At 37.5% G+C, this 144,179-nt stretch overlaps 1 protein-coding gene and 1 long non-coding RNA gene across 4 annotated transcripts; one reads left to right on the top strand and one right to left on the bottom strand.

Annotated features, from left to right (window-relative positions):
• Window positions 1-12,646: 12,646 nt before the first annotated feature.
• FGG (fibrinogen gamma chain) lies at window positions 12,647-21,348 on the bottom strand. Of its 2 annotated transcripts, XM_003899288.3 has the most exons (10): window positions 21,077-21,348; window positions 20,935-20,979; window positions 20,562-20,745; window positions 20,349-20,442; window positions 18,615-18,745; window positions 18,180-18,313; window positions 17,025-17,209; window positions 15,224-15,501; window positions 13,409-13,578; window positions 12,647-12,867 (listed from the first exon to the last, which is right to left on the bottom strand). In XM_003899288.3, exons 1-10 carry the CDS (start codon window positions 21,152-21,154, stop codon window positions 12,853-12,855), a joined length of 1,314 nt encoding a protein of 437 aa, XP_003899337.2. In that variant the 5' UTR covers window positions 21,155-21,348; the 3' UTR covers window positions 12,647-12,852. The 2 variants fall into 2 exon arrangements, with proteins under 2 accessions (XP_003899337.2, XP_021794577.1); XM_021938885.1 differs by lacking the exon at window positions 12,647-12,867 and having other exon boundaries at window positions 13,094-13,578.
• Window positions 21,349-34,176: 12,828 nt separating this feature from the next.
• On the top strand, window positions 34,177-121,231 carry LOC103884719. Of its 2 annotated transcripts, none has more exons than XR_647456.4 (4): window positions 34,177-36,094; window positions 40,070-40,243; window positions 45,135-45,202; window positions 119,923-121,231. It is a non-coding gene; the product is annotated as an uncharacterized LOC103884719 (long non-coding RNA). The 2 variants fall into 2 exon arrangements; XR_647455.4 differs by lacking the exon at window positions 119,923-121,231 and adding an exon at window positions 68,693-70,870.
• Window positions 121,232-144,179: the final 22,948 nt, after the last annotated feature.

Raw genomic sequence — 144,179 nt, 5'->3', positions numbered from 1 at the left:
AATACAATTTCTTTCCTGTTTCTGTGCCAGCAATCTCACTTCTGAGTGTATTTCCAAAAGAAATGAAATCAGGACCTTGAAGAGATACCTGCGTTCCCATGTTCATTGCAGCTTTATTGACAATAGCTGAGATACGGAAACAACCCAAGTGTCCACTGATGGATGAGGAGATGAAGAAAATGTGGCTTATATATACACAATGGAGTATTACTCAGCCCTGAAAAATGAGGAAATTCTGTCATCTGCAGTAACACAGATGAACCTAGAGGGCATTATCCTAAGTGAAATGAGCAGATATAGAAAGACAAATACTGCTTAGCCGGTCATAGTGGCGGGCACCTGTAATCCCAGCTACTCGGGAGGCTGAGGCAGGGAGAATCACTTGAACCCGGCAGGCGGAGGAGGTTGCAGTGAGCCGAGATTTCACCATTGCACTCAAGCCTAGGCCACAGAGCGAGACTCCCTCTTAAAAAAAAAAAAAAAAGAAAAAAACAAAGGAAAAGAAAGACAAATACTGTATGATCTTTCTTACATGTGAAATCTAAAATAGTCAAACTCACAGAAGAAAAGAGTAGAATGGTGGTGGCCAGGGCCTGAGGCATAGGAGAAATGGGGGAGATGTTGGTCAAAGGGCACAAAATTTGAGTTATGCAATATGAGTAAGTTCTAGAGTCTAATGTGCACCATGGTGACTATGGTTGCTAATACTGTGCTGCATATTTGAAATTTGCTAAAAAGGTAGATCTTAAGTCTTCTCACCACACAAAAAAGTAATGATATGAGCTGTTTTATGTGCTAATTAGATTAATTGTGGTGATCATTTGACAATGTTTATGTGTATCAAAACACCAATCAGAGAGAAGTTCCCCTTTGAAGGAAAATAAAAAAACAAACATCAAGCTGTACAATCTAAATTATGCAACTTTTGTCAATTATACTTCAATAAAAGTAAAAGAAATATTCAGCTTAGATTTGCCAGATGTATTAGGTTGGTGCTAATAGCAAATAAAAATAAGGGTGTCCCAGTTAAATTTGAATTTCAGATAAACAACAAATCCATTTTAGTTTAAGTATGTCTCGTGTGATATTTGAGACACACTTAACATTTTTTTGTTGTTTATCTGAAATTCAAACTTCCCTGGACATCCTGTACTTTATCTGGCAATCCTACCTTATCTCAGATTCTGCTTCCTATGTGAAGCCAATCCTAATAAGAGTGATAGCTAATGTGTATTGAATGTTTACTAAGTCTTGGGTTCTTTGCTAGACATTTTGCAGGGTACCTGATTCAATGTCCAATTAAAAGCAATCTCAAGTTCTTTCATACTTCCTTAGAGTGTGCACCACTAATGGCATTTATCACTGTAGGAGTACTGTCTGTCTCCTCCACTAGATCATAAACTTGAGAATTGAAATGTTTTATTGGTCTTTATATTCTCCCCAAAATGTGTGGGCCCTCATTAAGCGAGAAAGCATGAGTGGGTTCCAGTGATGGAAAGTTGCGTGGCTGCCTCCCCCAGCACTGCAGACATGTGAAGCTTTCTAAAAATGGCTGGAAGCCCTCGTGCAAGGCAGTGCACTGTCTGCTCTATGGAAGGCTCCTTGTCTGATCAAGCTCACCCCTGAGGCAGCTTGCTATGATTTCTAGAGCTAATTGCAGAGCAAAGAGGAAGACCCAGAGCCCCATCCAGGTTCCACAGGGCAATGATTTCATGAAAAGCTGGGTTATACTCACTCACAACACCGCACTGGCAAAATGTCAGGCTTAGCTAGGAAGGCGAGGCTTGATCTCTGCACACATTTTCTTTTGCCCACAAGAAGTGCCACCTTTGGGAGGTGAACATGGTATATAGGAAAGAAGTTCCTGAGAGTAACCTGGTAGGCCTCAGGTGAGTCGGTTGAACGTAATCTGATTGAAGGTAAATTAACAGAAACAATTTGGTTGAATGCCACCACCCTAGTGCCATGTCAGGGTGTTTCCAAGGATGCCACCTGAGGACTTTATCCTTGCCTCTCAGAATAGCACATCTCACGCCCTTTCTTAATGCTGGCCTCTGCTCACACCGCACCTACTCAGAGAGCCTTCTCTGGCCACCTGATCTAAAGAGCTGCCATTCTTGCATGTCATTCCATTGACCCTGCTTGGTTTTTCCATACTGTACCTTATAACTCCTGGACAATGTGTATTTGGGAAGGTATTTGTTTATTCTGTGTCTTGCCTACACTAAGCTTCCTGAGGCCAAGGCACGAGGACTAGCACAAATGCCAGCCATAGATCAATTGCTGCTCAGTATCTGCTGGAGAAATGGAAGAGCTGTCACCATACAGTGGTAGCAATGCATGGTGGGCTTTCCAGCATGTGAGACCTGGATTCCAGCTAAGTGACATGGGCAAACTATTTAAATTCTCTGAGTTATAAATGGGATGATGATATTTGTCTTGCAGGATTGCTGTGAAGATTATGTAAAATGGTATATGTAAAATGTTGGCCGTACATAGCAGGAGCTCTAGAAACAGTAGCTTTTATTTTTCCTAGAATATCCCAATGCTCCATGATAAAATGTTCTCTTGCTTTGACTCTAGTGCCAGGAGCCCCTAATGAGACACTTTTGTAGGTCACTCTTTGGCCCCACACTGCAGGCTGCTCACCAGGCTGGGCTCTCTGCCCCATGAACAGGCTATATTGTAAGCTTTGGAAGAGTAGATTTTGTTTAGATGGAAAACTATGCAAATTAATAGGCAACAAATAATACGAGTATCATTTTTTAAAAAGCATGTGACAATAAGGGTATCTTTAAAAGTGCAAAACTGGAAAAAAGATTGAAGAAATTTTCAGTTGCTTAAATTATAATCTACTGTGCATTGCCTTTTTCTTTTTTCTTTTTTTTTTTTTTTTTTTGAGATGGAGTCTTGCTCTGCCACCCAGGCTGGAGTGCAACAGCGCGATCTCAGCTTACTGCAACCTCTGCCTCCCAGGTTCAAGCGATTCTCCTGCCTCAGTCTCATGAATAGCTGGGATTACAGGTGCCCACCATCATGACCGGCTAATTTTTTATATTTTTAGTAGAGATGGGTTTTCACCATGTTGACCAGGCTGGTCTTGAACTCTTGACCTCAGGTGATCCACCCACCTCGGCCTCTCAAAGTGCTGGGATGACAGATGTGAGCCACTGCACCAGGTTTGTCTTTTTCCTGTAGATAACTACATCCTATTTGCCTTAGCTCTAACGAGAAGGATGTTTGATATATCTATATTTTTTAAGTTAATGTAATATAAACATTTAAGTATAAATGTTAATATAAACATTTAAGAGCATGAATTTACATATTTGTTATACCATAACTTTTAGCATGACTGAAATAGTGTTTACTAGTTTTAATAGCTTTATTTGTATGGTATATAATGTAAACAGAAAGAGTAGAAATTCTATAGCTATATGTTTCAGTTTTAAACTATATCTATTCATCACAACTTCCACAGGAAAAGTAAAATATGTTAATAACCGGTTATCTAGATATTTGCAGTTGTATAAATACAACTTAAAAATACAAAACAAAATGACAGTGTTATTTTGAATGGAGTATTTGTCTTATCCTGGGCGGATACCAGAAATTAAATGTATTGATTTCTGAGAGCAGCTCACTCATTCACTCATTTGTCTAAATTTAGCCATCATTTATGCTATGTATATTATTTCTCTAGTCCTGCATACTATGTGCTTAAGATAGAAAGGAAAATAATGTATGGTCTTTTACCTTCAAGTTGCTTACAATTGGCGAGCAAGTAAAATACATTTATACAGCTGAGAATTAAGTTAAACTATGTAAACTTGATATTTCGTAGGTCAAAACAATAATATCTGCAGTTTTATATGGCTTAATCTAATATAAAACAATGGGAAAATCTGTAAGTTACATGCTGAGTTCTGTTAGAAAACACAGCAGAGTGATATATCATTTATGTATTGCTCTTTGTTTTGTTTGTGTGAGATATTTCTTTAAAGTATTTAATTCAGGTCTCAAAATACAAGATGTTTCTGAAAAATTCTTGTGTCATCTATCATAAAAATCTACATGAATCTGTACATTCTTTCCAAAGACATTTGGTATCCTAATAACAAGAAGATAATGGTACTTTGACAGGAACTGTTTTGTTAAAAAAATATTAAGTGTATTCTTGGAAAGTACTAAAATTATTTTCTAAATTTTGAAATGACTAAATTATGAAAATCTACAAGATTTTGGCATTTATAAATACAGTCTGATCTAATGAATTCACTGGACAACATTGGCAAAGCTATTTAACTTTCTGTAGTTTTTTCTTTTTCTTTTCTTTTTTTTTTTTTTAGAGACAGCGTCTTGCTCTGTTGACCAAGCTGAGTGTAGTGGCGCAATCATGGCTTACTGCAGCCTGAACTCCCTGGGCTCAAGGGATCATCTCACCTCAGCTGCCTAAGTATCTGGGATTACCAGCTTGTGTATCTTATTTTCTCTATTTGTCTCGTGCATCTCAAGGGTGTTGCAAAAGTTTGTCTTTACTAAGATGCTTACTGTGAAAGGTAAATGAACTGGTAGGATGACCTATATAGGTGTGACTAATGGAATGTTTAATGTTTATTTTCAGAACTCATCAATTTCCTGACCTCAAATGGTTTCCCCAGAAGTTACAGCTACAAAGATAAAATAGGAATTTCCTTAATACCCAGAAGTGATTCTGAATTGCACTTAAGAAAGCGAGGAGAAAAAAAAAGGAGCCTCTTGTGATCTTGATTTATTCCATCGCACTGTATTTCTCTTTAATCTCTTTATTCAGGAAAGACACCCACCTTATTTTTTATAGTTGAACTGACTCTAGATTAATGACCACTTAATTGAATAACTTTTTATCATTTTTGAGATTAAGATCTATTCTGTTCCAATAATATAATAATAATTTTTTTTTATCCTCAGGAATAACTTTCATGGTCTTTGACTTAAGCACTTTTAATCAAGTTCTCATTAAGTAGTTATAAGTGTGTGTGTGTGTGCGCGTGGGTGTGTGTGTGGAGAGAGAGGGAGAGAAAGAGAGGTGAAAGTAGTCTTTGAGTTTTTCTTACTGTTTTATCTCTTTTCATTTTTAACTGCAATATCAATTACATAATTCATTTTTCAAGATTAATTTATCTTATCTATAATGTGCTTGATCTAGATTTACTAATTTTTTGCACTTAACGTGTATTAAAACTTAAATGCTAGTTTTGAAAAGTAAAACCATTATACAGATAATCAATTGATATATTAATATCAGCAACATGGATTCATTCTCACACTGTACCTATTAAATCCATGATATTCAGCACATTGCTAGGCTGGTTTCCCTGTGGTTCTTCTATTAAAGATTGGCAAACAAAATCTGTCAGTTGGTGTTGATTTAACAGTGACATGTTAAAAACTGGAGAAATATCATCTGCAAGGCATGTGGAATTTCCACAAACAAGGAATTATGTGAAAAAAAGGTGTAAGTCAATCACCAAGATCCATTTAATCATCTGTGGTATTTATTGGGCCCTATATTAATGGGAGGTTTTACATAAAAATTTTGCTTAGACAAAATTCAACAAAAAGTTAGTGAGAAAAACAGCAGAGAAACCTAAATTGAGGGACATTTTACAAAATTCGTGACTGGTACACCGGAACAGACTTCCTTAATTTATGAAGGTTGTGAAAAGACAAAGACAGACTAAGAAATAGGGAACCAGAGGTGATTAAGGAGATGTGACAACTAAATGTGATGTGGTATTTGGATGGGGTGCTGGACAGAAAAGGGACAGTAGTGTAAAAATTGGTGAAATCTGAATGAAGTGTGAAAGTTACACAGTAGCATGGTACCTGAGTTGGTTTCGTAGTTTTGACGAATGTACTATAGTAATGTAAGACACTAACGTTAAAGAAAACTGGGGCAGGGCGTGGTGGCTCAGTCCTGTAACTGGGGCCAGGTGCGGTGGCTCATGCCTATTGGGGCCAGGCATGGTGGCTCATGCCTGTAATCCCAGAACTTTAAGAGGCTGAGGTGGGCGCATCACCTGAGGCCAGGGGTTCAAGACCAGCTTAGCCAACATGGTGAAACCTCGTCTCTACTAAAAATACAAAAATTAGCTGGGCGTGGTGGCAGGCACCTGTAATCCCACCTACTTGGGAGGCTGAAGCAGGAGAATCACTTGAACCTGGGAGGTGGAGGTTGCAGTGAGCTGAGATCACACCACTGCACTCCAGCCTGGGCAACAGATTGAGACTCCGTTTAAAAAAAAAAAAAGAAAGAAAGAAAAGAAAAGAAAAGACAAAGAAAACTAGGTGATAGGCTAGTGAATGCTGTATAGTACCTTTATACATTTTCTGCAAATAAAAACATGATTCCAAATTTAAAGCTTTATTTGAAAGCAAAAGCAGACAAATATTAAAGTTTTAAAATTATATTTCCAAACTTGACATAATTCAAATCCCACACAGCAACACCAATCTTAAAAGTAAAAAACAACAAGAGTAAAAAAAAAATTTTCTTTTTGTTTTATTGTCTCTGAAGCAGTTACACATATTATCTCACTTGACCCTTACCACAGCTTTGTGATGTAAGGAGAACAAATTATGAAGGAAAACATTTCCAGTCCAAGGTCTCTTCAATGTTAGGTCATATTGTTTTAATGTCACATTTTAACTATTTGTCCCTAAATATTTGAAAGAAGCCACTTTCATAACAGAGTGGAATCTGCCCTATTCTGTTTATCTAAGTAGAGTCAACATTCAGATTTATTTAGTGAGGATTCTCTACTTGCCTCAGTTCACCTCATGCTTTAAAGTTGCCAGTAGAAGAAAATCTGGGTGAGGAGCAGGGAAACAGGAGTGAGGGCCAAGGATACTGGATTTTGGATTTGGGAAACACATTTTTGACCCAGTTGTAGACATGACTAAATGTCATGATCCTGAATTTACCACGGTTTGTTCCTTCAAGCATTTCCCAATGAAATTGAGGTGAGCAAGAGCTTAAAATTGTGCCAGCTACCCTTCCCAGAAAGCTTTCCAGGCTACTACAGAGCAGTGTTCTGTAAGCCATGCTCGAGCCTACCATCAAGGCCCAGAATGAGCCAATGGCAACAGTACCATTTGGGTCAAAGCTCACGTTTATGATAACCATTAGTCTTTTTCCTAATTTTTTTTTTGAGTCAGAGTCTCACTATGTCGCCCAGGTTGGAGTGCAGTGGCATGATCTCGGCTCACTGCAACCTCCTGGGTTCAAGCAATTCTCCTGCCTCAGCCTCCTGAGTAGCTGGGACAGTCACACGCCAGCATGCCTGGCTAATTTTTGTATTTTTTTAATAGAAATGGGGTTTCACCATATTGCCCAGGCTGTTCCTGAACTCCTGACCTTGTGATCCAACCTCCTTAGCCTCCCAAAACGCTGGGATTACAGGTGTGAGCCACTGCGCCCAGCCGCTTCTTTTTTTTAATTTTTAAATTTTTTTTAATTTATTTTGAGACGGTGTTTCGTGCTGTTGCTTAGGCTGGAGTGCAGTGGTGTAATCGCGGTTCACAGCAGTCTTGGCTTCCTGGGCTCAAATGATCTTCTGACTTCAGCCTCCTGAGTAGCTGGCACCACACCGTTCCCAGCTAATTTTTGAATTTTTCTGTATAGATGGGGTTTCTCAATGTTGCCCAGAATGATCTGGAGCTCCTGGGCTCAAGTGATCCTCCTGCCTTGGATTCCCAAAGTGCTGGGATCATAAGTGTGAGTCACCATGCCTGGTGACTTTTCCTTCTTAAAGCAAAAAATATTAACAGACTTCCGGTATGTAGATCATTAGTGGAGAATAATTACAACTGATGTACACTTTTATGAAGTGAGTTAATTCTGTAACAAACATTTGTTCTAAAATAATTTGTGAAATCTCTCTCCTGAGAATTGGTATCATCAAAACTATGTTCTCTGATTTTAATGCAATAAATTTAGATAATAATTAAAAATATTTGAAAAACTCATAAACTTTAGAACCAAAAAGTGTTCACTTCATAACCCTTGGGTTCAGAAGGAAATCAAGGAAAATTATAAAATACTCAGATTGTAGAAAGATCTTTTTTTTTTCTTTTCATTCTGCTTTCAAACCACAAATTCATATATGGATAGATCTTAAAAACACAATGCTGAAATAAAAAAGTAATAAGTATGATGAAGACTTCAGCAGTCATTCTCAAATGATTTGTGGTGAAGGACCAGTTTTATCAAAATTCTAATCAGCCACAACCAATTTTTTATATAATACAATGAAAATAATTACTAAAAAATGAAATGTTAAAAAGTAATGATATTCAAAATATAGGCCCAAAATTTTATTGTGAGATTTGAAAGATATAAAATTCTATCTCAATAAGTATAATCAGAACAAACATAACAGGAAAAAGTTTCTCCATGCTAATTCTCAATTTTTGTACTTAATGCAGAAGAGTAACAGAAGTTTGGGGACCAGTATTCTGAGTAACACTAATTTATAGCATAATGTCATTTGTATAATTTAAAAATACATACACATGCAAAAAATCCATGATTTATAAGAATGCCTACAAATGAAGAAACAAACATCAAACCTATTAAGGTGATTGTTTATTAAGGGGAAGATGGAACAAAAAGGAAATGTGAATAAATAAGAATCAACCAATCAACAGAGTGACCCAGCACAGAGCAATGAGAATGATGTACTGGGAGTGTGATAACTCAGCTTCTGTATCTGCACACGCACACACACAGACAGACACACACACACAAACACACACACACATGCATGCACAAACACAAAGAGATAAATGAAATGTAGTCTTTCCCACACTCTTGATCTCTTTCACCAACATATTTATTTGTTTATTTATTTATTTTGAGATGGAGTCTCCCTCTGTTGCCCAGGCTGGAGTGCAATGGTGAGATCTTGGCTCACTGCAACCTCCACCTCCTGGGTTCAAGTGATTCTCCCGCCTCAGCCTCCCAAGTAGCTGGGACTACAGGTGTGCGCCAACACACCCAGTTAATTTTTAGGTATTTTAATAGAGACAGGGTTTCACCATGTTGGCCAGGATGGTCTTAATCTCTTGACCTCGTGATTTGCCTGCCTCGGCCTCCCAAAGCAATTGTTATTTTCCTTCCACTTTGACTCATCTTACTATCTTTAACTTTTTCTCCTCTTTAAGCTACATCAAAGTGATAAGAAATCAACAGGTATGCCTATTTCCCACAGGGTTGAATATGTATTTTCTTTTTACCCTTTTCATCTGAATAAACTGAAGGTATCTATTATAAATACCTTGGCTAGTTTATACTAATTAGAATCAGAGCAAAAGAATTTTGGATCATGGAAAGATTTCAACTATGCTGTCTATACATTTATTTTTTCATTTCTCTCTCACTTTCAACCCACCCACAGATATGAAACAGAATCTTCAGAGGTATATTTTAAAATCTTGGTATTTGGTCAGTAAGTCATCACCCCTCTCTGTTGATTCAAGAACTCTGCTCTGCAGTTGCATGGTTTGAAGTCACAGTATCACTACACCTGATATCTTCCTTTGGAGAAGCTTCCCTCTGTAGGTTTGTCACAGTGTAAGACACTACACAGCTACTTTGCACTTAGCCTCGCTACTTTTCAGTAACTAGAGTTTTTCTGTGTCCAGGAATATAAAGAGGAGGGCTTAGCAACAGTCACCTGTGATTTGAGCTGTGAAAAAAAATATAGAATGTGTCTCTGGAAGGCCCCAAACTTTTTTTCACTTAAAAGTTTTTTTGGTTGATTTCTCAACATAACCCTTTCAATTGCCACTTTATTTGAGGAGACATGACACAACTGAGTCTAGAAGGGTTTTTCATGCTTTAGTTCTTACTGTAGCCCTTCAGTGCTCACCGTTGGATATTAATAACTAAACAAGTTGAATTTGGAAATTCATTTTTTTTTGTCTCTACCTCACTGGGTTGCAAAGTTAACCACAAAATTAATATATACTCATTATAACAAGCCAAACAATGCAGAGATATCTAAAGAAAACGTTAGCAGCCCCTTTCTACCAATGAATGCTGGATTGTTCAACATGCAGATCAAGCTTGTACTCAGGATACCTACAAAAATCAGGAGACTCCAAAATGTTTTTGAAAGAATGCCATATTTGATATTTCAGAAGAAGCACTGGACAAGTAATCATGGGAGACATCAGGAATCTTTAGACTTCTTTATATTTATTTTGTGTTTTAGTATTTTTTTGTTTTTGAGACAAGGTCTCACTCACTCTGTTGCCCAGGTTGGAGTGCAGTGGCACAGTCAGAGTTCACTGCAGGCTCAATTCCCCAGGTTCAAGCGATCTTCTCACCTCAGTTTTCCTGGTAGCTACGACTATGGGTGTGCACCACCATGCCTGGCTAACTTTTTTTGGTATTTTTTATGGAGACAGTTTTACCATGTCACCCATGCCGGTCTTGAACTCCTGGTCTCAAGTGATCTTCCCACCTTGGCCTCCCAAGTGCTGATTACAAGCGTGAGCCATCATGTCCAGCCATATTTTAGAATTTTCATGTAATTATATATTATAGATTGGTTGAGAGGAGAACAAGTATGTACAAATAATGATATATGTCAAGACTATATTTTGTTCATAAAGTATATGTATATATAACTTTACATAATTTTTATTTTAGAATTATTTTTACATCTTAAAATTTCACTTATTTTGTAAATATTTCCAGTCATAAAAAGCTATTGTGCTTATTATGTAATCATTATATTCTATTTTATTTACTAATAAACTATCTTGCCTGTCCATTCTTCCACTGTTAAATATTTTCTTAATTTCCTACTAATATGAAATTTATGTCTATATTTTTATTTCTGTACATAACTATTTTCTTTTTAAAAAATGATTTTCTTGGGATAAATCACTGTAGTGATATTGCATGAAAACTCATCAATTGTTGTATATCTCTTCATAGCTATGACCAAATTGCTCACACAAAGAATTTTATAGATTCACAAAGGGTAAACTGTATGCATTCTGTGTTTAGAAGTGGTTTGGAGGATGACGAGTACGGTAGCAGGTGAGGCTGATGTAAGAAAGGGAACAGGAAGTAGGTGATTGCCCTTATCCACGCAAGAGATGTGTATCTCAACTACAATGGTGATAATTAGTATAGAGGAAAAAAGTGAATATGATAAATATTTAGGAGGTGAATTCAGCAGACTTGATGAGTAATTGGATATAGGGAGGTAGAAACTGGATATGGGGAGGAAGATTGGAGGATGAGTCACTGTTTTTTTGTTTTTTGTTTTTTGTTTGTTTTTTTGCATTTGAGGATGGATGGAATAGAACAGGTTTGGGAGAGTGGAGAATACTGAGCATACCATGCACTATATCCCCAAATCCAACATTTCCTTGTGGCTACCACAAGGAAAACACTCAATAAAAGTTAATTTAATAAATGCTTCATGCATACATGTATATATGAAGGCTGCAAACAATGAATCAATGTTTCTATTTTCCAAAGCCTCCCATGTCTTCAATTGTATATCTAGAAGCTGATTGACTGTTTTTATCTCCTCAATAGGATGTCTTAAATTCAGCACTCCTGATAACAAGAAAGTGAAAAGATTAAGAAGGAAATTGTGGGCCTGGTATGGTGGGCTCATGTCTGTAATCCCAGCACTTTGGGAGGCCAAGGTAGGAGGATCACTTGAGGCCAGGCATTTGAGACCAGCCTGGGCAACATAGTGAGACTCTTTCTCTACTCTAAAAAAATAAAAATTAAAAAAAAATTAGCCAGGTGTGATGGTGCACTCCTGTAGTTACAGCTACTCAGGAGGATGAGAAAGGAGGATCACTTGAGCCCAGGAGTTCAAGGCTGGCTGCAGTGAGCTATTATTGTGCCACTGCATTCCAGACTGGGTGACAGACCTTATCTCTTTAAAAAAAAAAAAAAAAGGGAAAGAAGAAAGAAAGAAGTATGGAAAGAAAGAGAGTGCAAAGCCAAAGCTCAGGACTTCAGGACAACCAGACCCACCTCTCATAAAATTAGCCATTACTTTCCACAATCAGCCTTATGCTAAGTTATGTAGATTTAGCTATTCCTTAGACAGTTGGCGAACGAACCTGAACTCAGGCTGCTGAAAAGTCAATATCCCTGAATCACAAGGAAGAGATGGTTCCATTCAGCTCACCTCATGACTAGTGAGGGATAGGGCAAATGGTTCCCTACAGCTCTCTGCTCTGAGCTGCAGTTCTCTCAGAGTCACCAGGTCCCACCACAGGTGTTTGGAGCTAAAAGGTTCTGCTGGGAGAATCCCCAAGCAGCTTTCCTGTCTCCAGCTGCACTTTGGATACCGGGCATCTTAGTTGTGTGGCTGTGACTCCTGCTTAGTGATTACGTTCTTATATAGAATATTGTAACTTTGGGTTGCTGTATTCTCCTGTATTTGTCCTGTATCTCCTAGAGGGCAAAAGCCATAATTGCTATTTCCTTTGTATCTCCCAAAGAGTTAGGTATAACATTTAGCATAAAATGAGGACTCAATTACTACTGATGATTGCCCAATTGTAATTAGTAAATTGGGGAAAAGTGGTGGTTTTTAACGGTCAATAAAGGTATCATGTATCTAGTCTTAGGAAACAAAAGGTTTATTGAAATGCACGTAGATAAATTATCATCAGCATAAAACTGTTATGGAGTTTTCAACATGGGGTCTTTTGCTCTTAAAATGAAGTGAAACTTTGTAAGTCCATTGTCCAATAGGAAAAATATTATATCTCTCTGTTCAGATAAAGTCCTTTAAAAAAGTAAATCTCTTTTGAAATGGTCTTTTAAACGTCTCCAGCCTGTGAATATATAACAAAACAAAAACCATATTAATAGATATAATTTTCTCCATTTAAAAAGAAGAATTAAATAGGAATGATTTAGGGGTAATAAACAATGAAAATGCCTAGGAATTTGAAACTCTAAAATTTTCTCCTATTTTATTAAGTACATACTAAAATATTTGATATAATAAAAATAATTTACCAAAACAAAATAAATGACAAGTGGTCATAACAATGCAAATAAAGTCAATCATTTTATTATTATACATTTAGGAACAAAGTTGAAATGTTGTCTCCTCAAATAAACAATTTTTAAATAACTCTGATGTCAATAATTTGGAAATACAGTCCTAAATGAGTTTTAATTTCCATTGGAGGCTAAATATCTTTAATAGAAGACTTGAAATCAATAAATATAGTAATAGAAAATAGGAAGAAACTTTCAGAGAATTTCTGAAACTTTGTGGGTCAATAGAAATTAGCAGTTAATTTTCTACGAATCATCCTCAGGGTAAAATGAGTCATATTCTGTTTCCACAGGGTGGTCTTGTCTGACCTGTTTGGCTCCCCCCAGGTGGTGTTGCTGTCCTTCTCCAATGGTGAGTCTGTTGAATGGGATTATCTTCATAGTGGTTTTCTTCATGGAATACCACCGGGATTTCCAAGTGGCCCAAATAATTCCATTATCATAACCATTAGGAGTAGATGCTTTTGAGTAAGTGCCACCTAAAACAAGTGGTAGATGTATATATCATTATTCTGGAATCCTTTTACCTCTGCAAGTCTGTGAAGGACTGTCTATTATGAAGTGCATTGCCAGTTACATAAAATTTATAGTGTTATCTGCTAACTAAAAATGTCCCCAAAGATTCCTAAAATCTCAATTTATAATTAAAATAAACATATTATTAAACAACATCTGTGTTGTGACTCATGGTCACATCCACACTTTAAATTTATTCACTACTAGTAGGACTAGAAACTCAAAGTTCCCTAATTGGCCTCTTTCTCTAAGCTTATCCATCCTGGACTCAGCTACTGCGAACCATCTTTACTCAGGCAGGTTAGAAGAGAAGGAGCCACCAAATTCCCGATGAGGTCACCTCGGGTTATTTGAAAGCACAATTTTATTGGTTAATTGAGGAGCTTTAGGAAATGGTTCTGGCATGTTATTTTATGTCTCCATTATAAAGTGCAACCTCCATTGATTTGCCTTCTCCTTGTCCTACGGAAGCAGATCTCGTGTAATTTTGTAAAGGGCTTGTCAGAGCACAGCACTGGCATGAACCACAGCTCTGGCATGCCTCCCCAGGTCACACAGATCAAGCATTTTCCCTTAGAGTTTCTTCTCATTACATGGTTTGTGAGTGCAGAGATAAGTTATGTTTCTCCAATTTAAAAATGTTGTGAAAAACAAACTGTTACTTTAAATAAATTTTGCAAAGTTTCCTAGTTGGTGATCGGCTAGGACATCAGGAGATAAGGTTGCTCATCTCGGTAGATGAGGAGACTATGGTTTGCTACAAGCCTGGAATGGTTTGGAAGACTGGTTTCACTCATCTACCCAGCAGATATGTGTGAGGAAGCCCTACTGATGCTGAACAGGTCTGGTCTGGGTTGTTTGGCTTTCCCCAGGTGGTGTTGCTGTCCTTCTCTAACAGAGAGTCTGTTGAATGTGATTATCTTCCTAGTGGTTTCATTCATGGAATACCACCGGAATTTCCAAATAATGCCATTATTGTAATATGGATCCTTTAGCATCAGTAAGGCTTCCCCACACATAACTGCTGGGTAGATGAGTGAAACCAGTGTTCCAAACAATTCCAGGCTTATAGTAAACCATAGCCTCCTCATCCAACCCCCATCCTAAAATAAGTTTCTACTATCTTCAGACTGGTCTCTTCTCTCAAGCTTTCACAAACCTCTGCCCTTACCAGTATTTGCCTGCTCTTTATTCCGTTCCTCCAAACACCTGCTCACTGTGTGTATCTGACACAAAGCTCATGGGAAGACAGGTTAATGTGTGAACAAGCATCCATATAGTAATGTTAATCTATCCAGATCATATATGTGGTATGTCTAAAGGAGATAACACAACCCACAGTGCCAGCAATGATGGTGATAGTTTCAGGTATAATGCCAAGCTACTGGATATTTTGCAGCAGGTGTATTTCTTTAGGAGGGCTAATTTTACACATGAACTTGGTATTATCCACTTCCAGTTTCAAAGAACTTAGCTGAAATAAAGAGGCATGATAAAATCCCTACTATCTTTATAAATTATTCTTCATTTCTTTATATCTATTTATTATTTTTTATGAAAGTACTATATATTATACATTAATTTGGAATCTAAGAAAGGAAAACATACCTTGGTAATAAACTCCATTGAGGTGGCCAGCATGACACTTGTTCATCCACCAACCAGATCCATCCTGTTCAGCACAGTTGCCTTCAAACTTATCATTGTCATTGTCCCAGGTACTGAACTGCATGCCATTGTGGGATGTGAAAAACTTGTCGCTAGGATCATCACCAAAATCATAGCCATCAAAGGCATCTCCAGCATCTCCACCAGCGAAGTAGGCATACGTTAGGCGGTACTTGTCAGCTTCAGATCCCACCTTGAACGTGGCATAGTCTGCAGTACTGAGAAGAAGGAAATCCAACCATCACATGCTGACCCTCCTCAGGGATTTCAGAATTTCCCTCTTTTGTAGGACAGTTCCTTGGAATTTTTGACTTTGTTTCTTAAGGCTGAAATGTGCTCATCGAGTAAAGTTTTTTGCAAGTCTGGCAAGAGGCAATGGATATGTGAACCAGTCCATAGCTCATTAATACTACCCGGGATGGGCCAAAAAGCCTTTGAAGCATCTCAGTGAAAACTAATAATTACACTCACTTGAATGCTTTTTTGCTTGTTTCATTCTAAGATCAAATCCAGATGCGTGGATTACTCTAATTTCATATTTCCTACTTTTGTTGAAATGTTGTGCATTGCACACACATTATCATAGATCACATAAATTATCTGACGGTGAGTGACCCTTAATTATTGCACTAAACTTGAAGGAGGTACAGTTCCATTAGCCACTCTCACCACCTGAAGGGTTAGGTGCTGCTAAAGGGATTTTCTTTCTCAAATCAGTGTGGTAGTGGCAAGAAGGAGAGCTTCTGAGGGCATTACACAATCAAAGTCTTCCCTGTGTGGTCCAAAGCATGTGAGCTGAGGAGTCAGAGATATTCTTTCCTGGAAAAAATTGTGCAAGTGGGCCATAATTCTATAGAGTGGAGTAAAAAATGGGCCTTAATGAAGGAACAGAAATTTCTGGAAAATATTTAGCCTCTTTTCTAATCTCTGGTAACTGGGAAATGGAAGGTCCTTTCCTAGAAGAAGGTCTACTGACTATAGCTCTTTCTGGATTAAAAACCAACCAAACAATAAAAAAAAATCCATATGTTTGGAGACAATATATTTCACTATTCCTTAAACATAACAAGAGAGTTGGATGTTTTTCTGCATTTTAATTAGGTAACAATGCTTAAAACCTTCAAATATCTCAAGCAAAAAGAAGCCTCTAGATCACCAAAAGAGCTGGCTGGTTTAATTTTAGGGTAGCTCATGATTTGACAGAATAAATGGCCATTAAGGCACTGGGAAGTCTGAAGAGGCTGTATTTGCTTTTCAACCAGGATAGTTGTTAAGAGGACAGGCTCTAAAGTTAAACTACTTGAGTTCGAATTCTACCTCTACCACTTATCAGCAATGTGACTTTGAGCAAGTTAATCTGTAAAATGGGATTAATAATAATACCTGCTTCATGAAATAGTAATTTAGACTAGATAAAATTATAATTTTATGCTCAGTTTAAAAGTTAAAAGTTCAGTATGCTCAATTTAAAAGTTAAACATTCAGATTAAAAGTTCAGTAATTAGCTATTATTCTGAATGGTGCCAGGGTAATTAGATTGTACCAAAACACTCAGATTCATCCTGAATAGAATTTACCTTTTTGGATTGCCCAGGAGCCAAACTGACTTCTGGAGAAAATGGTGGCTGGATGTGCTGTTTGCATCTGTCAGGCTGCATTTGCCATTGTCTATTGACAGTTGGAAAGTGCACATTCCAGACAATCTTTACAATAAAAAGTTAGAAGTCATTTCAAACAGTACCTGGTTCTGCCATTCCAGTCTTCCAGTTCCACTCTTAACGCATATGGGATGGCAGACTGTGTGCTTATCAAATGAATCTTCTCATTTCCCAGCCAAAATTCTGTTGTGCCAGTAGGAGACAGATGTCCAAATCCTTCCTTATATTGAATCCAGTTTTTCTTGAAATCCACACTGCCATCAAGTCTCTAATTACACATTTGCATGGGCAAAAGGAGAAAATAGATTATCAATGCATGTAAAGAGAATGCTACCAACATTTTCTCAGAAATATGGAGCATTGGTTCTATCAACTCACAGCTAAGTGATCTTGGCCAAGCTACCTAGGTTTCCTTATCTATCCAATGGGAAAATTGATGCTTACTTTTTAGGGTTGCTGCAAGGATAATGAGAGAGAATATATGAGAAATACTTAAGAGAGTTCCTGGCACATCATAAATTCTAAATTAGTGGTAGTATTGAAAAGATAGCTAGACGACTTCAGAACTCTGGATATTACTGATTCTTACACTTATGATGGAACCTATTGCTCAATTGGTGTCTGGCAACTAATGCTTCCACCATTCACTCCCTCTGAGCACCCCCTGTAGGAACAGTTGTAACAGTGGCGGGAGGTAAACAGAGGGTAAAGGAGTCAAGATTCCTAGTGGGTATCAGCAAGTGGCAGATGCAACAAAGGTTCCCTGTCTTGAGGCAGCCCAACTGTGTCCTCTGGTGTGTGAAAGGGTGGTGGTGGTGGCGGGGTGAGGGTGAGGGTGTTAGGCTTCATTGTCTTGTAATGGGCAACCTCAGGTCTTGACCTACCTGACAAAAGAGTTTCCTTCTTTTTCTCTGTCACTGTGGTACTGATTATGTGCCATCATGAATCTACAAAGTCAGTGCCAGCACAATATAGTCAAGCCACAAACTCTGAAACTATACCACCTAGGTTCAAATGCTGATTCTGTTGCTTATTAGTTAAGTGGTCTTGGGCAAGTTATTTAACTTTGTGTGCCTCAGTTTCCTTTTCTGTAAATAGGAGTAATGGAAGTACCTTCCTCTTAGGGCTATTGCAAGGATTAAATGAGCTAGTGTTCACAAGGTGCTTAGAAAAGTATCTGCCATATGGCAGAAACAATGTCGGCACTTATTAAATACACATGGTGAGGAAAAAATTACCTTCTGTAACACAGTCCATCCATTTCCAGACCCATCAATTTCGCAGTAGACTAAGAATTGCTGGTTAGCTTTCAGAGGTTTGATAAAGTAAAGCCCGCTCTGTTTAGCTCCCTTATTAGCAATGTCTTGACAATCTGGAGAAGGAGAATTGACTTTTACTGTGGTTTGAAATGTAAGTAAGATTGTGCCAGCCTTGAAAAATAGTCTTTAACATATAGTAAACTATTCCTTTTCCAAGAATAATTTTCTTACTTTTCACATCACCATTCCTTTTAAACTCTTTTTTAGCTATTCAAGAAAGGTCTAGACAACTGAAATTCTTAAACTTAATGGGTAGCCACTTTCTAAACTATTCCTATACATTCTAGTACATACTCTCTCCTTTACGTTATTTACTTTGATGAACCTAATCCCAATATAACCTTCATCAGTTACCTTTCCCAGTGATATCATGGATTTGCACCGTGTCTTTGCAAGGTTCTTGGCACTGTGCTTCAAGCTGGGCCACCTTCTGTTGCAGGTTAGCAATCTTTTGACTATTTGTATTATATATTTCCTGCAAAAATCTACAAACAAAAACATAAGATAACAAAAATAAGAAGACAAAAATAAGTATTCCTTCCAGAAGAGTAATTTTGTATTTTCTTTGGAAACTGCTAACTAAATATTTTCTCAAGAATTACTTTCTGATAAATTATTCCATTCTTGGGGAAAATGTAAAATTATATCACTAAATTAAGATGAATTAAAATTATAAACTTTTTGAAAAAACAAAACAAAACAAAAATCAATCAAAACAGGAATGCAATGTGAACCTGAATCTTTTCACTTAGAATGGGGCATATTGTTTCAACTCCAAACACAAATAACAAAGTCCTTGTCAATAAACAAATGTAATTGATACTTTGCTTTTTACTTTATGCATAAAGGGCAGCAGATAGCAACTGTGATGAGACTGGTTAATAGGAACACCCCTTTTTGCTTTAGAAGCAGGAAAGGCTCAGTTCAGTAATTCACATGTGCTGAAGTAGTATACCTTTCGCATGTGGATCTATTGAGGTTATACTTACAAGCTTCAGTCTAAAATATAACTTACACAGGGAAAGGATCTGGAACGTTATTGTATGTAAAATAAAACAACAGATACTTCCCCTTTCTTCTTTAGTGTTTCTGGTTACATAGCTTTGAAAATGGACTGGGGGAAGTAAAAATCCTTCTTTTGTAGTTACTTACAGGGTGGCTTGTAAATATTCAAAAATGATAAAAAACTGTCTACAATGCATAAACTGTTCTTTCTTTGAAGTAAAGAAGGGTAGACAAATTATTTGTCCACGTTTTCCCTCTACTTTGTCTTAGGCAATTTCTGTACAATAACCTCCTTCAACTTCAATGATGGACAATAACAATGCAAGTAATAATAATAACAATAATAACAAGGGCCCTCTGATAGCAAAAAGAGGAGGAATCTTCCCTGGGCCATTCTCCCTAGCTACTATTTATCCCAATTTCTCAAGCTACTTTGAGAAAAATTTAGAAAAAAAAATTGAGGAAAAATATTAAAACTGTATCTGAAACCTTGTGTTCAGAAAGTTTATGAGTCCCTGAGAAGCTGTTAACAGAGACATTCACTTCCAAACGAAGGGAAGAGACTGTGCAGGTTCATTCTGCAATGATCAACATGAGCTTTGCAATGTTTGCTACACTTAGTCTCTTAAGACATGTTTCTTCCTGCTCCACCTTCAATATAATTGACTTTAGGAGCCCAAATCCTTACTATGCCTCTGCTTGCTGATTTTTTTAAACCATCAATTTGTCAACATTTTTATAAAAAGGATTTGTTTTCAACACCCAAATTCCTATGAGGTTGATTTTATGTTGTAAGATAAATGGGGGATGGGGAAAAATTTTTCGATACATATGGTCAAACTAGCATTTGAAGACATCTAGAACTTCTTTCTCCAAAGTGATTATTAATTAGCAATTATAACCCAGTATAATTTATATTGCACTAAAAACTTCTATCTCCACTATGTTCAACATAATCAGGCATAATGCCACTGGGATATTATAAATGGGTAAAACACATTAAAAATTACTTTCACTCAAGTATGAAATATTAAATAAAAATTAAATCAGTCTCGCAGAGTAAATTGAAACAAAAATCCTTACCGAATACTTGCGTCATGTGTTAAAATCAATGCTTCATATTTCATAATTTCTTCTAACATTTTCCTGGACTTCAGAGTAGCAGTGTCTATCGTATCTGTAATATAGGATCAGAGACATAAAAATCCTTAAGCAAATAGAACAACTAAAACAACAGCAAAAGAACTTCGCAGATTATTATTCTTATTTTTTGGTGAGTAGTCTTTATTTTCTCACTTGGTTTTGATGATTCATCAGGATTATAACTGAGTTGGATTGCTTTTATCAGCTCTTTGACTTCTGATGTTTTGTTTTCAACTTGATGTAAGATGTCTTCCAAAGACAGTAGATCCTTGTCTACTTCGGTTTGATAAGTAGACAGGAAATCTGCAATGCCACAGGTAGTTGGACAATAACTACCCTGAAAATACAACAGTGATTAAAAATGTTGACAGATGCTACACTTAAAATCTATTAAGAAAAATAGGTAAAACCTAGACTATGTTTTTAAAAAGTTGCAACTGCCAGATGATATTTATGAGGGGATTATTTCTATTCCTCTGCCCCTCTCCAGTTTACACACAAAGGGAGAAACATAAAAACTACTTACGAATCTTTCATCTAAGATGCAGCAGTTGTCTCTGGTAGCAGTATACTAAAAGAGAAAAAAATACAGAAATTTCACTAGTTTATTGTCTGCTTTATTTTCCAGCTCTCCATTTAAAACAATGTTTTGTGAAGAGCACACTTACTGCCACACATGTTGAAGAGAGAAATAAAAGAGCATAGAAGTAGAGAATTAAATTCCGGGGGTGCAAGGACCAACTCATGATGTCTGGGTGCTCGGAGCTCCGAGCCTTGTAGCGTCAGCACTGTCACCTCTCAGGCTCCAATTGTCCCTTTATGTAAGCTCCTGGGACAGCCAGGACTGCAAGTGGCTGGAGCTGATCACGAGACCTCCTTACCAGAAGGGTGGGGAGGTCTTTCCCGTTCCTTTTTCCTCATCCTGGCCCCCAATCTATACTGTCAGGTTCCCAGATTTTGCACAGAGGTTGAAGCTCCTCCTTTTTGGCCCAGCTCAAGTTTTTTTCTCTGATCCAAAATTACCTGCAAAGGCTAGTGAAGCATTATCCATTGCTGTGAGGAGGAGGGCAGTCCTGGAGGCTGTATGGTGCAACTTCTTCCAGTACATGGCTGAGAGCAAACAGATCTGACCTCGAACTGGGCAAACCCAGTCTATCCTTAAGATGGGGCCTGCTGCCATCACCCAAATTACTGAAAGAACTTTCTCAGTCTAGGGATCAGTTAACATTATTATTTTTAACCCGTGGCTGTGACAGGAGGAGACTGACTTCCCCATGTCCCAGTACACTATTCCCAGGAACGAATGACCCTGGAAATACACTCCTGTCCCTCTGTGTTGACCATGTTCATAGGCTCTCAGTTTTTAGGGAGCTTTCAAGCTCAATCTTCTCTTTGTCTGAAGATGGGAGTTTTTAGGGAGCTTTTGAGCTCAATCTTCCCTTTGTCTGAAGATGGGCATGGCACCCCATCTGCCACAGAGAGAAAAGAGCCAGGAGCCCACTTCATTGTTCCTGTGGTTCCATCAAGTTATCTCAGAGGAGAGAAAAATCCACCTCCCTTGTATCTGAGGAGAGTAGAGGCATAGTTGAAGGAAGAGGGTCAAAATGAGATGCTGGAGAGGGGCTATCATCTCTGTTTGACCCTTACAGCGTCCTTGTGTTTGGGAAAACATATCTGTCATCACTGCCTATTGAGATTTATCATTGTGCATTGCACTATTATTAATGTCTTTATTTTTGGTTATCCTTCATTTCTTCCTCTGGAACCAAGCTTATTATAAATTTTGATGAAATACATTAGTGGGAGAAATTCCTCCAGTTTGAAAGAAATACTAATACTTTAATGTTTAATTTTGTCTTTACAAAGGAATATTTATGTGACTCAAAAACAAAGATAAATGTTCACATTCAGTAAATAATCAATAATTATAACAAAATGAACACATCAAAACCAGATTTGTTGCTTTTTCTCTCCTCCTCAATATATCCCTCTCTGACTTAGCAGTTATTGTCAATCATATCACCATACCACCAGCCAATTAAGTCTCACAATCTTTGTCATCCATCTTTTTTACTCAGCTGATCAGTTGTCAATCATGTCAGTTGAATTAAACATTAAAGTGTTTGTTGGTATTCTTTCAAACAGCTCTACCTCAGATAGTATTTGTAGCAACCTTATATTACATGTATACATGCTGTATCCACTGCATTAGATTGTAAATTGATTTCTATGGCTACGGTGTCTAACGCATATAGCTATACTTAACATAGTTGTAGTTAAAACTCAGTAACTATGTAATGACTTGAATCAGTTGCCTCTGTGAAGAAGTATGGGATGCAGAGGTGGAGGACAGGGTTGGAAAAAAGGTTTCATTTTTCTCTGTAAACATTCTATATTTAGAATTTTGAATGTATATAGCTATTATCTACTAAAATATATATATAATCAAAACATGTAATTATTGATCATTCAGAAAAATTTACATAGTACACTGATAATCACATCTTGCTAACTTTTTAATATGATTTTAATATGAAAGGTGAGTCAGGCATTGCCTTTGCCTTTAAGAAGTATATAGCTCAATTGGAGAATGTACAAATAAATAGTTGTTAAGAGCTCTGGAGTCCATCTCCCTAGGTTTGAATCCCATCTTTACAATTTACTGACTGTGTGATTCAGTACAAATTACTCAATCTCCTTGAGTTCTATTATCCATGTCAGTAAAAGAGAGATAATACTTATGATATGGTATTTACTTAATAGGGCTATTACTAAGATTTAGTGGGATAATGTGTTGAGCACATTGCCCAATTCTTGGTAAGTGTTAGTAAATGTTTGTAAGGTTTATGAATTACCAAATGTATTTGGTATACAATCTATATAAATAGGAAACTCATTTATTAGAGCCATTATTGGTAGATTTGGTTCATGGGAAAAAAGCTTTGTTGTTCCAGCTACAGAAAGTTCTTTTTAATAAAAAATCTGTTGCAACTAACTGCAGTCTCATTCTGTAAGACTCTCCAGAGAAGAAAGCACCTGGTCATTTAGTTTAGGAAATTCCATTCAAATTGATTTTATCAATCAAAGATCAAATGATAATATAAATGGATTGCATGCCTTATGAGAAGGTATACTTCCTATTAGTAAGAATGTTCAAACAAAGTGTCTTTAGACAGAGCATGTCTTTGTGGTTCTTTTTGCTGAAGACCATAAAATATTAGTTTGTCGAATTTAGGGTAACAGTTCATGCAGCCACAGGTTGGGTTTTGAGCTCCTTAACATCATAAAGTTTCATTGATTGTATTAATATATATATAATATTCACAAAGTTGAAAAACATTTAAATTGAACACATTAGAAATTCTATCTTATCCCATTTGAGAAGTGGAATACTTGTATTACTGGCTTTTAACTGACTTGTATTGGAATCTAGATGTGTTATTACAATTTTAGAGAAAATAATTTCCTTTTACTACAATCTCAAGTCCTAAATCCAAATCATATAAGACAAGATACTTGCTCTCTGAGAAAAAAAAAAAAAAGGGTCAACATTGATTTAGCGGTCTACATTGGCCCTGCATTCAATCTAGTATCACTTAGGTTTATTAAATTTTAACTAGTTTTTTCATGTTTGAGCCAATTTTTTCTTTGAAAAATGATAAATGATTGATGAATTCCAGGAATGAAGAATATTTCTTAAATCACAGTTCTTCTACTTCCAGGTATGTTTTTTTGAGATAATAGCATAGGTAGTATTTAAGCCAAAATAATCATTTAATGTAATTCTGAGGTCAATGGGCTTGTTTATTGAAATAATTATGTCCCAAATTCCCTATCGTCCAACTGTTTGTGTTCTGATTTGAAAACACAAATCTACAGCCAACAGTCTTCATGTATATTGATAATTTACTCTGTGAGTCAAGTCTGTTACGTTCATCTTTGCTCCAAAATTATTTGCTGAATTTAAATTTGATTATGTAGAAGACTTCTTGACCTGGTGACAAATGATATAGGCCCCAAGGAATAATAGGAAAGAGCTACCAATTTTGAGAATCTTCTTTATGCTAGATATTATGTGGTAGTATAGTTGTTGTGGTTGTCATGTATATTCTCTCATTTAATCCTCACCACAAGCCTAGGAAGTAGATATAATTACCTGTATCTTATAATGAAAAAAGAAAGGCCTAGAGATGTTGTGTAACATATGCAGGGTCCATGTGCCAGAACAGGAACTCAAACCCATGGGGCCCAATGCCTGTGCTTTTAACAGTGAATCTTAATATAACCATGAAACACTTCTAATTTAAAATAATACACAGATACAAGGTGTTATGAGACTCAAAGTTATTCACTGATAGAATGGATTTTAAAGATGTGTGTATGCATCTATATAAGTGTATGCATGTTTATTTGAACACATATTTACATCTATCTATCAACTTATCTATCTTCTTCTCAGGGTTAGAGACAAGATTCTGTGAATGATCTTTTACAGTCTTCGAGTATTTCTCAAACCTAGATTTGCGTTGTTTTATGATCAGCTTGTGTTTACGATCCTTTTTTTTTTCCTCTTTAGAGATGGAGCCTAGCTTTGTTGCTCAGTCTGGCCTCAGACTGAACTCCTGGACTCAAGCAATCCTCTTGCCTCAGCCTCCTGAGTAGCTCGGACAATGGGCATGTGTCACTGCCCAATTTTAGATGGAAGCAATTTTAGATTGAGTCCAATTTTAGATGGAAGCAATGTTTGCATTGAAGCAATTTTTCAATGCTAACTGCATGGTTCAAGTTTAATAGGACTTGATAAATTGAATTCCATCAGTAGGTTAAAGGGAGAGACAGTCACTACGTGGTCAAGGAAGCTCAAATCAATGGCGACAATGATATATCTGTTTTTCTAATAAGTAAACCATTTCTAGATCTAAGCTAAATTTATAGCCTGAACCCTTAGAACTAATTTCCTAAAAACTGGCAGAAAGAAAATGACCTATTGGCATATTGAAAACCAGTCCAACCTAATAGTAAAAATATCCCATTAAGGGCAGCAGAGTTGTCTGTTAGAATATTTGCTTTGTGTATAAAAATAGCCCAGGGAAAGTGAAAATGCAAAAGCTTTCTTGGTAGTCTATTAACAATGTGCTTTTAGTTTCACTATGTAAATCAAAGACAAAAACAACATTGGGCACAGGTAAAATGGACTCCCTCACTGGCAGAAGAACGGCAGCCACAGGTTGAGTTTTGCACTTCTTAACTTCATAAAGTTTCATTATGTGTGTCATTTGAGGGATCTGTCCTAGTGGCAGGGATATTGAAAAATCTGCTGTGATTGGAATTTAGGAAATTAAGTAACTGGGTGCCTAGAGAAAGAAGGATTATCCCATTGGTAATTACAGAGGCCAAAGAGGCTGGAAAATAGCCATTTTTAATACTAGTTTGAGACTAAGGAATGATCTGAGGTGCCCTGGATTGAGACAAATTGGAACAGAGAAGTTGGATTTACGTATTTTGCTGTGCTACATTGGTATCTGTTACTGGTTTTTTTTTTTTTTTTTTTTACATCTTTGTGTAATCTATGATTTCAAATCTCTCACCCCATGAAAGAATTTTCACTACTAAATGTGATTAGCAGGAGATTTACAAGAGCAAATGAGTGTGTGGGGGGTGGGGGGCGGGTGTGGAACACCACCAACAAAGGGGCCAAGTTATATTCACAAGAATGTGACATGGAAAGAAGAAACTTTTTAACCCTTGAGTAGAAATATTGGTCTATGTTGAAAGTGGACAGGCCCTTGTTTGAGAAACACTGTGGTTATTTTGTCATATAAACTATTTTTGGAGGAAAAAAAATATATATATATATATATTCCTAAAGAAGGAGAGAAAATAAGAAGAATAGAAAATGCTATGAGATCATCAAAGCAATTCAGTCATCTTATCTAGCTTAACACACACATTTGCTTTAACCTGCAATCTTGAATGAGGACAAACAAACATTTATAAGATTTAGATCTTTGTTTTAAATTCTAACTACTTGGGTTAGTTTACTGTCTTAGTGTAATTGCACTATAGTCCTTTCAAAGTTAAATCCATATAGGATTTGCTGTGTACAAAGGCTAACTTTCTATTGACACTTTGAAGGACTTTGCTTCATCCATGAAAGGTGACATATGTCAGTCTTCTTCAAGTGTAGATTTCTGTGTATGCTTTACCTTGAATGCTGGAGCAGCGACCTCCGCTAAGTAAACAAAGATAACGATTTGCAAAATCACAGATTAAGTCAAAAACCCAAATATTTATTGAATGTTTTGCAAGAAAGCCTAGAGTGTAAACCACACTCTTGATGGATAACACTATGGCTGCAAGTTACTAAAGAATAGCCTGGCTTCCGGGCTGACCAGAGCAAGCTCATTCACAAAGAAACAAGGTTAGGTCAAAATTTAGAACACCGTGTTTTATCTTTTATAAACCGCACAGAGGAAATTCTGTTGACCAAGATCCAGGAAACCGATTGCTTAATTATGCATCCTTCTGGGTTGGAAAACTACATGATATTTACATATCAATATGTCCTTTGGATCTCACTACGCTTTATAAAGTTAATTTCCTCATTAGTACTTTACTGATATTTAATACTACATCATCTAACTATGGCTATGGAAGGCTACATACCCCTCCTCATATTATCCTGATATGTTAAGCTATTTCTAGCTCTGACTGAGAAACTTTACAGAATGTATCTAGGATAATACCTAAAATAATGTTGAATTCAAATATGCACCACAAAATTTGGCTGCCAGGTAACTGCACACTGTCCCACGGTGTTCCTCTGCTGGATGCTTAGACCAAAGTGGTCATTCACTTAGTAAATACATATTGGGCATATACTATTTGCCAGGCCCTGTTCTATACAATGAACCAAAGTATCTGCTGATAAGTTTACATTCTAGTGGAGAGAAAGAGGATATAAACAAAATATTACATAATGTCCGTTGGTGACAAGGACTGTGAACAAAAATGAAGAAGGATTAAGGAAATGAGAGACTAGAGGAGGTGCTGTTTTAGATACGGTGGTCGGGCAGCGCTCTAGGTTAAGGTAACATTTGCTGGGTTTCTGGTGAGGCTAGTTACAAAGCTCATGGCTGGCTCACTATTGCCACCTGCAGGCCCCAATACATCTGGAGAATGAATGATTTAAAGCCAACATATACATATTTTTCTATTTAGAGCTGTCAGAGATTTGACAAGTGTAGGTAATAGAATGAGAAGTATACTGAGAGAGGAACACTGCGCAAGTTAGCCAGAAAACACCAGGACGACCATCCACACATTACTACTGAGCTTATGAGTGATGCCATTCTCCTCATCGAAATCCTCCAAGGAATTCCCATTTCCTATCCAGTTAAATATAAACTTCTCAGCCTTGTATTTAAGCTTCTCCGAAAAAAAAAAAAGGCCAATATAACTTGTTAGGAATATCTTATAAATTGGACTGAGGTAGCACATCCCATAAAATTTCAAAATTTTGCTTTCATGAGGCTTACATAAAAGCCTCATTATTATTGTTATACAATTATTATTATATAATATAATTATTATGTAATACAATTATTATTATGTAATATAAAATTATTATGTAATATAAAATTATTATATAATACAATTATTATTATATGATATACAATTATTACTATATAATACACTTATTATATATAATTATTATATGTTATATTATATATTATAAATAATATATTGTACATAATATATTATAGATTATTATATATACGATTATGTATATTATTATATAATATATAATTATTATACAATTATTATTATATAATACCTTAATTTAATGCCTTCATTATCATATAATAATACCTTAAATAAAATAAATTTTATGTAAGCCTCATGAAGGCAAAGATTTTTATCTGTTATTATCTGTAGTGCTTGATCAGTGCACCCAATAGATACTTGTTGAGTGAATAAAATATATTTTACTAAAATATTACTAATTACTAAATATTACTAAAACACGAACATAAAATACTAAAATGCAGTTTGAGGGAGAGAACATGACCATTAAGAAGATAACAAAATCAGTCAAGAAAAGGAAATACACCCATTTCAAAACCATCTGTTTCACAGCAAAAATCTGTAGCAAGACAATCAGATCTCAGTGTGGATCAGTGATACAGCTGATGGAGAGTACCGGGGAGGGCCCACAGTGATCCTCCTGACTCCATTTGAGTGGATCAGGAGAGGAGCAAGACACTCACCGTGACTTGTTGACTGAAGGAAACTTTATATATATTTAATTTTTGGAAAATTAAAGCAAAATTGTGTCATATTTTAAAGCAAAATTGTGTCATATTTTAAAACAACTCCAAGTTTGAATGATAAACATAAAATAGAATGGGCAAGTCCTAGAAAATCACAACACTAGGAAGAATTGCCTAGAGCCATTGGTCACTGTTTCTCCTGATTTGCTCTATAAAATATGAGGAGAGAAGGCTCCATATAGGCCTCGGAACCACTCCTGCTTGGCTGGAACAGGTGGGTTGCCCTAACCGAACAGTACAACTTTAACAAAGGTCAATCAAATCCTAGAAGATGGGGAAATGAGGGAGTTTATAGCATTGCGTTGTGCAGCTTTGGACTTATATAAACCTAAAAAAATTCTCTAGAATATGTACAACTAGGGCTAGAGTATGTCATAGAGAAAGTCAAGCAAACTTCACCTGACCCTGTCCTTAGGTTTGTCTGTCTTGGTCCCATGCTTTAGCTCAGCTCACTCAGCTGTGCTCCAAGTCAGCAAGTGGTCATGACCTACATTTCGGACACTATTGCAGCACCTTGGGTCACCCACTATGAGAAATGGTCTACACTCCATTTCTCAACTAGAATTTGCAACTGGGCCTCAGGCTGCCACAGCCTCTGGCTACTGTCAGGAAATGCACTAGTGCATCCCAGCCTGACCCCAGCACCCAACTCTACTTCGGTTTGTTGTGGTCCCTTCTTTCTCCATTCAGGAATCCCTCTCTACTTCCTGCTCTCCCAATGACAGGATCTGGTAAACTCACATGAAGTAAGGTAGGAAAGACTGAGCTCGCCTAAGGTATTACTTCTACCAAGACTGAAATTTAAACTTGAGAGAAAACTGAAGACATCAGAATCTAAAGAGAGAATTTTACAAAATAGTCAGCTATTAGACGATAATTATGGGATCAAATACAAATTAGGTAACAAAGAGCAGTTGTACAAAGCCGTTTAATTATGTAAAGACAGTGTTTTATTTCTATTTTAAGTACTTAGAATTTCTTCTATGCGACTATTTCTTAAAACGCTCCTTAGATTACTCTGTTTCACTTTGTTAAAAATGTTAGGTTCCTCAGCCCCTTTCCAGATCTATTGAAGAAGAGTATCTGGGAGTGGACCCCAAGAATCTTCATTTTATTAACAAGCTTACCCAGATGATCCTTATACACAGTAAAATAGGAGAACCACTGACCTACACAGGAGATTAACCATACCTGCTTTACCTAAGAAGGGCTTATTTCCATTAGACAATCTCAAATCTTGTATACTTTCTCTTTGTTAGAGTATTTAATACTGAAGGTATGCCGTAATCATTTCCTGCTGCAAAAAGAATTTAAAAACCAACTGTATCAGTTTGTTTTCTATTGAAGCTTAAAATTAGATTTTGGTAAATCAGAAACAAAAAGACAAATACAGCATGTTCTCAGTTATAAGTGGGAGCTAAAAATGTGCACACATGGACATACAGAGTGGATTAATAGACACTGGAGGCTCCAAAGGGTGGGAGGGTGGGAGAGGGGTCAGGGATGATAAATTACCTATTGAGTATGCGTACATCATTCAGGTGACAGTTACACTAAAAGCCCAGACTTCACCACTACATGATATACTTGTGTAACAAAACTGCACTGGTACCCCCTAAATCTATGAAAATAAAAAACAAAACAAAAACAAATTAGATTGTGGATAATCCAGTTTACTGATGTATATTGCTTTATTGATGAATATGGCATCGATGCTGCCCAAAGAATAAAAAGTAGAGTGGCCCCAAGCCCCAGTGCCTTAACACATTGCAGAAGTAGGTGTTCCAGAAATTCAATCGCTTTACAGAGGTAGAATAGAAAGGACTTACGGAGAGACTGAATGAAGACATAGGAGAGGGGGAAGAGTTTCACAGGATAATAACTCTGAGAGACAGTAAATATGAGAGAACACTAACATAAATAGGAAAATGAGAAGGGGAACTGGTTTACTGAAGAGAGAAAATGATGAGTCCAATTTCCAGCATTTTAAGTTTGGGTGGGAGTGAGACCTGTAAGAGGAGATGGTGTCAGAACGCTAGAGATGATAGAGCTTTGGGAATGAGAACTAGTGGTGAGTTGACGGAAGGCGAAGTGAGTTTCCAAGGAGAAAACAACCTGAGGACAGAATTTGGACTGAATTTAAGAGCTGGCAGAACAGGCAGAGAGGGGAAGAACGGCTCTGGCTCTACCTCATGGCCCTGTGCCTACACAAAAGCCAAAGACTTTCAGATCGCCAAATGACATCGCTTGGATGTGATTTAGCTATTTATCTGTGCCCTGGAATGCTTTCAAATGAAAGAATTATAAACAATATTTCACATATATACACACAGATATATGTATACACATTATGTATACATATATATGAAACCTTTGCTGTTAGATATGTCAGGTAATACAGCATGAGTGGTAGTCATTTTACCCGTTTCATGTTCTATGGTGCCAGAAATGGGTTGGCTGTCTAGTAAATAGATTTTGTTAATTAGTACATTCTGTGATATAATCTAGTTGTGCCTAATTTCCTGAGATGCTTGGAGGAATCTGTTGGATTTCATTGTGAATGGATTTTATGTTGCATATATCATTACAGATTTCGATGAATACATAGGGTTTATTAGAGCTAATTCAAACCAAAATTCAAATAACTTAGAAATACAGTACTCTATTTTAGCTGGGTGCTGTGGCTCATACCTGTAATCCCAGTACTTTGGGAGGCTGAGGTGGGAGGATCACTTAAACCCAGGAGTTCAAGACCAGCATGGGCAACAAAATGAGACTACAAAAAGTAACAAAATTAGATGGGTTTGGCAGTGTGTGCCTGTGGTCCCAGATACACAGGAGGCTGAGATGGGAGGATTCCTTGAGCCCAGTAGGTCCAGGCTGCAGGGAGCTGTGTTTGAATCACTGCATTCCATTTCAGAGCCTGGGTGACAGAGTGAAACCCTGTCTCAACTTTGTCTCAAAAGAAAAAAAAAAAAAAAAGAAAAAGAAAAGAAAAGAACTGTATTTTAAGGTCCTTTGTTGGAAGCCCAGTCCTCTCTAATAGTCAGTGTAATAGTGTAATAGAGCCACCTGCTGGTGAAGTTATTTTATTACCGGATAGCAACAGCCACTTCTGTGGATACACCTGTGCACTCAAATTGCCACATAGATTATTATATATTAAATATCCCCCACTCATTCTTTTTGTATGTGTGTAAGTTCTTATCCATATGTTATGTTTCTCTGTTTTTGTGCTGAAGGGGTGGTGAGGTAGATATTGTTCTTAGTGTCAGTCAACAGCATTTGAAATGGGTCCTCAGGTCAAAATCTGAAATTGAGAATTTGGGATTCTCTGTGTGTTTGGAGGTACTTCCAATCTAGCAGTTAGGGTATAATAAATGACCCCCAAATTGCCTCTGTATATTGACTTCTAAGCTGTTGATTTTTTTTTTTTTTACAATTTATTATTATTATTTTAAGGGATGGATGGGGGTGGGGGGCTCTCGTCCTGCCACCCAGTCTGGAGTGCAGTGGTACAATCATAGCTCACTGTAATCTCCAACTCCCGAGCTCTAGTGATTGTCCTGTCTCAGCCTTTTGAGTAGCAGGGACTACAGGTGCATGCTACCATGCCCAGCTAATTAAAAAAAAAAAAAAAATTGGTAGCGATGGGATCTCACTATGTTGCCAAGGTTGGTAAGGTTGTTGATTTTTTTTTTTTTTAACAGCAGGTTGGCAACAAGTCAAATGTTTCTATATCTTAATGCTTTAAACACAGCCTAAATAAACAGATTTTTAGCTGTTTAGAAACTGCCTGCTCCGTCAACCCTGAGCAACTGCACCCAAGTTCTGCAAAGATAAACTTTGCATCTAAAAAGAACCCACTCAGCAGCAGCCCTTTGGGGGTATGTGATCCTGAGACTTTGCAGTGTGCTGAGGGACGCTACCTAAATATGGAAGTCCCCTCTCTGATTCCTCTTCTTCAGGGCCTCCTTTATCCTCCTCTCCTTCGGGGTGGTGGCCTCCATGCTGCCAGAGCTCTGGATGGGGCCACGCTGCGGGGGACTCCCCCTCACCACGCAAACCTAAAGTGCTTCCCAAATAGAGCTCATTGTGTGCTACTCCCACTTCATGATTATGTTTTTTCCCTTGATCAGCCTCAAAATCCCTTGAAAAATTCATTCTATCAGGTGAGAAAGGCCTCACCTCGGCAGGGAGAAATAAATGAATGTCATAAACTCTGATAACTCCAGATGTTCGTATGGTCATGGTTCTACTTGCCCTCTGTGCCTCTTCTTCAATTACTGTTGTGCTCCTGGAGAAAGCAACGTTATTTCCTCTAAAAGGGCAAAGGTTACTTGGTGACACTGGCGCCCCTAGTTGTCCCTTCCCAAAGTGTCCAGGAGACCTGGCCACAGAAGGGATGAGAGCGCACCATGTGCCACACTGTGTGGAGGCTTTTTTTTTTTAATGCCCTGGTCTCCTAAGGGAACAGTTGTTTCACCTGTAGGTAATACGGCTGGACCTTAGTCTGGCCCTGAGTTTGGCGAAGGGCCCCTTGTGCTCTTGGCATTGCTAGTGGAGTGCAGGAAGAGAGCAGCTGCTTGAACCGACAGTTCAGCCCAATGTCAGGCCTCGACTCTCAGGGACTCAGCCTGAAGCCCAGGTGGATCACTCAGGGTTCTCTAGAGGGACAGGACTAATAGGATAAATGTAGATATGAAAGGGAGTTTATTAAGGAGAATTGACTCACATCATCACAAGGTGAAGTCCTACACTAGGCTGCCTGCAAGCTGAGGAGCAAGGAAGTCAGTCTGAGTCCCAAAACCTCAAAAGTAGGGAAGCCGAGAGTGCAGCCTTCAGTCTATGACCGAAGGCCTGAGAGCCCCTGGCAAACCACTGGTATAAGTCCAAGAGTCCAAAAGCTGAAGAACTTGGAGTCCGAAGTTCTAGGGCAGGAAGCATCCAGTACGGGAGAAATATGAAGGCCAGAAGACTCAGCCAGTCTATTCCTTCCATGTTCCTCTGCCTGCTTTTATTCTAGCTGCGCTGGCAGCTGATTGGATGGTGCTCACCCACATTGAGGGTCAATCTGCCTCGCCCAGTCCACTGACTCAAATGTTAATCTCCTTTGGCAACACCCTCACAGACACAGCCAGGATCCATACTTTGCATCCTTCAATCTAATCAAGGGGCTGGATTTGTTTAACCATCACACAAGGGGCTGTTTTTGTTTTTGTTTTTCTTTAAGAGATGAGCTCTCCCTCTGCCGCCCAGGCTGCTGTTTCGTGGCACAATTAAAGCTCACTGCAGCTTTAAACTCCTGTTCTCAAGCAATCCTCCGGCCTCAGCCTCCCACGTAGCTGGGACTACAGGCATGCATCACCACGCCCAGCTAAGTTTTTAAATTTTTTAGTTTTGCAGCGGTAGGGTCTCACAATGTTGTCCTGGTAGTTGCCTAGATTGGTTTCAAACTCCTGGCCTCAATCAATCCTTGGCCTCCCCAAGTGCTGAGATTATAGGCAAGAGCCAACAAGCCCAGTTGGGGCTCACTAATTGAAGGTTATGAAAGCATCACACATTTTCTAGGCAATTCTTTCTCCCTTTGCATGATTGAATGTAGGAAAAAAAGTATCTCCCTCCCATGGTTAGTTAAGGATCAGACTCACTGTTCTAATCTTGCCTGTACAAGTTAGTAGCTCTGTGTTCCTGGACTATTAGTTAGCCTCTCTGTGCCTGTTTCCTTTTTTCATAAAAGGAGGCGGTAACAGTACCCGTCCTGTAGCTTTATTGTGAAAATTAAATGAGACCTGGGATCATAGTGTTTTTTGTTTGTTTTATTTAGGCAGTATAACATGGTAACTAAGAGTATTAAGAATAGGGGCATTGGAACCAAGCTGTCAGGGCTTAAATTCCAGCTTTATAACTTACTTCTAGCTGTGTGACCTTAGGAAATGTACCTGCTTCTTTGTCTCAATTTCCTCAATTGTAAAAAGGGGATAATATTATTACCCATCTTACAGGGTTGTTTTGTTTAATGTGTTAATAAATGTAAACATTTAAAACATTACATAAGAGCTGATTTTATTATTATTATAAATAAAGCTCTTAAAACAGTTTCTGGTCAGCAGTAAGAACTCAATAAATGTTAACGGTTATTATTAGTCATGTAACTACCAAGATAATCCATAAACTGTATTAGTCATCCTGTTAAGAAGCAAGGCCTGGTTTGTTTCTTCCTTTTATTATACAATTTTACTGCTTCTAATTTAAACTCTTGCCTCCCTAAGTTCAATTCAGGAAGAGAGTCAGGATGAAAGGACTGGAAGGACAGACGAGAGTGCTGATGGAAACAAAACTACTCAAATAGTAGGGGGGGGAGAGAGAGAGAGAGAGAGAGAAAGAGAGAGAGAGAGAGAGAGAGACTTTGTCAGCTAAAAATTAACTAGACTGTCAGCTCCTGCGTCTTTTGCATCCATCTCGGAACCTGGAAAAAAATATTTGCAGTGGTCCTCATGTCCGCAGCAGGCCTTGCTCCGATGGTTTTGCAGAGCAGGAAGTGAAAATTTCCAAAAGGCGGGATAAAAGAAGAAACAGAGATAGATAAGCTAGCACAGGAACAAGGCGCAGAGCAGGAAAGTTACCAGGACAGAACAGGGAGGGACTGACTGTCGCAGGGCAGGGAGCAGGAGGAGGAAAGAAGCCACTTTTCAGTGAAAGGCATTTGTAATTACAAGAAAGCCAGGTTCTTCAGGGCCCTAGAGGAACAGAAATACAATTCCCTGGCTTCTGGGGAGAGCACTTAGGGGCTCCTATATCCCCATCTTTTTGAATTTTCCCTTCTCAAACGCCAGAATTTGGAAAAAGATGGGGAGGGTCTTTAAATTATTTGGCATAAACTCCAAAAAAGTGGAGAAACTGTGAACCAGCAACCCTCGACTAGGTTTTGCTGTGATGGTTGCTGAAATCACTTGCTCACAGGATGACAGGAGCTGGGAACCTCAAGGTAGGTGAGGCTGCCAAGATGCGAGTACCGGACTCGGCTGGGGCGCAGATGGAGCCCGCCCGGTAGGGGGCGTGCGGGGCCGTGTTTCCTGGGTTCCGGAGCCCGGCCCGGCCCGGCCCGGCCCAGCCCAGCCCAGCCGCGCCGAGCCGAGCCGAGCCGCGCGGCCAGTGTGTGTCCTTGCTCCTCGAGCGGCCTTGAGCAGTGCCCAGCGTTGAGGGTGAGGCTCGTGCTCCGGGTCTCGCGGACGGCCGCCTCGGGCGTCGGGTCCCGGAGATTGGACAGACACCAGAGCCCGAGGACCGCGGAGTGGCCGGGTGGGGCTGGAGGGCGGCGCCGCGCCTTCTGGGGAGACACGGAGGTATCAGGTAACGTTACCCCCGGCTGCCTGCGTCCCGCGATCATGCCCACCCGAGCCCGGGGACCCTTTTCACCTCCTCTTTCCAGGGAGGAAAGGCGGCAAAAGAGGCATGAGGAGTTAGTTGCAGCCCCAGAGGCAGACAACGAACACCAGGCGATGCCATTTGGACTCTGGAAGTGGGCTCTTCTCTACCACGCGAACCAGCTGGGCTCTTCTCTAACACGCGAACCAGCTTTGCTTTTCCCTTCTCTCCAGAGGTAGAGAGGGCCCGGTGCCAACTCTTTGCTCAACTTCTCCCTGGAAACAACTTCTCCCTGGAAAAGTGGCTGCCTTCCTTCTTCTCCCTCCCCTGTGACAGTCCCTCCCTGCCTGTCCTGGTAACTTTCCTATTTTGCACCTTCCCTTTGCTAGCTTGTCTATGTCCTCTTCTTCGCTCTTCCTCCCACTGGAAATCTTCACTTCCTAGTCTGCAAAACCGTCCAGCGGAGGTTTGCAACACAGTCGGCTCTTGCAATCATAGCGCGTCTTAGTTTGGTGGTGGTTGTGGATTTGAGGGTAGCGGTAGGGACGATTAAAACTAGTTTTTAATACTTAAATTGTTTAGGGCTTTCTTGTGCCTTTTTTCTGCCTAAACATTAGTTTGATTTACTAAAATCCTCCCCTACCCCATTTTTGGCAACTTAGTAAAGAAACCAAGTAATGGTAATCAGGCCTCGGATATTTATGTAGAAACCATCGAGCAAAATAGAATGAATAGATCATTTCTTTTGAGGGGCCGTGAACTTTTTTGTGTGTTGACATGTGTTTTGACACTTGGGCATGCCCTGGTTGCCGTGGCTGCCTGTTTCATTTGATTTGAGGGCCTTTGAGCATTGTCTGTCATTGACATTCTGCTACTGAAGTTTATGCCTTTTGTTTAAAGTCTTAATATTCTTTTCCAGTCCCCCTAATGAATCACAGTTACCGTGAGAAGGATGACATCATGTTATTGAAGGAAAGTCCTGGTCTGGGATTCAGGAAACAGGATTCAGATGGCCTGTGTTCAGTGTTTAGTTCTGGACTCAGTTCTGCTGCTAATTGGCTATGTGATTTTGGTGGTTCAATTTATTTAACTTCTCGGAACCTTGGTTTTCTCATTTCAGGGAATCTGGGACCAATAACCTCCATCCATTGTCCTGTGACTGCTAAATTCAGTCTTCGATTCTTGGCTGTCTTCTTCCTCGATTACCAGTGACATTTAAACAAAGTGATCATTGTCTCCTTGAAATGCTTTTTTCTTGAAGTCTCATGAGGTTTTCCTCCTTCCTCCTTGCCCATTACTTCTGTCTCCTTGACTGGTTCCTCCTCAACTCTAAAAGCTAAAGTTTGATGTGTACGAGGCCTCTTCTCTGATTCTGTCCTCTCTAAGTGCTCTCTATCTATGATATTTAACATCACCACCTTGGAAGAATCCCACACTTATGCCTCCAACATGGATTTGTCCTCCTCTAAAATCCATACTCAGGTATCCAGCTGCCTTCTTGACATCTTCATAGGCATATCAAAAGTGACATGTTCAAAACGGAACTCCTGATCTTTACCCCAAATCTGATTCTTCCCAAGTCTTGTTCAGTTCATTAAATGGAATCTCTGTCTTTCCACGCTCAAGCCAAAATCTTTGCAGTCAAACTTGATGTCCACCATCATCCTAGTCCACGCCACCGTCTTTCTAGTTGATCTATATCAATGGCCTCTGATCTAGTCATCCTAGTTGCTCTCTTGCACTCCCAAAGTTTTTTTTTCTCCACACAGCTGCAAGAGTACTCATGCAGGAGAATTATATCCCTCATTGGATGAAAACTTCCCAATGGTTTATCTCATTTAGAGATCTGCAAGACTGTGATTTAGTTTCATCTTCCTTTCTGGTCTTATCTCTTTCTACTCTCTCCTTTGCTCACCAACACTGCAGGCACGTCATGTGGAACACTCTTTCCACAAAGAGTGCTTGGCAAGCACTTCACTTCCTTAAGGTCTCTACTCATTCAAATATTATCTTATCAAAGACGCTGTCCCCTGACCAATTTACATCCAATAGGTACAATTCTATGGGATTCTTCTCGGTATTATTTTTTTAACTGAGATGGGGTCTTGCTTTGTCACCCAGGCTGGAGTGCAATAGCATGAACATAGTTCAAGGCAGCCTCAAACTCCTGTCTAAAGCAATCCTCCTGCCTCAGTCTCCCAAGTAGCTGGGACTACAGGTGTATGCCACCACACTTGGCTAATTTTAAGATTTTTTTTCTTTTCTTTCCTTTTTTTTCTGGGTAGAGATTTTGTCTTGCTATGTTGCTCAGGCTGGTCTCAACCTCCTGGGCTCAAGTGATCCTCCCACTTGGCCTCCAAAAGTGTTGAGATTACAGGTGTGAGAGACACTGTGCCCAGCCTTCTCGATACTTCCTAACCCCTTACCTGGCTTTAGTTTTCTCCACAGTACTTGACAGCTGACAAATATTTTGTTGTTGTTTCTTTTCCTACCTACACTCCAGAAAGTGAACTCCAAAGAGGGCAGAGGTTGTGTCCATTTTGATTACTGCATTGTCTCCAGTGCCTAGAACAGTGCTTGGTGTGCAAGATTACCAATGTATCCTTACTGAATAAATTATATTCATAATATTTATACCATAGGGCCAAAGTGAAGATCACATTGTGAGGCCAGTTTGTATACTGGAAAAAACTGGCTTTACAATTAGTGAAACCTGGTTTCCAATCATGGTTGCACACTCACTGGTAGTGTGAACTTCTCAGAAGGTCCATTTTCCACACTTTTGTGATAGATATAATATAATATGTTGACGGTTTATTTTAGGCATAAGGTGGAACAAAAATGTTCATAAAAGACTCAGCTATGAGGAGGCTAGAAAATGAACAGTTTTGAGAATATATGTGTGAATCTGTTTTGTAAGCTACAAAGCCACATTTATACATATAGAACTAATATTACTGGAGACAGTTGTGTGAAATGTACTGTGCAAAGCATTTCAGGGTGAGTGGTTTCAGTGCTTGTAGCATACTGAAAATTAGAAAATGAATAATGGCTAGGATCTATACCTATATTTACACATTCTAATGGAACTGAATGTCTGACTTCCTATTGTTTCTGCATAATTTTCTGTAGTCCTGTTGTGCCTGAGAAGGCAATACATTATCTTATTGTATCTTATCTTATTATCTCAATCTGTCAAAAAAAACGTGTGCACAAATTCAGCCACTTAACATACTCATATGAAACCCAAATAATTAGCTGGTGACAAGCTGCCAGTCATCACTTCCTCAGCATGGTCCTGCTAGATGAGTACTGACTCGTCTATTTTAGTTCAGCACACATTGCTAGGTTTTGGGGATTCAAAGGGAAATATAGTATGTCCTTATTTTCAGGGTACTCATAGTCTCTTGCTGTAGTCTAGCCAACTTTACAAGGTGTATACAGTTTAGGCTCTTTGAGGACAGGAAGGAGGTCAGCTAGCATATAGATACGTATGAGCTTTTAACTGCCACGGTTTGAAGACAGGAGAAAGGCAGATAAATGCTATGCTGATTCCCCTTTTCATCTTGAGGTTTTCCACAAAAACTTCAAGGTATAGGCCATATTCTTTAGACTCTGAGTTAGAGTTGAAGCCTTAGGACACAAAGAGTTGTGAGTTGAAGGTCCCTGAAATCCAGGTTCAGTTCTGTATTCTTGTTTGTTGAAGTTTAAGAATCACAGACTACAGGACTCCTAGGTAAATGCGGACAGCTTCAGAACCCAAGTCGTCTTGTCTTGGTTGTGATGTACCCTTTCCCTGGTTTGCAATCCCTTCCCCAATGACCACACAGGCTCAAAACAGGACTTAAAGAACCCAGATACATTGCTGACCTATCTTATGTCCACCTGCTCCCCAAACCCTTCTCACCAGCTGCCTCCCCAGCAGCCCCACCTCCCCAAATAACGTTGTGTTTCTTCCAGATGTGGAGGTTAAGGAGAAAATGGTGCAAGGTCACCAGAAGATGATCCCCACGTATGAGGGCTCAACCAGGGTAGAGTTGTTCTAGATCTGGATAGCAGAACAGCTTGCTTGACCGTGAGACAGTACACTTGAAGTTAAAGGAAATTCTTCCATGAAGAAGTTGACTGTGGCCAGTAAGTGCCTTCATTTCCCTATCAAGTAAAACAGCCTTGTAAGCACTCTTAAGACTGGGACCAGGATTTATTCATCCTTGCCTGGCACAGTATTGATCAACTGTACAAAGATGTATTCTCCAGGAATATTCATTGCCTCACATTTATTCACCAGGAATTCAGATACAACTACATAATTTGAAATACATAGATATTGTTTTGGCCTCACATTTACTTGGCAATAAATATTTCTTGAGCACTGTGCTAAATCTTGGGAGTACAAACTAGAATACGACCTATTTCCTGAACCCGGGATGCTGTCTTGGTATATTGTTGTTTCCAGATTTATACCAAAATTAACACAATTTTTACCTTTTTAAAATCCACAGCGGGTGTAAATATAAACCATAGAGAAATACTTTAAGATGATTACTTCTGTTATCTTCTCATCTTTATTTTTTAAAGCTCTGATGAACACAGCATATAAGCACATTCGTTCATTAAATTCTTTAGAAACCTTCAACCCCACAGTTGGAGTGGGACAGAGTCCAGCTGCGCTCCCCGGGGCTCCATCCCTTGTAGAGAATGACTTGCTTTAGGGAGGGCACAGTGCAGCCCTTGGGAGAGGGTTGTCTAGCTAGACCTGTGCTGCTGCTGTATCCTTGAACCTTAATGGCTTGGCTTTGGACTGCTTGCCGATTCTTGCACACTGAAGGGAAGGAAGACTGACAGCCCATTTGACTGCCTTTTGAGTTTTCCACTGTGTCTTCAACTTATTCAAATACCTTTCCTGAAGAAAGCAGATTTCATGGACAACTCCGTTTGCTTCTGGACTATTGAGACACTGGCAGATATGATTTAAGGATCTGAGGACGGAAACATTTAAAAATACATGACACTAATTTGCAGTGCAGTTTACATCTTCGTCTCGGATTTTACATTGTCTCTGGAACCTACAGCAGTCATTTGAATTATCCATCATTCACAAAGCCAGCTTTGTCTGATTTTTGTGGCATCCATTTGTTCTTGTCTTTCTTTTCTTCCTTTCCACTATATTCCCACGATCACTGACACAACTGCTGGTTGTGCCCTGTTTGAATTTGGCACTTGCATCCCTTTTTACTAAATGTCTCAATGTCAAATCCCAAAGTGAAATTTTTCTTCCTTTGCTGAAGCCTTTGAGGAAAAGTTACTGTTTTGCGTGCAGTTTGTAGAAATGCTTAATTGGAGATTGTCAGAGTTTCACTGGAGGGTATTGCATCTCATAGTGAAATAGTTGCTGTTGATTTTTCTGAGCTCAAGTGCTCTAAAAACAGACGAGCTGTTTTTAAGTTATCATTATCCGTGAGAAGTAATGTATAATTCATTACTGGACCATTTATCTTTCAGTATTTCCCTTATTATATCTTAATGGTTTTCCATATGCATATTACATCATGTCTGAGTTTACTCTTTTATGATTGTAAAAACCATCCGTCTTATAGGGTATTGCGGTTGCATTATACAGAAAAAAATGTGCAAATGTGTATTTCAGTAATTAAAAAATACCTTTAATGCTGCATTTATTTTATGCATTTACATAAGACTGCTATGCCAATGCCTCTGACCTAGTGGAAAATATTTCCATCTTTGGTAAATCTTTACCTAAAATATTTCTGGTAGGTTTTAGGAATTCCAACATTTCAAAATAAAAGAGTCTTTGGTAGTTAATAAGAAATTAGAGATAAGAAAACCTGGAGTATGCCATGAGAGCTTATGAAAAGTGAGAGAGATGAAATCAAGAAACGTAAGGTGGAGAGCTGTTTTAAAATATGCTTTCCTATTAATTCAACCATCATTCAGCCAACATCTGCTAAGTGCTCATCAGGTACAGTGAGAGAGACTGGGGACACACACATCAAGACAAAGCTCCTACCTTTAAAAATACTGTTTTAGAAGAAAACACTGTCTTGTGATGGTACTTTTTCTTTAGGGTTTTATAGCCCTTTTTTTGTACTCTTGGAACTGCCTTTGCATAACATTTTTTAATAAGGAAGTAACTTGAAGAAAACCAGTTATTTTAGGATTATGGAAAACTGGGGGCTTGGTAACAGCAAATCTTTCCTTTCAGGATGCTACTGACCCCTCATATTTACATCATATGTCAATAAGCAGGATCAATTTTTGCCTGAATTAATTATGAACTTGGAATAGCAAAGACAATTGTACATTGGGTAAAGGAAATATATGATTTGTTTTAAAATGAGACCTTTGCCATTGGAAGGAAATAATTCTTGGAGATCACCGGGAATAGGGAAATCTGTCACCACTGCTGTATTTTCCTTACTTGTCTGTTACCATATAGTAATTTACTTTTTGTCAGCATGATTAAGTATATGGATTACCACTCTAATATGCCAATGGTTGAAATGTAAAGTACAGTGACAACTCATTAAGATAGAGAGGGTTGCCAGGAAGTACCTCCAAATGAATGAGAATATATCTACAACTTCTATATTTGGATAATGTACTGTAAAATAATATTTTACTCATACATTTTTTCAACTTTGATTAATTCATTGTTAAATTTAAATTTTAAAAAGTAAAATACACTTTGTGTTTTTCTTCTAGTTCCTCAGCTTCTGATATGGTTTGGCTTTGTGTCCCCAACCAAATGGCATGTCGAATTATAATCCCCACATGTGTCCAGGAAGGGACCTGGTGGGAGGTGATTGGATCACTGGGGTGATTTCTCCCATACTGTTCTCTTGATAGTGAGGGAGTTCTCATATACTGTTCTCTAACTGTTCTCTTGATAGTGAGGGAGATCCGGTTGTTTGATAAGTGTCTGGTGTTTCCCCCTTCTCTCCTTTTCTCTCTCTCCTCCCACCATGTAAGACATGTCTTGCTTCCTCTTTGCCTTCCACCATGATTGTAAGTTTCTTGAGCCCTCCCCAGCCACGTGGAAATGTGAGTCAATTAAACCTCCTTTGTTTATAAATTACTCACATAGCATCTTTACAGCGGCGTAAAAACGGACTGAGACAACTACTGTATGGAAAGAAGCTAGATTATTTTCTGTTCTTTTTTTTTTTTTGATACAAAATCTTGCTCTGTCACTCAAGCTGGAGTGCACTGGTGCTATCTGAACTCACTGCAGACTCTACCTCCCAGGCGATCCTCCCACCTCAGCCACCTGAGTAGCTGGGACTACAGTTATGAACCACCATACCTGGCTAATTTTTTTTTTTTTTTTTTTTTTTTTTGTAGAGATGGATTCTTTCTATATTTCCCCAGGCTGGTCTCTAATTCCTGGGCTCAAGCAATCCGCCTGCTTTGGTCAGCCTATTTGATTTTTTATTATCTCTCAGAGATAAACTATGTTCCTGCTAACTGCTACAAAAGTAAAATCACCTATAAGTTAATTATTGTAGTCACCTTAATAGCCCCCAGCCATACCGCTAAGGCTAGACCTTAAAGACAATACCTTAAAGGCTAATTATACAAGGCGGTGTTTATGTAAGTGATTTATTGTAAAACTTTAAAAATATTAAGTGCTATTGTTGGTAGAAAAAAGGTAGGTTTGGTTATTTATGACCTTTATATCAGAATATCTTAAGGAAATACAGCTAATTATAGAACTTTTGTTCACAGAGATGGATATGGTAGCCTTATTTATAAAACACACACAGAAGGAAAGACCTAAATGCTTAACAATAAGGAAATGGTTAAATAAATGAGGAGAGAGTCAGGCAATAAAATCTTACATAGCCATTAAAATTTTATTTATGGAAAACCTTATTACCATGGAGAACTGCTTATGCTGTCACATATAGTACCTGATAAATGTTTTAGTCTTAATTTTGAAATATTTCAGTTGCTACAGATGGATTAAATTTTCTTATTTTAATATTTAAGGCCTAGAAATTGGCCTGAGGCATGGAATACCCCAGCAGAAATTCCATTTAGACAAGAGAACCATTCAAATTATTTAGCTTGTTAGAGAATATGTAAGTATTATTACAGCTATAGCATCAACTTTGTGATTTGTAGTCTATGTAAGAAGCTGCTTTGATTTGGAGAAATTGATTTAAAAAGTCCCCATCATAACGTACCTAGGTTAATTATCTAGTTTGTGCTTTAAAGGGCGGTTTGATCACAAAGGAGGTACTTTTGAATAGCTACATCACCTGTGGTGACTCTTACTCCAATCTACCCTTTTGGTTTTCTGTATCTGTTTCTATAATCTATCAACTAAATGTGAAATCACTGGTTTCTCTAAGGAATAGTGTAGGCTTTTAGTAATGAATGTTTAGGGCATTTATAATGTTGGTAACTTTAGGTTTTAGTGAAACTTTGCAGTTAAAACTGTGGCTAGTTGGGTGTGATAGCTCAGGCCTGTAATCCCAGCACTTTGGGAAGCTGAGGTGAGAGGATCACTTGAGCCCAGGAGTTCAAGAGCAGCCTGGGCAACATAGTGAGACCCTATCTCTACAAAACAATTTTTAAAAAAAATGAGGCGGGAGGATCGCTTGAGCCTGGGAGGTTGGGGCTGCAATGAGCTGTGCTTGTGCCACTGCACTCCCTCCTGGGTGACACAGAGAGACCCTGCCTCAAAAACAAGTGAACAAAAAAGCTGCTAAGAGATCGTAAAAGAGAAGTGGTTACTTTGTTTAGTTGTTTTAAAGCCCAATTTTTTCACTTTGGTGATAATGAAAGTTTAGTGTGTCTTGAACATAATACTAGATCTTTACATCAATTGATTATATTTCAGATTCACATGGGATTAGTTCACATCAAGCAACATAAATATTACAATTTCTTAATGTTCATTATAGCCTTGGAAACAATTAAAAGGTTGACTAGTCTGCATTATTGCCTTTGATAGCCAAATATATCTAATAGTGAATAATACATTATTTTTATATTTTAGGACCTGGGATATGCTCCTGATTTTATACAGACTGCCATGGCTCCAGATATAAAAGACCAAATAAAAAGGTAATTTGAAAAGTATTTTGTCAAGTAGATTATCTTAATTTTTTTGTATTCAGTGGAATGTCAAATTTTAAGATGGAATCACACACACACACTTAGTAAAACTGTCTGACTTACATAGTCACAAAAAGCAAGTAACTTGATGAACATTTAAAAGGCCTTTAATAGACACATGCACACATATGTTTATTTTAGCACTGTTTACAATGGCAAAGTCATGGAACCAACCCAAATGCCCATCAATGATAGACTGGATAAAGAAAATAGGTACATGTATACCATGGAATACCATGCAGCCATAAAAAGGAATGAGATCATGTCATTTGCGGGGACATGGATGAAGCTGGAAGCCATCATCCTCAGCAAACTAACACAGGAATAGAAAACCAAACACTGTGTGTTCTCACTCATAAGTGGGAGTTGAATAATGAGAACACATGGACACAGGGAGGGGAACAACACACACTAGGGCCTGTTGTGGGGTAAGGGGCAAGGGGAGGGAACTTAGAGGTCGTGTCAATAGGTGCAGCAAACCACTATGGCACAGGTATACCTATGTGACAAACCTGCATGTTCTGCACGTGTATCCTGGAGCTTAAAGTAAAATTTTTTTAAAAAGGGCTTTATTGGCCGGGTGCAGTGGCTCACACCTGTTATCCCAGCACTTTGGGAGACCAAGGCGGGTGGATCACGAGGTCAGGAGATCAAGACCAACCTGGCTAACACGGTGAAACCCCGTCTCTACTAAAAATAAAAAATAATAAATAAAAAAATTAGCCGGGTATGGTAGCGGGCGCCTGTAGTCCCAGCTACTCGGTAGGCTAAGGCAGGAGAATGGCGTGCACCCGGGAGGCGGAGCTTGCAGTGAGCCGAGATCGCGCCACTGCACTCCAGCCTGGGCGACAGAGCGAGACTCCATCTCCAAAAAAAAAGGGCTTTATTAGCCGCCTTGTGGTTCTGGGGAAAGAAGGCAGTTGCCATTATGTGAAAGAATTTTTAGAAATATAAAGCCACTTTTAACGCCCCAGCATTTTGGGGGGTGATTCCCAGTCGGAGAAAGACAGAACTGAACTGTTTCTTTGCTCTCTGGCACTCCGGATATCCTGTGACTCAGGACAGATCATTTTATGATGACTGCCGGGAGTTAGTATGAAACTTGAGGCTATGGAACCAATCAAAGCAGCTTCCCAAACTAGAACCAAATCCAGGACTCTGGCCTCATTATCACAGTGGTTTGATTTATTGAGCTAATGAAGAAAGTCTTTTGTAATTGAGTACTGAATATCAAATGATGTTACTGAATATCTCCTTTTGAAGTCTTGAAAATATACTTCTGCTTAAGAAGGATCAGTCCTTAGAACGTGTTGTTGTTTTAGATCTACATGAGGAGCTTTGAATAATTAACAGTCTGAATGTTGTTGCTATGTACGACTTAGTTTTATTAACCACACATTTCAGAATGCACCATAGAGTTGGAAGGGCTGTCTTTAAAATATCGTTATCATCCATGAGGGGGAGCTGTATCCTCTTTTAAGAAACCACTTGCCCCCAAAAACAATAAAACTAGTTATACTGTCTTGCAAAAAAAGAAAGCAAAGTTTCATTTGAAAAAGTAAATTTTGTCAAATTTGCAAAACTTCTTATAAAATCACCAGAATTATTGCTAAATTTTCTATTTGTATACTATCACTTTTTTTTCTATTTGTATACTATCTTCACTGAGATGTGAGGAAACCCTCACATGTCAGTTAATCCACATTTATACTGCTCTTGCTGTCTATGTATGTGCCAAATATAGAGCTGGACATCACAGGGCACAAGCAGTGTTCAAGTCACCAGTGCCTCATAGATGAGAGGGTGGAAATAGGAACAGGTAAGGGAGAGGAAATTATATTCAATAGAGGTACCTGTTAAAACTATTATTGGGAAGTGTTTCTGTAAACAGGGTGAGAATGGTGTCAACCTAAATTGAGCAACGGGGATTAATTCTCAAGCTTATTGGGGAATAGCAAGGAACTGCAATCGACATAGTACATAATACATGCCTGCTATGGAGGACCATAAGGGTATCCAAGGGAGTTGAGAAAAAAGGAAGCTTTTAAAGGCAAAAAGATATCCACGTACCTGTTTTGAAATAAAGACCACTGACTACAGGGTCTTGTTGCATGCAGTGGCGTTTGCTTATTAGTGGTACTGGCTGTTGGTAGGAGAGAGCTTTCATAGAAGTAGCTTAACTGGAAATTTCCAATTGAGGAAGTGGTTTCTGGCGGTTCCTGGTGCAGGCACACATGTGTGAGGGCCCTTCCTTCATGGCTTCCCACTGCATTTTGTTAGCGTTTGACATAAGTGACTCCATTTTGGGTACTGACAATTTTCACAGGAGTTCTATTCAATAGAAGTAACAGTAAGAAGGTTGAGAATGGATATAAAGGAGAGTAGGATTGAGCTTTAGGGAAGCCCTGGAGAGAGGAGAAATGGTAGCAACTAAGGAGATAACAAATGAGAGAAAATACCAGGTGTGGTGGCTTGTGCCTGTAATCCCAACACTTTGGGGGGTGGAGGCAGGCTGATCGCTTGAGCCTAGGAGTTCAAGACCAGCCTGGGCAGCATAGCAAGACAACTTCTCTACAAAAAATGAAAAACTTAGCTGGAACCATGGTGCATGCCTATAGTCCCAGCTGCTAGAGAGGCTGAGGTGGGAGGATCTCTTGAGTCCAGGAGTTTGAGGCTGCAGTGAGCTAGGATTGCATGACTACACTCCACCCTGGGTGACAGAGCAAGACTTTGTCTCTTAAAAACACACACACACATAAAGGGAGGGAGGTGAACCCTGGAAGAAGTGGGAAGAATCTGAATGATCACAGGAACCCTGGAAGGAGGGAGTTTTAAGAAAGTGGTGGTGCTGGGGGAGGAGGCTAGGAGGATAGAGTGAGTTCACATGGACCGAATAGGTTCAGGAGAATGAACACAGAGAAAAAAATTTTGTATTTGATTAGAAAGAGGACTAGTGGGTATAAATTCTAATTATAGACACTTAGTAACCATTCTTTGGCCAGTTGATAGGAGTGGTTTAGTAGAACATTTAAGTCCACATAGAGCCTGATGCAGCAGATGACAGCAGACAAGGAGCAGGAAAAGCAGGCTTTCCATCTCGCCTCTGTCACTAAAAAGCTGCATGACCCTGGATGAGTCACTTCGTCTCTCTTCTCTTTAATTTCTTCATCTATAAATGAAGTTTCTTAAATTGATGTCCAAGGATGAGCTTCAGGGATTCTGAGACGTCTAAAGATTTTACCTCTAGGGAGAAGGTCTATAGCTTTGATCAGATCCCCCAAAGTGATAATGCCTCCTAAAAAGTTAAGGACTGCTGAATTAGGTGATCATTAAAGTCCTGCTTAGTATAGAATATCAGGAATTTTTAATCTCTAACTCGTTTCTCTATTGTATTCCAAATGGCCTGTCTCCCAAATCACTCTCAGAGACCACTGTAAGATTAGATTTTCTGAAATGTAATTGACTGTATCCATCAGCCCCAGAGGATTATTTAGAAAATCCAGACAATTTTTAAAATTAAAGTTAATCATTTCTTTAATAGCCCACAGGTATTTTTATTAGGACACAACCTTTATATCACTATTTATACCATTTACTAGCCATGCATCTAATGATCATCAACACCACTTCAACATATATGGATGTCATTGCCTTTTGTGTTTTCCCTCCAAAAGGAAAAAAAAAACCTTGGGAAGAAAAAGCAGTTTACTGAATGTAAACTGGTGACTGAGCTCCCATCAGGGTGATTACTTTGGTGGTTCTCTTCTGGCAGGCATGTAAGCTCTTAGCAGTGCAGGGGCACTGAGCCCCCAAGTATGCTGCTGCCCTTCATAAGACGGCCAGGAAGGCTGGCGTGGATTTGAGTACAACAGTTGTCATTGTAGATAATGTCATGGGAGATGTTACTGACATTTATATTATATGCTCCTAAGCAAGAAGCCATCCTGCCATGTACTATACAATTATGATCATTTAATTTGGTGTAATTAATAGATAACTCTTAGGACTGAGCTCTAGAAATCTCTTTCTGATCTCTTGTTACTTTTTTCTATAAAATCTGGTATGTCAGCTGCCTTTACTGGTTAATGATTTATGTCTGTAAACCACCTATGTGTATGGTATTCAAGATGTGTTGTTTCACTGAAAGCAATGTTTAAAATAACTCTAGACATTTCTAATTCACACAGAAGATTAAACTGAAATTGTGCTTCTTATAAATCATAAAGTTATTTCGCACAATCCATTATCCACCTTTCTCATCTTGCCTTGATTTGGTTCCAACTGATGGATTTTGCTGCAAGTGATACATTCTATGTGTCACAAGACAAAGAGAAATGAAGTTAATAAATACTTTAGTTAACACTTCAGTTTGAAAAGCTAAATGTTGAAGGCAAGTGTCATACTTTTCCTTGGAGCTGTTTCTTTAGCACCATCTTTAGCTCTCAGTGAAATGCAAGAGGTGGGAAATCCAACCTATGAAATCCAAACACAGTTCTTACTGGTATTTGCAATATTGATACAAGCTGTCAGGTGCACAAACACAGTTCTTACTGATATTTGCAACATTGATACGAGCTGTCAGGTGCACAAAACACTAATTTGTTTGCGTGTAGACACAAGAGTTCTGCTAATTAATTTATCTTTCTAAAGCCATTGTCCTCCTTCACAGGGGCCTGCTAAATGTGCTGTCTATGCAGAAGCTTTAGATTTATGATTTGTGAAAATTGTTCTGGAGATAACATTGTAGAGTTGTTCTATTGCTGTGTAGATAGTGTATTTTGAGTTTATCTTTATCTTTCTTCTAAAAAGAGGTTCTTGTTTTTACACTACCGACATAGTAACTGGATGAGTGATTTCACTGCCATAGCTGCCTGTTGGTTTATTTCAAATACGGTATTCGTTAGCCTGTGGCAGACTTCTGCTTTAATGATCACAATGTGATGACAAAAATGCTAAATCATATCCAATGGAATTACAACATGGGCCCATTTTTGCCTTACGGAAAGGAAAATAACCCTCAGAGATGTTAATTTGCTCATAAAAAGCAAATGTGGAAACAGTAACACCTTAAACAGAGAGAAGAAGTAGAACCTGCCTGGGAATGTAGAATTTAATAGCTGAAATTCTATTTCCTGTTGTGATAGTAACTGAAGACAACATAAAATATACTTGTCAAAATAATAACACTCTTTAAAATTCCATATTGCTGGCTTAAGGATGGAGCAGTTTCAGCTTTAATTTTTGGTAGGGAACTTGCTTTTTGACTTTGAGTGCTGTCGACAGGCAATCCACAGCAATCAGTCAATGCAGAGTAGCAGAAAATATCCTTGGTAGCTATAATGGCTTGATAAGGTGATATGCAGTTTTTATGAATGGCTGTATCCAAGCAGCATCAGGTGATGCTACGGTTGCTTAGAAATTGTCAGGGACTTTTACCTGTTTTCCATAACTCTAGCTGTGTGCCCTCCTTTTTGAGGCAATACAGAGATCATCCTTTATAAAAAGGTCCTCTCCAGTGCTTTGGCACTTGGCCTGGGAAAACATGCCTGCTTCAGGAATCCCTGGACACATGCCTCATGATTATAAGAGAGAACACTACAAAACTCATGTATTTTCAGGAAATATATTGATAATGTTTATTCTTAACTTTGGCTTGATAGGAAGCATCATTCTTTACTAGACATAAACTACTAGCACCTTTGAAATATAGTAAATCACTTTGCAAGAGCAAGAAGAGATTATATCTACGTGTTTATAACAACCCTATGAAACAGATACTGTCAGTATCCTACTGTAAAGATGAAGCAATTTCCTCCTTTTGTAGAGAGCTACAAAAAAAAAAAAAAAAAAAGAAAAAAAAAGAAAGATGAAGAAACTTGAGTATAGGGAAGTCAGGTGAGTTGCCTAGGGTCTAGAGCCTATACTTTAAATCACCAGGCTTCACTTTGCATCATGTTTCTAAAGCCCTAACAACATGCTTATTGTTACCAGAGAATTGATGAATATTATGAAAATGAGGTAGGAGACTGGCAGGACTTTTTTTCTGGTCACAACCCTGCTGACCTAAACAGGATCTGATCCAGACAGGATAAAGTAAAGAAACGGGCAGGAACCAGCAGATGGCAACAAAAGCCATCCCTAGCTGCCCTCATTGCTTATTGGCATAAGATACTCCCACCAGTGCCATCACAATGACTGGAAAGTGACCACTCATTTCCATGGCAATGACTTAGAAGTTACCACCCCTTTCTAGAAAGTTCTAATTTACCCATGCCTCAATTTACATTGACCCACTCCTTAATTTGCATGTAATTGAAATTGGGTTTACATGAATACAAATACAACTGACAGGAACCCATGCATTGCTGACTCTGGACACACTGCCTATGTGTTAGCCCTACTCTGCAACTGTTCAATAAAAGATTGCTGTCTAACACCACTGACTTTCCCTTGAATTCTTTCCTGAGGGAAGCTAAGAACCCTCCTGGGTTAAGCCCCAGTGTTGGGGCTTCTCTGTCCTGCATCAAAAGGAAATGCTCAGAGAGCTTAGAAAATTTGTAACTGGGGGTCCTACCCTGTTCTGAAGGGGATGAGGATGGTCTTTCAGCAGAAGTGATGTTGAAATCGAGACCTTCAGGGTGAATATAATTTGTTCTGGAAAAAAATAAAAGGTTTCCATTAGAAAAGACTACACTGCACATTTTAACCCCTGGAGGGATATGCTGTTGGGATGCAGGAACCGAGAAGTCCAGAATGGTGACCTGCAGAGAAAGGAGGGTGGGAGATGAGCCTGGAGAGATAGGCGGGAGCCAGAGGGGAGAGAACTTCAAAGGTCATGGTTCTGATTTTGTACTTTACTTTGAATACAAGTATAAAACGACTAAAGAAAATTAAAAGCAGATGAATTATATGATCAGATGTGAGTTCCGAAGGGATCATTCTGGCTACAAAGTGATTGAGAGACAAGAAATGGAAATAAGGAGTCTACTGAAAGGCAATTGAGAGCTAGTGGCTTGGGCATGAGAAAGAACTGTGAGTAGTGTATTGATTAAATAAATTTTTAGGGGGTAGAACTGGCAAGATTTGATAGTAGAGGGAATATACAAGATTAGAGAAAAGTAGCTCCCAGTCTTATACACTGTGCCAGGCTTATTACATTTAATAAAGTAATATTAAAGAGACATAAACCCATACACACTTTAAAATCTCTAACAGTTAGGAAATGACTAAGCAAACTCTTTGCTCTATTAAGTAATATATCATCATTAATTAATATGTTTATAACAGTTATAAGACATACAAAAGATATATTATTTAATTTCAGGTAAATAATAAGTGTATGATGATAAAAGTGTACCAGTAGTCTGATTTAAAATATGCTGCAAACATAAAGTATCAAAATCCTATACATAGGGAAGGATCAGGAAAGAATTTATACCAGTTGCTGTGGTTGATACTGGCTTCATGAGTAATTTCTTCTTCTTTGCTTATTTATTTATTTATTTGTATTTATTTATTTGTATTTATTTATTTTGTTTATTTATTTTTATTTTTGAGACATTCTGTCTCCCAGGCTGTAGTGTAGTGGCATGATCTCAGCTCACTGCAACTTCCAACTCCTGGGTTCAAGAGATTCTCCTGTCTTAGCCTCCCAAGTAGCTGGGATTACTGGCATATGCCACCACACCCAGCTAATTTTGTGTATTTTCGGCAGAGAAGGAGTTTCACCATGTTGGCCAGGCTGGTCTCAAACTCCTGACCTCAGATGATCATCACCATACCATATTTAATGACAGTATATTATACCAGTATATGGTACAAATTATCTAACCAACTTATTATTGGATAGATATGTTGATTCCAATGTTTTTTGCTATTTTAAATAAGCTACAGTGAATAACCTTCCAGCTATACTTTTGTGTCTATTCTTGATGATTTCTGTAAGAGAGTTTTGCATTTAAGTATTAATACATCATAAGCACATTCAGTAAACATTTATGGAGCATGTGAAATGCACAATTTTGGGGAATCCTAAACATAAAAGACATCAAATTTTCTTGCAGAGAAGTCTCAATATAATAAGGGATCCAGAAAAATATTTACAAGTTAGAAAACTGAATTTTTTATTAAATCAATATTGGTTTCAACTGTCTGCATTTAAAAAAAAAATCACAATAGCTTTTTTGTTTGAATAAAATTTTATTAGGTGTGAAGTTTACTACAGGGTGGCACTAATACATTTCTATTTGTTTGTAGACATGTTAATGAGCAGTTTCTTCTCTGATCTATTTTTAGTGAGTTATAACTGGAAAAATAGGTTTCATTTGACATTTTAAAAAATTAGATTACATTAAAATATAACCACAAAGCAGGACTTTTATTTAACACTCAAGTATTACATATGTTTTTATAACCACAGAGCCTGACAAGTGATTTGCTTTTTTGAAATCTGAACTCACATTACTGAACATAATGTGCATGTGTGTGTGCAAATTTATGGACATATGAGGATGAAATAACTAATTTACAGAGTTAGGTTTACTCTCTCACCTAGTGTCTAACTGAAATTTCAGGTTCATATGTTTGTTTTTTTTTTGTTTGTTTTTTTTTTTTTTTTTAATTTATTTATTATTATTATACTTTAAGTTGTAGGGTACATGTGCATAACATGCAGGTTTGTTACATATGTATACTTGTGCCATGTTAGTCTGCTGCACCCATCAACTCGTCATTTACATCAGGTATAACTCCCAATGCAATCCCTCCCCCCTCCCCCCTCCCCCTGATAGGCCCCGGTGTGTGATGTTCCCCTTCCTGAGTCCAAGTGATCGCGAGTTCAGTTCCCACCCCATGAGGAGAACATGCGTTTGGTTTCTGTTCTTGTGATAGTTTGCTAAGAATGATGTTTCCTAGGCTAAACATCCATGTCCCTACAAAAGGACGAAACTCATCCTTTTATGGCTGCATAGTATTCCATGGTGTATATGTGCTTACATTTTCTCTTAATCCACCTTGTCACTGATGGACATTTGGGGTTGATTCCAGTCTTTGCTATTAGAATAGTGCTACAATACATACGTGCCTTTATAGCAGCATAATTTATAATCCTGGGTATATCCTCAGTAATGGGATGGCTGGGTCATATGGTACATCTAGTTCTAGATCCTTGAGGAATCAGCTTTCATACTGTTTTCCATAATGGTTGAACTAGTTTACAACTTCCACCAACAGTAAAAGTGTCTTATTTCTCCACATCCCTTCCAGCACCTGTTTCCTGACTTTTGATGATCGCCATTCTAACTGGTGTGAGATGGTATCTCATTGTGGTTTTACTTTGCATTTGATGGCCAGTGATGATGTATATTTTTCATATGTCTGTTTACAAAGGAATGTCCTCTTTGGAGAAATGTCTGTTCATATCCTTTGCCCACTTCTTTTGATGGGGTTGTTTATTTTTTCTTGTAAATTTGTTGGAGTTCTTGTAGGTTCTGGATATTGAAGTCTGTCAGATGAGTAGATTGCAAAATTTTCTCCCATTCTGTAGGTTGCCTGTTCACTCTGGATGGTAGTTTCTTTTGCTGTGCATTTTTAGTTTAATTAGATCCCATTTGTCAGTTCTGCTGCCTGGTGTTTTAGACATGAAGTCTTTGCCCATGCCCATATGTCCTGAATGGTACCTAGGTTTCCTCTAGGATTTTATGGTATTAGTCTAATATTTCAAGTCTCTAATCCATCTTGAATTAATTTTCATAAGGAGTAAGGAAGATCCAGTTTCAGCTTTCTATCACTTATGGCTAAGCCAATTTTCCCAGCACCATTTTATTAAATAGGGAATCCTTTCCCCATTTCCTTGTTTTTTCTAGGTTTGTCAAAGATCAGATGGCTGTAGATGTGTGTATTATTTTATGACCTGTTCTGTTCCATTGGTCTATATCTCTGTTTTGGTACCAGTACCATGCTGCTTTTGGTTACTGTAGCCTTGTAGTATAGTTTCTAAGTCAGTGGAAGGATTTCTTCCAGCTTTGTTCTTTTAATTTTATCGTTCGAGATGCGCGGGCTCTTTTGGTTCCATATGAACTTAAAGCAGTTTTTCCAATTCTGTGAAGAAACTCATTGCAGCTTGATTGCATGGCATTGAACTGGCAAATTACCCTTGGGCACATTTTCACTTATATTGATTCTTCCTATCCATGAGCATGGTATGTTCTTCCATTTGTTTGTAGTCTCTTTTATTCACTGAGCAGTGGTTTGTGGCTCAAAGAGGTCCTTTACATCCCTCGTGCTGGGATTCCCTCAGGCATTTTGATTCTCAGCCACCAGAATTAAAGTCTCATTCATGACGGTCTCAGGTTTTGTCTGTTATTGGTGTATAAGAATGCTTGTGATTTTTGCACATTAATTTGTATCCTGAGACTTTGCTGAAGTTGCTTATCAGCTTAAGGAGATTTTGGGCTGAGACAGCTGGGTTGGGGCCACAATCATGTCATCACCAGGACACTGACTTCTTCCTAACTGGAATACCCTTGATTTCTCTCTCGCCCACTGCTCCTAGCCAGAACTTCCAACACTATGTTGAATAGGAGGGAGAGGGTGATCCCCTGTCTCGTGCCAGTTCGTATGACCTTCGCTTTTGCCCATTCAGTATGATATTTACCGTGGGCTCACCATAAATAGCTCTTTACTTGATGCCCCACCAAATACCGAATTTATTGAGCTTTAGCATAGGCGGCTGTTGGAATTGTCAAAAAGCCTTTCTCGCATCTATTGAGATAATCATGTGGTTCTCTTGTCTTGCCCTGCCTTATATGCTGGATTATGTTTATTGATTTTATGAATGTTGAACTGTTCTATATCCGTATGCAGCCCAATTGATCTAGCGGTGGAGCAAGCTTTTTGAATGTGTTGTTGAATCCGTTTGCTGGGGCATTTTATTGAGGATTTTTGCATCGATGTTCATCAGGATACGGTTCAAAATTTCTTTTTAGCAGTTCTCTGCCAGGCTTCTTTGGTATCGTGGATACGTTACCTAAATGAGTTAGGGAGACTTCCTTTTTTCTATACGACAATAGTTTCAGAAGGAATGGTACCAACTCCTCCTTATACCTCTGGTAGAATCTAGCTGTGAATCCATCTGGTCCTGACTTTTTAAGCAGCTACACTCCATGCCTCAATTTCTTAGAGCCTACTATTGGTCTATTCAGGGATCTAACTTCTTCCTGGTTTTAGTCTTCGAAAGATGTAAAGGTCCAGGAAATTCATCCATTTCTTCAGGGTTTTCCTATTTATTTCCATGAGAGGTGTTTTATAGTATTCTCATGTAGTTTGTATTTCTGTGGGTCGTGGTGATATCCCCCTTTATCATTTTAATTGGCAACATTTGATTCTTTTTCTCTCTTTTCTTCTTGTCATCTTGTTTAAAATCTGCCTAATTTTGTTGATCTTTCAAAACCAACTCCTGGATTCACATTTTGAGGCTTGTGTTCCTCATTCTTCCAGTTCTGCTCTGATCTTAGTTATTTCTTGCTCTCTGCCAGTTTTTGGAATGTGCTTGTTTGCTTCTCTAGTTCTTTTTTAATTATGTTATGTCAATTTTTAGATCTTTCCTCAAGCTTTGTGGCATTTAGCGTGCTATAAATTTCCCTCTGCACACTGCTTTTTAAATGTGTCCTGGTAGATCTCGGTATGTTGTATCTTTGTTCTCATTGGTTTCAAGAACATCTTTACTGCGTCAGCTTCATTATGTACCTGCAGCCTGGTCCAGGAGCAGGTTGTTCAGTTTCCATGTAGTTGAGCGGGTTTTGATTGAGTTTCTTAGTCCTGAGTTCTAGCTTCTGATTGCACTGTGTCCTGAGAGACAGCTTCGGTTATAATTTCTACCTAAAATATTTCATGAGTATAAGCTACTTCCACACATATGGTCAATTTGGGAGTACATGTGCGCTGAGAAGAATGTATATTCTGTTGATTGAAAGTAGAGTTCTATAGATGTTCATAGTCTGCCGGCTGCAGAGAGTTCAATTTCTGACATCCTTGTTAACTTTCGCCCTGACCGTCCAATGCCGATGGAGGCTGGAAGCCTCCTAATATTATTGTACGGGAGTCTAAGCCCTGTAAGTCTCAAGGACTGCTAAGAACCAAGTGCTCCTGTATTGGTGCATATATATTTAGGATAGTTAGCCTTCCTGTTGAATTTGATCCTCTAATCTACGGTAATGTCTCTTTGTCTCTTCCTGACTGATGGTTTAAAGTCTGTTTTATCAGAGACTCAGGATTGCAACCTCGCTTTTTTTGTTCTTCCATTTGTTGGTGAAAATCTTTTCCTCTCCATCCCTTTATTTTGAGCTTCATATGCCTCATGCAGAGATAATCTAATGCTGGTGGACGATGGGTCTTGACTTTATCCAGTTTCACACGTTTTCATTGGAGCATGACCACTATACTTAGCACAGACACATGTGAACTTGATCCTGCCATTACATATTAACTGGTTATTTTGCTCGTTAGTTGATGTGCAGTTTCTTCCTAGCCTCGATGGTCTTACATTTGGCATTGCAATGTATTGGCACTGCTGTTCCTTTCCATGTTGAGTGCTTCAGGGCCCCAGGCGCGGTGTCAGTGGTGACAAAATCTCAGCATTTGCTGATTGTAAAGGATTTTATTTCTCCTTTCCACTTAAGAAACCTTAGTTTGGCTGGATGAAATTCTGGTTGCACCTTTCAAGAATGTTGAATATTGGCCCCACTCTCTTCTGGCTTGGGAGGAGCCAGTCAGATCTGCTGTGAGCCCTGATGGCTTCCCTGTGTAAACCCACCCTTCTCCTCTGCCTTAAGATTTTTCCTTCTGTCAATCCCTGCAGAATCTGGCAATTATGTGTCTTGAGTTGCCTTCCGAGACATCTCTGCATGCCTCTGTATTTCCTGGATTTGAATGTTGGCCTGCCCCACAGGTTCTCCTGACGATATCCCAGTGTTTCTCTTCCAACTTGGTTCCATTTTCCCCCTCAATTTCAGGCACCCCTTAATCAGACGGAGATTTGGTCTTTTTACATAATCCCATACTTCAGGTGGCTTTGTTCATTTCTTTTTCTTTTTCTTTTTTCTTTTAAGTTTCTTCTCAAGCCATCATCTATTTCGACCTCAATCGCTTATACTTTTCTCCGGAAGTTGATCGAGTCGTGGTTACTGAAGTTGTGCATTTTGTCGTATTTCTGTCATGGTTTTCACCCTTTCTATTTCTATGAGGACCTTCGCATTAATTAGTCTAGCCAATTCTTCCACTTTTTTTTCAAGATTTTAGTTTCTTTGCTTGCAATGTGAATTCTCCTTTGTATCAAGAAATTTGATGGACTGGAAGCCTTCTCTCATCTCGGCCTGCACAGCTTTCCTGGCCTCAGCTTGATCCTGCCAGCTACATGAGCTGCTGCCTTGGCCAGGAGAAAATTTATTTGAATTCCCTCTCAGCTTTCACCTGCTTTTTCCCATCTTTGTGGTTTTATCTGCTCACCTTTGATGATGGTGGATGTACTGATGGGGTTTTGGTGAAGTGTCCTTCTGTTGATAGTTTTCTTCTAACAGTCAGGACTCCTCAGCTGTAGGTCTGCTTGGAGGATTGCCGAGTCCACCTGCACCTGTTTGCCTGGGGCATCAGCAGAGGCTGCAGAAGAGAATATACTTTGCCTGTTTTGCAGTGTACCTGTCTGATTCTTGCTTTGGAAGCTTCCTCTCAGGGGTATACTCCACCTGTGAGGTGGGGTGTCAGACTGCCCTAGGTGTCTCCTAGTTAGGCTACTCAGGGGTCAGGGACCCACTTGAGCAGCAGTCTGTCCTGCTCTCAGATCTCAGCCTCCCAAGGGAGATCTCACTGCCTCTTCAAAGCTGTCAGACAGAGTCGCTATGCCTGCAGAGTTTTCTGCTGCTTTGTTGTTACGTTTAAGGCTTGTGGTGGTGTAGCTGTGCCTCTGTCCCCAGAGGTGGAGTCTACAGAGACAGGCAGAGCCTTCGAGCTGTGAGCCCACCCAGCTGGAGCTTCCTAGCAGCTTTGTTTCTACTCACCAAGCCTCTAATGCATGTGGCTACTCTCTCCCCAAGCCCTCACTGCTGCCTTGCCGGGTAGATCACAGACTGTGCTGAGGAGGCCTCATGGCGCAATCCTCCCACAGTGTGGGATGGCATCTCCTGGAAACAGTTTGCTTACAGCCTAATATTGGGTGAGCATCCCATTTTCTCCAGGTGTTGTGTGTCCTAGTTCCTCTGCCAGTGATCTCTTCATGCTTCCCAGGTGAGGCGATGCCTCGCCCTGCTTCAGCTCTCGCTGGTCGGGCTGCAGCAGCTGACCAGCACCGATCGTCCGGCACTCCCCAGTGAGATGAACCCAGTACCTCAGTTGAAAATGCAGAAATCACCGGTCTTCTGTGTCGCTGGCGCTGGGAGTTGGAGACTGGAGCTGTTCCTATTCGGCCATCTTGCTCCGCCCCCATATGTTTGTTTTTTTAAGAGATCGGTAAGAGGGAGGGACCAAGATGGCTGACCAGAAGCAGCTGCAGTTGGAGGCTCCCAACAAGAAGAAAGAAAAAGGTGAGTGAATCCTGCACTGTCAACTGAGGCATCCAGGTTTTCTCACTGGGACTGACTAGGTGGTTGGCATGACCCACAGAGAGCGAGGAAAAGGAGGGTAGAGCAATGGTCCACCTGGTAGCCACATGGGGCAAGGGAAGCTCCCACCTCCAGCCAAGGTAGGCGGTTAGTGATTCTGCTACCCCACCTTGGAAACCATGCTTATTCCAATGATCTGTGCAACCACAGGTCAGGAGATCCCCTCATGAGCCCACGCCACCAGAGCCTTGGGTCCCAAGTGCAGAACTGTGCAGATTCTCTATGGCTGCTCAGCTCAAGACTGTTTAAGGCTACCCAGTTCTCAGGGGGAGGAGCAACCATCATCACTGATGCCTAAGAAAACTGAGGAGACTGAGCAGGTTGGACCCAGGAGGAATTCCCCGTAATACAGCACAGCAGTTGTGGCAGATTGTGGCCAGATTGCCTCTTTAGGCTAGACCCTGATCCATCCCTGCTCAACGAGTAGGGCCTCCCTGCAGGAATTTCAGCAACTCCAGCCAGGGGTTTCCTGACAAAACTCTGATCTTTCTGGGACGGAGTGCCTGTGGGGAGGGGTAGCTGTGATCTCCACAGATCAGCAGATTTAGTCTTTCCTCCTGCTGGCTCTGAGGAATCCAGACAGTCTGGACAAGTGGGATTCCCCCCAGTATAGTGCACCCCCTCTGCCAAGGGGCAGCCAGAGTGCTTCGTTAAGTGGGTCCCTGATCCCATGCCTCCTGACTGGGTGAGACCCCCCAACAGGGTCACCAGACACTTTATACAGTAGCACTTCTGCTGGTATCAGGTTGGTGCCCTTCTGGGACGGAGCTCCTAGAGGAAGGAGCAGGCACCCATCTTTGTTGTTCTCCAGCCTCCTTGGGTGACACCTCCAGGTGTGAGAAGGACCCAGGTGAATAGGGTCTGGAGTGGACCCCCAGCAAACTGCAGTAGCCCTATGGAAGAGGGACTTAACTATTAAAAGAAAAATAAACAGAAGGCAACAAAAACAAGAGGGTCAAAAAATAGTCCCCACAAAAACCCCATCCAAAGGTCAGCAGCCTCAAAGATCGAAGCTAGATAAACTCATGAAGATGAGAAAGAATCAATGAAAAGACTCTGCAAACTCAAAAAGCCAGAGTGCCTCTTCTTATCTGAGTGATCACGACACCTCTCCAGCAAGGGCACAGAACTGGGAGGAGGCTGAGATGGATGAATTGGCAGAAGTAGGCTTCAGGAGGTGGGTAATAACGAAGTTTGCTGAGCTGAAGGAGCATGTTCTAACCCAATGCGAAGAAGCTAAGAATGATGATAAAACATTACAGGAACTGTTAACCAGAATAACCAGTTTGTAGAGGAATGTAAATGACCTGATGGAACTGAAAAATACAACACAAGGACTTCACAATGCAACCACAAGTATCACTAGCTGAATAGAATAAGCAGAGGAAAGAATTTCAAAGCTTGAAGGCTGTCTTGCTCAAATAAGACAGTCAGACAAGACTAGAGAAAAAAGAATGAAAAGGAACAAACAAAACCTCTGAGAACTATGGAATTATGTAAAAAGACCAAACTATGGCTGATTGGGGTACGTGAAAGAGATGGGGAGAATGAAACCAAGTTGGCAGGGAGAATGAAATCGAGTTGGAAAACATACTTCAGGATATCATCTTGGAGAACTTCCCCAACCTAACAAGACAGGCCAACATTCAAATTCAGGAAATCCAGAGAACCCCAGTAAGATACTCCATGAGAAGGTTAGCCCCAAGACACATAATCATCAGATTCTGTAAGGTTGAAATGAAGGAAAAATGTTAAGGGCAGCCAGAGAGAAAGACCAGGTCACCTGCAAAGGGAAATCCATCAGACTAACAGCAGACTTCTCAGCAGAAACCTTACAAGCCAGAAGAGATTGGGGGGCAATATTCAACATTCTTAAAGAAAAGAATTTCCAATCCAGAATTTCATATCTGGCCAAACTAAGCTTTATAAGAAAAGCAGAAATAAAATAAAATCCTTTTCAGACAAATGCTGAGGGAGTTTATCACCACCAGGCCTGCCTAGCAAGAGCTCCTGAAGGAAGCACTAAATTCAGAAAGGAAAAACCATTACCAGCCACTACAAAAACACACCGAAATACAAAGATCAATGACACTATGAAACAACTACATTAACAATTCTGCAAAATAACCAGCTAGCATCATGATGACAGGATCAAATTCACACATAACAATATTAACCTTAAATGTCAATAGGCTACATGCCCCAATTAAAAGACACAAAATAGCAATCTAGATAAGGAGTCAAGACTCATCAGTATGCTGTATTCAAGGGACCCATCTTAGTGCAAAGATACACATAAGCTCAAAATATGGAGGAAAATTTACCAAGCCAATAGAGAAGATTAAAAAGCAGGAATTGCAATCCTAGTTTCTGACAAAACAGACTTTAAACCAACAAAGATAAAAAAGACAAGGGCATTATGTGATGATAAAGGATTCAATTCAACAAGAAGCACTAACTATTCTAAATATATATGCACCCAATACGGGAGCACCCAGCTTCATAAAACAAGTTCTTAGAGATCTACAAAGAAACTCAGACTCCCACACAATAATAGTGGGAGACTTTAACACCCACTGTCAATATTAGACAGATCAACGAGACAGAAAATTAACTGGATCAAGTAGACCTGATAGATATCTACAGAACTCTCCACCCCAAAACAGCAGAATATACATTCTTTTCATTGTCACATGGCACTTACCCTAAAATCAACCACATAATTGGAAGTCAAACACTCCTTAGCAAATGCAAAAGGCATGAAATCATAACAGTCTCTCAGACCACAGCACAAATTAGAACTCAAGATTAAGAAACTCACTCAGAACCACACAACTACATGGAAATTGAACAATCTGCTCCTGAACGACTCCTGGGTAAATAATGTAATTAAGGCGGAATCAAAAGTTCTTTGAAACCAATGAGAAAAAAGAGACAACCTACCAGAATCTCTGGGATGCAGCTAATGCAGTGTTAAGAGGGAAATTTATAGCACTACGTGTCCACATCAAAAAACTAGAAAGATCTTAAATTTATACTCTAACCTCATAACTAAAAGAACTACAGAACCAAGAGCAAACAAACCCCAAAGATAGCAGTTGACAAGAAATAACCAAGATCAGAGCAGAACTGAAGGAAATAGAGACATGAAAAACCCTTCAAAAAATCAATGAATCCAGGAGCTGTTCTTTTGAAAAAAATAAAATAAAATAAACTACTAGCTGGACTAATAAAGAAGAAAAGTGAGAAGAATCAAGTAGACACAATAAAAATTGATAAATAGGATATCACCACTGACTCCTGAAAACTAAACAACCATCAGAGAATAGTATAAACACCTCTATGCAGATAAACTAGAAAATCCAGAAGAAATGGATAAATTCCTGGACATATGCCTCCTCCCAAGATTGAACTGGGAAGAAGTCGAATTCCTGAATAGACCTATACCAAGTTCTGAAATTGAGGCAGTAATAAATAGCCTACCAACCAAAAAAAAAAAAAAAAGCCCAGGATCAGATGGATTTACTGCTGAATTCTACCAGAGTTACAAAGAGGAGCTGGTACCATTTCTTCTGAAACTATTCCAGGAAACTGAAAAGGAGGGACTCCTCCCTAGTTCACTTTATGAGGCCAGCATTATCCTGATACCAAAACCTGGCAGAGATCAACCAAAAAAGAAAACTTCAGGACAATATCCCTGATGAACATCGATGCAAAAATCCTCAATAAAATAGTGGCAAACTGAATCTAGCAGCATATCAAAAAGCTTATCCAGCATGACAAGTCAGTTTCATCCCTGGGATGCAAGACTGGTTCAACATATGCAAATCAATAAATGTGATTCATCACATAAACAGAACTAAAGACAAAAACTATATCTCAATAGATACAGAAAAGGCCTTTGAAAAAATTCAACATCCATTCATGTTAAAAACTCTCAATAAACTAGGTATTGACGGAGCATACCTCAAGATAATAAGAGCCATCTGTGACAAACCCACAGCCAATATCATACTGAATGAACAAAAGCTAGACACATTCCGCTTGAAAACTGGCACAAGGCAAAGATGCCCTTTCTTACCACTTCTATTCAACATAGGCATAAGTTCTGGCCAGGGCAATCAGGCAAGAGAAAGAAATAAAGCATATTCAAATAGGAAGAGGAGAAGTTAAACTGTCTGTGTTCGCAGATGACATGATCCTATATTTAGAAAACCCCATCATCTCAGCCCAAAAGCTTCTTAAGCTGATAAGCAACTTCAGCAAAGTCTCAGGATACAAAATCAGTTTGCAAAAATTACAAGCATTCCTATACACCAACAATAGACAAGCAGAGAGCCAAATGAATGAATTCCCATTCACAATTGCTACAATGAGAATAAAATACCTATGAATACAGCTAACAAGGGACATGAAGGACCTCCTCAAGGGGAACTACAAACCACTGCTCGAGGAAATCAGAGAAGACATAAACATTCCATGCTCACGGTTGGAAAGAATCAATATCATGAAAATGGCCATACAGCCTAAAGTAATTTATAGATTCAATGCTATTTCCATTAAACTATCATTGACATTCTTCACAGAATTAGAAAAATCTACTTTCAAATTTATATGGAACCAAAAAAGAGCCCATATAGCCAAGACAGTCCTAAGCAAAAAGTACAAAACTGGAGGGATCACGGTACCTGACTTCAAACTATACTACAAGGCTACAGTAACCAAAACAGCATGGTACTGGTACAAGAAAAGACATATAGACCAATGGAACAGAATAGAGACCTCAGAAATAAGATCACACATCTATGAGCATCTGATCTTTGACAAACCTTATGAAAACAAGCAATAGGGAAAGGATTCCCTATGTAATAAATGGTTCTGGGAGAACTGGCTAGCCATATACAGAAAATTGAAACTGGACCCCTTCCTTACACCTTATACAAAACTTAACTCCAGATGGATTAATGGCTTAAATGTAAAACCCAAAACTATAAAAACCCAGAAGAAAATCTAGGTAATACCATTTAGGACATAGGCACAGGCAAAGATTTCATGAAAAAAATGTCAAAAGCAATTGCAACAAAAGCAAAAATTGACAAGTGAGGTCTAATTAAAACTGAAAAACTTCTGCACAGCAAAAGAAACTGTCATCTGAGTGAACAGACAACCTATAGAATGGGAGAATTCTTTTTGCAATCTATCCATCTGACAATGGTTTAATATTAAGAGTCTACAAAGTACTTAAACAAATTTACAAGAAAAAACAACCCCATTAAAAAGTGGGCAAAGGACATGAACAGACACTTCTCAAAAGAAGACATTTATGTGGCCAAAAAACATGAAAAAAAGCTCAACATCACTGATCATTAGAGAAATGCAAATCAAAACCACAATGAGATACCATCTCATGTCAGTCAGTATGGCAATTATTAAAAAGTCAAGAAACAACAGATGCTGGCAAGGCTGTGGAGAAATAGAAATGCTTTTACATTCTTGGTGGGAATGTAAATTAGTTCAACCATTGTGGAAGACAGTGTGGTGATTCCTCAAAAACCTAGGACCAGAAATACCATTTGACCCAGGAATCCAGTTACTGGGTGTATACCCAAAGAAATATAAATCATTCTATTATAAAGATACATGCATGCCTACATTCATTGCAGCATTATTCACAATAGCAAAGACATGGAATCAACCCAAATGCCCATCAATGGTAGGCTTGATAAAGAAAATGTGGTACACATACACCACGGAATACTATGCATCCATAAAAAGGAATGAGATCATGCCCTTTGCAGGGACATGGATGGAGCTGGAAGCCATTATCTTCAGCAAACTAATGCAGAAACAGAAAACCAAACACCGCATCTTCTCACTTATAAGTGGGAGCTGAACAGTGAGAATACATGGACACAGGGAGGGAAACAACACACAGTGGGACCCATTTTGGGGTTGGGGAGAGCATCAGAAAAATAGCTAATGCATGCTGGGCTTAAATACCTAGATGCTGGGTTGATAGGTGTAGCAAACCACCATGGCCCATGCTTACCTATGTAACAAACCTGCATGTCCTGCACTTGTATCTCGGAACTTAAAATTAAATTAATTTTTTTTTTTTTTTTTTTTTAAGAGACTGGGGTCTGGGTGTGTTGCCCAGGCTGGCCTGAAAGCACTCCTCTGACCTTAACTTCTTAAGCGGCTTGGACTACAAGTGCTTACCACCACACCCGCTTTAATATTTCCTTAAATTAAGGATCCTCAGTAGTCCATTCCGGCTGTCTTATGCCCCATTAAAATCGCGGGGACAGGGAACTTTCAGCAAGTGTACTCTACTAGCTTCTTGCCATCCATAAATATTCTGATAATGCCACTGTTGGCGTTTCCTTCCCTCCTGGGCAACCACTGGTCTAGGGGAGCACCTGCTGACAGGCAGTGTCCTCTCCAGTGTGCCTGAATGAAAAAAAGGCTAAACGCCATCTCTTTTAGATATATCTTTTGAAAATCATTTAAAGTGATTACTCTAAACAGTTACGATATTTCATAAACATTAAAAAACTAGTTAAAAAATTAAAAATATTTTTAAAAAATAATTGATGGTATACATAGACATAAATTCTCTAAATAGAATTGGATTACAAATTCTTCCTTTGCTTAATTTAAAGGAAATAAATGTTTCTGAAGTGGTTTTAACCTAGATGTTTTATTAGTCCATCGTCAAGGATTAATTTTAAATGTCTTTAGAAACAAATTTGTTAATTCATTATTCTGTGCTTTACATTTCCTTTATTATAAGAAAAAATATGCCGAGAAAATGTTCATTGTGCTTTAAGTTAATGAATTGCACTGAAGGGTTATATTATTGGAGAGATGATTTTAGGTTAGTGCACATAATATTTTTTTCTTGATTGTCTTTTTGAAAAACAGCATTATTGACTGGGTGTGGTGGCTTACAACTGCAATCCCAACACTTTTGGAGGCTGAGGTGGGAGGATTTCTTGAGGCCAGGAGTTCAAGACCAGCTGGGACAACATAGGGAGACTCTGTCTCTACAAAAAATAGAAGTACAAAAATTATCTGAGCGTGGTGGCTCACACCATTGGTCCCAGCTACTTGGGAGGCTGAGTCAGGAGGACTGCTTGGACCTGGGAGGTCAATGCTGCAGTGAGCTCTGATTGTGCACTGCACTTCAGCCTCAGTGACTGAGAGAGACCTTGTCTCAAAAATCAAACAAACAAAAAGCTCCCCAGCATTATTGAGGTATAACTGACATGCAGTAAACTATACATATTTAAAGTGTACAGTTTGAAAAGTTTGGACAGATGTATACACTATTTCCTCTAGTGACTTTTAAAAAGAAAGTTTTAAATTTTGACAAGAGGTTCAATTTATTAATTCTTTCTTTCATAGATCATGCTTTTAGTGTTGTATCTAAAAAATCATTGCCTAACTCAAAATCACGAAGACTTTATCCTATGTTTTCTTCTGGAAATGTAATAGTTTTAGGCTTTACATTTGGGTGTATGGTCCATTTTGATTAACTTTTGCATAAAGTGCAAGGTATGGATAAAAGTTCTTTTTTTTCATGTGGATATTCAGTTGTTCTAGCAGTATTTTTAGAAAAAAAATCCTTTCTCCACTAAATTGCCTTTACATCTTTGGGCAAAATCAGTTGACTATGGATTCTCTTTTGTGTTCCATTGATTTATTCATCATTGCAATGCAAATATTACACTGTCTTGATTAATGTAGCTTTATACTAAGTCCTGCAATCACATAAGTCATCTTTGTCCTTTTTTAACATTGTGTTTGGTCTTTGCATTTCAATATGAATTTTAGAATTGGATTGTTAATTTCTACAAAAAATGTTGATATTTTGTTTGAGATTGCTGGACTCTGCAGATCTATTTTTAAAGAATTGACATCTTAACAATATTGATTCTTTGGACCCTTGAACAATGTGTACCTCTCCATTCATTTAGATCTTTAATTTCCCTCAGAAATGTTTTGTAGTTTTCAGTGTACAGGACTTGCACATATTTTAATGGATTTTTCACCCTTTCATATTTTTATGTTATTGTTAATTATGTTGCTTTATGATTTCAGTATCTGATTATTTATTACTACTATATAGAAATACAGTTGCTTTCTGAATATTGACCTTGTATCAGGCCTAAATTTTTTTTTTTTTTTTTGTAGATTTTGTGGGATTTTCTGCATAAATGATCATGTTGCCTGTGAATAAAGTGTTATTTCTTTCTTTCCAATCTGAATGCCTTTTATTTTCTGTCTTGACTTATGACCTGGTTAGAACCTCCAGTACAATGTTTAATACAAATAGTTAAAGCAGTTACGTCAACAAGTATGCTTTTCTTGTTTCTGATCTTAAGCTAAAGCATTCTCATGTTTCATTATTAAGTATAATGCTAGCTGTAGAGTTTTTATCAGGTCGAGAAAGCTCCTTTCTATTCCTAATTTGCTAAGAATTTTTATCTTGAATGGATGTTTGGATTTTGTGAAATCTTTTAAAATGTCTGTTAAGATGAATATGTATTTTTTTGTTTTCAATCTGTTAATATGATGATTAATACTAATTGATTTTTCATCTTTTATTTTAAAAATTTAAATTATTTTTAATTGACAAATTAAAATTGTATAAATTTATGGTACAATATGATGTTTCAAAATATATATGCATTGTGAAATGGATAAATCAAGATAATTAACAGATGCATTACTCACATACTTACCATTTATTTGTGTAGTCATTGAATTTTTTTCTTTTTTGTAGAGACAGCAGCTCCCTATATTGTACAGGCTGGCCTCAAGAGATCCTCCCACCTCGGCCACCCAAATTATTGGGATTACAGGCATGAGTCACAATGCCTGGACTGTCATTGATTTTTGAATATTAAACTAATCTTCATGACTAGGATAAATCTCACTTGGTCATGGTATAGTATCCTTTTTATAGTTGTTTGATTTGCTTTTCAAAAATTTGTATTATAATTTTTGTATCTATGTTCATGAGGGATACTGGTCTATATTTTTATTGAAATATCTTTGTCAAGATTTTGGTATCATGGTAATGCTTATATCAAAGACTTGGTAAGTATTCCCTCCTCTTTGATTTTCTGAGAGAGTTTTGTAGAATTGGTATTATTTCTTCCATAAGTATTTGGTAGAATTTACAGTGAAGACACCTTGGCCTGGAGATTTCTTTGTGGGAAGGTTTCTAGCTACAAATTTAATTTTTAAAATAAAGTCATGGCTATTCAGGTTATCTATTTCCTTTTTAGTAAACTTTGGTTACTTCTGTCTTTTAAGGAAATGTGTATATTGCATCTAGGTTGTCAAATTTATTGGCATGAGATCATATATATTTCCTTATTTTTCACCATCTGTAGAATCTTAGTTATATTATCTCTGTCACCCCCAGTATTGGTAATTTGTGTTTGCTCTCTTTTTTCCTACTCAGTTTGGCTAGAAGTTTACCAATTTTATTGATCTTCTTAGGAAATCGGCTTTGGGTGTCACTAATTTTCTCTTATATTTTGCTTTTTTCAACTTCATTGATTTCTGCTGTGATTTTTATATTTCCTTTTTTCTGCTTACTTTGGGTTTCATTTACTTTTCTTTTTCTAGTGTCTTAAAATGAAAACTAGAGGTCACTGACTTGAGATTTTCCTTCTTTTATAATAGAGGCCTTTGGATGCTATTTACCTCTAAATTTTACGTTAGTGGTGTGGAGGCAGAATAATGCCCCTCCCCAGAGGTGTCCATACTATAATTCCCAGATGCTGTGAATATATTACCTTACATGTCAAAAGGGATTTTGCAGAAATGATTAAGTTGAGGATTTTGAAATGAGGAGAGTATTCTGGATTCTCTAGGTGACGCCAATTTAATCTCAAAAGTTCTTCTCAGTGGGAGGCAGAAGGGTCAGAGTAAGAGGAGACGTGATGAAGGAAGCAGAGGTTGGAGTGGTGCAACTGCTGGTTTTCAAGATGGAAGAGAGACCCAAGATGAGACAGTTGGGCAGCCTGTATAAGCTGGAAAAGACAAGGAAATGATTCTTACCTGGTGCCCCTGGAAGGGACACAGCCCACTTGACACCTTGATTTTAACCCAGAGAGACTTCTAATCTCTAGAAATGTATGACAATACATTCATGTAGTTTTAAGCCACTATATTTGTGATAATTTGTTAGAGCAGCAATAGGAAACTCATATATGTGGCATCGCCCAAATTTTGGTATGTTGTGTGTTTATCTTCAGTCAATTCAAAACACTTTTAAATTTCCCATTTGATTTCATCTGAATCCATTGATTATTTAGTAGTGGGTAGTTAGAGGGATTCTGTAGATTTTCCAGATATCTTTCTGTTGTTGATTTCTTATCCAATTCCATTGTGGTCAGAGCACATATTTTGTATGACTTGAATCCTTTTCAACTTATTGGGACTTGTTTTATGACCCAGAACATAATTTGTTTTGGTAAAACATCAAGTATACTTGAAAGGAATGTGTGTTCTTTTGTTGTTGGGTGGAATATTCTATGCATGTCAAGTTGGCTGAATTGCGTTGCTCAAATCTATATTCTTACTTATTTTCTGTCTACTGGTATCATTTATTGAGAGAGGGGTGTTCAAATCTCTGATTATAGTTTTAGATTTGCACAGTCATATTTACAACTATATGTGTTTTCTGATTAAATGACCTCTTTATCAATATGAAATTTACCTTCTTTATTCCTGGTAATTGTCTTTCCTCTGAAATCGACCCTGTTTGATACTAATGTAGCCATGTTAACTTTCTTCTGAGCTTTTTTATGTAATCAGATAACCTCTCAATTGGGATATTTAGACCATTTGCTTTAATGTGACTATTGATATTGTTAGGTTTAAATGTTAGAATGGCGCGGACCCGGGAGGCGGAGCTTGCAGTGAGCCGAGATCGGGCCACTGCACTCCAGCCTGGGCGACAGAGTGAAGACTCCGCCTCAAAAAAAATAAATAAATAAATAAATAAATAAATAAATAAATAAATGTCATCTTGCTGTTTGTTTTCTATTTACCCTATTTATTCTTTGTTCCCTTTTTCTGCCTTGTTTGGTTTTTTTAAAAAAATGATTCCATTTTATCTCCATTGTTGGCTTATTACCTGTAACTCTTTATGTTCTTTTAGTTGTGGCTTTAGCATTTGTTGTCTATATCTTCAATGTAATAGTCTACTTTTCAAGTGATACTGCAATACTTCACATAGAGTATAAGAACTTTAAAACTGTATACTTCTCTTTCTCCCTTCTCATCTTCTGTGCCTTTGTTTTCATATATTCTGCCTCTACATATGTTATAAATCCAACAATATGTTGTTTTTATTTAGTATTGCTATTTATAGTTTATTGGTATTATTATAATAAATTATCTTTTAAAATGACTTAAATGCTAAGAAAAAAATCTTGTATATTTACTCTTGTGATGAACATTTATAGTGTTCTTCAGAAACCTGTGGATGAATATTTCCATTTGCTATCATTTTCCTTCTGCCTAAAGAGCTTCCTTTAACATATAACATAAAGGAAGTATTGTACATAGTATTTACATAATATATTTCTGCTGGTTTTAATTCTTTCAGCTTTGCATCCTTGGAAGAGTTTTTGTTCCATCATTGTTTCTGAAAGATACTTTCACTGGGTATAGAATTCTAGGTTGATAGGTTTTTTTTTCTTTTGGTACTTTAAAATTTTTGCTCTGCTGCGTTTTCACTTGCATTGCTTCTGATGGTAAATCTACTGTCATCCTTATCTTTGCACCCCTATCTTTGTACATATCTTCTTTTGTTTGGGCTGCTTTTGAGATTTTGTCTGTATCACTGGTATTAAACATTTTATTATATGTGTCTTTTCTTCATGTTTATTCTTGTTAGTGTTTGTGAATCTCTTTGAATCTGAATTTATGGTTTTCATCAAATTTGAAAAAAGATTAGTTTTTATTCCTTCAAATATGTTTTCTTTTCCTCGTCCTTTCCTGGGACTCTAATTACACATTTTTATGTCACCTAAAGTTGTTTGACAGCTCACTGATTCTCTTTTCATTTTAAAAATACATTTTTTCTCCCAATGTTTCCTTTTGAGTAGTCTCTCTTGCTATGTGTTCAAGTTAACTGATCTTTTCTTCTGCTATTATGTATGTCTAATCTACTATTATCACATTCCATGTTTGTTTCTTCTCAGAATTGTAGGTTTCATCTTTAGCAGTTCACATTTGGATTTTGGAAATGAGATTTTGGTTTTGGTCTGTTTTATGGGTATGTTTTCAACTTATGGAATACAGTTATAGTAATGGTTTTAATGACCTTCTCTACTAATTCTAACATCTGTGTCAGATATGAGTGTATTGTAATTGATGGATTTCTTTTCCCTCAATGTGAGCCTCTTTTCCTGCTTTTTTGCATACCTGCTAATTTTGGTTAGGAAGACAGACATTGTGAATTTTACCTTGTTAGTTGCTAGTTATGTTCATATCTTGAGCTTTGTTCTGGATTGTGATTAAATTACTTTGAAACTGGTCCATTTTGGTCGTGCTTTTAAGATATGTTAGGTAGGACCAGAGCAGCATTTAGTCTAGGACTAAATTCCCCACTTTTGAGGCAAAGCCTTCTGAGCATTCTGCCTATTTTCCTGTGAATGTGAGGTTTCCCAGTCTAGCTAGTGAGAATAGGCACTACTGTCAGACTTAGGTAGCTTCTTTAGACCCATGCATTGCTAGTTCTCTGCAGAATACTTCAGAGGAACCCTCTGTAGATCTCCAGAGTTATCTATCTGTATAGCAGATGTCTGTCTCTCTCCTGTAATCTGTTCTGTGAACTCCCTGCACTTCCTGGTAATCTGTTTGTGTTCTTTTTGGACTCTTAGTTCTTCAACTCGGGGAATCTGCCAGTCCCCACCTGAGTTCTTCCTCCTGGTGCATGATCTGGAAACTCAATCACATACACACTTCTTTTGTTTTATATCTCTTAGGGATCACTGTTCTTTGTTTCTTGATGTGCAGTATCTTGAAAACTGTTGTTGTATATACTTTGTCTGTTTGCTTGGTTATTTCAACCAGGAATATAAATTTGGTCCATGTGACTCCATCTTTTCCAGAGTGAAATTTCTACTTCAAGTGTTTATGAAAAGGTTTTTTTAGTTTTGCCATATGATTTTCTATTTGAATTTAAGCAGTAATCTAAATTGTACTTTAGATTAAGAAGGGAATGAATTACTTTATGTCAAATACATATTTATATAAAGAAATATTTTACATACAAAAGGTGTATTGTAAATAAAATAATTAACTTTTGTGTGTTTTCATAGTTTGGTTAGAAAAGTAATTATTTTGATTTATTAGCAGCTGTAAGTCTAATAATAAAAGTAGCAGTAATTTTACACTTTTAACTATATTACAGTAAAAGTTATTTTTTGAAATTAAAATATATATGTCTGGAGGTCATGCTAAATACATTTAAAACTGAATATAATTATGGTTTTTTAATACTGCAGATTATTAAAGCTAAATAAGCCTTATGTAAAGACTTAAGAAATTTTCCGAAGTAACTATCACTTACTGATTGTATACTTTGTGACAGGTACTTCATAAAATTATTTTTTATTCTCATAATGTATTTATTGAGTAGATATCATTATCCTTATTTGAGAGATGAGGAAACTGATATCTAATAGGGTTATATAATTTGCCAAAGTTACAGAGTAAGTTAAATGATACAGCCTGGATTTAAACAGGTCAGATAACTAAAACCCAAAGTATTTTATTATGCCATACTGGTCAAAATTCTCAACTCTATAAAGAACTTCCAATTATTAAGATTTTTAAAAATGTGTTTTAATAATGAATTTGTTGGTTAGTTTTTGCTTATTAACATACCAAACAGGAGAGTAATATTTTATAAATTTTATCTCCTGTAATATAATGATCATTTAATGTCACACTTCAAGTCTGATTATAAGTCACATTTTGAAACACTCTGCAGTTTCCATAGTGCTTTCACATAGTTTTATGTATTAATTCTCATAGCCACATGGGTATGTCATTAACCTCATTTTGCTCAAACTTTACCACCTGGTCTAGGTTCCCATTATTCTTAGATGAGTGTTTTTTCTATGATTCCAAGCTAGCCTTTTTGTGTCATTAACTTATTTTATTAAAACAAACAAATAAGCAAAACCAAAATGACATTGATATAAAACCAAATCATTTTCCCTGTTTTTATCATAATACCTTTAAAAATAAAGTTTTATTTGTAATATATTCTTTTTATATTTGAGCAGATATTAAAACATTTTTCTCACTATAGTTATGCCAGGTTTTGATTTGCTTTGCAGTCTTGCAGGCAATCTCACTGAATGTGGTACTCAGAGTACTGGTGGAATATTCACCGATTATCATTTGGTGCCAGACTGATAGGAAGCAATGAATATATATATACACACACACACACACACATATATATGTATATATATACACACATACATATATAATATATACATTTAATAAATTTTATCATTCATTTATTAAGCTGTATTTAAGTAGTGCCCATTTGAAAATATCTTTGTATTGTGAAACACAAGCAGATTTTATATCCTAGTCATTATTATCTAATTAGGATCCAGAACTAAGTTGTAGGGGAATTTTTTTTTTTTTCTTTGAGATGGAGTCTCACTCTGCTGCCCAGGCTGGAGTGCAGTGGCGTGATCTCGGCTCACTGCAACCTCCGACTCTCTGGTTCAAGTGATTCTCCTGCCTCAGCCTCCCGAGTAGCTGAGATTACAGGCACGTGCCACCATGCCCAGCTAATGTTTGTATTTTTAGTAGAGACGGGGTTTTCCCATGTTGGCCAGGATGATCTTGATCTTCTGACCTCGTAATCTGCCCACCTTGGCCTCTCAAAGTGCTGGGATTACAGGCATGAGTCACCGCCCCTTGCCGTAGGAGAATTCTTTAAGGTGTCTTAAAGATCATACTTCCTCAAAATAATATGCAATGTTTTTGTATGCCCATTATAATATTATGATGTCTAACTTATTATCAGTGTTTGTTGTTATTAAACCATTATTATATCTGTTATGGGTTGAACTCTGCCCCCCCAAAAGAATACAGTATGTTGAAGTCTTAACCCCTAGTGCCTAAGAATATGACCTTATTTGGAGATAGGGTCTTTAAAGAGGTAATCAAGTTAAAATGAGGTCATTAGAGAGAGCTGTCATCCAATATGAATGGTGTCCTTATTAGAAGGGGATATTTGGACAGACAGAAGATGGGAGTGATGCATTTACAAACCAAGGAACACCAGAGATTGGTGGCAAACACCAAAAGCTGGGAAGGGGCAAGGAAGGATTCTCCCCTAGAACTGTCAGAGAGAGCATGGCCCTGCCTGCTGATACCTTGATTTTGAATTTCTAGCCTCCAGAACTGTGAGCCTATAAATTCCTGTTGTTTTAAGTCACCCAGTTTTTGGTACTTTGTTATGGCTGCCCTAGGAAAGTAATGTAGTACCTGAAATAGAAATAGAACCTCTTGCTTTAAGGACTGAATACACTGAATATACTGAGACCTTAAATACCAGGACATGCTCATGATTTACTTTTTCTCTCACCCTATTCCATCCAAGGCTTCGGTGTTAGAAGTAGCAGAAGGCCCTTGGTCCTAGAAGCTCCTTGCTCTCAAAAACTCCTGCAATATGCACCAGCAAAGTCTGGCTTCACTTACCAATATGAAGCTTACAATACACAGGCCTCTGCTTTAGTGTAAAACAGGAGCCTTTAGATGACATTCCAAACCACTGTCAGTCTAGACAGTAGTTGCCTCCATGAGCCTTGTCTATAGCCAGACAGGCACTGCTCACTCTTCTCTCTATCGTTTCTTCTTCCTCCTCCTTGGCTGTCATGTGACGCCAGACTGGCAGGAAGCAATGAAAACACGAGTGTCATGGCACTGATGGGAAGTGTGACTGGGGCCCTCTGCTGTTACGGCTCTGCATTGTCTCCCTCAGGGGGAGCATCTGCGGTCTCAGTGTGGAGAGCAGGTGGATCCCACACTTTATGTCCAGTGCCCTGGCCTCTCACCGGAGCTTCTGTGTCACAACTCCACTGGAAAGATCTGAATAGATTTGACTTTATTTATAATTTTATTCTTACCTCAAAATCATCCACCCCTGTTGAAGACATGTCCATTTCTGACAGTGACATGGTCAGTCTTCCACTAATCCGGACTCAGGCAGTCTTTTTTCTCTTCCATGGTCTTCTTTATCCCATCAATCACCAGACGAGATAAGTGTTTCAATCCCATAATATTTCTCATTTTGTTCCTTTCATATTCACTCACACTTGCCAGTTTCCTCATCTAGATTCTGCAGGCTACTATAATAGTCTTTTAATTGGTTTCCCTATCTCTTGTTTCTAGTGCAAGGGCTTTCCAACTCTGAAGTAGTTGATAGTCTTATCTATTCAACCAGATTGCAAATTCTTTGAAGAGATGGATCTTTGCATATCTAGGAATTTATCATAATAGCATTGTCTCACTCAAAATAGCAATTAAAAAACATAAATTCTATAGACACTACCTGGAATCCTAGTTCTACCACTTATTAGCTCTGTGAGATGAGTCAAGCTACTTAACTTCTATTTGCTTCAATTCACCTATCTGTAGAATAAGGATAATCTATGCTCGTCAGGTTGTAGAGTGGGAAGTTGGTGTGAATCAAATAATAAATGTAAAGCACTTAGGACAGTGCCAAAGATATGTAGTAAGTTTTCAGTAAAATGTTCACCTCTATTTTACTGTTTTGTACTTAGATGTTCATCAAATATTTGTAAATGAATCCAACTGATACTACATGACCACAAGAACAGACATGTGCTTTTACTGCATCTGAACATATGTTGCCTATCTTAATTATGGTGATGTAGTTCTTAGCTTTTTGAGCTTCTCAAGCATAAAATTAGGATAACACCTACTCATAGGGTTGTTTAAAGATGAAAATAGGCCGGGCGCGGTGGCTCAAGCCTGTAATCCCAGCACTTTGGGAGGCCGAGACGGGCGGATCACAAGGTCACGAGATCGAGACCATCCTGGCTAACCCGGTGAAACCCCGTCTCTACTAAAAAATACAAAAAACTAGCCGGGCAAGGTGGCGGGCGCCTGTAGTCCCAGCTACTTGGGAGGCTGAGGCAGGAGAATGGCGTGAACCCGAAAGGCGGAGCTTGCAGTGAGCTGAGATCCGACCACTGCACTCCAGCCTGGGTGACAGAGTGAGACTCCGTCTCAAACAAAAAAAAAAAAAAAAGATGAAAATAAATGAGCTGCCATTGGTAAGGGCTGAGTCCAGTGCCTGACATATAGTAAATACTAAATAAATGGCACCCAGTAGAAATAGAAATAATGGCAATACTATTAGTAGTAAAGCAGTGGTAGCAGTGATGGTGGTGGTTTTAACAGTAGCAATAATAGTAGTAATGGAGCGGGCAGCAGTATTTCATTTAGTTTCTTGTAACTGTGGGACATATAAGAAATTGAGAGCAGCATGGGGAAATGTGAGGAAAAGACATCAAGATTTACTTGAGATTGGGTGAGCATTGATAGTTGAAGCCATGGAAGTGGATGAGGTGGTTTGGGGATGTAGAGGACCACAAGGGGAGAATCAAGGAATCAAGGGAAGGGAAGGACAAGGGGAAAGTTGAGTGTATTGGGAAGTTGCGGGCTGGGTTTTAGTAAGTTCTTGTCCATCTGATTCAGAGGTAGTGGGAGGAAGCACATGAGTTCTAAGAGGGGCAGCTATGGTAAGAAAGTTAAGGAAGACACCTAGTAGGCTGTGCTGTAGTGCCTGCCCAGCCTGTATCTCCAGTCATTTCTCAACCATGTTCTCATCTTTCCACCTTTCTCTGACTTTGTCTCCTTTCCTTCTTAACATTTAAAGAATTAATTTCTTTATCTATATACCCATATAAAAGATTTATCATAAATGAATAAGTCTGGTCATATTCCATCTGCTTTCTTTAATGTAGTTCTCTTATTATTTTTTGTTTGCCTCCTCTTTTCCCACTGCTCCTCTCTCCTGCTTATTGGCACTGCTTCTGCCTGTGTAATCATGCTATAGACCAAACACATATTCTTTTGTACTTTGTGTTAACCCTCAGATAATCATATATGGATGTGAATGCATATACACATATTAACATACTGGGGTATAATAAAATGTTCTCATATCTGATAAGCCAAGTCCTTCCTCATCCCCTTTTCTTAAAAAATATTTTTGCGACAGGGCACGGTGGCTCATGCCTGTAATCCCAGCACTTTGGGAAGCCAAGGTGGGTGGATCACCTGAGGTCAGGAGTTCGAGACCAGCCTGACCAACATGGAGAGAACCCCATCTCTACTAAAAATACAAAAAAAATAGCTGGGTGTAGTGGCTCGTGCCTGTAATCCCACCTACTTGGGAGGCTGAGGCAGGAGAATCACTTGAACCTGCGAGGCAGAGGTTGTGGTGAGCTGAGATCGCGCCATTGCACTTCAGCCTGGGCAGCAAAAGCAAAACTCTGTCTCAAAAAAAAAATATATATATATATATATATTTTTGTTGTTGTTGTTATTGTTTGGCACTTGTTCTTTCACATGAGCCTTAAGATTATCTTATCCAAAGGAGGAAATTCTAATTGGATTTGTTTTGAGTATATAATTAACTTGGTAGAATTGACATTTTTATTATAATGTCTTTCCATCTAAGAAAATGTTTTTTTTTTCCATTTTTATATATCTTGTTTTATTGTTCTTCAATACATTTTAGAAATATGTGCCATGGATCATATCACAGAATTGTCAACTTACTTCCACACTTTGCTTAGAAAGGATGGTATGAAGTTGGAAACAATTGCAGTTTTGTATGATAAAGACTGGAGTGTGTGTGCGTGTGTGTGTTTGTGTGTGTGTGTAGATGCAGCATTTAAGAATAAAACCGTATTATTCATTGACTTGGAATTTCAGTAAGAGACACTTGGGAAGAGTCACAAGTTACGTCTGCTGAGGATCACCAACTTCATATGATAGCTGTTCAGCCACTGTACCAAAGGAGACAATCCCTTGAAAGTAGGGGGCTTGGGTATAAGGAACTGTCCATCAGAAAGCATCCCAGTATGAGAAATCATATATTGTGTATAGGTGAAAAACAGAGAAAACTATGGTTCAGAGCAGCCAGGAGGAAAACCAGAGGAAAAGTGACTACATTATACCAAATGATACATTTGATGAATAACAATTATCCAAAACTGTGTATTTTATATATTCAATTTCTATATTTAGTATTACACCTCTTAAAATCACATGATGACTTATGGGTGTGTGACAAGGACTAAATTCAGATGATGCCTGGGAGCCAAAGAGAAATAAATCATACTGAGAGGAATGGATGTATTTAGTATAGAAATTCAGATAATGTTTTTGTAAACGTGCGGAAACGGCGTCTGGCTCCTTGTGATGGGAATCCTAGCTGGATGGAGCAAGGATTCGAGGGAAAGAAGTCAGAGGAATAGGACTGCATGAGCTGTGAGGCCTGACAAGGGCTACGCATGATTGGTTCCTGCCCAGTCAAATTGAGGCAGGAGAATACAGTCTGGAGGCTGGGAACCTAAGGCTGTTTCACGCCGACTGCCTATAACTAATTGAAAGGAAAACGCTAACTTTCCAAGCCTAAGTAACAAAAGGACCAGAGGCTACTCCCTTTGTAAACCCCCCACCTTTTCTGCACTGGCGGATGGGAAATTGGCTGTCCACAGCAAATCAGACTGATTGCTGGTGGAGTCTTTGTTTGCAACTTTGTAACTTCACTCCGGCCTGTGAATGGTTGCTGTCCACAACCAATCAGACTGATTGCCAGCTGAGTCTTCATTTGCATAGAAGTATCACTTTGTAACTTCACCCTAGCGTCTGATTGGTTGCTTTGTGCAACTTCACTTCAGCCTGTGGTTGGCTGCTTTCTGCAACCAATCAGGCTGACTGCTGGCTACCACTTCATTTACATGAGGTGAGCATGAAGTGGCCAATGGGAAATTTCTAAGGGGTATTTGAACCCAAGAAGATTCTGTATCTGGGCCCTTGAGTTGTTGCTCAGGTTGGCTCCCACACTGTGGAGTGTACTTTCGTTTTCAGTAAATCCCTGTGTTCCTTCTTTTGTTGCTTCATTCTTTGTTTGCTTTGCTGGGAGTTTTGTTCAGTTCTTTATTCAAAATGCCAAGAACCTGGACAACTTGCAGTCACGACCCTCTATCAGTGACAGAATTCCTGTGGTCCCTGGTGACTTCGGACTGATTCCAGGGCTTACTGCGTTGGTGGTCAGATTGATTTCCCACTCTCCTCTTACCGCTTGCAGTAAAAGAAAGATTGTTATGAACTCAAGCTGGCAGGACTTAGCCTCAGTTTTCAAATACCCCCTGTGATGTACCAGTACTTTATAGAAAGAAACTATTTTTAATCTTTGAAGCCATAAATTATCCCCTAAATGTATATGTGTGTTCACTATTATTTTCCTTGAAAAGCATTCTTCTAAATCTTAAAAAATATTATAGTTTTATCCAAAAGAAAAATTTTAATTTTTGCCTCAGTGATTCAAATCATATTGACGAATGCTGTGTGGTTTAGGTTTTTTCTTAATTATTCAGTGATGTATTCCAAATGAGACATATTTCTCCTGGCTGCCTACTTTTACTATAAATATCTCACAAATATTGTACCTTAAATAGCATTCTTAGCAACTGCAAATTAAAAATCATCTCTATTCAGCTAAATAGTAAGATGATATCCACTTATTATTTCTGATGTTTCCTCTTTTTTCTATGTCTCTATATTTCTGCATTTAAATGTGTGGTTTAAACAAAACATTCAACACAAAATGTAAAATATGACAGCTGTTTTACTTTAAATAATATCTAGAACAACCAAGATTTATCTATAACTTCTCTAAGGATAGTCCCAAGGAATAGTATCTTTATCATCTTCTGTAGGGTCATTTTAATTGTAATTATGCATAGCATGTGGCCTTTTAAAATTTGTAATTTTTATTTATGATGCTTAAAAATGCGGTGGTCATAATATAAAATAGCTTCAATTAGTATATTTATTCTTTTTCCACTGCAGTCTTTAAAAACGAATAATAAACTCCCAGTGAACTTTTACCCTGTAAATGACCTGATATGACACATTTGAACTTGCAATGAACTTACACATGAACTTTCAGTTATCCTCTGAGAAATATAGCAGATGGAAAATAGGCAGATTTTTCAAATATTTTCAGATGCAGGACTTTGACATGCTCAACAGAGGCAACAAGGCTGGTTATCTCTTGCCAGTGTTTACTTTGCTGGCTTTGTTGTACTGCAGGCTGTTTAGTTACATTATATGCCTGAACAGAGAGGTTCAGTTATATTTGTGTTTGACTGACACCTTAATTTAAACCAGTCCTTGCGTATATATTTAAAGACAAAATTAACTTTGGTAGGCCAAGGCGGGTGGATCACAAGGTGAGGAGTTCAAGACCAGCCTGGCCAAGATGGTGAAACCCCATCTCTACTAAAAATACAAAAATTAGCTGGGTGTGGTGGCAGGCACCTGTGTTCACAGCTACTGGGGAGGCTGAGGCAGGAGAATTGCTTGAACCCAGGGGGCAGAGGTTGCAGCGAGCCAAGATCGTGCCACTGCACTCCAGCCTGGGTGAGAGTGAGACTCTATCTCAAAAAAAAAAAAAAAAACAAACAAACAAAAAAAACGAATTGGGTCATAAAATCTAACAAATTCTAAGAGAACTTTATTGAATCAATTGAAACAATATTGTTTCAAATCATTTAGATACTAGGGGGTTTTAAAGGTTCATTTCAGATTGTAGAATATGAATCAGCTATAATGTCTTTTCCTTTGAATAGTTTTCAGCTAGAAATTCATGTCAAAATGTATGTGGTTTCTGAAAGGTCACTTGGGAAAAGAAGAGGAGAATTAACTGAGCACTAACTATGCTACTATTATTGCTATGGTGTGATATAGGCTTCTTAGAATTACTTAATCCTGACAACTTTCTTCCAATGTAGTTCATTTTACAGAAGACAAAATCATGGTCATTTTACAGAGAAGGGAGACAAAGGTTGAGTAACTTGCCCAAGAAAACACAGCTAACTAGTATTCAACTTCAGTTCTCTCAGACACTCAAACCCTTGCTCCTTGGACAACTTCATGCTCCCAGAAACAAAATATTTTGTTTGATCAAATAACTGCTAAAGATCCAAGTGTGATAAAACTGTAATATTTTTATAATCTTCGTTTTGAGAATGTTAAAGAGTTTCTTTATATTTATTCCATAATATCTTTAAATAACTTAGAATGAATAAATTATTTCAGAAAGCTCTCAGTGGTTTAAAGATAGTAGCTAAGATTTCTGCTTCTCTTGACAAAAAAACTATACATCTATTATATTTACCAAATAATGCAGTCATATATACTATTTATCTTCTGATATGCATCTCTTTCCTTAGAATCAATTCTTTTTAACACCCACTTTATTCTCAGACCATAATTTATTCATTCTAAGTAGTGTTTTAGATGTTATTTAGTTGAGAGAGATCATATTTAATGGACAAGGATGTGTGAAATGGCACATAACTGCATTTATAAGATCAGAATGGGAACTGTGTCAAGCTATCATTAGTCCAGCTTTTTTGACATTTGACTTAGTAATGACAGTATCATTGGTCAGGCAGATAGATATCTTTCCATTGTACAAGGATGTGCTCAGAAGCTTAAAAGACCTGTTGTGATCTTGTCAGTGATGTAATTTAAATGTATAACAAGTTAAAATAAGTTAGTATTCACTTTAAGAGACTTTCTAATATTCTTCATTCTTTAATTTTTGCATTTTTTCATTTATTTTTAAAAACAATTTTTTTCATTAAAAGTAGGAACAGATTTTATGTTAAAATAAGTGATGCTGTTTTTCTCTCCAATGTTTAGCTTTTGAAGGTAGAGCAGTGTAGGCTGAAAGAGCAAAGAGATCTACTCCTTCTTCCTTTATTTATTTATTTTTCCTACAGATGTGATCTCTGTTTGTTGTGCAGGTTGGACATGAACTCCTAGGCTCTGGCCTTAGCTGCCCAAGCAGAGTCATGGGACTAGAGTCATGCCCCATTGTACGTAGCTCCGTCTTTCATTAGTAAGACCTTCTATCCTGTTAAGAGTTGAGAGAGGAGCACACTAATTTCCCTATGTATTGTACATAGGGAAGAGACTTAGTTAGGGGTTAAATATTAATTTCCCAAAGAAAGCAGGGAGAAACCTTACTTGGGGGATAAGTCCACAGACTATCTGTGGTTTCATGACATTAAGATTAATGGGTATATATAAACTACAAATTTTATAGTTACTTACTCTTCCAAGATTTCTTAAAATATTCCTTACTCTTTCAAATTTCTTAAATTTGAGATTTTCCTTGTTTATCTTAAACTACAGGTGTATACTTTGGCACTACAATTATAAAGCGTCATAGAGGGGAAGTTTAGTTTGGATTTTGAAATTTTAATACAGGAACATATCTGCATAATACTCAAAATGATATATTTTTTTAGACATGATATGGAAATGGCAGAAAACATCAAATTTAAGCATTTTTTAACACTGTAATGAAATTTTTTCTTTTGTCCTTTTACTTTAACACAGGCTTCTGAAAACTACAAAGCAATATTGTTTCAAATAGTATAAAGTATAAAGTGTCAGCTAAAAAAGCTTGACTGTTAATAGAAAGTTAACATAAAATTTTATAAATTTTCTATTAATAATCTAAAAATATATTAGTTTGGACTTTTTTATTTCAAGTGACAGAAGTTTAAACTAGCATAAACAAAAAAAGGGTGGTAGTCATATGTGAATGTAAATACATATAATATTTGGATCATATTGTATACCATTTTTGCATCTTTTAAAGAATTTTAAGAGGAGTATTTCTTTATGATTACATGCTCTTTAACATTATTTCAAAAGTGCTTCATAGCATTTCATTATCCACATATATGGAAGTGTATGTAACCATCCCATTCTTGTTAGACATTTAGATTGCTGCCAATACACTGTTTCCAAATTCTCTGCCCAAGTAGAACAAAAAGTGTAATTGGAAACTTAAACAGCAATGAAGTTTAAAGCCACAAAATATTTGTCTGAATTCAGAAATGAAACTCAAAGGCAGCTGCAATCAGTTATTTAGTATTCAGCTAGTGTTTTTTTTTTTTTAAAGTTTTGAGACAGAGTCTCACTCTGTTGTCAGACTGGAGTTCTGTGGCACGGTCTCGGCTCACTGCAACCTCCGCCTCCCGGGTTCAAGTGATTCTTCTGCCTCAGCCTCCCGAGTAGCTGGGACTACAGGCACCCGCCACCACGTCCAGCTAATTTTTTGTATTTTTAGTAGAGACGGGGTTTCACCGTGTTAGCCAGGGTGGTTTCAATCTCCTGAGCTCATGATCCGCCTGCCTCGGCCTCCCACAGTGCTGAGATTACAGGCGTGAACCATTGTGCCCAGCCACTGGTGAATATTTTTAATTGTTTATTAAATTCAGTGTGACTCAAAAATAGTTTTTAACACATTTCTTATAATGAACTTAAAGTCTCAATTTACTTTTGGTCTTTTTTGTTTTGTTTTGGGCTTTTGTCAGTTTGCACTGTGCCAGCCTTTCAAGTTTTCGGCATATAATTTTAACCAGTATCCGTAACATTTATGATACAGTTTGCAGTTACACTTTTAGAGCCGTGAGTTACTTGAAACTTTGTTATAGACATATTCTCTATATATGCCTTTGTTAAAAAATAGAGCCACCTAGGGTTAAAACAGTTTTTAATTTTTTGGTATTTTTCTAATTTTCTACAATGAAATTATGTTTCTATTATAATCTCCCCACAATTTTTTTCAAACCTATATTTTATCTTTATAAATATTATTATTATTTCATTAATAACATAATTACTGATTTATATATTTAGAATAGTTTTTGTTTATTTAAAAAAGCTTCTCATGTACAGTAGTATGATCCATTCTAGGGCATGTTATTCCTATATAATCTCATTGTTTATATTTGTAATCTTTGACAATTTTAAATTGTTTATCAAAGTCAGTTTTGACTCAAAAATGGTTCAGGTGAATGCTTGTTACCATGATGGTTTCAGAGCAACTGCAGTCTGCATGGTAGGAGGGCCCAAAGCAACCGAAAAGGAAATGAGAACAGCTGAAAGTATTTTTTAAAGGTTTGCATGTGAAGCAAAAGACGGAATGTCAGTGTAGCTAATATTTTTTTTATGGGCAGGGTCTTGCTGTGTTGCACAGGCTGCTTTCAAACTCCTGGGCTCAAATGATCCTCCCATCTAAGTCTTCTGAGTAGCTGGGACTAACTAAATTTAAAGTGTGATAGTGATCAAATAATTTGACAGAAGTCATTATTACGCTCAATGTTTTTTCCTGGAGTATTTATGTAGTCACTCAGCACATTATATGTTAAGCAACAGGTACTATTGGCAATACCAATGAGCCCTGTACTAACAACTTTACAGTGTAGTAACACACAGACCTATAAAAAAGTTAAGCATTAGGAAAGTTTTATAGATGCCAAATTTTACCAGAAAACCTGTACATTTTTTGTCTTGACTTAGAGATTATGTTCAGAAAGGTAATGTAATGTACACAGGTGGTAGAATCAGAAGTAACAGACCTTCTGGCCACTTATATGGTACATCCCACTGTTTGGTGTCTGGAGAGCACTTCATTTGTTCCAGAAACTTCTCTTTTCCTTAAAAATATCCAGATAAAGAAATTGTGTATTATTTCTATAACCAAATTGAATTATATCATGTATTTAAAGTATGTTATAGAGTTAATCAAGAAAACCTAGGTTTAAAAATGCAAGCCCTATTAATAAAAATGAGTGTTGGTGAGAGATGTAAAAAAAATTCTGTTTTTTCTTTACATGAAGAGACTCATATCAAATCATGTCATTCTTTATCAAAAACGAGCATCATAAAACATTTAATAATACAAAAAATGTAAACAGCAAAATAAATGAAAACAGTCTTTGATCTCATCACTCAACAGAGAATCAAAGTGTTTTTAAATTAAAGATAATCACAGTTGAATTTTCAAGACTATCTATATCGTTAATTCATACATTCAGCCATTTATTCTTTTAACTAACATTTATTGAGTCCCTTGCTACATTGCAACCCCTTCTAAGCCCTTGGTATATAGTTGTGAGCAGGACACACAAGGTGCCTATCCTTTTGGGATGTAGTGAGTAGATAGAAATTATACTAATAACCTCACAAACAAAGAATTGCAAAATACTTTGAGGAAAAAATAAAGGATGCTATGAAAAAGAATAATAGGGGAACATAATTTAGCCGCTAAGGAAGTCTTTACCTAAATGATTAAAAAAAAAAAAAAAAAAAAAAAAAAAAAAACCGGCCGGGCGCAGTGGCTCATGCCTGTAATCCCAGCACTTTGGGAGGCCGAGGCGAGCGGATCACGAGGTCAGGAGATCGAGACCATCCTGGCTAACACTGTGAAACCCCGTCTCTACTAAAAATACAAAAAAACTAGTCGGGCGTGGTGGCGGGCGCCTGTAGTCCCAGCTACTTGGAGGCTGAGGCAGGAGAATGGCGTGAACCCGGGAGGCGGAGGTTGCAGTGAGCCAAGATCGCGCCACTGTACTCCAGCCTGGAGGACAGAGCGAGACTCCTCAAAAAAGCAAAAAAACCCGAGAAACCTGAAAGATGAGTATGAGTTACCTTCTTAGGCACTTAAAATAAAAGCAATGAAAACACAGTTATATGTCACAATATATGACATTTATTCTTCAGTTAATATTGTTGAATCAGTAAATGGCTCTTCCAAAACATGAGAAAACAATGTGTTAAAAGAGAAAGCATAAAACAAGATTTCTCAAGTTAAATCAAAATTATAGTAGTGGAAATAAACAAATACTATAATGCTGCAAGACAAATGTCTTGCAGTTGATTAAAATCACAACCCAACTAAGTGCTGGGAAGCACACTGGAACAAAAAAATGCGGGAAAGTTGAAAAAAAAAAAACTCAGAATGGGCAAGGAAAAAGAAGAAAAAGGAAGAGGAGCAAGAAGAGGAGGAGGAGGAGAATGAGAGGGGGAAAATAGGGGAGATGGAGATGGTATTAATAGTGTGAAAGGAAAATAAAATTTGGGACCCCCAAATAACTAAGCTAAAGGGAAAAGTCAAGCTGGGAACTGCTTAGGACAAATGGGCTGTGTCACAGGCACATCCTTAACATTGGCAACATAAACTTCCTAAACTGGCTGAGACTTGTCCAGAAATTTTGCGTTAACAATAGTAAAGTTGGCTTCAAGTGGTGTAAAATATTTCCAATGAAAATAACGTGGTCATGCATCTTCATATGCCAAATAACAGCATAGAGGCACTTAAATCAGAACTATTAGATACCAAAAGAGAAACAAAAGAAATACAATTACTGTGGAAGATTTTTAACCGATCTTAATATTTTATCAAGTTGATTTATTTTAATTTTATTTATTAATTTAATTTTATATTAATAAATATAAATAATAAATAAATAAATATAATAAATAAAATTAAATATAATTTAATTTTATAAATAAATAAATATTTGTTTATTTATTTATTTATTATTATACTTTAAGTTCTATGGTACATGTGCACAACATGCAGGTTTGTTACATATGTATATATGTGCCATATTGGTGTGCTGCACCCGTTAACTCGTCATTTACATTAGGTATATCTCTAATGCTATCCCTTCCCCCACCAGCCCCACGACGAATTTGAGGTCGTGATGTTCCTCACCTTGTGTCCAAGTGTTTCTCATTGTTTGGTTCCCACCTATGGTGAGAACATGCAGTGTTTAGTTTTTCTGTCCTTCTGCGATAGTTTGCTCAGAATAATGGTTTCCAGCTTCATTCATGTCCCTACAAAGGACATGAACTCATCCTTGCCCACATGGCTGCATAGTATTCTGCGGTGTATACGTGCCACATTTTCTCAAAATCCGATCTATCATTGATGGACATTTGGGTTAGTTCCACGTCTTTGCTATTGTGAATAGTGTCTGAAATAAACATCGATGTGCATGTGTCTTTATAGCAGCATGATTTTATAATCCCTTGGGTATATGCCAGTAATGGGATAGCTGGGTCAAATGGTATTTCTGGTTATAGATCCTTGAGGAATTGCCACACTGTATCTTTACAATGGTTGAACTAGTTTACAGTCACAGCAATTGTAAAGGTATTCCTATTTCTCCATATCCTCTCAGCACCTGTTGTTTCCTGACTTTATGGCAATTGCCATTCTAACTGGTGTGAGATGGTATCTCATTAATAGTTTTGATTGCATTCTCTGATGGCCAGTGATGATGAGCATTTTTCATGTGTCTATTATTGGCTACATAAATGTCTTCTTTTGAAATGTCTGTTCATACCCTTTGCTTTCAAACTTTTTTGATGGGATTGTTTGATTTTTTCATAAATTTGTTTTAGAGTTCTTTGCTTGAATTCTTGATATTAGCCCTTTGTCAGATGGGTAGATTGTAAAATTTTCTCCCCATTTTGTAGGTTGCTGTTCCACTCTGATGGTAGTTTCTTTTTTGCTGTGCAGAGCTCTGTAGTTTAATCAGATCCCATTTTATCCGAATTTAGGTAGCCTTTGTAAGCCATTAGCACCCCAACAGGACAGAAAATATTAGAATAATATAATAGGGATTTAATTCATAGCTGCAGATAGAACATTCCCCCATCAAACCACGCATACACCTTGTTTCCAAGTATCCTCAAAACTACCTTAATCCTTTTCAGAAAGTAGGTATTTTATAGACCACTTTTTTGGGCACGTGTAGTACAATAAATTAATAATTAAACCTTAAGCAACAACAAAAATAAAAAATTCTAACCCGTTATAGATATAAAAAGCACTGTCATATGTAACTATTGGATCAAAGAAGAAACGTTCAATTTTAGACTAATGACAAAATAAGAATATTGAGTCTATGACATATCAAATGTGGTTTGAAGCTAAAACTATACTACTGTATGACTTATAAATGATTTAGATTGCCCTGTTGCTTTAACTGTAATTGTTATTGAGATCCAAAATGGGTAAACTCTATCAGGATCCCAAACTAAGGGAATGTTAGAATTGATCTACCACACATTCATGGATATACTTATTACATATACTTTGGTGCAGAACTAGTGTCATATTTCAAGAAGCTGGTTTAGATTATAGTGAGGTTCACATTCAAATTTTAGGATCTGAAAAAACATATGTGGCATAAGCTACAGTAAATTTAAATGGAGTAAGCAGAACAGATTTCTTATTCCAGTATAAATGAATGGGTTGGAAAATTGTTAATCACTTATGTGTAAAAATATTTATTGTACAGGCCAACCCAGTTAAGGTTTAATGGGTTATACATTTTGGACTACTTCTATTTTATAGTGTGTATTTTTAAAAAGATCTATATTTCTATGACAAGTTTATTATATATATATATATACACACATATTGTGTATATTTTGAAGGATCTATATTTCTATGACAAGTTTGAATTTTATATTTGTCTATGGCAAAGCATACCCCAATTCTATTCTCTTCCTTTCTTGCTCCACCTTTATATTTATGCTATGTTCAGGCACTGGGGTGTCACATACGTGGTTTTCTTAAAAAATTCTTAGGGAGTTGTGAATCTTTAAATTTTCAACTTCTACTTCTTAATACATGCTGTTCTTTATAAATAAAAACAGAAGTAATATTTCTTCTATTTTTGCTGAAAGTTTTCTAGCTTTTCACTAGAAAAGGGATCAAATATTCAGAATTAGATTTTTTTTGTTTACCTTTAAAAAATTTTAACATATAACGCATGTCTTAATCTATTGTGACTACCCATTAAAATTAATTTCATTAATCTATTTTAATTTGAGGCATTTTGAGATTACTTTAAAAATATAAATGAGAGAATTAAACAAAGTATAATCAATATCTTATTAAATTATGGATAATAAATTTCACCTTGTCTAGGTAGTTTCTTTCCTCTATCCATATATTTATTTCTAGCAGCATTATTACTCATGTGTTTTGTATTATTTATAGGCTTTCTATTCACATCTTTTATCTGTTTGAATAATTTTTTAGAACTTTTAATGTCAGTAATCATATTCACAAAGGTTTGGTCATTTTACTAATTCTGGATTATATTTATAGACATTTTGGTCTATAGTGATTATTTTCATTTAGTAAGTGTTAATCAAAGATAGGAAAATGTTTGAAGTAATAATGACAACAGTAACAATAACAATTAACAATTAACACTTAAAATATATATGTGTTGAATACCAGCTTAAATTGCTGAAAGTAATTGATGTAGAAATTTGCTTTTAAAATAAACCATTACGTCAATTCCTAGAAACAGGTGTTAACTAAAACCATTGTTTTCTTGATTTGAGGTATAGTATGTGATGGCTTTTCCTTAAATTACATAAATGGAAACACTTGCAGTGCAGAGGTAATTACCCTTCACCTGGTTGGTTATGTTCTCTGTTTTAATGGAATGAAAAGAGACTTTCTTGTTCCTGATGTGATGGGTATTGAATGGTATTAATTTTTGTTATTTTTTCTGAGACTTCAATATCATATCTCCTAAATCACTGAATTGAAGCATAAACTCTTGTTTATTAAATACCAGAAACTGCCAGTTGTACAAATGATCTTCTATTGTTTATCCTATGGAAGTTGATATTTTTAAAATGTAGGTAGGGGACATTCTGCAAATATCTATTATTTCTCAAAACTAAACTTGTTTAAAATTTACTTAAATTATATGCATTGATACCAGTTTAGTTTTTGTTTAGAATTTACTTAAATTATATGCATTTACATTCTTTTGTTTAGAATTAACTTAAATTATATGCATTGATACCAAAGTTAATTTGAGTTACATTTTACTAAAGCAATTTTTGTGGCTTTTGTGAAGCAGTTTACATTAGTATATGATTTACACTAGACAAAAATGGGTGAATGTCAAAAGGGAAAGGGCTAGAAAGGGGGAAGATCACTTTGTACTAGTTTCAAGTATCAAAAGCCAGAAGTGATTTCTGTAAAAACAAAATAATAATAATTATGCTCTTATAGCATAATAACAAATAGTATTATTAAAAAAACCAATTATCACTAATTGAGGGATTAGTATGTGGCAGGCGCTGCTGTTAAGTGCTTTACTTGTGTTAAGTCATTTAGTGCTCCCGACAACTTTCTTTTAGGTAGGTTCCATTTTTAGTTCCTTTTAAAGATGAGAAAACAGGTGTAGAGATTGAGTCCTACGTATATACATGAGGTTATAAGTCATATATAAGATGTTACAGCTAATGAGGGACAGGGCCAGATATTGAATCCTCTACAGTCTAGTTCCATTTATCACAAGTTTCATTTGGTGTAAAGAATCAATTAAAAATATATAAAACTGTTGTAGCTGAATTATTAAAGCTTGAATAACATGAAAAGATCACTTATTAAATTTTAGAAGAGAATAAAATTAAAATAATGTATTTTAGAGTCCTAGATATAGTAAAGTAAAAATAACTCAAGTATCTTTATTGAGACTTTTTTCTATTTAGAAAATTTACTCTTCTGTATAAGAATAAACTCAACAAAGTATTGGCTGAATATTTTACTTCGAAATACTTTTTGGAGAAAGGCTTCTTGTTTTCATAATTCCTGCAACCTGTTATTAATTTTATTTTATCGAGCTCTAAAAACGACAAGAACTTCTTGTGTTTTATTTTGTAGACTAGTGTGTGGTAAGGTCAAGACATTAACTTAGGGACTATTTAGAATTATATGGGAAATTTTAGATGCTTGATAAAATCCAGAAACAGAAAGTAGGTGTCACAGTGCAGATATTTCACGATACACAGAAATATGTGCTCTGTTAATTGCCTGGCAGTGTAATTGCCATATTTTAATTCACTAAATGAAAATTAGTAAATATTAAACTTAAAATGAAAGGTTATTGTGAAAGCAACTTACGGTATCTTGTTTAGAAGTTTCTCTTTATTAAACATGCTTGAAAACAGTACCTATGTCTATTTTTCATGGTCTGACTATAAACTCCAATTTAGTCACATAATTAAATTGTCAAATGAATTCCTTAAGTTGGGTTTTGAGAGACAGTGAGTGAGAATAAACATGATGGGAAAGGTAGAAATTTACTGTAATTATTGGTCTGATTAAAATAATTATATCTCATATTTGTACTTGCAGTGTTTCACGTCTGATGCAACATTTTTTTTTTTTTCATCATAATAGCTCTAAGAAGCACTTAGGAAGCCGATATGATCTATGTTTTGCTGAAAAGGAAAATGAAGAAATGAACTGACTTAATTAAGGACAGGCAGGTATTTAGAATAAAAAGCAGAACTAGACCTCAGACTTCCACTCCTTTCCAGAAACTTTCCAAATGACTGCACCTTTCAAAGGTGATTGACAAGTTCTTAAAATGTTCAAATTAGATATTTTAATGTACATATTTATACCATAAGTCTGTTTCAAACTAGGAGAATTGATTCATTCCATAATAAGCTATCTATTTACTACAGACCATCTTTGTTACAGATATTCTATAGGGGAAATTGAACTGTCTCAGTTACATACATGTCATTTAAAATCAGCAGTCATATGAAACAAAGCAATGGCTATCAGTTAAATAAAAGAGTAAAAAAACAAAGGAATTTTACAAATACAATTTAAATGATTTTTTCAAGCTTTTGTTATTATGTGTCAAGTTGTATTCCTAAGATAAAATTAATTATTATTAATTTATAGGGGATCAAAAGGGTTATTCTCTGTTTTTAACAAGTTGTTTATCTTGTGTGTATGTGTGTGGCATAAGTACAAACATTTATAACCTTCTCATAGTAATCATACAAACTAGATGACCCAGAAAAAAATTCTCTTTCATGGTATGCAAATACAAATTTGTGCCTTATTTTCAGGTTTGCTTTTGTTAGTTTCTATTATTTGTTATTAGGGTTCTTTAGAAGTTGTGTTTTGTCTTTTAGTCCATCATAAATGGAAGATGGCAGTGGAAATCTTTTCTAGAGAAACTGTACTAGCAGGGACTGGAATGGATAACTACACATATTTTTACAGTTACAACTCTAAGAATCCCTGCTTTTTCTCACCATCATCAGTTATAATACTCATTAGTTAGCCCTTCTGAGCTTGGCAAGGTGTGCTAAACTACATGGGTTATGCAGTACTCATAACCTGCTGCCTGTGAGCATGTTAATATCTTTAAGCATTTGTCAAGAATATACCCTTTTTTGTCACATTTATTTCAAGTTTATCAACATTAAAACAGTCCTGACATTAATTATGGCAGTATATATTTGTAGATTCTGTGTAAGCTGAATTGTGAATTTAGGATGATGATCCCAGACAAAAAAAAAAAAAACTTGGTAAAGTTCACTTTAGTTTTTCCTCTGCCCCACCTCCATCCCCATCCCCATCCTATGTTCCAGTCTCCTCTACATTAGGATCCCATGTCCCCGCAAGCCTCTCTTCCGTCCTAGTGCCCTCTAATGAGGTCTCATGTGTCCTGGGCTGTGCAGCCTAGGCCCACTGGGCCCTTTCCCACAGTGCCCTTGCTTTCCCCACACTGCAACTGAAATGGACTTGCTTTGGATCTGATCATTAAGGGACCAGGCCTCTCAAGGCTTCAATTCAGTTTATGCAATGAACTAACTTTTCACTGCACCATAACATTCAGTATACCTCCAGCTTCCATGTTTACGTATGGAGAGATTGAGGCTTAGAGAGGTGAAGTCGGGGATGGGAGAAGGCAGGAACCCTACTCTGACTCCTGTGAAGAGAAATAACATTTCCTAGAAATACTGGTGCCATGGGGAAAATTTCTGTTCTGTTTCCACTTGCCTCTTCCTCTCCCAATGATTAAAAATGAAGAGAGAAATAGAATGTTGGCTAAAATATAATTAAAATACAAAATAATATTACATTTTAAATTTAAAACAAGAACCACATTATAGAAAGAGCAGAGGCATGTTCACTGTAAAGCTAGTGAAACTTAAGCTCCAGCCACCTCATTGGTGCGGTCCCCTTCCAAGTCCTTACCATTGTGCTCACACAGTCAAGATGTTTTTGTAAGTTTTCTAAGAATAAGATATTTTATCTGCAGTTTTTAACAAAGCTTCCATAACTTGTATTAGCTTCAGGCCTCACAAAACCCTGGATGATCCGTTCTATTTATGGTTAATATTGAGTCTAGTTAACATAATTTTTAATGTTGAGGAAGTTACCAAACTTTTTAAAGTCTCAGTTTCTTTGTATCTGAAACGAGAAGAATAATACTAATGCTTGCTCAGATGCATGTAGGTCTGTGGGGTTGTAAAAGAAAGACAGCAGGGAGAAGGGGACAAGAGGAAGGAAGAAGGATAGAAAGGGACGGGGAGAGAATGTGAAAGTATGTTTTGAGCTGCAAAGCAATATACATGAGCAAAATACAAAGTGATCTTAATGAGATATTTCTGCAGCATGTGACCTACTCCTCTCTTCTTAGCACATTACCCATCGTTTTACTTTTTCATTGATGATTTAGGATTGCTCTGTTGAGCACATGAAATGGATAGACTAATTCTCCCTTTAATGTCCATTATTCTACAGGTATGAGAAAAATAAACCCCCAATTTGTTTAAGTCACTGTGGGTTTTTGTGCTGTTGGTTGGTTGGTTTTTCAGTTTTTGACGTAGTTAAAAATAATCTAAATGATGCTGAATTTGGGAAGGAATTTGGAAACTCTGCGTACGAAGAATTATTTTCCAAATCCTGTTAAACATTTTCATGCTGGACCAAATTTTTCTTACTCTTTCTTCTAACAGAACATTTGCAGCACGTGGTCTGCTTTCCGGGGGGCAGGGTGGGACAGCCTGACACACTTTGATGTTACTGCATCATAAGAGTTACAGCTTTCTGGTTTCCAATATTTGTATCTTTGCTCAAAGCCCTACCTCCTTCAGTAATCCAGTTCTACATTTCAGGTGGCAGCACCCCACTTCCAGGTACCAAATTCTATCTAAGTCAAAGTTCTTGGTCTCAAACAGCATTCTAATTAATTTAACCTGAAAGGGGTTTATTGGAAGTTATTAGGTGGCTCACAGAATTTTGGGAGAGCCGTATCAACCATTTTGGACACTTCAGTCAAAACAAAAATTGAAAACACCAGGGGTTCTAGGGAGCTACTGCTGCCCTCGGCAGGTAGGACACAGCATGCCAGAGAGTCCACCTCAGTTTTCTCAGAAGAACCACGTGGCTCCACCTCCATGCTCTCCAGAAGACACAAATTCCGTCTCGATGCTTGTTTCTCATCCGAGTCCTGGGCAGACACCTCTGTTTGTCAGAAGCTTCGGCCGTATGCCTGCACTCTAGCTTCAGGAAGATGGGGAAATGTTTTCAGTTCCCAGCCCCTGGAGTACAGTAAGGCAAGCAACAGAGGAGTTAGAATGAGTGCAGAGTGAGCCAGCCTACAGAATTTGCCACAATGCCTTGCTTCCTTACAGTTCACTGTGGGACTTGGGGCAAGATACTTAACCTCTCTAACTAATCCATGTTCCTAATACGTAACATGAGGATTTGGACCCCATGAATTCCAAGAGTTCTTACAGTAATACAATTCTGGGTCTGTACTAGTTAGAATTCTGGCTTCTAGTGATGGAATCCTTACGTGACCTTGTGAAATTAAGTAAGTAGAATTTATTGGCTCTCCTAACCTCACCGTGGAAGATCAGGGGTGAAGCTGGCTTTGGGGGAACTGGCCCATCTGGCCTGTCTCCCCTCTCTGCTTTCTCTGTGTGTGAACTATGAAAACCAGCTTGTCCTTGAAGCTGGAGAAGCAGCCTCTTATGGTACCAAGGCTCATATCCAAATAGCTCTGAGGTCAGAGAGGAAAAGAGCTCCTCTTTCTCTGAATCAGTTTCTAAGGTTCAGAAGGATGCTTAGCTAAGCTTGGTTTGTGTGCCCAGTCCTGTGGTCAGGGAGTGGAGTTTTTAACTAGAGAAAGGCAGGCAACCAGAGAAGTGTTTTGAGGCAGTCAGCCACCCCAGTCTGTGACCAATGCAGATTCCAAAATGTAGTGTGCCACAATATGTAATGTGGGGTTTATTAATTTGTTTTCAGGCCCTTATTATCTATAATAATGTTGTGTGGGGCTTAATGGGCAATAAGACATCATTGCAACCTACATTCAGGGAGCTTAAATCGAATTCTGTAGATAAAAGCAAACACAGTATGGAGTCTTATCTGTAAATAAACTATATAATAATATTTTTAGGAAATTATCTGGATCCTACAGCAGATGAATATGGAACTTGAAGGAAGAGACTAGCTTATTTTTTTTTTTTTTGCCAAAGATTTTGCCCCAAGTCATATACCTAAGCCAACTCATATTTGACTTAAAAGATCACAGGTAAAATGTAAAATTGATTTTTTTTCCTTGAACTTTTTGCTTTTTTATCTATTTTTTTTTTTTTTTTTGGATGTCGACTGTGTTGGTATTTAGAGACTTTTCCTTTGACAAGTTACGTTATTGTACTGGAATATGTTTTGCTTTAGCAATAAATATGACAATATAGCCTTTTGATCTTATGCTTTATCAACATAGCTTATATAACAGGAAAAAAATATATTTCCTCCTTGAAATCAAAAAAATAGGTAGCTCACGCTAAAATTTATCTGTACTTTAGTAGCATTTTGCACACTAAGTTATACTTTGTTGGCAATTAGATTGTTGAAAATGTGTGAAAAGTTTCAGCTGATCAAAGTTTCAGCCTTTGGTTCATCATACAAATGTGCTTCTTAGTTTAATAATCTGAAGCACATGCATATTAAGTAGAGAAAACTAATTGCAGTAAATCCTGGAAATAAGCTGGATGTTTCAATAATGTCACATTGTTTTTTCTGAATTTACTTGTAACACTGTTACATAAGGGTTTTATTTTTACATTGTTTTAAGTCTTGTTGGCCTCTGCTTCTCTGATGATTATTAATAATTGTATGATTTAATTAGATTTTACATTTATATGTCATGTCAAGGCTCTTGAGTGCATTTTATACATTTTTCTACTTGAACAATGTCTATAGATGTAGTGAAATATACATATTCTGTATAGTTATTCTTTCTAGAAATTTGTATTGCAATAGGAAATAACTAATTTATATACCTCAGGGATAATGGAGAATCACTTTTTGCTTTTAAACATTCCAGTAAGTGGAACATAACTTTTAATGAGACCAAAGTCATTTTAATGACTATGTATTCCAGCATTTTTGTTTCTTTTTCATTTTACAGTAAGTGGTTCTTAAATATAAATGGAAATCTTTCATATTCCATGAAGTTGGTCAGCAACCTTTGATGAGTGCCAATCTTATATAGACAGTTGTAGGCTTGGTGCAAATAAAATTAAAAGCCTAGCATTATAATCCAATTGGAAAGTCTATTGGAAGAGACTTGTTACTAAAGATGAAAAGTATCCTTGTGGAACACAACAGAAACATTGATAGTGGGAGTCTAATATGTTATAGCAATACACAGCAGAAGCATCCATTGCAGCCTCGGGTACCAGGGAAGTAATGCTTAAACTGAGAATGGAAAGATTATTAGTAATGATGCTGAGCCTTGTGGAAAGAATCATAGTTAGAGGAAATAACATGTATGAAAGCCCAGAGGTGAAAGAGAGGTTGGCAGCTATGGAGAAACTAAAATAAGTTCACTTCAGCTCCAGCAGAGAGATGGGGTCAAGCAAGAGAGAGGTGTTAGGGAACTGATAACGGAAAAAGCCTGACCTGGGATGAGATTAGTGGCACTAAGCGAAATGGGCAGATTCAAGAGGAGGACCTACTGATTAACAGGTTTCAAGAAACAAGGAAGAGGAAGGGGCATCAAGGATTTTTCCAGACACCTTGGGCACATGGGTGGTTGTGGTGTCATGCATGGAGAAAGACAGCACGGGAGAAGAAGCAGATTTGGGGGGAGTCTTTGGGACGTTTCAGAATGTCCAGTGGGGAGCTGCTTTGGTGATAAAGACTGAGGAGACACCAGCATAAAAATATTAATTTCATACCAATACCCAAAGGGTTTGCAAAATAAGAGGAGGCTTAGAAGGATCTGCCAGAGAGGAGAAGAAAAACAAAGAATGCTTTTAAACATTCAAGGAAGGAAAGTCTTTCAAATTGGACTGAATGATCATCATGCCAAATGCTACAAAGAGGTCAAATAAGATAAGAACAAAACAGTTCCCATTGGATTTTGCATTGAGGATGTTGCTGGTGACCGCTTAACAGTTTCAGTCAAGTGGTCAGGGGTGAATCCAGATGCAGTGGGTTGAGAAATGAATGGGAAATAAGGAATTGGAGATAGTGAATGTAGACAGTTCTTGTAAGAAGAATGTTAATGAAAGGGAGATAAAGATAAGGCTGTAGCTGGAGGAAGACGGGAAGCCAAGGGACGGTTTCCTTTTTGTTTAATATGAGAGAGACCTGAGTGTGTTTAAGCACTGGTAATGTGAAATAACTGGAGGAGAGGGGAAGGCTGAAGATACTGAGGGGCTGGGGGAGGGTTGCAATCAATAGAAGGGGGCCTCTGAGAAGGTGGAGAATGATGGGATCCACAGTCCCATCTAAGGGTGCTCTCTTCAATTGTAAAGGGAGGAAAGAGTGAGATCAGTAGCAGTTAGGAGTGCTTTCACTTGCAAATAACAGAAAACCCAGCTACCAATAGTACCTCACTCAAGCAGATATTCATTTTTCTTGTATGACAAGCAATTTAGGGTGAGCAGTTGCTGACATTGCTTCTGCAAGTTGATGTCAGCACTAAGGGGTTGACATCACTGCATTTGTCTTCATCTTTTCCTTTCAAACTGTGCTTAAGGCAGGAAAAGGGGGGAAGGGATGGTATTGGCTACACTTGGTCATTTAATCAGGAAAATGTTTCCAGAGGCCTCCGGGAGACTTGTGCTTGCAGCTCATTGGCCAGTACTGTGTCCCGTGGCCACTCGTAACTACAAGGGAGACTGGGAAAGATTTTTTTTTTTTTTTTTACCCTCATAGTAGGAGAAGGCAAGAGAGTTAAGATTTGGGAATAACAGATTAGTTAAATGGCAGCATCTACCACAGAGCAAGTGCAGATAATTTGTAAATTTGGTAGCATGCAGGTGAAGGACTTCCCATCTGATATTTCTGTTGTCTCTGAAATTGGAAATAAGATAATCTGTGAAGTCAGGAATAGAACTTTTGAGAGTGGTGAAAATAGGAAATGACCTCTTTGGAGAACTTGAAAAACTGGGGACTGATGAAACAGTGATCTCTGAACTATACTGAGATTTCATTTGCGATTAGAGATTGATCGGGCACATGCCTAGAGAATTATGTGACTTATCAAAGAGTGAAGACCAGACAGTGAGAATCTTATTCTTCATTTATATTATACTTCTTGTGAATATAAGAATCTTATTCTTCATTTATATCATACTTCTTGTAAATATAAAACATCCTACTGAATGCTTTTGATTTTGAACTGTTTGTATAAAATTCATATTGTAATTTTAAAAAAATATGTTTATGCTGTATAAATCATTACCTACTTGTTTTGTTATAGGTATGTCTCTTATAAATTTACATATATATTTATGTGGAATTTTTCCCCACAGCTTTTTATTTTGAAAACTTTCAAATATATAGAAAACTTGAAAAAGTAGTACAGTGAACAACCCCCATGCCATTCACTGACTTCCACTAATTAACACTTCCTCACATTTTCCTTCCCCTCTTCTTTCTTTTTCTTTCTTTTACACACATCACACACTTTTTTTGAACCATCTAAAACTTTAAGTTGTAGACAATAAGACACCTCAGCCCTACATACTTCTGCATTCATCCGGCAAGAATGAGAACATTCTCCTATGTAACCACAATGCAAGAATTGCACCCAATCAGAATGAACACTAATATAATCCCTAAACTTCAGTGTGTTTAAGTTTTCCACTTGTCTTTAAATTGTCTTTTGACGCAAAGAGTCTGAAGAAGAATACTTCTTTCTTTTTTTTCTTTTTTTTTTTTTTGAGACAGAGTCGTCACCCAGGCTGGAGTGCAGTGGCACGACCTCGGCTCACTGAAACGTCTGCCTCCCGGATTCAAACAATTCTCTTGTTTCAGCCTACCCAGTAGCTGGGACTACAGGTGCACATCACCACACCTGGCTAATTTTTGTATTTTTAGTACAGATGGGGTTTCACCACATTGGGGAGGCTAGTCTTGTACCCCTGACCTCAAGTGATTCACCCGACTCAGCCTCCCACAGTGCTGGGATTACAGGCATGAGCCACCACGCTCAGCTAAAGAAGAATATTTGAAAACTACATTTCTTTTTTTATAAATTAATCTAACAGGTTTGGAAGTGCCCTTTAGCAGTAGACGTAATGTTGAAATTTCGTTTCCATTTGTCAAGGCTTTTCCAGTCTTTCTAGATTTTCATTTTAGATGCACACACTAACAGTATCTGCCTGTGGATGTATAACTGAAACCTATATTGGCTTTTCTCTTCAGCAGTATCCTCTTACTTCCCAATTTGATGACCAACCTTTGCATCCTCCACTTTGACTGTGGCTGAGTACTGTGTGATAGATAAAAGATATCTATATTATCTCTTCTGCAAACCAGTTAAAGCCTCTATTTGAGTAACTATTATAAACTGTTGCTTTCATTTTAAAATGGTAAATTTAACATACTTTTTATCCAAGTGGATAAAGTAGCTGTTTTATGGGCATATTAGAACTATTAATTAATAAAATAGAACCCAGTGACTGAGATGGAGGTATTTCATATGAAAATTAAATTTACTTTATATGAAATTGAAAATGCTGGTGATTAATGTTCCCTGGATGCAGGATACAGTAGGAAACACTGGGTTTTTCCAAATACAGACATGACTCCTTATCAAGGAACTGGACTTCTAAAACAACATTGAAACAAACATGTAAATAAAAGACTTGATAAAGAAATGGAGCATGTACACAGAGATTATTTGCCAAATACAGGAATAAGATCGAAGATATTTAAACAGGCGCAAATTTCTTGATGATTTATTTGTCTCTTTTAAATTTTCATACAGATTTAATCTGTAAATAAATTAAAATAGGATGACTGTGATTTGGGTAAATTTACAAGCATTTTCAAAATCGTGCAAAAGTATAAAAAGTTGTCAGATGGGGTGGTGTTGGTTCCTGTTGGACTGCTTTGATGTATGCTGTATTCTACAGGACTGGCCACAAGCTTTTGGCCTCTGCAGGTCCCATTAAACTTGAAACTTTTATGTTCACACTCAGCTCCTCGCAGCATCAGCCACAGGAGCCCAACGTGCACACACTCTCCTAATATGCGCCCCGGTTGTTAACAATGAACTTCTCTGCTCCCAGTGGACTAGTCAGTTTCCAGTGTTTGAATTATTTATAATTTAAAAACTAAAGACATAAAACTACACTGAAACAGACATGTCTCATCATCTTTTCTCAGGGCCTTTTGATGATAAATGCACGCATATGAACTTAGGTTGAAAGATAATTTAGATTGCCAGCCAACTGTGGCCAGCACCTGAGCAGCCAAATCTGATTGAATAAAAACATGACTGCACTGATGGGACCTTATTTTAATTTATGACCATGAATCTATGGCCTTTTTGGGTCTGACTCTGTAGCTCAAATCCATTCACTCACCTGCAGGACTAGATCACTGTTTCTTATCTCCTTTCTGTCCCCCTTCACACACTCCCAACTGGTGGTTTTGCATCATATTTCACTAAGAAAATGAAAACAACAGAAGATAATTTCTTCCTTCTCCCATCATCATCGTATCTACAAACTTATCTGGATCTACATCCGTGTAACTGCTTTCCTCTTTAAGCCCACATTTCTCCATTTTCTTTATCTTCACTGACCCGGAGATGAAATTTAGCATTTCTTGCAATTGTGAACCTAGATAGTCAAACCATAGGAATATTAGCTGTAGCTGTGACTGTATCTCCAATTAAAAAATCTACAGATATTTGCATCTCATATCACTTCTTACAGATATCTTGAAATAAGTATGGGCGTGACTGCTTTGAAGTAACTGTAGTTACTATGCTCACTGATTGATCTCATTATTTGATGTGTTAATTAAAGGTATGTATTTTACTATAGGGTAACTTTTAAAATATTTTGATGACATATTTTGTTATAATTTGTTTCCTTTTATACCAATTCTAGATACACCAAAAATATAAAAATGTTTTATTTTATGCATTTAAAATATTATTCAGGTCGGGTGCAGTGGCTCATGCCTGTAATCCTAGCACTTTGGGAGGCCGAGGGGGGTGGATCACGAGGTCAGGAGATCAAGACCATCCTGGCTAACACAGCGAAACCCCATCTCTACTAAAAACAAACAAACAAATAATCAACAACAACAAAAAACAATTAGCCAGGCGTGGTGGCGGCCACCTGTAGTCCCAGCTACTCAGGAGGCTGAGGTAGGAGGATGGCGTGAACAAGGGAGGCAGAGCAAGATCACGCCACTGCACTCCAGCCTGGGTGACACAGTGAGACTCCATCTCAAAATATATATATATATTCAGAGAAGGAATCTGAGGGCTTTAACAGACTTTCAAAGGAATTCATGAAAGTCTGTGCCTCCTTGAAGTATATTTTCTGCCACAACCTCCCTTTTCAGCTTCTAAATTCATGTATGCAACTGCCTACTCAATATTTCCTCTTGGATATCTAGTATCTCAAATCTACCATGTCCAAAATCAAGCTCTCCATTCTTACCTACTCCCAAAACTTGTGCCTCTTACAGTCTTCCCCCCTCAGTAACAGGTGATTCCATTCTTCTAGTTGCTCAGACCAAAATCCATGGAATCATCCCTGACTCTTCTCTTTCACAAGCCACATCTGATCCAGTGGCAATTTTGTTGGCTTTATCTTCAAAGTCAGTTCCACAGTATCCATACTGGTTCGTTTGTTCAATAATCTTCTGACAGCACCCACTGCTTCCAATACTGCCTACCCTGCCCCCCAACACACGTACACACACCACACACATAATTGTGCTAAACCTCAGTCTAAATCCCTCTCCTCTCTTGCCTGGATTGCTCCAAAACTTTTGATCTTCCTACAGTCACTATCTTTGCGACATCCTGCAGCCTGTCTCCACACAGTGTCCAGAGTGACCTTGTGGTGGTGTCCCACTGCCATTAGAGCAGAAAACAAACTTCTTCCATGGCCACAGAGCCCTCCTCAGAGGGACCATGCCCATCTCACTGAGTTCACCTCCCACCTCTCACCCCTAATAAACTGCCTTCTTGCTATTTGAACATGCAAGCCCAGGTTTCTTGTTCTTGCTGCTGCCTCTTCTCCCTGGAAAGCGCTGTTCTGACATCTCATGATTGGGTATCAGCTCAGATGCAACCTCCCCAGAGAGGCCAGCATCCATCAACTACAATAGTGCCTCCCCTAGTCACTCTCTGTCCTATTACCCTTCTTATTTTAGTCTTTAATTTACTACTTACTTGTTCATGTGTTTATTTCTTTCATTTAAAGTGTAAGTTCCCAGAGGGTAAGTTATTGTTGTAATCACTACTGGCTTTCCAGCACTAAGAATCATCCTGGCTCATAGTAGGTGCTCAATGCATTTATGGTCAATGGATGGATGAATTAACTAGGAGCCAACGATGGCAAAAATACTATACAGAAGAATGTATCTCTTAGACGGGCCAAAGCTCATTTAAAGGGAACTAAATGGGTATATTCAAATACTGTTCCTCATTTGTCATGATTTTAATGCATAATTCTAAGCCCTTACTTTTTATATGATGGCTAACCCTTATAATAAAATAATTATGTTCAATTTACCATCCTGATGAATATTAGCTAATTTTCTTTATGGTCAGAGTTAAAAATTTAGAGAAAATCTCCAGGTAAACCAGGGATACATATTGGAAGACAAAAGATATTATTTTGTAATTAAACAATAAACTGAGAGAATGAGCTTCAAAAATAAATAACATATCTTTATTTTAAAGACCAAAAATTTAACAAAAATTGAAATAATCTTTACAGTATAGGTTCTAGAATGAACGATGAAAAAGTATCCATGCTGTCCTATTTTAGATACATAGACAATTGAATTGATGCTGTGTACATACAAGAAGTTAGTCTTAGATGTACATGTGTCATTATAATCAGTGCCAGATATGTAAAGGCTTGTATGTTTGGCTGTTTATAATACTTTAAATTCTAATTTGTGTTTTTAATTTTCTTCTGTGTACTTTGTTTGTGAACAATCATAATATTCCATGTGACCTAGATAACAGGAGTATGCACTAGTGACTTTCTTGGGAGTTTAAGCAGAGTTCAGTAGCTATAAAGGATTTCACTAATAGGAAAAGAATAAGACAAACTCGCTGCTGACCTTTGTTTCACATTAAAATGACCGAAGTTTAACACCAACATGACAGCTGGTTAAAACAGCTTGAGATTTCAAAGTGCTTGAGTATATGTAAATATTATGACTGATCCCATAAGTGTGTTGGAAGACACTTTAAGAAAGGTCCTTGGTTTAACAGTTTTCTGCATTCTCCCATTTTGGTTGAAGGGAAGTATCACTCAAAAAAAGCTTTTGTCTTCTGAATTTAGATAAATAGAATAATTTAAAACATGTAGCTGAACTCAACAGAACCAAAATTGAAGGCTAATACTATGGACGGAAATTACTACTTTGTGGAGAGTGCTAAGCTTCAGATTCCTGTAGTTTGATAATATGATAGATACTTCTGTAGATTAACTTTAGGTAATGAGATGCCAATAGTATACGTATTCTCTGTCTCTCTCTCTATATATATATATAGAATGCATCATTAAAATGTGTTTTTGCCGCTTCCTTTTCTGCAACAGAACATGTTAGGACAAGGCAGTTTCTCAGGGATCAAAGGTACACATGGTCAACTCATTCCTGCACTTTGGTCTCACGGTCTTTCAAAAGGGGCGTTCCTATCAAGCCTCAACTCTAAAATTATCTCAGCTTTACTACTAAAATTTAAACCAAGTTACTTTTTATCATAAACATTTTATAATAGTTACTTACAGTTTTCAGTTTTCCATGGGCAAGGAAAACTTGGGATGACAGAATAGAAAGAACAGGAAGCAAGAGTGATATACAGAAGTCTGAATGATGTAATTTGTTGTTAGAATAAATTAAGATTATCAGCAGGGTAGAGTTCAAGCAGAAGCTTTCCCATGAGGCATGTAACATTTCTAAAAGGGATTAACATCAATTGGTGAAGAATTAATTCAGAAAGTGGAGGTTGGCTAGGGTCATGTAATCAGGGAGTGAGTGCAGATTTGAGGGTGGAGGCCGCACAGCAGGCAAAAGGCTGGGCCAGCTTCCCGCAGGCGGGTGAATGGAACAAGAGGGAGAGAGTATGTGTGGAAGAAGCTGGGAGGAATGATTTTCTTTATGTGTTTACTTTCTAAGCTTTTAAAAGGCATGCACACAGCACAGATTCAAAGAGACAGCAGAAAATCGAATGAGAATTAAGTCAGCTTTCCACCCCAACTCCCAGTCACTGATTCCCCTCCCAAGGGTCAACACTGTCTTGCAAATCCTTCCAGAGGTACTCTATGCATGGGCAAGCATTTACGTACAGTTCTTCCTTTTTTTTTAACCAAAAAGTAGCATTCTATACAATGCCTCCACTTTTTACACAGTGGCTTGCAAGGCATACCATTCTACACTGTGCATTCCTAACCAAATAGAGTATAGACTTCATTCCTCATAATTTCCCTTTTAACAGCCACATTATATGCAGATGTACCTGTCTCCAGCTGATGGACATTTAAGTTATTTGGTCCAGGACAGAGAACTTGGAGGTTGTAGGACAGAAATAAGAGGGAGATAATTTTTAAGGTATACTATTTTCCTGATTTGATAATGTATATGTAGTTTGTATATTCAAGGGCAAAAAAAATTAGAGTCAAAATATAGTCACATGGCCCCTTTGCTTAACATCCTTCTGTGAATTTTTTTACTGTGAGGATAAACCCGGTCCAGGCCTGCATGGTCTGCTTGGGCAGGCCTGTCTGTCTCCCCAGAACCTTTTGGGGACTCTGTCCTGGTTCCCACACTCCAGGCCATCTTTCAGTTCTTCTAACATGGTCTCTTTTTCACCTCAGCAGTGAGAAAGCTCATGCACCTTTGCATTCTCCCTGCTCCCTGAACCGCTTATTTCCTTTACTTAGTCTTTTTGGTCTGCAGAGAAAAGTTCTCCAATCTAAATTGGGTCCCCTTATTAGTCTCTGTCATAGAAGGATGAAATTATTTATTTATATGTCTGGATTTTAGTCTTTGCTGTGGGTACCACTTTTTACTTCATCATTCTGGGATAGTGGGAGAAACATTTTGTTGAGATTCAAGAAATCTGAATTCTGATCTTACCACTGCATAACTGCAGCCTTCAGCAAATCACTTAACTTCCCTGGGCTTCAATTTTCTTACCTGTAAAATGAGAAAAACAGACTGGTTGATTTCTAAGGCCCTATAATTTGTGGTATTAGAACACTGTGAATACATAGTATAAAGTGAAATACATATAAATGTTGAATGCTAGTATACTCTTTATATAACACAGAATGCACTTAAATATTGAATGCTTGTATAAGTATTTTACGTTACAAATGAATGTTTAATTTCTCTTTTCAGATTTACTTAAGTTTATGATTATTCCTCGGAGAATAGTTTCCTAATTTCTCCCCTAACTCTTACAAATATGTCACATCCACAGATACCCAGACAACATTCAAAGATAAACTTAATATGCAGACTAGTATATTCTAATATGCCAAACCCTAATTTTCTTATAATGCCCTCTTTGCAATATTTTTATAAGGCATTTATAATTTTTGATTATTATGGATCTATATTAGTTGTATGTATTGATGGGGTACATGTGATATTTTGATTCAAGCATATAACATAATAATAAAATCAGTGTAATTAGGATATTCATCACCACAAGAATTTACTATTTACGTTAGGAATACTTCAATTCCATTCTTTAGTTATTTTTAAATATACATTAAATTATTATTAACCATAGTTGCACTATTGTGCTACTGAACACTAGATCTTATTCGTTCTATCTAACTGTATTTTTGAACCCTCTGACCAACCCCTCTTTATCCCCTGCCTCCCAACTACACTTCCCAGGCTCTGGTAACTATCATTCTACTCTCTATCTCTATGAGTTCAATATTTTTTAGCTCCCAAATGAGTGAGAACACGCAATGTTTGTCTTTCAATGCCTGGCTTGTTTCACTTAACATAATGTTGTCTGATTTCATCCCTGTTGCTACAAATGACAGGATTTTATTATTTTTTATGGCTGAATAGTATCCCATTGTCTTCTTCCATTCAGCTGCTTATGGACACCTAGGTTGATTCCATATCTTGGCTATTGTGAATAGTTCTGCAGTAAACATGGGTATGTAGATATAGCTTTGATATTCTGATTTCCTATCTTTTGGATATGTACTTAGCAGTGGGATTGCAGGATCATATGGTAATTCTATTTCAAGATTTTTGAGGAACCTCTAAGCTATTCTCCATAGTGGCTCCACCAATTTACCTTCCTACCAACACTGCATGAGGGTTAAGGCATTCTTTCTATCTAGAGTCTATAATTCGAGTTATTACCTCATACAGTTATTTCTCATTCTTTTTTTAAATAAAATTCTAGAACCACTAGAGGGTGTACATGTTCAGAGAGAACAAAAAGTTTATTTTTTTCTACTCTTGACATAAAGAGCTCATGTGAAAAGGTTCTGTTTGAGGAAAAGACTAAAAATATCTGATTGCATTTTGGTTTTTGGAGCAAGGGGAAATTCTCATAAAAAAAAAAAAAACAAAAAAAAAAGAGACTTTCTTCAACACGTTTTAAGATTTTTGTTGTCTGTTAAAATAGTTAATTCTACAAAGTGAATACTTAAATTGAAAGAATGTATCCAATAAATACTATTCAATTCTGTAAATGTGATGAAAATTGTCTGCCTTCTTAGCTCTTTCAGCTTTCTCAGCTCTAACAATAATTTGCTCATATTCCATAAGAATTTTTAATTGTAAAAGTATTCCTTCCTTTACTGATTCCTACTGAAAAATTCTGGACACTGTTTTAACTTGTATGTTTTGAAGAGCTAATAGTGCCTTATATTAGAAAATTAACCCTCTGTTATAATGGACCGCACTGGAGTTATATTATAATAACTTAGCAAACTATTTTACTGTAAGAAGGAAATTGCTTTGTCTATTCTTTTTTCTTCAGCTCTTGGTCTGACAGCAGCTGTTGAAGGGTGTCCAAAAGTGTTTCTGATGATAAGCTAAAGTCAGTCTTTCACATGTAAGTCTTTCCCCTTAGATAGTGGCTGAGTAAAGGTAAGAGCAGGCAGGTGTAGGGGTCGGAGGCCTGTCCTTCCGGCACATCTTGTTTATTAACTCTCCTGAGCTCACTGGGGGTTCTATTTTTTTTTTTTTTTAAGAGGCAGGGTCTTGCTATATTGCCCAGGCTGGAGTGCAGTGACTGCTCGCAGATGCAGTCATTGCACAACTACAGCCTCAAATTCCTGGGCTCAAGAGATCCTGCCACCTCTGCTTCCTGAGTAGCTGGGACTACAGGCACGCATGACCACACTTGGTTTTCTGTCGTGATTCTTGAATGTTAAGCTTGACTTATCTGAGAATCATCTGTATTGATCCTGGATAAATCGACAGGTTAATTGGTCCCTGGGGTTAAAGTTCTCATGAGATAAGTGGCTTTTCTAGCAAATAACATAATAGAGCTGAGATAATCTATTTTTCCAACCACTAATGTACAAGTAGGAAAATCTGATTCAATGACAACTAAAGGTGGCTTATTTAACATCACATAAAATTAGAGAAAGTTGATCAACTCACTTAGGTGAGTATTTCTTCTACCAGGATCCCTAGTTCAGACAGTTTCTCTGGGTGGTTCTTTTCGTTTCTAGAAAGTGAAGAAAACTCTTATACTTAAGTGAACTTTTCTTGCTGCTTTGTGTTCTATCCTTTTGAGATAAGATATGATATGTTTACATTTCTGGATTCCAGTATGTATTGGCGTCTATTTAGTCAGGAATACATGGATTCTCTTTCTGTCTAAAAGTCATATTAGTCAGAAAATGGCCTCAAAAGAGTTGTCTATCTTTTTATTCCTTTCTCTCCTGAGCCCTGTACAAGAAGCGTCTCACACCCCCTGTACCACTCCTCCAGAACTGCCCAGGCCAAGGTCCTCCATAACCTTCATTTTGCTTAATACAATGGTCTATTATTGTCATCCTCTTAAATCCTGAGCATAATTTGACACAGTTGGTCACTCCTCCCCTCCTTTAAGTACTTTCTCAACTCGGTTTCCAAGGCACTGCCTTTGCATGGATGTCTACTACCTCATTATCTGATCCTCCACCCCCTCCTTTTCCTGACTTCTATACATTGCAGTGCCTCAAGACATGGCCCTTGGTCCTCTCTTCTTTGCTAGTTACAGTTACTCCCTGGATGATCTGATCTTATTTTTTGCCTTTAAATACCACCTATATGCCAATGGCTCTCCAATTTATTCCTCTAGCCTCTACGTGTCCCTTGAACCCCAAGTTCATATACCAGCTATGTACTTAGCAACTCCATTTGGGTGCCTAGTAAACATTTCAAACTTAACACTTCCCAAACTGAACTGCACTTTCAACCCCATCCAACCAGCTCCCTGCCTCTTCTCAGCAAGTGGCAGCTCCAAGCCAAAAATCTTCTTGTTATCCCTGAGTGCTCTTTTTTTTTTTTTTCTCATACCCTGGATACATGATAGCTGTGCCCACATCTTCGAAATAAGCCAAGCATCTGACTAATTCTTATCACCTCCTCTGTTGCTACTCTGGTTCTAGCTGCCATCATTTCTGACTTGAATGACTGTGATAATATCTTAACTGGTCTCCCTGTTTCTACTTCCCTACCATCACTCATTCTCAAAAGAGAGTGATTCTTTAAACATGTAAGCCAGGTGATGTCATTCCTTTGCTGCAAATCCTCAGTATTACGTAGAATAAAAGCCAAAGTCCTTACAGTGATTTAGAAAGCTCTGCCCAGTCTCTGACCCTCCCCCAGGCACTCAGACTCCTTCTGCCCTGCTGGCCTCTTTTTCCTAGCAGCCACTGCCTTGAGGTCTGTATACGCTCTTCCCTCCCACTCAGATGCTCATCACCCCCTCCCTCACTTCAAATCTTAGCTAAAAGGTCACATGTTCAAAGAGAACAACCTGACTACCCTATTTAATAATGCCTAACATCTAACATTTTCTCTTCCCCTTCCCTTTCCAGCTTTATTTTTCTTAAGGGCACTTGTCTCCATGTGACTTACTATCTACTGTACTTATTTTTTCTTTATTATCTGTATTCCCTCTCCTGCCGTATTTAGTTAGTTTATGTTCATTGTTGTATCCCTAACATTGGAGGAGCTCCTGCCCTATAGCTGGCCCTTAATAGATATTTGTAACTTTAATGCATGATTAAGAAAATGTTTCTGATCAGACATGGTGGCTCACACCTATCACCCCAGCACTTTGGGAAGCCAAGGCGGGAGGATCGCTTGAGGCCAAGAGTTTGAGACCAGCCAGGCAACATAGTGAGACACTGTCTCTACAAAAATAATAAGAATAATAATACAAAAAAAATAGCCAAGCATAGTGGCATGTACCTGTAGTCCTAGCTACCTGAAAGTTCAAGTGGAAGGATCACCTGAGCCCAGGAGTTTAAGGCTGCAGTAAGCTATGATTACACCACTGTACTCCAGCCTGGGAACTGAGTGAGACCTTGTCTCTTAAAAAAAAAAAGAGTTTATGTTACTGGATACCCTGATTGGGTGGGATGGAAGCACATTACATCTGTGTTAGAGTCCAAACTATAATATGTGAAGTTTTACTTTATATGTTTGGCTGACTATTCAACAAATATTAATTGAGCATCTACTCTGTGCCAGGAACTTTGTTTGACATTAAGGATAGAACCATGAGCAAAACAGGTCTCCATGCCCTTAGGAGCTCATGAATGTTTCTTCACTGAAAAAATTATTTTGCAATATCTAATATATAAAAATACATTAAAAACTTATATTCTTTATATCAAAAACATATAAAGAATAATGAATTCTTGTATGCCTTCCTCACCCATGAAGAAATGAAACATTACCATTGCAGGTAAACCTCCATTTTACTCCTCTCCATTTCCTCCCTTGCTGCCATAGGTAACTGCTAACCTGAATATTTTATTTATCAACCTCATGCATTTTAAAAATATCTTTGCTATATATGGATCCATAAACCACATATAGTACTATTTTATGTTTAAATGCTCTAAAAATGCATGTCTTCTTTTTGCTTTGTTCACTCGTTATTTATGAGATTCATTTGTGTTGATACACGTAAGCATTCATTTTCATTGCTGTGTAATATCTCACTCATGCATTTCCCTGTCCCCTGTTGCCTTACTTATCCATTCTTCCATGTCCCCTGTTTCTTAAAAGGGGAATGGATAAGTGAGATATTTGTAGGTTGTTTCCAGTTTTTTGATACCATAAATATTGTTGCCAAATGTCCAAAAGAACTTTCTGCAATGATGGAAATGTTCTATATCTGCACTCAACAAGACTGTTGCCACTTGCCACATGTGGCTATGGAGCACTTGAAATGTAGCTAGCATGACTGAAGAATCACATTCTTAGTCTGTTTAGTTTTAATTAATAAGATTAATAACTATTGTATTGGAGAACACAATTCTACCTAATGTTACCTTTGGGCACATACGTGAATTAATCTTGGGCTGTAGTTCTTACCACAATCAGACCTGATATACTCTTTATTAATAAATATTTTGTATCACCCCACTTACTATCTTGAAATGAAATTCATAACTTATCTTCACACATTTTAAAAAATCACTGCAATATACTTTCTATGATATAAAGTAAAAATGTAAGAACAGTAATTTTAATAAAATAATATGTGTTTCAATATGTCAGTAACCACAAATACACTACACTACATTAGGAGACATGATGAGGCAGTTCACAGATGAAGAGTGGTAGAAGATTGTGAGACTGGTAACTCAAACATTGCAAGTGATGCAACTATTGGTGATGTGAAGAACTCTTGGTAACGTTCTGAACAAAACACAATTCAGGCTGCCTTTATTTAGTAGTTGCATCTCTGAAAAATTTGGCATACAATTAAGACCTTACAGAGTACTTATTATTTATATCTAAAAGAGGGTTATATTATACTCTTAGATAATTATAATCAGATTTCCCATCTATATAAATGTTCTACTGATCCTTCTAAAGTCATGAAGGACCCAGGACAATTCTTTTTTCAATGAGACCATCCAAATTTCAGGACATACAGGATATCTGGCTCTTACCTACTAAATGGCAGTAACACACACACACACACAGACACACGCACACACCCTCTGTCACTATTATAAGCAGACCTGCCTCCCAGGTGTGGCACCAGTCCTGTTGAGACCCATTGGCCTATGGTACATACCCAGCAGCAAAACCACTGTCTCATAAGATATGATCTTCTTCAACTTTACCCAATATGTGTTTGTTTTCCCAGTTACTCCAAAGTTTTCCAAAGGGTTTAGACCAATTGACATTCCCACTGCAAGCATATACAGTGTATCATTTCTCTAAATATATGCAGTTTTTACCTCGAAAGTGACACTTTTCCTAGGTTATAATTTTGCTGATCTCAACAGTTGGCCGTTAAAAAACATAACTTACCTATGTTCTAAAATAACTCTTTGTACATCTCCCTCCAAAGGAGGACATCCCGTTTTTTTAAGTAAATGCCGAACAGCATGCCTGCTAACCTGAATGCAGGTATAGTCTCTTCCACTATTTTTCCCATTGTTGCTATGGCCCTAGAAGTCCCAAATTCTAGCTCCTCTTCACTAACCCCAGGGACACCCATCTCTGTCTCCTTCCACCTCCCTTCAAATTTCACAGGGATCTGATGGGGATCCCCTGGGCCTTCAAGGCACTAAAACACCTTGAAATCTGAATCCCTAGTTTCATAGAGCAGTGCAGAGTGAGGTAAATGGAGCCAAGTCCATTACTATTAGAGGAGTCATAGCAACCTGACCTTTACACTTCTGATTATAGCTGTAAAACAGTTATTGCCACCATAATGGCAAAACTCTCCACAGCTCAGTGGCTCACAATAGCAAGCACTTATTCTCACACTCACAGTCAACTTCAGCCAGGCTGATGCAGGTTCAGCCGGGCAGGACAGCTCTGCTTCAAGTTGCACGTTGGCTGGGTTTGGTTCTAGGTTTGGGGTTGGGTTTGAGTCACCTCCACATTTTTTATTCTGCAACTTAGGATGATGGGACAGAGGCCAAAAAGGCCCTGCTCTCCAGGCAGATCACTGGAGAACAACACAATGTGTCCACCACTCAATCATATTGAAGGCTGCTGCTTGCGTCACATCTGCTAATTTCTAGTGGCCAAAGCATGTCACATAGCTAAGCCCAAAGGTAGAAAAATATATTCCGCTCTGAGGAAAAGGTGGGAGGGAGTGAGTGTTCGCTGAAAAATAATGCAGTCCAACTCAAAACAGTAAACTTTTGTAATGGGATAGAGTTTGTGATTAATAGAACATTTTTTTGTTTTATCACCAAAACATAGCAAATGTATCTTGATAATCCCTCTTAACTATGTTGTTTATTTGATATAAAAGAGGAAAAACTCTCAGTGGACCTGGCTGGGGAATGGGTCACTCTAATTACCTGATTGTTCCTACTAAATGGAGGTTAACCCTTCCTGTGAATTGCATCTGCCTTGACTCTGGACCATGTACATGACTACTCAGATGAGGTGACCATATGTATCACATCTGAACTTTTTTCTAGGCTTATAAGGTTGTTTTGGATATTGTCTTCATTGTCCACTTTCTAAAAATTGCACTTTGCCAGTCATCTTTAGGTTAGGAACAGGATGGTATTCATAGTGACAGTATACTCACAAAAATACGAATGTCTCTGATAATTGTGTTTTGTTTCAATAAACTTTATTCATTAGAGCAGCTTTAGGTTCATGGTAAAATTGAGCAAAATTTATCAGGGAGTTCCCACATATCATCTGTCCCCAGCACACTCACAGCCTCCCCCACTATCAGCGTCTCCCACCAGAGTGGTACATTTGTTATAACAGATGAATCTACATTGACAGATCATTATCACCCAGAGTTCATAATTTACATTAATGTTCACTCTTGACATTGTACACTCTATAGCTTTGGAAAAATGTATAATGGCATGTCTCCACCATTAGAGTATCATACAGAATAGTTTCACTGCCCTAAAAACCATCTGTGCTCTGCCTATTCATTTCCCCTTTTCCCCTAAACCCTGGCACTCCCTGATCTTTTACTGGCTCCATAGGTTAGCCCTTCCAGAATGTTGCATAGTTGGAATCATATGTACACATGGAGCCTTTCAGTTTGTCTTCTTTCACTTACCGAAGATGCATTTAAGATTTCTCCATGCCTTTTCATGGTCGAATTGCTCATTTCCTTTTAGTGTTGAACATTATTTTATTGTCTGGAGGTACCACGGTTTATTTTTCCATTCACCTACTGAAGGACATTTTAGTTGTTTCCCACTTTGGGCACTTATAAATAAAGCTGCCATAAACATTCATGTGCAGGCTTTTGTGTGGACATGTGTTTTCAGCTCCTCTGGGTAAATACCAAGGAGCACGACTGCTGGATCATATTGTAAGAAAATGTTTAGTTTTGTAAGAAACTGCCAAACTGTCTTCCAAAGTGGCTATATCATTGGCATACCCACCAGCAATGAATGAGAATTCCTGTTGTTCCACATCCTCAACCAGCACTGGGTGTTGTCAGGGTTCTGGATTTGGGGCATTCTAATAGGTTTATAGTAGTATCTTGATGCTGCTTTATTTTGCATTTCCCTGATGACAGGATGTGGAGCATCTTTTCAAACGTTTATTTGCCATCTGTACCTTTGTTGGTGAGGTGTCTGTGTAATTCTTTGGTCCATTTTAAAACTGGATTGTTTATATACTTGTTGCTGAATTTTAAGATTTATTTCTGTATTTCGAGTAATAGCCCTTTATCTGATATATCTTTTGCAAACATTTTCTCCCAGTCTGTGGCTTGTCTTTTCATTTTCTTGACAGGAAACTTTTATTATTTGTTTATTTATTTATTATACTTTAAGTTCTAGGGTACATGTGCTCAATGCGCAGGTTTGTTACATATGTATACATGTGCCATGTTGGTGTGCTGCACCCGTTAACTTGTCATTTACATTAGGTATATCTCCTAATGCTATCCCTCCCAGCTCCCCCCACCCCAAGACAAGTCCCAGTGTGTGATGTTCCCCACCCTATATCCAAGCGTTCTCATTGTTCAATTCCCACCTATGAGTGAGAACATGCGGTGTTTGGTTTTCTGTCCTTGCGATAGTTTGCTCAGAATGATGGTTTCCAGCTTCATCCATGTCCCTACAAAGGACATGAACTCATCCTTTTTTATGGCTGTATAGTATTCCATGGTGTATATGTGCCACATTTTCTTAATCCAGTCTATCATTGGTGGACATTTGGGTTGGTTCCAAGTCTTTGCTATTGTGAATAGTGCCGCAATAAACATACGTGTGCATGTGTCTTTATAGCAGCATGATTTATAATCCTTTGGGTATATCCCCAGTAATGGGATGGCTGGGTCAAATGGTATTTCTAGTTCTAGATCCTTGAGGAATTGCCACACAGTCTTCCACAATGGTTGAACTAGTAGGAAACTTTTAATTAAACAGAATAAAGCAAAAAAAAGTTTTGAATCACACATTAAATATAAAATCTCAGAAGCTGTAAGCACATCTGAGACATTAGGTTTCTTTAAAACGTGATCGTCAAGGTAATCAAAAAGTGCTTCTGAATTTCTTGACAAAATTAGAAAACTTTAAAAACTAACATCAATTGTTAGTAAATTACGTGAAGAGGGGATCATATCTGTCTCATTCACCCCTACATCCCTGGCAGAGTGCCTGGCACACAGTAAGTGTTCAAAAAATATTTTTAAGTGAATGAATGTTCACTGTGGGTTAGCAACATTATAGATGTTATTTTATTTAATCTCCTTGGTAATCTTAAAAGTTAGATTTTGGCCTCGCACAGTGGCTCACGCCCGTAATCCCAGCACTATGGGAGGTGAAGGTGAGCGGATCATGAGGTCAGGAGATCAAGACCATCCTGGCTAACACAGTGAAACCACGTCTCTATTAAAAATTAAAAAAAAAAAAATAGCTGGGCATGGTGGTGGGCGCCTGCAGTCCCAGCTACTCGGGAGGCTGAGGCAGGAGAATAGCGTGAACCCGGGAGGCAGAGTTTGTAGTGAGCCGAGATCGCGCCACTGCACTCCAGGCTGGCCAAGACCGAGACTGTGTCTAAATAAAATAAAATAAGATAAAATAAAATAAATTTTAAAAAGTTAGATTTTGCTGTCATCCTCATCATGGCAAAATTAGGAAACTGAACTTCTTGGCAAAATTAGAAAACTTTAAAAAACTAACATCAATTGTTAATAAATTATATGAAGGGAGGATCATATCTGTCTCGTTCACCCCTATATCCCTGGCAGAGTGCCTGGCACATAGTAAGTGTCCAAAAATATTTTTAAGTGAATGAATGTTCGTTGTGGGTTAGCAACATTACAGATGTTATCTTATTTAATCTTCTTGGTAATCTTAAAAATTAGATTTTGGTATCCTCATCTTATAGATGAGGAGATTGAATCTCAGGGAGATAAGAAAGTGCCCAAGGTCACACAACTAGGAAACAGCAGAAATGGAAATCCAATTACAGTATGCCTGACTCTAAATCCAATATTTGTTCTTCTATGACACTTGTTTTAGCAAAGACTGAGAGTTGGCTATTCAACTGTCATTTCTCTCCATGTCCTTGAGGACAGACCTTTATTGTGTACTAGTGCCCTAGACCCTTAAGTGATTCAAGTAAATCCTCATTGATCTGGCCCCATTCCCCATTTCTGTAACCAGTTTAGAGGTTTGGAATGTGACCTGGTTTTGGCTGTGAGATTGGATAAAATATTCTGATGGTACAGATCGGGGAGGAGTTTGGGAAAGGATTTTTGTTGCCTCTTTAACAAAGAAACACAAGAGAGAAACGGAGCTTTGTTTGACTCTTAAGTGTTGTTGCATGGAGATGTGATGCCACAGCTCCTGAAGCCATCTTGCTGCCAGGAGGGGAATGAGAAGACAACCCCAGGGGCCTAAGAAACTGTTGGACTCCCAGCATTGTTCAGAAAGTGGTAGCTCTCAGTCAAGTCTTTGGTTTTCCTAAGATAGTTACCTGAGCATTTGGGCTGCCCAGGAACCAGATAATTGGAGTATCAGTCACTCTGTAATACATACCCTACCAAAACCAGCTCCACAGTTTTCGAAATCTCTATTACAAATGCATATGTAAAATGAAATGCTTTGATAGTTTTTATTGTTAGTTTTTGGAAATGGGATGTCTTAACTTATTCATTCATTTACTAGCCATTTCCTGTGTGCCAATTGCTGGCAGGCATGGTAAGTACTTCATAGAGATAGGCACTACAGAAGAGCAAAGGGAGATACTCAACCAGCCTGGTGGTGGGTTCTAAGAGGAAGGGTTTGGGAAGACTCTGTACCAGAGCTGACAAGCAGTAACACTTGAATGAACCCAAAAAGACCAGTAGGAATTATCCAGGTAGATAAAGAAAAACAGGGTATTCCCTGCAAAGAAGGTAGCATATGAGATACATGGAGATGCGACAGAATATGACACAGCTGAGGAAGTACAAGTAATTGAGTACATAGGGTGCAGGTTAGAAGAACTGGGAGGGAATGTAAGAGAGGTAAACAGAGGCTTGCTCACAAAGCACCTTGGCCAAGCTATGGGTGAGACTTATTCAGCAAACAGTAGGAAGGGAGTTACTGAAGGATATTAAGTATGTGCTGAACATGACGGTACTTGCATATTAGGAAGATCACTTTGGCAACAGAAAGAATATTTTGGAGAAGAGGAAAGGAGACCAATTGAGTTGATGTGCTGCAGAGAAGCAATGAAAAGAGGCTTTTAGATTCAAGACATACTTAGGAAATGGTTTAGAACTTGGTGAGTGTATATCAGAGTTCAGAAAAGAGGGGAGTGCAAGGTTGGCAAAGAAACACAGAGCTAGCTAGCGGCATGGAGGAGGCTGCCAGACTGTGTTAAGGGCTCAGGTGAGGACACAGACCAAGAGTTAATGGTTCTAGTGCACATGGTCGAGTGATTTACTTAAAGTGGTTTTAGGAGCAAAGAAGGATGGATCAATCCACATTTGGGTAAGTGTTGCAGAAGGAAAAGAAAGCAAGAAGAGTGAGAAGTTGAAAGTATTGTTTAAAGAGACAGGTTGAAGAGCTAAACCAAAGCAGGATGAAGGAAGCAAAACCAGAATAGGAAAGAAAGGGATGGGGCTTCACAACTGTGGAGGAGAAGCAGGTATGATTGGAGCAATGTGGACTGTAGGAGCTGATGGAAAGAAGACTGAACAGGTGGAGTAGCTCCAGGTAATACGAAGGGGAAGGGGTGAGTTGCTGATATCTGTGTGGAGATGAAGGTCAGTGATGTTGAAGAAGGGAAGGCACTGGGTATTGGAAAGGTCATCCACACGGACACTGAAGACACCAGGATTATGGTAGATTTGGGAGGGAGAGAAAAATCATAAACCATGTCGGGAAATGATAAGAACAACAAGAAAAGATGGACAATGGTGAATTTGAGAGGCATAAGTTTCAAAGGAAGAAGGATTTTTATAGGACATTTGAGGAATATTGAATGAGCAAGTGTTAATAGTTATTTAGCACTTACTGTGTACCTGGTTCTGTTCTAAGTGCTTTACATGTACATTTACTAAATTCATGTAATTCTCATCCGTGAGGTTAATACTGTAACTCCCATTTTACAAATGAGGAAACTAAGGCTCTGAGATGGTTAATAACTTGCCCAAAGTCTAACCGTGTCTAAACCAGGTAGTTTGTCATCCGCAAAGTCTACACTCTTGCCCATGTCATTCTTCCTGCTTCTGCCCACCAGCCCAGCCAACCCATGTGGTTAAGTGGAAGGTTCAAGAACAAGCAGCCTCCAGTTCAGAGTGCAGGGAGGAGGTAGTGTCTGAGGTGGGAGCCATTAAAAAAACTCCAACCATAACTGGTCTTTGATAGTACCACCTCCTTTATGTTTTCCAGGGTCTAATTCATTTAGTACTGAGACATGATAATGTGCCTTTGAACTATGGGTTAATATGTAAACTGCCCCGAAGCCTTTTCAGAAGTGGGTACAGTATCCTTTTAAAATAAATGGTTACATAATTATTAACTATAAGTAATCAATTACATAAATGAGTTAATTTGCATATTTTAGAGAATTTATATACTCTATCTAAGAAGTGGCAAAGAAAAAACTGAAGTATATAACCGTGAATTATACATAGTTCTGCTTTTTCTCTGGCATTACATACTAAATTTTATGACAAATCAGTTCATGACTATATTTTGAAAGATAATCTCCCTATTTTTCTTTTTGACTTTAGTTACCTGCCAGACACTGACTATGTTAAACACCAAAGCACAAGAATGCTCCAAAGAAGAGGTCTATATTGCTTGACTCATATTAACTTCTGTTTATTTTCTTAGGATTAAGACCCAAACGTTGTTGAAAAATGTTCAGATCCTACAAGACACTGACATGCCAGTTCCTCAGCTTTGATGGAGAAACCAGCTTTCTCTTCTTGCAGAGATACTCTTCATGAAAAGTGGAGCTCCAAGAAGAATAGACATGAGGAAAATATGTATTTTTACAAAAGGAAATGTATGGTGCAATTATAAACTGTAGCATGAACCCATAATTGGAAGTCTACGTCTCACAGTTATAGTCAGAAATTCTGATACATATGAAATAAGTTCTTTCAAAATGGGATTCAGGTATTGTTTAGAAATGCATCTACTGAAAAGAAGCATACCACAAAAATTTTTGCTGATTATGGATGAGATCATGGACAGTTTCATCCAAATTATGAGCTGGATTTGTCAGATGTAGAGTCTCAATCAGGTCACTTGAAAGACCAAATGATTTCCTTTTCATCTGAAGGGTTCAGAGAGGCAGCTTTTGAAAAGGCGCTATTGAAATATTCAAAGTAGCTGTTCTTAGCACAGCTTTGATTTCTAAAACAACTAGGACTATAGAACTACATGAGGGGAGAAAAGAGAAACTGAAGAATTGTTTGAAAACATAAATATTCTTTACTTATATTACCACTCCATGCTTTGTGAAAAAAAAATTATTTTATGAAGTCAAGAAGTAAATCAGAAGAAAACAGCAGGGAAAGTCAACACAAACTGGTTTATCTAATACTTCCTCAGTGTCCAATTTGCAATGCACTGAGTTCCCTGCTTAACTATGTCTATATACTGGGGGCAGGGAGAGGAGTAGGTTAAAAATAAATATGAGTTGCAAGTCTTTCTCCTCGGGCTGCTAATATTAATATACCTGAATTTTATGTTTGTTGTTATCTTCCTTGTCTCTATAGTTTTTGCAACTAGTGTATATATGTCTAAACAATCTATTGCTTAAATTTACATAATTTTCAACTTTACATATGTAGAATCACGCTGTTTGTTTCCTTCCATACCTCAGTTTTTTCACTAAAAATTGTCTTCTGAAAAAACTTGGAGGTATCATACTTCCTGATTTTAAATTATATTGCAATGTTATAGTAAACAAATAAGTATAGTACTTACACAAAAACAGACACAGTGTAACAGAATGGAGTGCAGAAATAAATTCAAACATATACAGTAAACTAATTTTTGACAGAGACACCAAGAGGATACAGTGGGAAAAGGATAGGATCTTCAATAAATAGTGCTGAGAAAATTGAATTTCCACACATATGCAAAATTTATAAAATATAAGGCCTAAAACTATAAAATTCCTTAAAGAGAACACAAAAAGCTCCTGGACATTGGCCTTGGAAATAATTTTTTTAATATCACACCAAAAAATGAAAAAAAAAAAAAAAGCTCAGGCTACAAAAGCAAAAATAAATAAATGAAACTACATTGAACTACAAAGATTTGTACAGCAAAGTAAATAACCAACAAAATAAAATGACAGCCTATGGATTGAGAAAAATATTTGCAAACCATGCATCTGATAAGGGAATAATATCCGAAATTAATAAAGAACTCATACAACTCAATAATAGGAAATCAAATAGCCTGATTTTAAAATGGGAAAAGAGCACTTGTCGACATTTCTCCAAATAAGACATAAAAGTGGCCAACAGATATATGAAAAGGCACCCAACATCATTAATCGTCAGAAGAATGCAAATAAAAACCATTGAGATAGCATCTCACACCCATTAGGATGGCTGTTATCAAAAAAACAAAAGATAAATGTTGGTGGAGTTGTGGAGAACAGGGAGCCCTAGTACATTGTTGGTAGGGTTATAGATTGGTACAACCATTATGAAAAATAATATTGAGATGTCTAAAGAAATTTAAATGAGAACCATCATGATCTGACCCAGCAATCCTTCTTCTGAGCATAGACCCAAAGTAAATGAAATAATCACCTCGTAAAGGCATCCACACTCCCATGTTCATTGCAGTACTATTCTCAATAGCCAAGATGTGAAAAGAGCCTAGATGTCTGTTAATGGACAAATGGATAAACTGTGATATACATATACATATACATATACATATACGTATAGTTCTCTTACACTGAATGTATATTATTCAATATTGAAAAAGAAGATTCTGCCATTTGCCACACATAGTGAACCTGGAGGATGTTATACTAAGGGAAATAAGCCAGATGCAGAAAGAAAAATATTGCGTTATCTTGCTTATTTGTGAAATCTAAAAGAAAAAGTGAAGTATACAGAGATAGAGAATAAAACTGTTGTTATGGGCAGGGGATAGAGAGATGAAGGTCAAATATGTGAACTGAATGAGACTAGAGATCTGAGGTACATCATGAAGAATATAGGCAATAAAATTGCACTGTATTTGGGAAACCTGCTGAGTAGATTTTAGTTACTGTTGCCACAGAAACAAAGAAGAAATAGGTACCTATGTGAGATTATGGATATGTTAATTTGCTTCACTATATGTAACTATATGTATCCCATCACATCGTGTTGGATACTTTAAATATATGCAATAAAAATGTATATTAAAAAATTATCTTTTGGGATTTGTTCATGTTGAGGCACGTAGGAGTAATTCATTTTTCATCACCAAAGAGTATTCCATTTTATGAATATGCTATAATTTACAGCATAATTTATTTTTGCTTTGGGTGAATATTGAAATTTTTATAGACTTTTATTTATTTGTGTGTCTGCTTGGCTCTTACAAACATGCCTGCCTTGAACATTCTTGTATATCTCCTGGTATTCATATGTAAAAGTTTATCTAGGTTTATCTATCTAGAAGTAGAATTGTTGCGTTATTGGACATGGGCACCTTTAACTTTATTTACTGGATAATGCCAACTCGTTTTCCAGAGTACTAATTTATACAGTTATCCTTCAGAATCTGTGGATGATTTGTTCCAGGACTTCCTATAGATATCAAAATCCACAGATACTAAAGTCTCTTATGTAGAAATGGCATAGTATTTGCATATAACCTATGCATACCCTTCCATATACTTTAATCTTTAGGTTACTTAATATACCCAATATGATGTAAGTGCTATGTAAATGGTTGTTATGCTGTATTGTTTAAGAAATAATGATAAGGAAAAAAGTTGGTACTTGTTCAGTACAAATGCAAGCACCCTCTTCTTTCCAAATACTTTCTATCCATGGTTGGTTGAATCCACGAATATACAACCCATGGATATGGAGGGCCAACTGTACTCATACTTGCCTTCTGTTATTGCTTGAGAATCTGTCCAACACTTGTTACTGATCCAACTTTGTAATTATTGCTGCTGTGATTGGTACAAGTAGTATTTTATGTTATTTTAATTTGCATTCCCCATATGTTTGTTGCCAGTCCCACTGTCTTTCTGGAAAATGCCCATTTGTGTCTTTTGCCCATTTTTTTCTATTAGGTTGTCTGCCTTTTTTTTCAGTGATTTTGAGTTTTAAAAATTATCTTTGAGTTCCATATATTTTGGAGACTAATCCTTTGCTAGGTATATATGTCACAAATTGGGGTTTATTGATAAATAGAATTCTTCATTTTAATGTAGTTCAATGTATTAACCTTTTTCTTTATGATTTGTTTTAGATGTCTTGTTAAAGAAATTCCTACTTATTATGAGGTAATTTATTCGCCTCTATTTCCTTCTAAAAGTTTTAAAGTTTTGCCTTTTACATGTAAGTCCTTTGTCCAACCTGAAACTCGATAATGCATTTCCAATTAATTTTTAAAATTTTCTCCATAATTGCCTTGCATATTGAGATAATTGTATGTTTTCTTTCTTCCTAGTTTGTTAAGGTAGTATTAGAGTAATAAACTTGAGAACGTTTAATTAACCTGCATTCCTGAAACAAATTCAACTTGAGCCTGATGTACACTGTGTAGTTTATTTTGTGAATATTTCCTTGGTGACTTTCATATATATTCATAAAGGAGATTAATCTGTAATTTTGCTTGGTTTTGATCTCACAGTTATTTTAGATCAAGAAAATCTTTTAATGCTTTTATCCTTAAAGTGTATTTTGTTAATATCAGCATTACCTAAATTTTATTAGTGTGTATGTATATGTGTGTGTGTGTGTGTATATATATCTACACATATTTGTTTGTGTAGTCATTAAGCTGTACACTTAGTATTTCTGCATATTGCCATATGTAAATGGTACCTAATAAAGTACTATTGTTGTTTTTAAAAAGAATGTAATAAGCAACCAAGAAAACATGGACTATTCAGCTACCACCATCAACTTTCAGTAATGGAGAATGGCAGGTGAAACAAAACAAAGATGCATAAACTAAAGCAAAATTCCAAAATTCTTTCATTTTGGAAACAAAAATCTTTCATTAAAAAATTTCTTTGACATAAGTCTGTTGGTAGAAATCTCAGTTTTTGTCTTCAAAAAATTTGTTTCTGAGAAACTAGAAGCTTACCTGCCAAGATCAGGAACAGGGCAAGAATGTCGCTTCTCACCACTCACATTTCAAGATGATACTGGAAGTTCTAACTAATGCAGTAAGATGAGAGAAGGAAATATATATACAGATTGAGAAGGAAGAAATAAACTGTCTGTATTCACACATGACATAATTGTTCATCTAGAAAATCTAAAAGAATCAATAACATCAAAAAAAATCCCTGGGGCCAGGCACAGTAGTGCATGCCTGTAATCCCAGCATTTTGTGAGGCTGAGACAGGAGGATTGCTTGTGGCCAGGAGTTCGAGACCAACCTGGGCAACAAAGCAAGACCTTGTTTCTACAAAAAGAATTTTTTCAATTACCTAGGTGCAGTGGTGTGCACCTGTAGTCCCAGCTACTTGCAAGGCTAAGGCAGAAAAACCACTTGAGCCCAAGAGCTTGAGGCTGCAGTGAGCTATGATTGTGCTACTGCACTCCAACCTGGGTAACAGAGCAAGACTCGTCTCTAAAAAGCAAAAAAAAAAAAAAAAAACAAAAATGATGACAGCAACAAAATAATAGATTATAGTAAAGTTACAGTATAGAAGGTTAATATATACAAATCAATTGCTTTTCTATACACTAGCAAAGACCAAATAGAATTTGAAATTAAAAACATAATACCATTTATATTATCATCTCCAAAAATAAAATGCTTAGGTATAAATTTAATAAAGTATGTACAAGATCTACATCAGGAAAACTACAAAACTGCAGTGAAAGAAATCAATGAAATAAAAAGATGGAGAGATAGTCCGTGTTCAAGTATAGGAAGACTGAAAATTGTCAGACATCAGTTCTTTTCAATGTAATCTATAGATTCAATGCAATCTTGGTCAAAATCCCAGCAAGTTATTTGCAGGATATCAACAAACTGATTCTAAAGCTTATAGGAAGAGGCAAAAGACTCAGAATTGTCCACACAATATTTAAAAAGAAGAATGAAGTCAAAAGACTGACATTACCAAATTTCAAGACTTACTATAAAGCTTTGATAATCAAGACAGTGTGGTATTTAGCAAAACAATAGACTAATAGATCAATGGAACAGAATAGAGAGCTCAGAATTAAACCCACACAAATATAGCCAAATAATCTTGGACAAAGAAGCAAAGGCAATTCAATAGACAAAAGACAACCTTTTCAACAAATGGTGTTGGAACAATTGAATATCAACATAAAAAAAAAAGAATATGGGACAACTTCACACCTTTCACAAAAAAATTAACTCAAAATAGATTATAGACCTAAGTGTAAAATTCAAAACTATAAAACTCCTAGAAGATAGCATAGGAAAAAGCTTATGACTTTGGGTATGGTGGTGACTTTTTAGGTACAACACCAAAGGCCCAATTCTTGAGAGAAGTAATTGATAAATTGGGCTTCATTACAATTAAAAACTTCTGCTCTGAAAAAGACAGTATCAAGAGAATGAGAAGACAAACCACAGACTGGGAGAAAAATATTTGCAAAAGACCTATTTGATAAAGGTATTGTTATCCAAAATATACAAAGAAATCTTAAAACTCAACAAAAGAAAATTAACAACTCAATTTTTTAAAAATGGGCCAAAGAACTAAGCATTATCTTACCAAAGAAGTTATACAGCAGGCAAGTAAGCATATGAAAAGAAATTCCACATTGTATGTCATCAGGGAAATGCAAATTAAAACATTGAAATACCACTATACATCTATTAAAATGGTCAAAATTCAAAACTCCGACAACACCAAATGTTGGCGAGGATGTGGAGCAATAGGAACCCTCATTCATTGCTGATGGGAATGGAAAATGGTACAGGCCCTTTGGAAGACTGTTTTTCAGTTTCTTACAAAACTAAACATACTCTTAACATATGATCCAGTAATTGCGCTTGTTGACATTTGCTCAGAGGTGATGAAAACATATGTCCATGTAAAATCCTGCACATGAAGGTTTATGGCAACTTTATTCATAAGTGCCAAATCTTGGAAACAACCAAGGTCTCCTTCAGTAGGCGAATGATTAAATAAACTGTGGTACCTTCCAACAATGAAATAATAGTCAGCAGTAAAAAGAAGTGAGCTACCTAGCCATGAAAAGACATGGGGTACATTAAATCCATATTGCTAAAATCCAATCTAAAAGGCTATATATTGTATTATTCCAACTATACAACATTCTGGAAAAGGCAAAACTATAGAGACAGTAAAAGATCAGGAGTTGCCAGGGGTTAGCAGAAAAGGAAGGCTGAACTGGTGGTGCGCAAAGGATGTTTAGGGCAGTGAAACTATTCTGTACGGTGGATATGTGTCATTACGTTCATCCAAACTCACAGAATGTACACCACCAAGAGTGAACCCTAATGTAAACTATAGACTCTGGGTAATAACGATGTACCAACTTAGTTTTATCAATTGCAACAAATATGCCATTCTGATGCCAGATGTTGATAGTGGGAGAGGTTGTACATGTGTAAGGTTGAGGGATATATGGTTACCCTGTACTTCCTGCTCAATTTTACTGTCAATTTTACAACTGCCCTAAAAATAGTCTTTAAAATTGTGTTTATTTCTCCTTTGTTTTTGAAAGATAGTTTCACTAGAAATATCTGGAAACTTAAAGTTGTAAAACTTTGATTATTCCACTATCGCTGCTGAAAAATCAGCTGTCAGTTTGGCAATGTTTTGATGGCAATATCTTTTTCTGGCTTCTTTAAAGGCTCTTTTTATTTTTGGCATTCTGCAGTTTCACCATGTTCTTTCTAGGTATGCATTTATTCTTATTTGCTTTGTTTGGAATTCACTGTGGTATTTGTTTCTTTTTGCATCAGAGAGTTTGCTCTTTCATTCATTCTTGAAGATTATAAATCACTGTCTAAGTATTTTCTTTTCTTTTTCTATTGTCTCCTTTAACTCCAATTAGAAATATGTGAGACTCCATCGGTTAGAATGGCGATCACTGAAAAGTTAGGAAACAACAGGTGCTGGAGAGGATGTGGAGAAATAGGAACACTTTTACACTGTTGGTGGGACTGTAAACTAGTTCAACCATTGTGGAAGACAGTGTGGTGATTCCTCAAGGATCTAGAACTAGAAATACCATTTGACCCAGCCATCCCATTACTGGGTATATACCCAAAAGATTATAAATCATGCTACTATAAAGACACATGCACACATATGTTTATTGCGGCACTATTCACAATAGCAAAGACTTGGAACCAACCCCAATGTCCATCAATGATAGACTGAATTAAGAAAATGTGGCACATATACACCATAGAATACTATGCAGCCATAAAAAAGGATGAGTTCATGTCCTTTGTAGATACACGGATGAAGCTAGAAACCATCATTCTGAGCAAACTATCGCAAGGACAAAAAACCAAACACCGCATGTTCTCACTCATAGGTGGGAACTGAACAATGAGAACACTTGGATACAGGGTGGGGAACATCACACATTGGGGCCTGTCGTGGGGTGGGGGGATGGTGGAGGGATAGCATTAGGAGATATACCTAATGTACCTGACCAGTTAATGGGTGCAGCACACCAACATGGCACATGTATACATAAGTAACACACCTGCAAGTTGTGCACATGTACCCTATAACTTAAAGTATAATAAAAAAAAATATGTGAGACTCATGGTCTTGTCAAAAACACCTTCCTAGGATTACTTCACCTTTGTCAAAAGCCATAGAAAATATATCCTACATAGGAGTTTTTGAACTTGCCCTTATAATCTGCCTGAACCCTAATCTTCCTGAATTATCTTCTGCTGTTAAAGGCCAATTGCATAGAATTTGAGGGGATACAATAACAAATTATAATGTTTTATATTGATGAATTCATTTGTAGGGGTCACATCAACTTGATTATTGACAATATGGATGCTAAGTTTTGGGTCTCTATGATGTTATTGAAATGTGAGGTGATCCAGTCTCCTTGGTCATGAAAAATGATGAAAATGTGCCATGATGGAAAAGGAGTGGGTAGTGCTACTGATCAATGCCATCTGCAGATTTTTAAAATAGAATTTTTAGAAATTTAGGCCTTACAAGGACTTCATGTCTAAAACAACAAAAGCAATGGCAACAAAAGCCAAAATTGACAAATGGGATCTAATTAAACTAAAGAGCTTCTGCACCACAAAAGAAACTACCATCAGAGTGGACAGGCAACTTATAGAATGGGAGAAAATTTTTGCAACCTACTCATCTGACAAAGGGCTAATATCCAGAACCTACAAAGAACTCAAACAAATTTACAAGAAAAAAGCTAACAACCCCATCAAAAAGTGTGCAAAGGATATGAACAGACACTTCTCAAAAGAAGACATTCATACAGCCAACAGACACATGAAAAAATGCTCATCATCATTTGCCATCAGAGAAATGCAAATCAAAACCACAATGAGATACCATCTCACACCAGTTAGAATGGCGATCATTAAAAAGTCAGGAAACAACAGGTGCTGGAGAGGATGTGGAGAAATAGGAACACTTTTACACCGTTGGTGGGACTATAAACTAGTTCAACCATTGTGGAAGACAGTGTAGCGATTCCTCAAGGATCTATAACTAGAAATACCATTTGACCCAGCCATCCCATTACTGGGTATATACCCAAAGGATTATAAATCATGCTGCTATAAAGACACATGCACACGTATGTTTATTGCAGCACTATTCACACTAGCAAAGACTTGGAATCAACCCAAATGTCCATCAGTGACAGACTGGATTAAGAAAATGTGGTGGGCCGGGCGCGGTGGCTCAAGCCTGTAATCCCAGCACTTTGGGAGGCCGAGACGGGCGGATCACGAGGTCAGGAGATCGAGACCATCCTGGCTAACACAGTGAAACCCCGTCTCTACTAAAAAATACAAAAAACTAGCCGGGCGAGGTGGCAGGCGCCTGTAGTCCCAGCTACTCGGGAGGCTGAGGCAGGAGAATGGCATGGGAACTGGGCGTGAGCTTCCAGCAGTGAGCCGAGATCCCGCCACTGCACTCCAGCCTGGGCACAGAGTGAGACTCACCTCAAAAAAAAAAAAAAAAAAAAAAAAGAAAAGAAAAGGAAATGTGGCAATATATACACCATGGGAATACCAGCTGCATAAAAAAGGATGAGTTCGCGGTCCTTTGTAGGGACATGGATGCAGCTGGAAACCACTATTCTCGAAAGCAAACCGCAAGAACAGAGAAACCAAACACTTTATGTTCCTCACTCATAGGTGGGAATTGAACAATGAGATCACTTGGACACAGGAAGGGGAACATCATCAATCGGGCCTATTGGGAGGGGGAAGCGAGATAGCATTAGAAGATATACCCCAATGTAAATGACGAAGTTGATGGGTGCAGCACAATCAACATGGCACATGTATACATATATAACAAAACCTGCATGTTGTGCACATGTACTCCTAGAACTTAAAGCATAATTAAAAAACTTTAAAATTAAAAAAAAAAAAAAAAAAAAAAAAAGAAATTTAGGCCATAAATAAATTAATAAGGAGTTTTAGGCTTCCAGTAAGCGGCATGGATGCAAATATTAATTTAAAAGAGATTTACAACTCTTTTTTATTATTTGATTTTTAAAAGGCTTTTCTTTACTCATTTAATAAAATGTTAGAGCCACTCATCTGTTCCTCACAGGCATAAACAATAGGGAAATGGATAACCTTATTTACTGCTGCTGAATGTCTCCATCTGGATATATCTGATAGTATCTCAGGGCAAATATTTAAATGCTGCTGCCTCAGTATATTTCTTAACATTTGGAAAGAGCACATCCTGAATGAGACCCTGCAGGCAAGTACCTAGTAATAGTATTCAGGATTGCTGCCTCTGTTTTTGCCAGATCACCTTGTAAAATGAATAAAACTTATTATGTCAGGAATCTAAGCTTTGTTTAGAACTTCCAATGGCAGATTCTCTGTATATAAAAGTACAGTGGCACCATTAAATCAACCACTTTTGCCTTAGTAACATTAAGCAAGAAAAGCTAAGTAGTTGTTTTAAATAGAATGAACAGCACAGGAGGAGAGTGAAGATACTATTTGTTTAAGTGGAACAGCTCGGAAATAAAAATTGTCCTGTCATATATACAGAATGGTAAGATGAATGATTTGATAAATGCAATTATTTATTGCCTGCCTACTCTGCGCAACTTGGTTCCAGTTCTCACAGCACTTGCAATGATCAAAAATTAACTTGCAAGGGTCAGTCCTAAAACATAGCAAACAAATAAAAAGTATACAGTTTAGTATAACATTTAGTAAGAGCTTATATATGTTGGAGGCACTGACTGTGCTAGATATTAGGACACAGGAGAAAAAGACATGGTTCTCCTCTTGTATAATTATATAAACTAATGCAGTCATATAAGCCACTTGAGAAGACATGCTATTATAGATTCCTGTCACCATGTGAGTTGACTGTACATCAATGCATGAGTCAGGTTCACCACACCCTGACAAAAAGATGAAGCTGACATTGCTTTTGGCACAGAAAGCTCCATTGTGTGGGCCTGGCACATGAGAGAAGGTGTGCCTCAGACGTGATTGAATTCTCGGAGGATAGGGTGAAGAAGCTGGAAATGCTCTTCCTGGGAGACTGTACTGATGAGGCAGGCATCAGTCACCAGCCCACGAGAAACAAAGAGTCATTGATTCTGGTGCCAGGCTCAGGGCTTCTGCAACAGAGTTTGTCCCAGACTATCAGATAGAGTTTATTGCCACTCTCTCTTCACCATCAGCAAGCAGAGTCAGGAACTCCTGAGAAAGGAGTGCTTGTCCAGAAGCAGAAGAGAAGAGGTTGAATGCAGGTTATTTTTATTTTATTATTATTATTATTTTTGACACTAAGTAGAACGACAGAGCAATAGACTCCATGTGATTTCTTAAAGCTTCATAAAGCTTTCATAAAGTTTCAAAAACAATTAAGAGTGAAGAACTGATCAGTTAGTATTCCAATGAAACTAAATGATAGGTGCCAACCTTCTTATTCATAAAATCTTCTTTTGTTCCCACTTCTTAGCTAGGGGATGGGAGCAAATGGATTTTTTTTAACTTTTTTTTCTAAGTCATTATCCACATTAATGGGGAACGTGCTGAATTCTTGCACGAAAATCTCACCTTTACACTGGAGATATTGGCTTCATACAAATGCTCCCAGGATAGATGATGACCTAAAATGTATGTTCCTTTTCTCTACCTGATATTTTCTGCAAAATCAATTATTTTTCTCATTCTTCATTACTGATTCTATCTCCTGGTATATTGTTGGTAGACATAAATATGATATGGGAAGTATGTACACTACTTTGACAGGAAGTACTAACATAGTTTAATCTGAGGTCTGTGATTGGTAAGAACCTGAGTGTAGCATACATGTGTGAGCTTGGGGTTGAGTTCATGGAAGATACTGACTAGACTGAGATTCATGGGGAAAAAATGATGACCTATATTCCCCTTGGTCAAAGCAAATATAAAAGTTATTGTTGCATAAATCAAAGATAGGCCTACATAACTGGAAGTCTAAAATTTTAGACTGGATTTTGAGAGAGAGACTTTCAGGGAAATGATCTTATCCTAGCTGGGGGAGATCTAACACTCTAGAGAAGGTGGAAAGGGTACAGAAAAGGCAATCATCATTGTGGAAAGTAGTCACGAAATGGAAATGTTAATTTCCATTAACATGAGAAAGAGAGGGAGAACTTTGCAAAGCTCTCAGCCTTTACAGTCAGCTTTAGGTAGCTAAAATAAATCCACAGATCCACTCTGACTTTTCATATTCCTTTCCACATTTGGATCCACTTCCAACATTTTGTCCTCTGTGCTTTTAAATGTTGTGAAATATCTCCGAGAATTGCTTTAATGTGAAGCTTTGTTTGTTTGTTTGTTTTGGCTAGCATCACTACCTCCGGAACATCTTCATCCTTTTAGTCACAATTACTTTCCTCATTTACATGGATAAACTTGCCTTCTCTAGTCTCTAAAAGGTCAGCAGTATCAACATTCTCGCTGTCTGCTCTTTCTTCTATAATTCCATTTGCAACGGATTCGGATTTTACTTCCAATGTTTCACGTAACATTTAGTGGTGCACTTTCGTCTTTCTTGGCCGGTTCTCTGTTGCATTTTTGTAAAATGTCATGTGAGTTTATCACTGGGAGACAAAGAAGCAACACAGCTACATGGTTTGCTGTGTGTGCATGAACTGTAATAGTTATGCAATTATACCCAGTTAATATACTATGGTAACTAAAATAGGAATTATGTTTTTGGGAGCCTAGTATTATTCAACTAATTTGTAATAACTAAAATTTGTGCATATTTGAACTGTGCAAAGGGAGGGTTGCCTATATATTCAAAGGACTTACACTGTAATTGTCCATGAGCTTCTGAGCTTAATTTTAATTTTTGTATCCCTACGAAATTTGCTCTAAGGATATTTTATAACTGAGGGTGGCTTTTTTCCACTTGTTTGGAATGGTTTTCTTACTAATTCAAAATAAGGAGGTCTTACTGGTTTTGCATATTTTTTTATCTTGTGAACTGGTATTCATTGTATGGTTCTCCGCATAAGTAAATGCTATTCAACCTCAGTGAGAATTTAGAAAGTTTTAGTCTCCCATAAAGATGAGACGTGAATTTAGAATGTAGACAAAAGGTAATTATTTCCATGAATTCTATAAAGAATTTTTCTTTTTATAGTGAAAAAAATTATTTTTTGTTTTTATAATGATAAATGGTAAGCCATTTTCTTACTAACATAACAGACAAGAAATGTATGCTTCAGATAAGCTGGGGCTCTGAATATAATAATTCATTTTGGCAAAAAAGAAATATATTAAACATATGTGAGATCAGAAAATCTACTCCTATATCATAAAAGAAAAAAAAACAAAAAATATTAAGCTTCCCATTTGTTTACTTGACACGATAGATCTCTTTTCCTTTCTAGCAATTTTGCAGGGCTATTCAGAAGAATGGTACAAATATCTCAACTAACGTTTCCACTTCTCTCATTTTATTATTAGCTTTACATAAAAATTGGACTTTTTTTCTTAAGCAAAACACTTAATTATGCCTCATAAATGTTAGGTGTTTTTGAAGGGCTAAAGAAACATGTCTTTTATGTAGTGTGCTGAGAGAAGATTCCTCCAAAAAGGGATTGTCTAACTTTGACAAACTAAGCTGCTCTCTGTAACTTCAATGTTGGAACAACCACACTCCATAGGACCATCTTTTTATTTTTTTGTATATGTTTTTAATTGTCTTCCATTCATAGATCTACCAAGTGGCTCACTCATACATCACTTGGAAGATCTGGCCCATGCAAGAAGCAGGACAAAGGCAACTCTGCACCAATATGTGTGCTTTTGCTTACCAAAAACACTTTTGCCCATCTCTAAATGTGATTGCAGTCATTTAGTGTTTTCATTTGTATCAAACAATTAAATAAAATCTGTGTTTACTGTATTCAATAATATTAATTAGTCCATTGCTTCAAAGCCATTTTCTTACCAACAAAACAAACAAGAAATGTATGCTTCAGATAAGCTGGGACTCTGAATATAATAATTCATTTTGGCAAAAAAGAAATATATTAAACATATGTGAGATCAGAAAATCTACTCCTATTTCATAGTATTAATTTATTCATTCTATTAATTGGTCTTTTATTAACAGCTCCCTTTTTCTTTTCTCTAAGTGCTCTTAAATAGTACAGTATTTGTTCATTATCACCATATTTCTATTTTTTATTCACATATGTTTTCCTTATTTATATATACTTAAAAACTATCTTTCCCTCTTAAAATTTCTTCTTTCTTTTTCTTTCTGGAAATTGTCAGATCCTTCCCTTATGACTTCTTCCTCCTTTTTAACTTCACTTATCTCGTTACTGAAATCCCGAGAATAATGAGGCTATCTTCTAGTAAATGCCTTTAGGTGGACTGTAAAAGCCATTTTCCTTTTGTAAAATTGATATGTAAAAATCAGAGTGGACCTAAATTTCTATTGTCTAGTGAGTTTGTAAGCTGAAAAGAATGAAAGTGTACAAATTCTTATTAAAGGTGCCCATAATTGTATTTTTATAAACAGTGGCTCCATGTACACTTTGTCTACACCTGGAAAGATATCTGGATTGTGGCCAAAGCCAGTTTGTGGACTTCAGCTTCACCAGTAGCTGCTGCCAAGTTATTTGAGGTGAGGTAACTAAAAGAATGGATTAGTCAGTCATTTATTGCTGATGATAAAAGAGAAGAATTTGCATTTTCTAAAAACTTAAGATATATATTTCTGTTATTTTTCACTCAAAAATATTTAGCCTTTACCATTCCCTAGAGCATTGCTTTGAGTGCAGTTATATCAGTGAGCATGATAGTCAAGTTTCTCGACCTCATAAAACTTGAAGTCTATTGAAATTAATATCCTAACACTATTCATTTGATTTTCTGTTAATTTTTAATCCTCTCTTTGCAAGTTGCACCTATACAGCATATGCTTAGTTTCAAAAATTAAAAGAATGAGAATGAATGTTAGTAGAGTTTCATAATACCCCTTGAGATACTTAGAGTTGCCAGAAAAAAATATAGAACTCCCTGTTAAATTTGAATTTCAGATAAACAATAAGTAACTTTTTATACATAAGTATGTCTTGTACAATATTTAGGTATATCCTAAGTTGGATATACCTAAATCTGGAAAGTCTAAATTAGAGAATCTCCGGATGTCATCAAAGCAGGAAGAGTGACATTCACTATCAACAGATTCACTGTAATGGCAACAGCCTGTCCAGTCTACATCCCACAACCCCCACCATTCTCATCCCCAACCCTAGCCACCCGATAAACAGTATCATCTCAGAATCAGATTGATACTGTACTTCAAACTAGCTAGTCATCTCAATCCATCTTCAGCATATGTGCTTATTAATGTGATGTTTTGTATACAGCACACCAACATGGCACATGGGCACATGTATACATATGTAACAAACCTGCACGTTATGCACATGTACCCTAGAACTTCGAGTATAATAATAAAAAAAAGATATCATACACAGCATCCTCTCTACTATCCATACTTAAAAAATATATCTAACTGATCAGGTCATAGAAGATTACTTCCAAAATATTGTGCATAAAGAGCAACCTGAAGGAAAATCAATAATAAGGCATGGCTCAATTTAAGTGGCTAAATTGTCACATTTATATTTTGGGTTTATAAATAGTCCTGAGTATTGATTTTGAATTAGATCAAATGTTTTTATTCCAGTTCTAGGACTTTTACCTTTTGTCCACATTTTGGAGGATATAGGAAAACAGAAGACATGATCATTATCCTCCAAAATGAACTGGTGGTCTTGCTTAATTGACATTCTTTGTACACTTGTGAAATTGACAGGGTTTGCAGCATCTAGAAGTCAATAGGAGACGCTTTGGGGATAAATGCTCGATTGGATGTTTCAAATATTAAACCTAGTAGGTGGGAGAGACATGGGTTGGGAAAAACTTGGTAGAAATGGTAGGACTTGACAGGAAGAAACATGATCTACCATGTGATTAAAATACAAAGTGTGACATATTTTAAAGAAATACAAGTATAGAAAAACTAAGTTTATATTATAGGACTGAGTGTAGTAATATTGCATATGATGTTATATCACCTCTTTAGACATTGCCTCAGTGTCAGAAATCTTATTATCATTGTATCATATGCTGGAAAAATTATATTAATGAAATTGTAGTCTATTTCAGTTGCTCACAAAACAGTCTGATTTTCTTAAAATTAAAGAGTTTTAAAAAAGTATAAGAAATATATTCAAAGCCAGGCATGGTGGCTCACGCCTGTAATCCCAGCACTTTGGGCGGCTGAGGCAGTTGGATCACCAGAGGTCAGGAGTTCAAGACCAGCCTGGCCAATATGGTGAAACCCCGTCTCCACTAAAAATATAAAAATTAGCCGGGCATCATGGTGGGTGCCTGTAAGCCCAGCTACTCAGGAGGCTGAGGCAGGAGAATTGCTTGAACCCAGGAGGCAGAGGGGCAGAGGTTGTAGTGAGCTGAGATCCCACCACTGCACTCCAGCCTGGGCAACAGAGCAACACTCTGTCTCAAAAAAAAAAAAAAAAAGAAAAAGAAAAAAAGAAAAGAAATATAGGCCAGGCGCAGTGGCTCACGCCTGTAATCCCAGCACTTTGGGAGGCCAAGGCGGGCAGATTATGAGGTCGGAAGATGGAGACCATCCTGGCTAACACAGTGAAACCCCGTCTCTACTAAAAATACAAAAAAATTAGCCGAGCATGGTGGCGGACACCTGTAGTCCCAGCTACTGGGGAGGCTGAGGCAGGAGAATGGTAAGAACCTGGGAGGCAGAGCTTGCAGTGAGCCGAGATCACGCCACTGCACTTCAGTCTGGGCGACAGAGTGAGACTCTGTCTCACAAAAAAAAAAAAAAAAAAGGAATATATTCAAAATATGAGATATTATGTGCATGTAAAATTCTAAATTATGTATCTGTTGTTTGACATGAATATGTTATGTTTTTGTTAAAAATTAACATTTTCAATAAGTTACATAATTTTTTTAATCAGTTTATTATTTTGTAATTATTTAGCTTCATTTTCTGATAGCTGACTTTAGAAATTCATATATCTTAACAGTTTGAGAACAGAAGATCAAAATAATTAAATGAATTTATTTACACTTCAAAATCAACAATTAGAACATTCAAACCTAAAGGTAGTATGATAGATGCTACTATTTCTTTATAAATAATCTTTTCTGAATGAAGTCTTTGATTTTAGAATATGATCCTACTTAAGCACACTGCAAGTTTTCTTTTCTTTTTTTTTTTCTTTTTAGCTCATTAGCATTTTGTACTTAACTAAAAGCAACAATTAAGCTATACTTTATTCTTGGCATTTCCTCACCTAAAATAAAGCCATGGAAAGCCCCATCTTCACATTAATGTAGGTCTTATGAAATGCCTTGGTTACTTTAGACATTTGAAAATGTCAGATCAATAGTTACGGGGGCTGGAATATGCTACTTCACTTTAACAAACAAAAATTAGAAGGCAGGGCATTGCATTAAGAAGATCTATCCGTGAATTTTGGGAACATAGGCAGAGACCAAAACCAGAGAGATCACCATCAGTATTTTGAGTGAGAAAAGTGTTTGAAATGGACTGAGATAGCAACTGAAGAACCACTGGCAAGCTTAATTGAGGGCCATAATTCAGTACACTAGGGTCAAAATAGGGCAAAGCTATGGAGGATGAAGCCCATTGGCTTAGCTATATAGGACGAGGTCAGGGAAGGCCAATGTCATCATCAGACAAGTTAGCAAGGCATACTGAGACTTTCTTAATGAACATAAGAAAACCAGATAAGCAGAAGCTGAGGTCTAGGTCTGAGATAATACTATCAGTCCCCATGAGTTATTTTGATAATAGGCTATCTTACCTTTATCTCTGCATGGGCTGGTAAAACTGTTCCATCGACAGCTCTGTTACTATGTCAGTATTTCTAGGACTGTATTTGTTGAGGCAGGTCAGCAGCTGCATTTTCTCTGCATGGGCAGGTAGAAGTCTTCCACTGACATCTCTGTTACTATGTCAGTATTTCTAGGACTGTGTTTGTTGAGGCAGGTCAGCAGCAGCATTTTCAAACTCCCAAAACCTGACCCATGTTTGTGTTGGGTGCTAGTGCTCTGAGCTGAGACCTTAGCAGGGAATCTCCCCGAGGCTAAGTTCTCCAGTTGCCTTTTAGCCTCCTTCATGGTACTTTTACTCTGGTCCTGCCTCCACCCTGCAACATCCTGGGCTCAGGGCCAGACTTAGCATCAGGGTTCAGATGTACATTGCCTATAAAAATGTCTGAATTGGCAATAATTACTCTGTGTAACTGTATTTAGCTCTAAAATGCTATGTGTGCTTAGGGATTGTTCTTACTGGAAATAGGCCTAGAGAGAGAGATTGGGAATGACATAAATATTCTCAATGAATGGAAAAGCACATCTAGAAATATTTATTTTACTCTTTCCTTATCAAAGCTTTTAAAATGACTAAACTCTGATCTTGGGTTCTGAAGTGTCTCTGGGGAAGGTCATTTGAATCTGCTGTATTGTTAGGCTGTCTAACATCTGCAAGGTGATTCTCAACCTGGACTCTTGGAAATTAGTGTCAGTGTTTTTTGGTTATCACAATGACAAGGGAGTAATACCAGCAATTAGTGCTGATACGGTTTGGATCTTTATCACCTCTAAAACTCATGTTGAAATGTAATCCCCAGTGTTGGAGATAGGACCTGGTGGGAGATATTTTGGTCATGAGGGTGGATCCTCCATGAATATGTTGGTACTGTCCTCCTGATAATAAGTGAATTCTTCTTCTCAGTTTGTATGAGATCCTGGTTGTTAAAAAATGTAGCGCCTCTCCCACCTTGCTCTTGCCCTTACTACCTGATGCACCTGCCCCCTCTTAACCTTCTGCATGGTTGTAAGCTCCCTGAGTCCTTCCCCAGAAGCTAAGCAGATGGCAGCACCATGCTTCCTGTACAGTCTGCAGAACTGTGATTCAATTAAACCTCTTTTCTTTATAAATTACCCAGTCTCAGATATTACTTTATAGTAATACAAAATGGACTAACACAAGTGGAGAAGAGCCAGTGATGCTAAGCTTTCTATAAATGCACAAGACAAAAATCCTGCACAACCAAGAATTCCCCTAGCACTACCATGATTGGCAATACCTGTAGTGACGTCTAGTTGACTCCCAGGGGCATTGGCACTGGCATTTGTATGAAACTATTTCTGCTCTTCCTAAATACACTGGGGATTATCTGCTGTTACAATTTCATATTTTTGTTTTCTCAGATACTTCATATCAGTCAACAAAAACTTGAATTCTCTCCCTCTTCCCTTTACTATTCTTCATCTGTGTTCACCCTGTTCTCTTTCCTCCACACTTACAGATGGAAATCGTTCATCTTCTTTCCAAACATAACAACAGCTCCATTCAAAGCTTTGGTAACATCCCACTGCATCTCATCCCCAACTCTGTCTCTTGCATCTTTAATGCCCTGCCAGTCCCTTCTTCTCCTTAGACAAGTGCTTAAGTGTTCCTATGCCAAATACCAAGTAAAAGCAAAAACCAAAACTCTTAAACCTGCCACTTAACTCCTTAAATTAATGTTCCTTATCATTTCTTCAGCAGAAGCCTCAGAGTCTATAAACCGCTCTGTGCAATCACTGCCTCTAGTTCCTCGCCATCCATTGGCTTTTAAATCTCTTGTAATCTGATTCCTACCCCTCTAATTCTGCTCTCTTGAGCAATGCCCAGTTGCCAGAACCACTCTCTCTCTCACTCTTCAAATTCCTTGGATTTATCTGCAAAATTGGATCTGTGATAAATCCCTTGTTAAAGAGCATTTATTCTCACTTTGCTTTAGTTTACCCCATGACGCTCCTAGGAAGACTGAGACCACACCAAATGAGCCCCTTCATTTTCTTGAATTCCACTTTAATATTGCACTGTCTGCATAAATCCAAGATTATCACTGTTCCATCTTTGGGGCTCCTATGCCTCATCCTCTTCCCATACACTGGATACTGGGCTTGGGTTCCCTCTGCTGACTGCCTTTAGCCTTCTTCTCATCTGAGTGAGTGTTCTGAAAAATACAAACATGGCTAACTATAACCCCTCTCTTGCACTCCAGGCCAAGCTGCCAGCTTCCTGACAGATAACTCCACTTGGATGCCCACTGCCACTCCTGAAATTCAACAGAATGACATCCAAAATATTTTGGCATATTTCTTTTATACTATTTTGTGTTTAGTGATCATTTTTATACATGACTGTTCAACTACCAGCCTGAGAACTCCTTAAAGACAAGGATGGTTTCTTATTTTATTTCTTTTTGCCCCTAGCATCTAGCATAGTGCTTTAAAAAATGTTAATTGGATGATAAAGAAGAGTGAAGACTTGAAGTTCCTTTAGAAAATGGATTGTGTCATATCCATGGCCCAGTGCCCAGCACAGGTATAGCACGGTGCTTAGCACAACTGTACTAAACAAATATTTTTTGAGCGAATCTGTCATCTCTTCTTCCAGAGTCACCTCTGTTTTCTTTCCTATCAATGTCAATGATACCATCATTTTCCTAGTAATCAATGTTACAAACCTCAGTCTTCTCTGATTCTTCCCTGGTCCCTAAATCCAGAGTCAAGTCTGATAAGTCTTCCTCAAAAATGTTAAATATTTCTCTTTTATTTCATTTCCACTGTTACCTTCCTAGTGTGTGCTTTCACTTAGACCAGTATTTCCAATCTGCTCTCTTGCAGTCTATCGAAGGTTCATAGAGGCACACAAAGAAAATGAAAAGAGTTCTTCAGGAGCAAATATGTTTTGGAGGTAGACACTGCGTCAGATGTAAGTAACTAGGTTTTATTGCTGAGTTTCCTCTCTGAATCTTTGATTTAAAAAATATAAATATCTTTTAAAGGCAATATAATATATAGGGGTTTACAAATTTATTTTACAATGGAAGCATTTTTCTGATGCTACATCAATTAACATCTCCTGGGTGTTCTACAGAACACAAGTCTAGAAAATCTAGAACTAGACTACTAAAAAAGCATCTTAATTGCTCCCCCTGACTTGAGCGACTATTTTTTCCTAATCTATAATTTAAAATAGTGTTTAAACTAGACTTCCTGAAATCCAGCTCTGATTGATAGATTATTATTTTCTTGTTTATCCACACGCCCAAAAAGGAAATTTGTAATGACTCTCAATGACTTAACTAACAAACTTTCCACATGTCTAGTTATTTTCAGTTTTCTGCCTTTTATAAACACTTCTGTGCCCAAGGAAATTAATTTGTATCATAATAGAAGCATTTTGTCAAAAGAAAGCATTGGGGCTTAGGAGGCTTCACCCCAAAATGTGACTGTAGGTGACCAGAATATGCTTCTTTGGCATGTTTTGAGTGGTTATTCTGGGAAATTGCAGACACAAGAGTAGCTCTGAAAAGCTGCCCTTTTTAAAAGAAACTTACACATATGAAGGAAGTCTACATTAGTAAAAGTATCTGTACTGGGAAGAGAGCTGCTGTGAGACAACTTTTATTACCTAAGAGACTTTTTATCTGCATAATAAGACAATCTTTATGAATCATACATTTCCTCCCCTCACCCTCCTGCAACCTCTCTCTACCATCCACTAGAAGCCCCATGCCCCTATTCCTTTACTGTAGCTCAAGATGCAATAGAAGCTTCAATCGTCGGTACTTCTTCAAGTCTCATATTTTGTGGGACTCCTGTGTGCACATAAGAAATTAAATATGGTTTTTCTCCTGTTAATCTATCTTCTGTCAATTTAATTTGTACCCCAGCAGAAGAACCTAGGAAGGTAGAGGAACGCTATTTTTTCCCTCCCCAACAAAAGCAAACCTTATACATTTTATTGCTCTTTAGTTTCCATTTCAGTGAGTATTCAGTATTTGAACAAAGTATATTTTCCCTAAGAATATAATAGTTCCTTAAGTATTTGGCATTGAATTATGCTTCTTCTTGTGTAAGTAGGACTCAGAGTTAGAGATTGGTGCCCACTTTTAGGTTTCTGAAGGAGATGGTTGTACAGTTCAGTAAAACATATAGTGGCCTAAAGCCTGTGTCATCTAAACCTGCCCACTTTCTAACTTGAGTATTTAAGCAGATGTGATATGTTTATTTATCTCTAAAGATATTGATACATTTCCACCAGTTAGTTCTACTTTCTCACCCTGTCCCATTTCTTATTTGTAAAATGCATTTTTTGAATGTCCTGAGATTAGAGCCATTTGTACAAGGTACTGAAAAACTAATTACCCTGTGTGATTCCACTTTGTACTCATTAACAACTTGCTCTAATCAGCTGGATAACTGGCACCAACATCGTGGGATGCTGAACTGAATCATTACTCCAGAATACAATAATTTAAAAATAGAATGGCCGTTTTCAGTATCTGGATAATCTTGGAATCTCTACTTGAAAAGCCAAATCCTGGGAAATATCTAGACCTAGAAATACACTCTCTGATTTTGTCAACCAGAGAAGCATGTGGCCACCACATGGCTTACCTTCTGGTCAGCAATATCACCACCATCCACCCACCTCACCCCTCACACACACATTGCTGAAATTCTCCAGAGAACAAAGAGCATGGTTTGTTATTCTTCTTAATAAACTCACCGTAGAAAGAGTAATTCGCTCTTGATGTTTTCTATAAGTACCAGGGAACTACACACAAAGCATCTTTCTGAGTATCTTTGAATGACTCATTTCCTGGGTGTGCTCAATCATGATGCAATCAGGAAAGCTACAATACATTTAAATTTAAGATTTTTATTTTCTGGATAAGTTAAATTGGAGAAAAATCATATTCTTTTCGGAGGGGGAGCATCTGGTAACTTCACTAAGAAGGAAGGAGTAAATGTGTTTCTAGTTGCTTTGAGCAAGCCATATGGTGCCAATCAATACCAACATTGGCCAGTGAAAGAGGTGAATTTCACTTGTGTATTTCAAGACTTAGTCTGATCCTGTATCGTTTCCATTCCTGGATTCTACAGAGATCTATTTTCTTTCTTGTATTCTCATTTAATACTTTCAAAAGATTATCTGTTATCGGTTGATATTTTCTATTTTTCTGTACATTTCATCAATAATTTAGCCAAAACTAATAAGAAATTCTCCTGAAAGTCTGATCTCTAATGAATACTGAAACCAAGTTCAACACATTAAAGGAAGTAATTAAGAAGGCACCCTATTGGGTTTAGGTATGCTAGGTCAGCCAAAACAGAGGATTTTTTTTTTATATTTATGAGATTTTGTCAAATTTAAAGTACGTCTACATTTTAAAACAAAAATTTAATGAAATTTGTTTGTAGCTATGCTACTCTATAAATATTTATTTTTAAAATTATTCTTCATGTAACTTAAAGATGATTTTTTTAAAAATAATGCCTAGACATGCCAATAAAAGTACCTATTCAATTTGCAAAAAAAGTATTAAATACCACAGGTATTTTCTACATAATTATATATATATATACACAGTGGTAAGTGTGTGTGCGTGCATGTGTGTGTGTGTATACATGCTGTGTAGCATACTAGCCATGTAAGAACTGTTAACTGTGAAAGTTTGTAAGAGGTCAGTCATTTGTTTCATCATCTTCAGAAAGGGCTGTTCCTGTATTAACCATGGGGCATGGCTAACTAATGTGGTTTCTTACCAGTTACTCTTCCACCCCTTTTTTTCATTGAAGTCACAGTCATAACTAGCCCATATACGGTGCTTACTGTTTGCCAACCATGGTTGCACTTTACACATACTGATGCACTTAACTCACAGCATCTCGTCAGATAGGTTTTCCATTACTCTTCACATATTACCTTTAAATTCCCTTTCTTTCCCTTGCTTCTCATTTAACCCAATTCTGACTTTAAATAAGCTCACCTCTTTTTATTCTTCTATTCTCATGTTCATACTTCTTATTTTAATATTTTTCTGACCCATTTTCCCTACTTGTATCACACTTTATATTCCTGACATTTTGTTTTATCTCCCTCTTTCTATAGCAGGTTTCAGTACTTTTGCTTCTCCTGGAATTTTTAGCTGACAGCCATTGCTGAGCAGTGAGCTCTCAAGGTGCTCAAGACTCCTGAGACTGAGCCGCTCACTTGTTCCCATATCATAGGAGCAGGTAAGGCTGACAGGCAGGCTGGGTGCCTGGGA

The sequence above is a fragment of the Papio anubis genome, chromosome 3 (genome assembly GCF_008728515.1).
Source record: "Papio anubis isolate 15944 chromosome 3, Panubis1.0, whole genome shotgun sequence".
Classification (NCBI taxonomy): Eukaryota; Metazoa; Chordata; class Mammalia; order Primates; family Cercopithecidae; genus Papio; species Papio anubis.
Note: the sequence above shows the minus strand (reverse complement) of the source record. Positions and strands in the feature narration are given on the sequence as shown.

Bases quoted from the DNA above. Each gene is read 5' to 3' on its own strand.
- FGG (XM_021938885.1), bottom strand. From the start codon at position 21,154: ATGAGTTGGTCCTTGCACCCCCGGAATTTAATTCTCTACTTCTATGCT. The intron at 20,980-21,076 runs GTAAGTGTGCTC...TTTCTCTTTTAG, and splicing joins TCTCTTCAACATGTGTGGCA to TATACTGCTACCAGAGACAA. The intron at 18,746-20,348 runs GTAAGGATTTTT...TTTTGTTTGTAG, and splicing joins ACACATGACGCAAGTATTCG to ATTTTTGCAGGAAATATATA.